We start from the raw sequence: 144,179 nt of genomic DNA, 5'->3' as shown, positions 1-144,179 counted from the left end.
TTGGAGAAGGCACTCTTTAATCTCCTGGAGACTCTTCTCCATCCTATCTTCCATTTTCTGCATACGTGTTTCCACAGCTGTGATTCCTGCATGTGTTGGGCCATGCACAGAATCTGCATATGCTCAGAGCTTCACTGCCATATCCCGCACGGTCTCATTCGCACGGTAGTTCAGTTTCATTATTGCTAAAGCTGAAGCATATTCTTGTGGCCCAAGTTGTATGAGTTTTCGCCACATCACTGCATCAACTCTGACCCTGTCTGGACTCCTCAATTCTGGGTCATTTGTGTAGACAATCTCTACCACCGCTAGTTCTCTCAGGCGCTGGATCCCTTGTTCTATGGCCTTCCACTGTGTTTGCTGTATATAGAAATCGTCTGCACACAGATATCTTTCATTCGCGCCTGTCAAGACCCATGTCCAGAGACTGGCAGAGTTAGCCCTCCTTATTATCGCTTGGTTGATAGCCGGATCACGTGACAGGGATCCCAAATGCCTCGCTTCAGCACCGTCCAGCATTACATCATCACCTGCAACATCCCAAATACGGACCATCCAACTTATTATGGATTCATCAGACTGTTGGGTGTAATCCTTTCTTAGGCTGTGAAGGTCCTTCATGGACATGGACTCAATAATGGTTTCTGTGCCTGAGTCAGTTGGTGGCTTTGAGGTTCCTTCCCCTGCATCATCCTCATCTTTCACTGGGCGATTGGTTTTGGTTGTGTGTTTTTTCCTCGTGACAGGAGCCACTGTCAGTGGCTTAGACTCTCCATCTGGTTTGACTGCAGCCTGAGTGACTGGGGTGTCTGCTGATTTATCTTCCTGCCCCTCTACCTTTATCTGCTGCCCTACAGTACCTAGCAGTGTGCAATAGGCATATGCCAAAGCCCAACATATTGCAATGAGCTTTTTCTCATTTGAATTGTCCCTGTATTTCTCTTTCAGATATTTCCCCACCTCAGCTGGGTTCTGAATTTATTCAGGGAGGAAATTCCAAGCTATTGGGTCAGAGAATTCCTTCGGGGTTTGGCCCATATCCTCCCATTCCCCACACCACTCAGGATTTTCCGCATCTGGGTCAGGTGGCTCATCAGCCACCCTGGAAATCTGAGCTCTTATTCTAGACAAGCTGCAAACAACATAGAGGAAGCTTACGAGATAAAATTCCAGGTAGGTGGTCTCTTTAACATTCAGGAGAAACTGAACATTCTCAAAAGATAACCTATCAAATTTAAAGGGAAAGGAGATGAAAGGCTGGGAAACCCCGTCTCCTCCTCTTCTCACAATCTGGGTGCAATTACTAATAAACTCCCAAAACAGGCTACTGAAACTAGGACTGGGGTTAGGACAGAGAAACCACATATCATACACACTTCGAACAACTGCCTTTACCTCTGTTAGCTTCTTATAAATCATTATCACTGAGCATAGCAAAATAGAAATCCTGATTTGTGCCCCTGCTCAGCAAAAATTACGTATCAGGGACAAGATCAGAGCAGGTTGTGGATAGGCAAATAGGCCTAGGGTCCAGAAAGACATGAGTACATCAAGCCAGAGAGACATTATGAACTCAACCAACATGGTGACTACTTTACCCCAATACAAAGTAATTTAATTCCAACCAAAATGTAATTAGTACAGGTTTTTTCACTTTCATTCGAGCCACACAGTTGGGCGCCACTAATTATTTGTGCCACTTTGGACAAATTTGGAGGAAAAATATCCTCCGATAGAAGGCAAGTTACAAACCACCCCACCAGGTTCGGAGAAAAGAAATCTTCCTCGGAGGAAAGTGAGAGATAAAAATTGTTTATTTAACAAACACACAGGAAAAGAATAATAATGCTAAATAATAAAACCTCTCACTGTGGAGAGAAACCTGGGAAAATTTCAGAGTCCTTCCATAGGTGTGGTCTCTCTCCTCCTCCTTGGAGCTGGGTCATGGGCCTACCTCCAGGGCCTTGCTGGAAAATTGTCCCAATGTGTTCTGATGTTGAAACAGTCCAGAAGAGAAGAAGGAAAAAACCGAAGTTCCAGGAAAACAAAGTTCAACTCTCAGTCTCCCTCCAGAGAAAAGGAGCCGAAAGCTGGCTGAAAAGCAAGCAGGTTGCTTCCTCCACTCTTGCTGCTGTTAGAAGCAGAGGAGTGTGTATATGTGTCCTTGAACAACTGCTTTGAAAAGTTTGCTCATTTTTTTTTCCTCTCCCCCATTTTAGTGTGGGAACCCAGAGTGCAGAGAATATTTCTCTGCCTGTTTTGAGGGGTTTCACCCCCCTGAACAACACAGCTTTTGACCTTTGTCCGTGGAAAAAACTGCCTACTATTAGAAAAGAACTAGAAACTAAACTAGTGTAAATTAGTTGATAGACTACTATGTAAGATTGTCACAGGGTGAAAAATTTAGAGGTTTTGGGTTTGTTAATGTAGTAAATTTGCAGCAGGTTCAGTTTGTAACCAGGCAGAAACACCAATTTAGTGTAGTGGTTTGGTCCAAAATACTCATTACTGTTTACCTTCTGTGAGATAAGAATTAGGACAAATGCAAAGCAGGCACCAAACTTGAAAGAATATAAAGAAGTTTATTAACAGACCTAAAAGAAGGGAAAAAAAATTATATCACACCTTCAGAACACTTCTCCTCCCCCCACCTTCCTCCCTTCTCCCAGTGACAATGTAAAAAGACAACCCTTGAGATGTTCAGTCTGTTTACCACTTCCATAATAACCTTGTTCAGTCCATTTAGGAAGAGAAGTCTCTCTTGCCCATGCTATGAACACATTATCACAATGAGACAGCCGCCCGGGTTGGTTCCCTGCTCGCATGTGAGTCCCTTCCCCGACTTGCAGCTTTTCCCACCACTGCTTTCGAGGGTCCACTCTTGAATGATTGGGGTAAAATTTTAAGGTTGAGCCGTTCAGAAAAAAAAGTTCTCTTCACCCATCTCTGGGAGCATTTTGTCTCTAAGAACAGAGGCCCTTCTCCTTCCCTGGAAGCAAAGGGTCTTCCTCATCTTCATCTTTCGGACTATCTCTGGGAGCATCTCTAGGAACTGTTGCTGTCTGTTCTGAGCTTCCCCTCCCCCTCCCAAAGACGCTCCTGCCACGTGCTCTGAGCTCCTTTGTTCTAAGCGTGGGCAAAACCAAATGTAACTCAAACTCTTTAGCAGTGTCTGATAGGCCGCTCACCCCAGGTCTGCCCCCAGTCCTCCCCTTTCCCCTTCTCCTAATAAAAGAGATCATTGAGGGAGGCCCCGCCCTCTCTTGTCTCAGCTATCTTCCTGTGAACATCTCTGGTCGTCTGTCTCATTTGAAAGCTTCTAACTGCAGGGAATTGAGCGAGCAGGGAGCTATATTTCTCCCTCTTTGCTTCTGCTGATGGTATTTGCTCTGCAGCTGATACAGGTACCGATTTTAGAGCTACTAAAGTGCTAGATCGCCCGTGCCACCTCTCTAGGCTGCTCGAGGCTTTCTAAGGCATTAAAGTACTAGCCTAGCCGGTATAAAGCTGAAAAGATACCTTCCACATTTGGCGCCTAACGTGCTATCTCTGAACTCCGGTTCTGAGAGACTTTCAGGGTGTCCCGGCAGCTGTGTGTCTGCTGGAGTTAGCTCTGCACGTCCTGCTGTGCCAGCTCTGTGTAGAGAGCTGTTACTTTTTGTGTAACATCAAGCCCAGAGCCTCAGCCTGTACCCTCCCCCACACCATATGGCGAGGGAATGGCTGGTAAGCAGAAGACCCTTCTCACATGTTTTTTTTTCTCCGGACCTGCTTTCCTGTGGTAAATCCAGAATTCTGGTGAGTATTTCCCTGCTGGTTTAGGGGCTCCTGTCTTAAGCTGGTGCCGGTGCAAACTTTCTCTTTTTTTTCCTCCTTTTTGGCGAGCTGGGGCTGAGGATTTGTGGTGCTGCATTCGTAATGGGATCTGAAGTTTCTGCACACCATAGAGAAATATACCACCAAGTTCAAAGCTACCTTTCTTTAACTGGGCATAAATACCCAAAAAATCTAGTTCAATCTTTTGTACGATGGCTTTTTCAGTACTTTCCTAATCTGACCTCCGAAGACATAAGATCTGCTGAATTTTGGGATAAGGTGGGGATAAAACTCTCCTCTCTTAGGCGTGCAGGAGATGTAACAGTTTCAAAATTCTTTCCTCTCCTAAGTTATACTTTGCCGGAGAAAAAAGTAGTACATGAAAAGCCTCTGCAAAAGCCCCCTGTTAATTCCCTTACACCCTCTTCCAACCCCTGTGTCCCTGACCTCTCTTCCCCTACGCTGGAAAACACAGCTAGAGCAGACTGCTTCTCAGCACAGGAGAGCTATCGTCCTCCTGGCTCACCCGTGTTTCCTCAGCACCCTGCCTTGGACGGGAATCCGGAGCCCGTCCCAGGACCTTTCCAACCCCTTTTCTCCACTCCTTTGTCCCCAGTTTCTAGCCCTCATGTTTCAAGCATGCGTAAAAACCCCTTCTTCCCTGATCTCTTTGTTCCCAGGGACAGCCATTGCCATGTGCACGCAGCCTGGGAAAAACCCCCTCCCCCCAACCCCTTTTCTCCGAGTTTGTTTGTCTCCAATAATGGCGGACGCAATATTCCTTCCTCTCCAAACTGCACCTCCCACAATCCCTTTCTCCCCCACCCCACAAATCCCTTCTTGTCCCCATCCCCTCCCACTCCTGTGTCAGAACCTGACCCCGCCCCCAACCCCGCCCCCACAGCGTTGTGTTTCACCCCTCCCTCTGTGCCCGCCCATGGCTCAAGTACTGCCCCTGCCCCTTCACTCCCCGCCCCTGCCCCTCCACTCCCCGCCCCTGCTTCCCGTTGTCCCGCCCCAGGTTCCCACAATCCTGTGACTACCTCTCTAAATCCGGGAACCCATGGCTACCAGGAAGTAACTCCAACTGCTTCTACTACACTCTCTCGTACTAGCAATGGAGCTAACCCTGACTGGAAACCCTTTCCTTATTCTAATATTAAGGATTTGTGCAAGGCAATTAAGGAGTTTGGAATGCATAGTAATTATTTTAAGAGCCTTTTAAGTGCTACTTTTGCAACTCACTTACTTGTACCTCATGATTTACTTACATTGATGCAAACTCTTCTCACACCTGGTGATTTTATGATGTGGAAAAAGCAATGGAAAATAATTTTACCTGATTTATTAAAATTTTTGTGGCAAACTCCAGATAATTACCTGGACTTTGAGAATATTTATATCACATTAGACCTTTTATCTGGCGACAATAATATGGCAAATCCTCAAAAACAAGCAATGCTTATCCCTCGTCCAGTTCTTACTGAAATCACACGTGCTGCTGAAAAGGCCTTAACATTTCTACCATCTCAAACTCCTAACTCTCATTATACCACCATCAAGCAATTGCCAAATGAAAATATTATTCACTTTTATAACCGTTTGTACGAAGCTGTCTCTTCCCAGGTCCCTAATCCTGACCTCCAACAAGCGCTCCTACTCGAACTTCTCCAAGTTAATACAAATGATGCTTGCAAACGAGTCATCCTCACTCTGCATCCTCCCCCTACTGTTGAATCCATCCTCGAAGTCTGTACAAAGAAGGCGCAGCTGAACACAGCTGCTCCCTTTCTGAAAAAAGTGGGGATGGTTGGGGAAGTCGTGGAGAATGCTACGGGTACAGGAGAAAATCACATAGTAACTTTATATGCTATCGTTGTCAGAAAAAGGGACATGTAGCTCGCAATTGCAGAGCGATTATAACTGCTGATAAAAACTCTTCAAAGACTGTTTCCCCAGGTCAACAGCAGGGAAACTAGAGACTCAACGCATCCTAACAGCTCCGCGTTCAGACATAAATAGGGCTGCAGACAAACCAACTTGGACTTCTGGACTCAGGTTTAAGGTAACCTGTGATAAAGCACACCATTTCAACAACAACAAACAGACTGTAATACCCATCTCATTCCAGAATGTGGACCACATGCAAGACTTTACATACCTTTTTGTTATTGGGGACACTTGGGAAACACCTGCTGGGATAGAGGTTACACCTACACTCATGAAAATGGATCAGAAAGGGTGTTCTAACCTAATTGTACAATGTATATATCCGCCGTACTTTATGCCAAAGGGTCAAGTCATTGCACAGGCCATTCCACTGCCCAAATACCTGCCCACAGATGGTCATATCCCAGCCATCTGTTGGACTGAGGTTTTGGGAAACAACAAACCTGTAATAGAATGTAAGCTCCGTTACACATCACATAAAATCAGTATAATGGGAATGATAGACACAGGTGCAGATGTGTCTGTCATTCCGTTTGATAAGTGGCCTGCGCAATGGGAATTGCAATCTCAGGGCATCATACAAGGGATTGGAGGTACCCAAATTGCAAAGCAATCCAAACACACCATCCAAATTGAAGGTCCTGAAGGACAAATAGCAACACTTCGTCCATATGTCCTAGACACCAAATTCACCCTATGGGGAAGGGATGCCATGTCTCAGTGGGGAACAAAAATTGATATCACGCCTAGACATCAAAATTTTCCCTTGCAGGCCACTGAAGCAGAGTGCCATCCACAGAAATTAACTTGGAAAACAGATGGACCAGTCTGGGTTAACCAGTGGTCACTAAAAAAAGAAAACTTAGAGGCACTCAAAACATTAGTAGCTGAACAATTGGCTAAAGGAAATATAGTTCCAACTAACAGCCCATGGAACACACCCATGTTTGTAATACAAAAACCGAGAAAGAACAAATATAGGCTACTCCAAGATCTTAGAGAAGTTAATAAGGTTATTGAAGACATGGGACCCCTTCAACCAGCTATGCCATCACCTTCAATGCTCCCACAACATTGGCATTTAGCTGTTCTTGACATTAAAGATTGCTTCTTTCATATTCCACTCCACCCTGCAGATGCTCCTCAATTTGCATTTTCTGTACCATCTCTTAATCGTGAAACTCCCATGGAATGTTACCATTGGCTTGTGCTTCCCCAAGGTATGAAAAATTCCCCAACTCTCTGCCAAGAGTATATCGCTAAAATTCTATCTCCCATCCGTGCCAAAGCAGAGAAAGTCATCATCCTACATTACATGGATGATGTGCTGGTGTGTGCTCCCAATAATCAGTATCTCGAGCAGACACTTAACATGGTGATTGAGGCCCTAGAGGCCAAGGGCTTTGAATTACAACCTGAAAAAATGCAGAGAACAAGCCCTTGGAAATACCTCGGACTCAAAATCACAGAAACCTCTATCACCCCAACACCTGTCACCATTAATAATAACCCAAAAACATTAGAGGAAGTGCAACAGATCTGTGGGACACTGACCTATCTAAGGTCCTTGTTAGGACTCACCACAGAGGATGTAGCTCCTATTGCAAACCTGTTAAAAGGGGAAGGCGGTCCAGCATCCCCTAGATCCCTGACAGAAGAGGCAAGGCAGTCTCTCAAAAAGATACAAGAGCTCATTTCCACCAGGCAAGCGCACAGGTATCAGCCCTCCCTACCCTTTAAGCTTGTCATTCTAGGGAAGGTACCACGCTTTCACGGCCTCATATTTCAGAGGGACAAAGAGCAGAAGGAACCCCTCATCATAATTGAATGGGTATTCCTTCCACTCCAACCTCCTAAAACCATCACACAGCCACAAGAACTAATGGCAAAAATTATCATGAAGGGTAGAGCAAGGCTCCGCACCCTGGCAGGATGTGACTTTGCATGTATCTACTTACCTGTAATAACTGACGCATTAGATCACCTACTCCAAAATAATATAAATTTACAATTTGAATTAGATAGTTACTCAGGCCAAATCTCCAATCATTACCCAAAACATGGCATGTTTAATCTGCCATTCTCTTTCATCCCTCGAGAGAGTCAAAGTAGAAAACCCCTCGATGCGATTACCGTTTTTACCGATGCTTCAGGGAAAAGTAAAAAGTCCGTGGTCACATGGAAAAATCCAAAGACGCAAAAGTGGGAATCTGACATCAAGGTAATCCAGGGATCACCACAAGTAGCTGAACTAGCAGCCATCGTTAGAGCATTTGAGAGGTTCTAAGAACCCTTTAATTTGGTCACAGACTCAGCATATGTAGCTGGAGCAACTGTTAGAGCCGAGCATGCTCTCCTAAAAGAAATCTCAAACAAAAAAATTTATGATTTGCTCTCAAAATTATTTTATCTGGTTTCCCACAGAGAGCATCCCTATTTTGTCATGCATGTGAGGTCACATACAAACCTGCCAGGATTTATTGCAGAGGGTAATCGTAGAGCTGATGCTCTGGCTATGCCAGCAGACATAGTTCTATCAGCTGACTTACCAAAGCTCCCCCAAGTTTTTGAACAAGCAAAATTGAGCCATGCCATGTACCATCAAAATATTCCTGCTCTTTATCCGCATGTTCCATCTGTCGCGGACACAGGCAAAAGCAATAGTGGCAACATGTCCCAACTGCCAGAAGCTACAGCTTCCATCACTGGGCATGGGGGTCAATCCCAGAGGCATTAATAGTGGTGAAGTGTGGCAGATGGACGTCACACATTTCCCTGAATTTGGGAGATTAAAATACATTCATGTTTCTATTGATACCTTCTCTGGTGCTATGTATGCCTCTGCACATGCAGGTGAAAAGGCTAAAGACGTTGAAAAACATCTTGTCCAAGCTTTTGCTGTGCTTGGTATACCTGAGGAGATAAAAACTGATAATGGACCTGCCTACACCTCTCAGGAGTTTAAAAACTTTCATCAGCAGCGGGGATTCGACATGTTACAGGTATTCCTCACTCCCCAGCTGGACAAGGCATTGTTGAACGTGCCCATCAAACCCTCAAGCGAATGCTGCTACAACAATCAGGGACCACCAAACTCAACTCACCTGTCCTCAGACTCAGCAAAGCACTGTTTACCATAAACTTCCTGAATGGCACCTTTGAGGATCCAAACCCTCCCATCTATCGTCATTTCCAGAACACTGGGAGACAGAAACTGAAGGAAAATCCAGAAGTCCTGATCCAGGACACAGAGACTCAAAAAATCCAAGGACCATACAAACTTGTAACTTGGGGACATGGGTATGCCAGTGTTTCTACCCCTCAAGGACTGAGATGGATCCCAGGGAAATGGGTAAAACCTTATGTCACTTCCTCAAAAGTTAAGGAGGTTAAAACTGCCTCCTGGAAGAGACGCCGTAAAAAGGATCCTGATTTTGCATCCTCATGTAAACGCCCTACTGCAGATTTTGATGTTAATCCCTTAAGTTAAGTTGCATTGTTTTGCACTCAAGTTTTGCACTGTATTTTGTAAATCTTCATCCTGATACCCCATACCATAGATGTCCTGACTAAACCCCTGAGTTTTGACTGGGGAACTAGTTTAAAGGCATCCTAGGTACTGTCGAGTTGTAGGGATGATAGATTCCAATTATGTTTTGCACTGTTGTTTTGTTACTGTTCTATGCACTTTTAAGTTACTAAGAGTTACAACCCAGCTTAAAAGAAAAAAAATAGGGAATTGTTGCTGCCTGTTCTGAGCTTCCCCTCCCCCTCCCAAAGACACGTGCTCCTGCCCATGTGCTCCGAGCTCCTTTGTTCTAAGCCCGGGCAAAACCAAATGTAACTCGAGCTCTTTAGCAGTGTCTGATTGGCCGGTCACCCCGGGTCCGCCCCCAGTCCTCCCCTTTCCCCTTCTCCTAATAAAAGAGATCGTTGAGGGAGGCCCCGCCCTCTCTTGGCTCAGCTACCTTCCTGTGAACATCTCTGGTTGTCTGTCTGTTGGGGTTTTAGTTTAGTCATAGTTTTTTTCCTGTTAAAGGAATTTTTTCCCATATGCACGTTGCTAGGGGACAAATGGCCGTACTTAAGAGAAGACAAAAGACCTGGCTACTCTTTTGTTTTCACCTGGGTGTGGGGGCAGTTCGCTCTCGTCATTAGGACAGAGAAGCTGCAGAGAAAGGAGCTGCTGGTTCTTTTTTTCTTCGGCCGTTTTTCTTTCTGCTGGAAACAAAAGCTGTTTTCCCTGCCCTGCTGGAGGCTGGGCTGTGGCCGCCCTGCCCCGCTGCTGCTGCTCCAAGCCTTTGCTATGCTGTAGCCGTGCTTGCCCTGCCTGCCGAACTCCAGGGGGGTTCCCTGTTTGGATACATCTCATCTGTCCTCTGGGATCCATGCTCGTCCCTGCCGCTCCAGCCTGCTGTTCCCGAGAGTCCGGCCGGACACCAAGGCCAGCTGCCCAGCAGTTTGTGAAGCCCTTGTTCCATCCTTCCCTGGGATCCCAGGCCACCGGTGCTGTGTGCTCCCTGAGCTCGCTCCGGAGCGCCCCCTGCAGCCGCGGGGGAACCATCGCACCTGCCCTGCTCACCGGGAGCCGCCAGCGATCCCTGCCAGCTGCGAGCGGAACTGCACCCAAGGGGAAAGGGCCTGACAGCCGAGAAGGCTGGGACTGGGTTCGTGATTGTTTGCTGTTACTGCCAGAGTTATTGTTGTTTTGTTTGGTTATATATAGAATAGTAAAGAACTGTTATTCCTATTTTCCCACACCCTTGCCTAAAAGCCCTTGATTTCAAAATTATAATAACTCAGAGGGAAAGGGGTTACATCTGCCATTCCAAGGGAGGCTTCTGCCTTCCTTAGCAGACACCTGTCTTTCAAACCAAGGCACTGTCTCATTTGAAAGCTTCTAACTGCAGGAAATTGAGCGGGCAGGGAGCTATATTTCTCCCTCTTTGCTTCTGCTGATGGTATTTGCTCTGCAGCTGATACAGGTACCGATTTTAGAGCTACTAAAGAGCTAGATCGCCCGTGCTACCTCTCTAGGCTGCTCGAGGCTTTCTAAGGCATTAAAGTACTAGCCTAGCCGGTATAAAGCTGAAAAGATCCCTTCCACAAGGAACTGAGGTTTTCTCCTTTCCCATTTGGAGCAAAAGTCCTCATCTGGTCCATCTCTCCCTGTCCAAACTTCTCATGAAATTACAGCTGCGTCAGCATCTGCCTATCTCAGTGCAGGTGCTTTTGCTCACAAGTTGAACGCTCCACCCCCCATGCCTTCATGAAATTACAACGGGTATATTACCGCAGGCCTGGTTCCTACGGTATATCACCGTGTCCCGCAGCCATAGGGAGGAGGAGGAGAGAAGATCCAGCAGGCAGGAATTGTGCAGCAAGATTGATTTATTTAATTATTTTACAAACACTTTTATAGACTTTTTTTCTTCATAGTCTAATTGGACAAAGGATCAGCCACCCCTTGGGGTGATTGACTAAAATCCTAAAACATCCATTGTCAAAATATTTTTCCACTATACCATAAACAAGACTTTTCAAGGTTGCAGGTGGCTTGGTTGTTTACATTCCCTGCTACCTCTTCTGCGTGAGAGAAAAGTCTCTCACAGAAAATAGCAAGAAAATCCTTGCTAGCAGCATTTTTATATCTACACGGGTACTCTGATATATCATAGCTTCACAACAGAATTTCAGCTTTAAGCATCTCCTCTTTCTCTTCCCTCAGGTTTTCAGCTCTTCACAGCACTAAAAGGGTTAATCTCACCTGTGCCTTGCAGGTGGATTGAAGCTTATCGCTGTTGGTCACATGACCTCTGCTGGACAGCAGTGCAGCTTTAGCTGAATCTTGGCAGCACTGGGGGGGGGGGGGGGAGCCGAGCCACTCCGGCTGCCCACAGCAGGGGTGTGGGGGTTTCTGCAGGTGGAACAGGGCCCATCGGCTCCAGGATGGCCGTGGCCCAGCCCGGCCTGGCCCGAGCAGGGCCTGGGCTGGTCCCGCTGGCCCCCGCACGGGGCCCGCAGCCACCTGTCCCAACACGGGAAATGAGATAGAGCTGTGGGGGGGGTTTCTATTCTTAAGTGTGGATCACAGAGGTGGTCACAACTTTAAGTGGCTTAAAGAATTGTCCATATTCAAACTGGCCAGCTGATAGGTTCTGTCAGGTCACAGAGGAAGCTGTAAGTAACCCTTTGCAAGAACATCACTTCTGGGACTATGCTTGCTAATCCATGACATAGATAAAAGCAAAAAACATCAAAATGGAGGATTGTTGTTCTCCAAACCTTCTTCTACTACTCCATATTCTGCAGTAAAAATAGTTTGGGATGATTGGACAAAGAATTCCACAGTTCCTGGCTGTGTTACTAAATAATTGATAGAAAAGTAAAAATAATATATGTTTTTAGTAACCATTGGTTGATTTACCTTTAAAAAGGCCATGTAATTTTGATAATTCGGCTTTCTCCTGCATTCTCTGTTTTGCGCTGTCTGGATCACGCTAGTGACTCTTTTTCTCTGATAAGATTTAATAAACAACTATCAAGAAGCAGCGAAGCCTGAGAGTCCCGTTTGTCTCTGGAACACCTAGCAAGGACTTTAAAAACTCCATCCCATCAGGAGAGATTTGATTACGGCACAATCAGTGTCATTTTAGGCTAAGTTTAAAGGCACAGAAAGGCACAAAATTTCTGGGCATTGAGCAGCGATAGGGTGTAGACACACAAATCCTGCTAGCAAGGGTTTTCTTGCTATTTTCTGTGAGAGACTTTTCTCTCACGCAGAAGAGGTAACAGGGAATGTAAACAACCAAGCCACCTGTAACCTTGAAAAGTCTTGTTTATGGTATAGTAGAAAAATATTTTGACAGTGGATGTTTTAGGATTTTAGTCAATCACCCACAAGGGGTGGCTGGTCCTTTGTCCAATTAGACTATGAAGAAAAAAGTCTATAAAAGTGTTTGTAAAATAATTAAATAAATCAATCTTGCTGCACAATTCCTGCCTGCTGGATCTTCTCTCCTCCTCCTCCCTATGGCTGCGGGACACGGTGATATACCCTAGGGCCCAGGCCTGCGGTAATAATAGGGGATACACATCATAAAGTCACCCCAAGACACTGTGGACAATCATGCCTTGAATGAAGTGACGGATATGTTGGAGCTCCAGTACAAGCTGGAGTCCAAAGCAGCGAAGTGGTATGCCACTATTGACACTGCCAATGAGTTTTTCTCCATTCCTTTGGCACCAGAGTGCAGGCCTCAGTCTGCCTTTATCTGGAGGGGTGTGCAGTACACCTGGAACCAACTGCCCCAGGGGTGGAAGCACAGTCCCACCATCTGCCATGGACTGATCCAGACAGCACTAGAAAAGGATGAGGCTCCAGAACATCTGCACTATATCAACAACATCATTGTGTGTGGGAACAACGCAGCAGAAGTGTTTGAGAAAGGAGAGAAAATCATCCAGATTCTCCTGGAAGCTGGTTTCGCCATCAAGAAGAGCAAAGTCAAGGGACCTTCTCGAGAGATTCAGTTCCTGGGCGTGAAGTGGCAAGACAGATGGCGTCAGATTCCCACCGAGGTCATCAACAAGATCACAGCAATGTCTCCACCAACCAACAAGAAGGAAATGCAAGCTTTTCTAGGTGCCATAGGCTTTTGGAGAATGCATATTCCCAAGTACAGCCAGATTGTGAGTCCTCTCTACCTGATTACCTGCAAAAAGAATGATTTCCACTGGGGCCCTGAACAGCAGCAAGCCTTTGCCCAGATTAAGCAGGAGATCGCTCATGCAGTAGCCCTTGGCCCAGTCAGGACAGGACCAGAAGTAAAGCATGTGCTCTACTCTGCAGCCGGGAGTCATGGTCTGTCCTGGAGCCTTTGGCAGAAGGTGTCTGGTGAGACTCGAGGTCGACCACTGGGATTCTGAAGCCGAAGCTACAGAGAGTCTGAAGCCAACTACACCCCAACAGAGAAGGAAATCTTGGCAGCCTATGAAGGAATCCAAGCCGTCTCAGAGGTAATTGGCATGAAGCACAACACCTCCTGGCACCTCAACTAGCGGTGCTGGGATGGATGTTCAAAACAAAGGTTCCCTCTACCCACCATGCCACCAATGCCACATGGAGCAAATGGATTGCTCTCATCACACAGCACACCCGTATCGGAAAACTGAATCACCCTGGGATTTTGGAAACAATCACAAATTGGCCCGAAGGTGAAAACTTTGGTCTCGCTGATGAAATGTGGTCAAATTTAGAAATATATCCTCTGAGAGAAGGCACAACCACCCCTCCCCCACCAGGTTCAGGAAAAAAAAATATTTTCCTCGAAGGAAAGTGAAAGAGATAAAAACTATTTATTTAACAAACACACGGGAAAAGGAAAATAATGCTAAATAATAAAATCTTTTGCTGTGGAGAAAAAACCTGGGAAAGTGTCAGAGTCCTCCCTTTGGTCTCCTTGGAGTTAGGGCTTGGCCCAGGGCCAGGCTCTCTGTGCTTGGTGGAAAGTCTTCCCAATGTGTTCTGATATTGAAGCAATCCACGGAAAAAGGGAAAAATCCGAAATTCCAGGGAAAGGAAAAAAAGTCCAACTCTCAGTCTCTCTCCGGAGAAGAAGAGAAAAAAAAACTGAAAAAATGTGGCTGAAAGCTGGCTGGGAAAAAGAAGTCGCTATCTCTGTGTGACCTTGAACAAGCTACAAACGGCTTTGAAAAAGTTTTGCTCAGTTTTTTTTCCTTCCCACTCCCAGGCTCAGTTTAAGGGCATAGAAAGGCACAAGAATTAATTTCTGGGCATAGGGCAGCGATATGGTATACACATCATAATGTCACCCCAAGACAAGGAACAAGGACAAGTGACACGCGCTGAAGAAGCTCCACTGTACAACCAACTGCCAGCAGAAGACACACGCTACGCTCTTTTCACTGATGGTTCCTGTCATATCGTAGGGATGAAATGAAAGTGGAAAGCAGCTGTATGGAGGCCCACACGATGGGTTGCAGAAGCTACTGAAGGAGAAGGTGAATCAAGCCAACTTGCTGAACTCAAAGCTGTTCAACTGGCCCTGGACATTGCTGAAAGAGAGAAGTGGCCAAAGCTATACCTCTATACCGATTCATGGATGGTGGCCAATGCTCTGTGGGGATGGCCGGAAAAGTGGGAAAAGGCTAATTGGCAGTGTAGGGGAAAACCAATCTGGGCTGCTGAAGAGTGGAAAAACATCGCTGCCTGGGTAAAAATGCTACCTGTGAACGTCCACCATGTAAATGCTCGTGTCCCCAAGAGTAGGGCTAATGAGGAACACCAAAACAACAAGCAGGTAGATCAGGCTGCAAAGATAGAAGTGACACAGATAGATTGGAAACGTAAAGGAGAGTTGTTCCTAGCTCGATGGGCCCATGATGCCTCAGGTCATCAAGGCACAGATGCCACCTGTAAGTTGGCATGAGACCGAGGGGTGGATCTAACCATGGACAGTATCTCCCAGGTGATCCATGATTGTGAGACATGCGCTGCGATCAAGCAGGCCAAGCAAGTGAAACCCCTGTGGTATGGTGGGCAGTGGTCCAAATACAAGTATGGAGAGGCCTGGCAGATTGATTACATCACACTGCCCCAAACACGCCACAGCAAGCACTATGTGCTCACAATGGTAGAAGCCACCACTGGATGGCTGGAGACCTACCCTGTGCCTCATGCTACAGCCCATAACACCATCCTGAGCCTTGAAAAGCAAGTCCTTTAGAAGCATGGTAGCCCTGAGAGAATTGAATCTGACAATGGGACTCATTTTAAGAATAGCCTTATCAACACCTGAGCTAGGGAACATGGCATTGAGTGTACCATATCCCTTACCATGCACCAGCTGCAGGCAAAGTGGAATGGTGCAATGGATTGTTGAAAACCACCTTGAAGGCACTAGGTGGGGGAACTTTCAAAAATTGGGAACAGCATCTAGCAAAGGCCACCTGGTTAGTTAACACCCGAGGTTCCACCAATAGAGCTGGTCCAGCCCAATCTGAATCCCTGCATACAACAGATGGAGATAAGGTCCCAGTAGTGCATGTCAGAGGACTGTTAGGAAAGACTGTGTGGATAAATTCTGCCTCGAGTACAGACAAACCCATCCGTGGGGTTGTTTTTGCTCAGGGACCTGGTTGCACATGGTGGGTAATGCAGAAAGATGGAACAACACGTTGTGTACCACAGGGAGATCTGATTGCTGGGTGAAAACCATCTGTAATGTGAAATGCCTGTATACCACTGCTTTCTGAGTGTCACTGTCACTGTTTGTACATAGCTGTCTATATATATGTTTGTATAAGTGTGTGTGTGTAGAGTTAGAATATATTACTTTGGGCACTAAACCGACGATATGGAATAAGGGGTGGAATGTGCTGGGGTGAATGCATGATACTCTATTCCCTATCATCCACTCTATACCCAGGCATGAATCCTGTGCCTTTCTGTACCTTTAGGAGAGGGGGGGGAGAGACAGTGGAATTCCTTCAGTGTATGTTACAGTTCGGAGGCTGCAACACGTGTATCAGACAACGAGGCCCGTGGAAAAGAAATATATAAGGACCGATTCTTGATAGATGTTTCAGAGAGATGTTTATTTCTCCAGCCGCATGGCCAGAGATCTGACGAGGAACTGCTGCAATCACAGGACCCGAGGGTCTTTGCCTGCGCAGGGGAACACAAAACAACCAATTAGAAACGAGGCCGACCTGGAGCTGGGGAAACTCCGTGTCTCCCCCCTGGGGCCCCTCTCCCAGGACTACATGGCAGGGGGGAGGGCCGCAACATTTCACCCATTTATTTTTAACAAAAAGAGATTTAAAACTTAACATTGAAAACAACTGGATAAACATAACAAGAACAGTTTTAAAACAATACAAGCCACCCTCCAGATTCTTTCAATGTCCAAACAGATTGTCTGGAACATCTTAAGTTTGGCAGAAGGGAGACAGGACTCTCCAGGCATGTTTTGTGGGGAAACTGAGGCAGGAGAGGGTTTAATTTCTTCCCTCCCCCTTTTTATCCCCCCCTCAGCATCAGAGAGGAGTTGTAGGGAAAGGGAATTGTATAGGGAAGCCATGGGGTGAAAAACGGATTAGGAATAAACTGGGGATGGGGTAAACTTAGGAAAGGGTTCATATTGGGTATAGGGTAAAAGGGGAAAGTAGGCTGTGGGTAGGGAAGTTGCTGGGATGGATATTGTTTATAATTTTGTGCATAACGGCTGCCTTTGACTGGAATACCTCCAGGCCCAGTAACATTTGCTGCTTGGAAACCCTTCTTTCCTTGCACTATTTTGAACTCTACCACTTCCCCATCTCCTAAACTTGGGATGTATTTTTCAGGGTTATTCTTTTTAATAGCAGTTCTATGGATGAATAGATCTTCCCCTGTATAATCTCATGTTATAAATCCATAGTTGTTTTTCACATTGTACCATTTCACAGTTCCTGTGATTTTCGTGGCTACAACTTCTCCTATCACGTGCTTGTGTGTTTGTCGTGGCTGCTGGTCCCGCATGGCCGCCGCCTCGCTGACTCCGACGTCTCGACCGGGCGCCCATGTTGCGGCTGCTGCGTGCCCTCCGAGCGGCGCTGCTCTGGCACTTCTGGGCTCTGCGCGGCCCCGCGTTGCCATTGCCACCGGCCCCGCGCCCTGTGAGCGGTTCCGCTCCGCCAACTCCACACTGCTTTGAGCGCGGCCCCGTTTTGGCTCGGTGCCGCACTGCGCGGCTTCTCATGTCGCTGTGGAAACCGCCGCTTCACGCTCTACTAGGCTCTCCAAGTCATGTGCTCAGAGCGGGCTTCCACGCCGACCCCCGGTTCCTGGCTGCTCGTGGCCCACGGCACCTGCAGCACCTGTGGCGTCGCTCCCTCACTCACGGTCGAGCAGCCAGGAACCCCGAGACAAGGATGGGGTCCACGATAAGGAGCGCTCTCCCGAGGGGGTCACACACATCCAGCGCAGGCACCTCCACCGGCACGGCTGCAGTCACACGCTCCTGGGATGGCGGTTGTGCGGTCTCGGCCACAGGATTATGGCCATCCTCTGCTCTAGGGGTAATAGGACCATACAAATGCTCTTCAAGAGCTCTACTGACTACAAGGAATCCGCGGAGGGGTTCTATCACTAAGGCATGTTTTGTTTGATCCCTTATCTCATCCCAGATCTCTGTAGAGGAATTCCTTGTGGAGGGGGGGCATAGGATACCCCAGGAGAGCTTGGGCATCCCAGGGCTGTTGCAGAAGTACCCCTGACGGGGCCTCAGGCTGAAGATAGGCTTGCAAGGCACCTGCTAGCCGGCAGCCTTGAACAGCCTTGGGAAAAGGTATACACTGGTCAGCTCCCCCGCTGCTTAGAGGCTTTCTCGTGGGAATGGGGCGTGAACTTTGCAAAGTATAACTTGGTGTAAGTAAACAATAAAACTGAAGCACGATGCTCAAATCATATCGGTGTTCGTGTTGTGTCTCCGGCTGGTTCCCCTGAACCCGGGACCCCCCCCCCCCCCCCCCCGCTAAACCTGGCGCCTGAATAGGGACCCGAGTGAGTTTTGTTACATGCAGGTTCGCTTAAATGAGGTAAGACTCTGAATTTCATCATATCGGTGCGGTGGAGCCAGGGGAGCCAGAGTGGGTGGCCCCAAAGCCAAGTAAAGCCGGGGGCCCGGTCTCGAAGCTGAATAGAAGGCCGGAGGATAAGCCCCAAAGCCGAGTAAAGCCAGGGGCTAAACCTCAAAGCCGAGTGGCCGGAGACCATATTTTCGTGTGGCTAAGCGCATACCTGCAGTAAGAAGCTATGGATTACAAGGCGGGGACTCGACTCCTAGCTAGTATTCTCTCTAAGAGAGGCGAGATCGTGAAAGACCAAGATCTGAATGCCCTCGTTACGTGGGCCCGGGAACATGGGTATGTGAAATACACTTCGCTTTTCTTTTCAACCGAAGCGTGGTGGGAAGTTGGAAACGAATTGTGGCTGTCCACGATTGAGGGAGGAAAGGAAGCAAAAGAAGCAAAAGCTCTCGGCTTACCCAGGAGAGCAGTAACTGGCACTCTCGCAGAGATGAAAGCAGAGAGCACAGTGGCCGCGGCCGCCATGGAGGCTTTAAGGAGTGGCGGCTCCAGGTGTGGTGGCTCCGGGAAGGAAACAGACGGGGGTCTTACGAAGCGGCGGCCGGGGACCAGGGCGGAGTCCAGGATTGCGCGGTTCTTCGGGCTGACGGCGGGTAGACCGATTAAGGGCACAGCAGCACCTGTCCGCTCTCTGCGGGAGTTGCTGGACTAGGCAGGGAAGGAAGCTACCCTTCTGACGTCTGAGGGAGAAATGGCTGTGAAGGCGGAAGCAGAGCTGCCCAACTCAGGAGGCGGGGCACAGACGGGCGAAGGAGAAACGGGCGGTCCTAATGCCCGGCCAAAAGCGGCGGCGGAAACGAGTGGTCCTAATGCCCGGCCGAAAGCAGCGGCGCAAATGAGCGGTCCTAATGCCCGGCCAAAAGGGGCAGAGCGCAACCCATTCCGGAGGAAGTCTATGCCCAAAATGCACGGGGTCTCTGGACCAGTCACAATGAGATGTTTCTTCCACTCATTTCCAGTCAGGCTCACCTCGGCTTCCACCAAGGTCAAATTTTGTGATCCACCTGTTACACCAGAAATAGAAACAGATTCTACCCCCACATGCTGCAATGGAATTATTGTACACTGTGCACCAGTGTCAACCAAGGCATCATATCTTTGTGGTTCTGATGTACCAGGCCAACGAATCCACACAGTCCAAAAAACACGGTTTTCCCTGACCTCTACCTGGCTAGAGGCAGGGCCCCTCTATGCCTGGTTATCCTTCTTTCCCTGGGCCTGTATCTTAGAGGTTCCTTCATGGGAATTGGACATGCCATCGTCTTTTCCATCATTTCCGGCAGTTTGCGTACAGGCAACTGGAGCTACTTCCTTTCTGGTGGAACATCCTTTCTGAGACTTGCGCTCCTTCAATTCACTCACTCGTGCTGCCAGAGCAGAAGTCGGTTGTCCACCCCACCTCCTCATGTCTTCCCCACTGTCACACAGGAAATTCCACAGCTCACTACGTGGGATGTTCCTTCTCTCTGGGGAACATCCGCAGAGGAGGCACTCTTTAATCTCCTGGTGCTTCTTCTCTATCTTATCTTCCATTTTCTGCATACGTGTTTCCACAGCTGCAACTCTTGCATGTGTTGGGCCATGCACAGAATCTGCATATGCTCGGAACTTCACTGCCATATCCCGCACAGTGTCATTCACACCGTAGTCCGGTTTCATTATTGCTAAAGCAGAAGCGTATTCTTGTGGCCCAAGTTGTATGAGTTTTCGCCACATGTATGGAATAACTCTGGCCTGGTCTGGACTCCTCAATCCTGGGTCATTTGTGAAGACAACCTCTACCACCCCTAGTTTTCTCAGGCGTTGGATCCCTTGTTCTATGGTCTTCCACGGGGTTTGCTGCATGTAGAGATCATCTCCGCACATATATCTTTCAACCACACCTGTCAAAACCCGTCTCCAGACACTGGTAGAGTCAGCCTCCCTTTTCATCGCTTGGTCGATCACTGGATCATGTGACAGGGATCCCAAATGCCTCGCTTCAGCCCCGTCCGGCATCACATCACCTGCCACATCCCAAATATGGACCATCCAACTTATTATGGATTCATCGGGCCGTCGGATGTAATCCTTTCTTAGGCTGTGAAGCTCCTTTATGGACATGGACTCAGTAATGGTTTCTGTGCCTGAGTCAGGTGGTGGTTTTGAGGTTCCTTCCCCTGCATCTTTTGAGGTCCCTTCCCCTGCATCATCATCATCTTTCACTGGGCGATCAGTTTTGGTTGTGTGCTTTTTCCTCGTGACAGGAGCCACTGTCAGTGGCTTAGACTCTCCATCTGGTTTGGGCTTGCTGTCTGGTTTGGCTGCAGCCTGAGTGACTGGGGTGCCTGCAGGCTTTGCTGATTGATCTTCCTGCCTCTCTACCATTACCTGCTGCAGTGTGCAATAGGCATATGCCAAAGCCCAACATATTGCAAGGAGCTTGTTCTGATTAGAATTGTCATTGTATTTCTCTTTCAGATATTTTCCCACCTCAGCTGGTTTCTGAACTTGTTCAGGGGAAAAATTGCAAACCATTGGGTCCGAGAATTTCTTCAGGATTTGGCCTATATCCTCCCATTCCCCACACCACTCAGGATGTTCTGCCTCTGGGTCAGGTGTCTCGGCAGTCCCCCTGGAAATCTGAGCTCTTATTCTAGACAAGCTGCGAACCACATAGAGGAAGCTTGCCAGATTAAATACCAGGAAGGTGGTCTCTTTAACATCCAGGGGATACTGAACATTCTCAAAAGATAACCTATCAAATTTAAAGGGAAGGGAAACCCCGACTCCTCCTCCTCCTCTAACAATCTGGGTGCAGTTACTAATAAATTCCCAAAACAGGCTACCAAAGCTAGGACTGGGGTTAGGAGGGAGAAACCATTTATCATACACACCTCGAACAGCTGCCTGTACCTCTGCCAACTTCTTATAAATCATTATCACCGAGCACAGCAAAATAGAAATCCTGATTCGTCTCCCTGCTCTGCAAAAATTCCTTTTCAAGGATAAGATCGGACCAAGTTGTGGATAGGCAAATAAGCCTAGGGACCAGAAAGGCACTAGTACCTTAAACAAGCCTACGGACCAGAAATACATGAATATATCAAGCCAGAGAAACGTTATGAACTCAACCAACATGGTGACTATTTTACCCCAACACAGAATAAGTAAATTCAAACCAAAATGTAATTAGCACAGGTTTTTCATTTTCCTTAGAGCCACGCAGTTGGGCGCCACTAAATTTGTACCGGTTTGGCCAAATTTAGAAATATATCCTCCGAGAGAAGGCACAACCACCCCTCCCCCACCAAGCTCGGGAAAAAAATATTTTCCTCGAAGGAAAGTGAAAGAGACAAAAACTATTTATTTAACAAACACACAGGAAAAGGATAATAATGCTAAATGGTAAAATCTTTCGCTGTGGAGGAAAAACCTGGGAAAGCGTTAGAGTCCTCCCTTTGGTCTCCTCGGAGCTGGGGCTTGGGCCAGGGCCAGGCCCTCTGTGCCCGGTAGAAAGTCCTCCCGATGTGTTCTGATGTTAAAGCAATCAAGCAGTCCAGTAGAAAAGGGAGAAAATCCGAAATTCCAGAGAAAGAAAAAATTCAACTCTCAGTCTCTCTCCGGAGAACTAAGCAGCTGAACCACTGGCCAAAAAAAAAACTGTTCTGGGCACAGCAAGCCGGGTGCTTCCTCCCCCCGCTGCCGCAGTGGGGAAAACCAATTGCTACCTGTGTGTGACCTTGAACAAGCTGCAAACTGCTTTGCAAAAGTTTTACTCAGTTTTTTCCTTCCCTCTCTCAGTTTAGAGGCATAGAAAAGCACAGGAATTAATTTCTGGGCATAGGCAGCGATATGGGAAACTCATAATAAGGTCAGCCCAAGACAGCTGCCAAGATTTCCTTCTCTGTTGGGGTGTAGTTGGCTTCAGACCCTCTGTAGCTTTGGCTCCAGAATCCCAGTGGTCGACCTTGAGTCTCACCAGACACCTTCTGCCAAAGACTCCAGGACAGTCCATGGCTCCCGGCTGCAGAGTAGAGCACGTTCTTCACTTTGGGCCCTGTCCTAACTGGGCCAAGGGCTACGGCGTGACCGATTTCCTGCTTGATCTGGGCAAAAGCTTGTTGCTGTTCGGGGCCCCAATGGAAATCGTTCTTCTTGCGGGTAACCAGGTAAAGAGGACTCACAATCTGGCTGTACTCAGGAATATGCATCCTCCAAAAGCCTATGGAACCTAGGAAAGCTTGTGTTTCCTTCTTGTTGGTTGGTGGAGACATTACTGTGATCTTATTGATGACCTCCGTGGGAATCTGACGCCGTTCATCTTGCCATTTCACTCCAGGAACTGGATCTCTTGAGCAGGCCCCGTGACTTTGCTCTTCTTGATGGCGAAACCAGCTTCCAGGAGAAGCCGGATAACTTTCTCTCCTTTCTCAAACACTTCTGTTGCAGTGTTCCCCCACACAATGATGTCATCAATGTACTGCAAATGTTCTGGAGCCTCACCCTTTTCTAATGCAGTCTGGATCTGTCCATGGCAGATGGTAGGACTGTGCTTCTACCCCTGGGGCAGTCGGTTCCAGGTGTACTGCACACCCCTCCAGGTGAAAGCAAACTGAGGCCTGCACTCTGCTGCCAGAGGAATGGAGAAAAATGCATTAGCAATGTCAGTAGTGGCATACCACTTCGCTGCTTTGGACTCCAGCTTGTACTGGAGCTCCAACATGTCCGGCACAGCAGCGCTCAACGGTGGAGTCACTTCATTCAAGGCACGATAGTCCACTGTCAATCTCCATTCTCCTTCAGACTTGCGCACAGGCCAGATGGGACTATTGAAGGGTGAGTGAGTCTTGCTGATCACCCCTTGGCTCTCCAGCTCACAGATCATCTTGTGGATGGGAATTACAGCATCCCGAGTTGTCCGGTACTGGTTTGGGCTTGCTGTCTGGTTTGGCTGCAGTCTGAGTGACTGGGGTGTCTGCAGGCTTTGCAGATTGATCTTCCTGCCCCTCTACCATTACCTGCTGCAGTGTGCGATAGGCATATGCCAAAGCCCAACATATTGCAAAAACCTTTTTCTCAGAATTGTCATTGTATTTCTCTTTCAGATATTTCCCCACCTCAGCTGGTTTCTGAATTTTTTCAGACGAAAAATCCCAAACTATCAGGTCCGAGATTTTCTTTAGGGTTTGGCCGATGTCCTCCCATTCCCCACACCACTCAGGATTTTCCACCTCTCGGTCAGGTGTCTCATCAGTCACCCTGGAAATCGGAGCTCTCATCCTAGACAAGCTGCGTGACATATGGAGGAAGATTACCAGATTAAATACCAGGAAGGTGGTCTCTTTAACATCCAGGGGATACTGAACATTCTCAAAAGATAACCTATCAAATTTAAAGGGGAGGGAAACCCGGTCTCCTCCTCTTCTCACAATCTGGGTGCAGTTACTAATAAATTCCCAAAACAGGCTACCAAAGCTAGGACTGGGGTTAGGAGGGAGAAACCATTTATCATACACACCTCGAACAGCTGCCTGTACCTCTGCCAACTTCTTATAAATCATTATCACCGAGCACAGCAAGATAGAAATCCTGATTTGTCTCCCTTCTCTGTGAAATTTGCATATCAGAGACAAGATTGGAGCAAGTTGTGGATAGGCAAACAACCCTAGGGACCAAAAAAGCACTAGTACCTCAATGAAGCCTAAGGACCAGAAAGACATGAGTACATCAAGCCAGAGAGACATTATGAACTCAACCAACATGGTGACTACTTTACCCCAACACAGAATAAGTAAATTCAAACCAAAATGTAATTAGCACAGGTTTTTCACTTTCCTTCAAGCCACGCAGTTGGGCGCCACTAAATTTGTTCCGGTTTGGTCAAATTTAGAAATATATCCTCTGAGAGAAGGCACAACCACCCCTCCCCCACCAAGTTCGGGAAAAAAATATTTTCCTCGAAGGAAAGTGAAAGAGACAAAAACTATTTATTTAACAAACACACAGGAAAAGGATAATAATGCTAAATGGTAAAATCTTTCGCTGTGGAGGAAAAACCTGGGAAAGCGTTAGAGTCCTCCCTTTGGTCTCCTCGGAGCTGGGGCTTAGCCCAGGGCCAGGCCCTCTGTGCTCGGTGGAAAGTCCTCCCAATGTGTTCTGATATTGAAGCAATCAAGCAGTCCAGTAGAAAAGGGAAAACTCCGAAATTCAAGGGAAGGGAAAAAATTTCAACTCTCAGTCTCTCTCCGGAGAAGAAGAAGAAACTGAAAAAAAAACAGGCTGAAAGCTGGCTGGGAAAAAGAAGTCGCTATCTCTGTGTGACCTTCAACAAGCTGCAAACTGCTTTGAAAAAGTTTTGCTCAGGTTTTTTCCTTCCCCCTCTCAGGCTCAGTTTAAAGACATAGAAAGGCACAAGAATTAATTTCTGGGCATAGGGCAGCGATATTGGATACACATCATAAAGTCACCCCAAGACATTGGGTTGCTTAATTTAAAGGGAAAGGGACTGGTACATGAGGGACTCATTTTAGAGGTTTTAGAGGCATTAAAATTGCCTGAATAAATAGCTGTACTACATGTTAAAGGACACCAAAGGGGAATGACCTCAGAAATAAGAGGGAATAACTTGGCAGATCAAGAGGCTAGAAATGCAGCGGAAAATGGGACCAAAAAGGTTATGTAAGTTTGGACCCCAGATAAGGAAGAATTAGAAGTTCCAAAATATAGTAAAAAGAGAAAAAAGAATGAAGTAAGATTGGGGGAGAGCAAGATCAATCTGGAAAATGGAAACTCCCTGATGAGAGGCAGTTACTCTTATGATCCAGTTTTAAGGTTCTTAGAAATTCCTCTGCCCCAATTAAGGTGCAAATAAGACCATATGCCAGTGACAATAGAAAGGGTTTTATTTGATGGTAAATATGAGAGAGAGAGAAAGAGAGAGAGAAAGAAAGAAGATAGCTGGGGGGAACAGAAAGAGTAACAGGGACAGAATAAGGAAAATATCACCACTCCGTGGATCCCAATGATGTTCGTTGATCCTCTCCAGCTAGCCCTCTTGGGGGTGAAGGTCCCCTCAGAAGGCATAGGATCCGATGGGTATATATGCTCAGGCTAGGTAGGCATGTCCAGGCATGTCCCCCTGGAGGTGGGGGGGGCAGTCTCTTACAACTGACTCTGGGTCTGTTGCATCACGTGCAGTCCTGTGAGGCAAAGCCTCTCACGTGAAAGTCCCGTGGATGTGGCCTGTGGGGTTGGGGGTTCCACAGCTGGGCCAGTTTGTGTAATCGGAGGATGGGTGTTTATTGCCTCTCACCAGAGGTTGCACCATGCACCTGTGAAAAACAAGGTTCACTCCTTATAATTTTTAAAAGAAGTTTAAAAAAAGGGACAATTAGGAGACAGTAGCAAAAAGGGTATTACGGCCGGGTGCTTTGGCAGAGATCCAAAGGCACACCTCTACATCAAAAAGATCGTCTTTAAAAGTATATCTCTTATTGCATATTCATCACAATCATGCATGATTCATAAATTCTTTGGAGTTTCTATGTATCATCCCATCAGCCTGTTATAAATGAAGTCTGTAATTAGTGCTGTTATGTATAAAAATGAACTGTAATAAAACTATACAAAGCCAGAGTTTCAAACCCCCCCACCAGCCTGGCTGAGAGGAAAATTTTACAACACTGGAGCAGTTGAAAAGGAAGTTCTTTCAGCACAGATGTAATCAATAGGTGAGGATTCCACCCCAGGTGGGGTTGGATCTTATCACCGGGACATTAACACTATGATGGCTTGATCGCTATCTTCTGATATCTACATCTCAGCTGATAAGGAATTGGACATTCTGGGAACTAAGAATAATTGTTCCAGGAACCAGAGATGGACCGTTCATCATCCAAGATGGACAATTCATCAGACCCAGGTGTCACGATCCGCTAATGCAAGCGGGGCTCGTGATGGTTCGTTTATTGATCTCAGAGTGTAAAAGGACACAAGAGATTTCAGTTTTAATCAAAACAGTGCACCTTTATTAAGTGCCCACAACACAGTAATGCAATAGAAGAGAGTAAGAGAGAGAGAGAGAGAGAGAGAAACAAAGTAGAGAGGGGGAAAAAGAGGGGCAATAGCTACCAACAGATGAGACGAAGTCCTCGTGGTCTTCCGCCAATAGATTCGTCTTCTTTCCATGGGGAGATCTCAGGCTCAGTTATTTCAGAAAGTCCCTTTATAGTCCTTTTCAGAAGCAAGGGGCAACTGGCCAAGAGGTTGGGAAATCTACAGCCGTTGTTATGGGGCCCGTTGCTTTGGGAAACAGGTACAGGACAGGTGTACAGGACAGGTCATTCCTTTCCGCTTCAGCGCAGTCCTTCCCGCCTGGGCAGCAAGAACGGCACAGTCCATTGCAACCTGCACTAATTTTCCTCAGGAATGCGTACCAGTTCCCAGTGGGCACACCTGCAGGCAGCACTTGGCAGACATCCCACCTCAGCCAGGCCAGGACTCCTGTGTTCAGTCTCTGTCCTCGGCGATGATCGTGAGGCAGATGAGGGATCTTCGGACCGTCTCTTACACCAGGAAAGGCTTTGTGCAGTCCAACTTCAGGACAAGAAAACATCATGAATGTGCTAAACTGCGAGAAGAATAGAATTAATTCGGACTCTGCCCAAGAACTGTATAAGAAGGAACCAGCCGAAGCAACATTCGTGAACTTGGGAGATCTGACGCAATAGAGGTCAGATCTGTGTTCACCCAGCTCCGATCCCGGGCTCGGTGCTGACCTTTTTCCGATCGTGGCTTTCTGTGTGACTGATCTTTTGGCCGCAGAATAAAATCTATTTCTTTATTAAATTTAATTTGGCTGAATTTCTTTACTTCAAATGGTGACCACGACGCGATCCAATTTGGGGTATCGCTGACCCTCTCTCCATCAGGGAGGCGCCCCGCTGATTCTAGCGGCCTGGTAGGATAAGTGGGTTCTGCAAACCAATCAGACCACCGAACGAAATTCAGACCAGTGCCACGATCAAAAAAAGAAGGGAATAAAAAGAGCTCTCAGGGAACTCAGGGGGGGACCCAGGGTGGGATCCCCGGAGCCGCAGCAGGGTAATTCACTCATAAAAATCTACGTGCACGAAGAATCCACGCAGGAAAACGGACCGTAAGTATCGCATGGTTGAGTGAGGAGCGATCAAGCGCGTGTGTGAGACGTGATATTATGACGAAGCGAGTGCAGACCCCAAGATCGCAGTTCCTCTCTCCCGCGAGGGAAGAGGTCGTTCACGGGGGAAGCGAAAGACACGGGATAAAACCCCAATTTTTTCCACACGTCAAGCCCGAATAAATCGAGAGATTCGGAGGATCGATCGCAGGACGACTAGGGGAAAGGGTACATCCTTTTTCGAGTTCAAGGATTGGTAAGCCCTCTAGTCTCGGACATAGTTAGTCCAGGAAAAAGTCAGAGCATTGAGAGCAGTTACCGGAGGAAAACCCCCAGAGCGGTCCTCTGCGAGGGCTAATAGACTGGTAACAAATTAAATACAGATTTGAAACAGTACTGAATTTAGGAACTTAGAGGACTCGGCGCAAAGTCCAGGTAAGACACGCTAGCGAAGCAAATTTTTTGGGTTTTTTTTTCTTTTTGAAATGGGACAGAAAAAGAGCAAAGTCAAAATGTTTGGTTGGGCCGAGAAGGAAATAAGATCCGACCATATATTCTGGCCCAGACATGGCTCTTGAAGTCTGGATCTGTCAGGCTTTACAAGTATTTATAAATACAAAAGAACCCTTTAACACAGAAGAAGGCAAGTATGCTTCATGCTGGGTGGGAAACATAGAGCCTAAGGGGATAAGAATTTTAAAGGTGTCAGAGACCCAAGGAAAGGAGAAAAGGGAAAACAAGAAAGAGAAGGGTTGGGACCCCCTGGAAGCATTGCCCCCTCCATTCCTGCCTGCTCCCCTCCAAGCCCAGGCTCCTGTGGCGCCACTCGCAGCTGCGCCGCCGGTCTTGGGGCCCGAGGTCCCGCCTGTCCTGGCTCTCATGGCACCACCCGCGGCTCCACCGCTTGTCCCAGCGGCGGCGGCTCCGCCGGTAGCCCCGGTGTTCCCGCCGCCCCCTCCAGTCCCTGCGGGTCCAGCGGCAGACCATCATCCCCTTACGGCGTCCCGCCCGTCCCTAGCCCGGGTATCCGCTCCGCGGCAGCCCAGTCCGCCACTTTTGGGCCCCCCCTCCAGCCCCTGCCCCTGCCCCGGTGGTGGCCCCGGTCCTGGCGCCAGCCCCGTTTCCGATGTCCGCGGCCGTTCCGCCGGCCCCTGCCCCCGCTGTGTTGTCTGCCGTGGCTCCATTGAACCCGGCTTCGGCCCCGCGGGCCACGCTGGGCCAGCCAGCAGCTCGGAGTCCTGCTGCCGTGGCTGCTGTGGACCGCGTGCAGAGGGTCCACGCCAGACTCTGGTATCCGCCAGAAGAGCTTGTCCCCTTGCCAGTTCCAGCGGCACTTCCCGCCTACCCCCCCCCCCCACTCCTGGAGGAATCAGCCTCAGAGAGGATTCCCACCTCCTACCCCCCGCTTCCCTCGCTTGCACTGTTCCCCTGGCAAAGACCGCTTCTGCCGTTTCTCTTAAAAGAGAAGCAAAACACCAAAGTTCGAGCAGATGTCGATGAACAAGCCCTTTCAGAAAGAGAAATAATATATGTAGACGGTTCTTCCAGATGTGTACAAGGAAAAAGAATGTCAGGATATGCTTTAGTTGATGGGGGGACTATGCACACTGGAATATTTAGCACACAAGAAGAGAAATACATTTATTGATTCAAGGTATGCTTTTGGAGGGGTGCATGCCTTTGGGAAAATCTGGGAAGAAAGGGGATTGCTTGGTTCAGAGGCAAAGGGGTTGATGTATGGGGGACTTGTTTTGGAGGTTTTAGAGGCATTATAATTGCCTGAAGAGATAGCTGTGGTACATATGAGGGGACACCAGCGGGGGATGGCCTCAGAGATGGGAGGAGGTAGTTTGGCAGATCGGGGGGGGGGCAAAGGATGCTGCAGAGAATGGGATAAAAAGGGTTGTGTTAATTTTGACTACAAAGAACGAAAAATTAGAGACTCCAAAATTCAGTGAAACAGAGGAGAAAGAATTAAGTAAGAGGGGGGGAAAGCCAAGACGAATGTGGAAAATGAAAACTTCCTGATGGAAGGCAGTTACTTAATAAATCACTCACCAGAAAAATATTAGAAAACATGTATCAAAAACTCATTGGGGTACTAAGGCTTTGTGTGATCACTTTCTAAGGAATTATGGGTGCACTGGAATTTATGGGTTGGCTAAACAAATAATGGAAAGATGTATGGTTTGCCAAAAAGTAAATAAACAGGTGATAAGAAAAACAACTCCAGGAGGTCGTGAGTTGGCTCTCCGACCATTTCAAAGTATCCAAGTGGACTTTACTGAACTCCCCCAAGTGCAGATGTAGAAACTCTTGTTAGCAATAACAGACCTTCTTACCCATTGGGTGAAAGCTGTTCCCACTGTCAGAAGCACAGCCAATGTAGTATGTAAAACTCTCTTAGAAAAAATTATTCCTAGGTATGGAATGATTAATAAGATAGACACGCTTTACATCAAAAGTTTTACAGCAACTAACTCAAGCCTTGGGAATAAAGTGGGAACTACATACCCCATGGCACCCACAGAGTTCAAGACGGGTAGAGAGGATGAAACAAACTTTAAAGAGAACCTTAACTGAATTAATTATTGAAACCCAAATGTCATGGGTAAAATGCCAACCTCTGGCTTTATTGAGGGGTTGGACACAACCAGGTCAGACCTGAGAGTGTCAGCTTACGAAATGATAATTGGTGTTGGAGAGGATGAAAGTTTGGTAAGAAAGTTTCGCAGATGTGTGGGCTCGGCGGAGAGATCTCTGAGTGTGGAGACTGAGGATGGGATAGAAATGAAAGTAGGATTCGAAGATGTTTTGCTGAAACATTGATCACTGAATGGGTGAGAGGACAAAGGTTAGAGATGAGTTGGAAGGAGATTTTTGTGGTTAGGACAGAGGTATGTGACTGCAAACAAGGACATGTTTTTCACGGGGTGGGTGTCAGGAAGAGCACAAGTAAATAGAAAACATGTTTTTGCCAGGAAGAGAGCTATCGCAGGCAGACAAGGAATGTTGATGTGGCAGGAAGAAGAGAGGTAGTTTGGGTTACCCTTTTTTCTTTTGAACACCCAAAATGAAACTGCTACGTATGAATTAGGGGAAATGAGTGTTAAAGAATATGTCAACACAATTGCAAGGACCCTTGAAGATTTATGGTTAAAAGGGATAATCCCTCAAACTACACCTTTAGAATTTAAAATCCATAACATCCATCCAGGGGAGTGGGTGGTTAGTAAAAACATGGAAAGAGCAATCTTTAACTCCACAATGGGAAGGTCCTTTTCAGGTGCTACTGACGACTGAGGCAGCGATCCAGACCAAGGAGAGAGGGTGGATCCACGCCAGCAGAATCAAAGGACCCGTGGAAGAACCTAAGCAGTGTAACTGGGGGTTAATGCGATGGGAAAACCCACATGATTCAAAAGATACACCAAGAATCACACCTGACTGAGAAATAAGGCCAAGCTTATATAAATGGTTTCAAGTATTGCCTAGACAAGTCCTGAGACACCTCCGATACCCTCCTTGGAGAGGAATACTTCCATTCCAAACAGGAGGATCAAGACTATTTTGGGCTGAGAGTTCTCATATTCTGGCCTTAGCCCGTGATTTATTCAAAAAGGAGGAGGAATTGCTACCTCCAACAGTGCCATACCATATACCCTGTCTAATTCATCCTAGTACTGGACATGCTAGATAGATGAAATGTAAATGTCTAGAGTGTAAAAAAATATTGGTATTGTAGTTCACAGAAACGACACTCTCATTGCATGAAGTGTCGAATGCCAAATCTATTCCCCATCCAGGTAGAGCAAAGAACAGCTGAAATAGTAACCCTGCTTGGTGGATGGGAATTACTAGTGCCTGTTGAATGGGAGATACCTGAGGAACGGTGGGAAATTACAATTTAAAAAGTGTCAAAAGCAATTTGCCTAAAAATTAGCAAAGAGGAAGTGATGAGGAAATAGAGGGCAAGACCGAATTGACCACTGTACCTGCCACCAAGAAGATCATACCCTGCTGTGGGTAGCAACCCCATAGGCATGGGGAGTGCAGGTATAAGCCATATCAAACCTCTGTTATTCCTTTATCTGTCACTCCTCTTTTGTCTCTTCCCTCTGAGGATACCGACACAGCCATGCCATAGGTGTTACCGAAAGCTGTATGTGGAAAAACACCGAGGTTCCTTTTTCCTTGCGCATACCCATGTCAACAGTCACTGTTATAACCCATCCACATTAGAAAACTGTATACAAAATGGGAAAAAATACTGGATTGCAGAAAACCTAGGAATGAGTGGTAGCAGATAGGGAAGTAAATGTCCAAAAGGAGAAAATTAGACTCTTTAGCACAGATTCTGACTGTCAAGTGTTGCAGGTTAAATAAAGTACCCTGCGGGACTGACACAAACTCTCTAGGTGGGGCGTGTACAAAAGGCAGTATGCAGCTCAATCTGGCCACAGGATCCCAGGATAATATTCCTGCTGCCGAGAAGATGGTTTATCTTGCTGCTGGTGGCAACCCAGTGGGCGTAGGCACAGGCAGAGGGATGCATCTGTGGGGATTCCTGATGGTTCTGAGCCTAGCCATATGCCAGACAGCTAACCTACAGCCGGATAGCTGGTCCTACACTGAGGGGGAAAACCTCACCGAGAGGTGTAAGCTGTGTCTGCCAAGCCACTTAAAGGAACAGGGTACCTATCAAGTCCCAGAGGTCTGTGAAATCAGAAAGAAAGGCGGGACCTGTCATATAAATGGCACTCGATTCCAAATATGTAAAACAAATGGGGTAATTTTGTGCTACCCCCAAGTTGTAAGTTCTAAGCATGGGCAGTCAAAGGCACCTCCTATTAAAAGTAGATACCACCTTAATAGATATAAAAGGGAAGTCACACAAAAAACCTATTCCAACTTTCAACCAATGTAATCAGACTGTTTGGATTGGAGGAAAAATGAAATACATTTTTGTGGCCTACATTCAGGTTAACAATCTATGCTATGATACCTCTACATTAAGCATGTGTATTATGGGTGAAAAAAAAAACAAAACAAAAAAACCTACTGGGTGGGGCAAAATTTAAAATATCAAGGTAAGCTGACCCTGGGCAGTAAGTCTGTTATATTAAATCTGCTTGAACAAAGTGACAACAGGGCATGTTTGAAATATGACAAAACCTTCTGCTTCTCAAAAAAAAACCAAAGCGGGAATGGACCCAGAAAATATAATATTGTAAGAACTTAAAAGAAAAAGATCCGTAATGAGGAAAAAGAGGGTAGAACAAGAAAAATTGTTAACTCTTGCTTGAATATATCTATTTTTATATTTGTAGTAAATCTGTGACAATAGTATTTCTAAAACTTGTGGTGACGAAAATGGGAAAAAGGGTAGCACGAATTAATGCTTCCATGTAAAAGGGGGGGGGGAATTGTTATAAATGAAGTCTGTAATTCGTGCTGTTATGTATAAAAATGAACTGTAATAAAACTATACAGAGCCAAAGTTTCAAACCCCCCTACCAGCCTGGCTGAGAGGAAAATTTTACAACACTGGAGCAGTTGAAAAGGAAGTTCTTTCAGCACAGATGTAATCAATAGGTGAAGATTCCACCCCAGGTGGGGTTGGATCTTATTACCGGGACATTAACACTATGATGGCTTGATCGCTATCTTCTGATATCTACATCTCAGCTGATAAGGAATTGGACATTCCGGGAACTAAGAATAACTGTTCCAGGAACCAGAGATGGACCATTCATCATCCAAGATGGACAATTCATCAGACCCAGGAAAGGCTTTGTGCAGTCCAACTTCAGGACAAGAAAACATCATGAATGTGCTAAACTGCGAGAAGAATAGAATTAATTCAGACTCTGCCCAAGAACTGTATAAGAAGGAACCAGCCGAAGCAACATTCGTGAACTTGGGAGATCTGATGCGATAGAGGTCAGATCTGTGTTCACCCAGCACCGATCCTGGGCTCGGTGCTGATCTTTTTCCGATCGTGGCTTTCTGTGTGACTGATCTTTTGGCTGCGGAATAAAATCTATTTCTTTATTAAATTTAATTTGGCTGAGTTTCTTTACTTCAAGCCTTATCTTCCTCCTTGGCTCCATTCCGTCTGCTCCCTCCATAAATTCTTCTCTCTCTGGCTTCTGGTTTTTCTTCTTCTCTGATAAGATACTCCAGGAATGTGAAGACTTTCTCTGCCTATCTTTTCTAAATTGACTACATAAACAATAGACATTCTATATCGTGTATTACATTACAGAACCTAGGTAAAGTTTTTTGTAACATTATGCAAAAAAGCCAACATCACAATACATTCATAACAATTATGTAACATGCGAAAAGCCAACATCGCAATACATTCATAACACACCCAAAACCTCCTCCTCCCCCCTCGGCTGGGGGGAGTCTGTGTAAACCTGGCTTCTGTGAGCTGTCCTCTTCCCCCACCCCAAAAGCCGGGGATAGTTGCAGCTGGTGCCTTGGCCTTTTGTGGATGCATACCTTTCCCTCAGCCTGAGATGAGTAAACAATGGTTTCCCTTTATCTAATCAACAGTTTGACTTTCAGTTCAAAGTCCCACTCTTCAGGGAAGCTTCTTCGGTTGTAGCTTCTTTATAATGAGCAAAACTTTATATCAATGTTTGAGGCATGAACTATTTTCAGTCTCTGACAGCCACCCCGTGTCTCAAACATTGTAATAAATGTCTCTTTCCTAGAGGTCTTCTTCACTTTATGGGTTGTCCACAGAGGTGATGAGGAGAGATAATAGGAGAAAGGATAGAAACAGTAGAAGCAATAGCACAAGTAATCTTACAGTGTCCAACAGTTTGAAATGTCAAAATGCAAATTCAATTGTAATCATCAATTCAATTTTCTTTAGTCAGTGCCCTCACCCCATGAATCCCAGAAATCAGTGGTTTTTAATGTGTAGTGGGTGTGAGGGATATCACAATATTGTATCTCTTAGATGTTGGTTCAATATGTTTTGAAATTAGTTATAGAATTATACAGCGGGTTTTCATTTTTAAGTTCTATAGAGGGGTATCCTCAACAGGTCCATGTATTAACATGTGTCAATCAGCTGAGTTTTAAGAGGCTTCCCAGCTCTTGTAGTATCATTGATTAACTCTGCACCCTGGGATAAATGTGAAGGGATTTGTTGAGGATGTGTGTTTTCTCCTTGGCTGCATTCACATATAGTTAGAAGAATTTCATAGGTAATATTCTTACTCCACAGGATAATTCTATACAGTATGAAGAATTGGTTTTTATGATGCAAGATTAACACATAAAACATTTTTATACAAAATGTTCTCATGCAAACATATCTTTACATCAGGGCTATGCTCTATTTTCCAGGAGACAGATTATAGCACTGTTGTCATTTAATCTTGACACAAACAAGAAAGTGTGGCTTTTTCTAATTGGTGAGATTAAAAATGAAATTAATTTCCCTTCAAACTTATCCCAGGTAGCTTTTTCTTCTGGACTTTAATGGGTAGGAGAAGTGAGGCAAACTTAAAATACTCTCTTAAGACATATGGCATGAGATTCAACAGTACATTAGTTTGAGAGCTGGTAGAAGGCTTTTCTGTATTCCTCCTGGTTTAGGAAGGGGGGTTCAATAATTTGTTATGTAGCATTTGCTTGTATTTTGTCAATATTCTTTGATTCACTAATTAGAAAATCCAAAATATTTAGGCAAATTATAATAATTTTGAAGCCTTCTGAGGCAGAGCTGGGAAGGTTAGTACATATTTGTAGGATTTCAAATATGTATAAATTCTTATACCAACTCTCAGGATAATATTGGTTGAGACAAATTATACATCCATAAGACCTTAGCTACAAAATTTTTCCAGTAAAAAGACAAAAGAAGTTAGAAAAAAATAAAGAATATGTAGAATGTTTTAACTTCTATTTGATCTCTCACCAAGTCACTTGCAATGAAAACACCAACAAATTACAAACATTAACCAACTGACAATGCAAGCAATTATCGTGACACTTTAAATTTCATTGGTTTTCATGCAGCTCCATCTCATGTGTTGGTAGATTCCTATAAAAGAAAAGTGAAAATTTGGCCCACTAGACCAATTATTTAGAAAGAAGTAAAACTTCTTGGGGCTAACACAAAGAGACAGTGAAGCAATGGCTATCACATTTAGGTGTGATTTTGTTCTTGCAGTATCTCTGCTCTCAAACTCTTTCCCTTATCTTCTATGCAGGGATGTTTGACATTCCTAGAAAAGAGAAAAGAAATAAACTTCCCTGGCAAAATATGTCTGAGTGAAACAAGTTGTTAATTGCATTACCTTATTTAGGTGGAGTTTTAGCTTTTATTCTATGAATTGTTTGTTGCACCGCTTTTGTTGTTTCCCACAGGTTTTAAGTGGGGTTTCCTCCAATTGATTGTTCAGCGGAGGGAGTGAGACTGCTTTTAAAAGATTTGCAAGAGTTGCAGTCTGTGAATCAGGCATTTGAGTTGCTTTTTTTTTTTTTTCAGGGTTTTAGTAGGCTTCTGCTTTTCACCCTGGAGCAGTTTGCCTTATCAGTTTGCTCCTTTTGTTCTAGTGATTTTCCTTTTGGACAAAATCGAGTTCAGCAGGAAGCAATGCTTCTGCCTAAAACCTTCTTCTCTTTTTTTTTTTTTTAATAACCAATCACATTTTTAGTAATCAATCATCTTTTAGTAACTAGGATAAACAGAATTGCCCAATCAAAATTTATAAAGAAATGACATTTATTATGCGACCAAAATATCGGTTTCAAAAGCCACGATCGAGAAAAGCAGCACCGAGCCCAGGGTCGGAGCTGGGTGAACACGCATAGATCTGATCTCTATCGCACCAGACCTCCCAAGTTCACAAATGCTGCTTTGGCTGGTCCCTTCTTATACAGTTTTTGGGTAGAGTCCGAATTAATTCTATTCTTCTCGTATTCATGAAGTTTTCTTGTCCCGGAGTTGGGCTGCACAAAGCCTTTCCTGGATCTGATGAATTGTCCATCCTGGGTGATGAGTGGGCCATTTCTGCTGATGGATGGGCCATCTCTGGTTCCTGGAACAGTTATTTTTAGTTCCTGGAATGTCTGATTCCTTATCAGATGAGATGTAGATATCAGAGTGTGGTGATCAAGTCGTCATGGTGCAAATGTCCCGGTGATAAGGTCCAACCCCACCTAGGTGGAATCCTCACTTATTGTGAAAGAAATACTTTTAGTGTTGTGAAATTTTTCTCTCAGCCAGGCTGGTGAAGGGATTTTGAAACTCGGTCTCTGTAGGGTCTAATTACATTCCAGTTTTATACATAATAGCACGAATTACATACTTTATTTATAACAACTCCCCCCCTTTTTATATGGAAACATTAATTCGTGCTACCTTTTGTTACTTAAAAATAGAAATACTATCATCAAACACTTACTACAAATATAAAGGTATGAAAATTCAAACAAAAGAATTTCTTTTAGTCATAGCTATTTAGTTTTTCTTGTAACGCTGGCTTTTCCTCCTTAATCTGCTTTTCAAACTTTATCAGAACCTCAGCAGCTTTACTATTTGCTTCTCCTTCTTTTAATTCCATGATTTTAGAGATTTTATTGTTTTTGCCTAATCCTTCAGCAGCTAGTTCCGGGTCCATGGGCATCGCAGCTATTTGCATACCTTGTACTACTGAGTGTATTAATCTAATAAAACATGGTATCATGCAGGGTATGAATATCACCCCGGCCACTGAACAAAGTATGAAGAATGCTGCTTTCTTCCACCATGTACCATCAAATAATTGTTTTCACTAAGATGCTTGTAAGATGGAATTCCATTTTTGGACTGGAACATGTGCCACCTTTTTGATCTCAGCTGCAAGGTCCCTGATGGTCTCTCCATAGTCATCAATTTCTATGCAGCATTCTGATTCATTGAACTTGCCACAGACTCCCCCTTCCTCAGCTAACAAATAATCTATTGCAATTCGGTTCTGGTATACAAAGGCACGCATCTGAGAATGTTGTTTAGCTAACAGTTCTAGTGCATCCGAGGTATGATTTGAAACCACTTCTACTACAGCTTGGAGCCTTATGAGCCAATTGAGTAAATAGACAGGGGTTCTATACCCCCAGCTCCCATCCTGTGCCCATGTTGCTGGGCCATAATATTGGATTATTCTTTCTGCGGGCCATTCTTCTTCACCCCGTTTTTGGCTCCCACCTGCTATAGGTAGTGTTTTCTTTATCCCCCTTTTCTTTTGGCTTAAGGTTTCGTACAAGGGAGCTCCTAACAGGCCACTTTCTGATCTGGGGAGTGTAAAGAAAGAAGGTCGAATCATACCTAGAGTGCATGAACCTTTCCATTTACTGGGCAGTTTGCTGTATGCCTTTTTGCCACATATCCAGTATATACCATCAGGGGCTTTCCATTTTATTCTCGTATTTTCTGGTTCTCTCCAATGTTCTTCTAAGTCTTCTAAGGATTGGTAAGGGTTAGCTCCAGATTGTTTGTACCAGCAAAGGTTAACTTGACTATTCTAATCACAATTTGCTTTTCTTTCTTGACTCCTATATCCTGCAGGGAGTTCTGGTTGCCAGATTTTACTTTTGTTATTTGAATATATTGCTAGGGTGGATATACATGGGGTGTATCCCACAACCTCAGTATATTCACTTCCTTCCCTGCTGATGCAAATTATTCCTATTACTCATTGGTCTAGAATCCAACCTTCAGGCCTCTGTGTAGTCATTGAGAACTGATTTTTATCTCTTTTTAGAAGTTGTTCTGGAGCTAAGCCTTCACCCTTCCAAGGCCATTTTTCTGCTGATTTCAGCCCCCCACATATCCAACAGTTGGATAAACCTAACTCAGTAGCGATTTCTTGCATTAAGTCTATGAACAAGTTAGTGTTAGGGGCTGGCCATTCCCAATCATTATACTGCTTTTCTAGCAGGTCGTATTGTTTGCTTAATGCCAATAGTCTCTCTTGTTCTATTCTCTTTTTTCTTATTTCTGATTCTTGTCTCTTGAGGTCTAATGTTACCTGTTTCATAGTGTTTTCTGGGTCCATGCCATCCTTGTTCTTAGAAAAGCAAAAGGTGTTATCATATTGCAAGCATGCCCTGTCATCATTTTCCTCAAGGAGGTCTAGTATAACTGGTTCATTGCCGAGGGGTGATCTGTCTTCGCACCTTAAATTTTTCCCCACCCAGTAAGTTTTTCCATCCATCATGCACATGCTTAATTTTGAATTATCATAACATAATTTGTTGATCTGAGAATAGGCTACGAAGATAGATTTTTTCTTCAACCCATACAGTATGATTACAGTGGTCACAGATTGAGACCGGCATTTGGTCTATATTTCTCTTATGTCTCCTATAGTATTGGTTTTTATTTTTGAAAGGAGGAACTTCTGACTTCCTTTTCTTAAACCTTGCATTTCGAGATAAGCATTTAGTTTTTCCTTCTAATTCACAAATTTGAAATTGAGTGCCATTCAGATCACAATGTTTGCTATTTCCCTTGCAGTTCTCTGGGCTCTGATGTGTCTCCTGTTCCTTCAGGAGGACATGCTGACACAGTTCGCAAAGACTGTCAACTTTTTGGCCCTCTTTGGGGGACAAACCCTCTAGTGGTGTATTAAGTGTTAGGCATATGGTCAGGCTCAGAACCATCAGGAACCCCCATAGGTGTATCCCTCTGCCTTTACCTTCGCCCACTGGAGTGCAGCCAGTGGCGAGGTAAGCCATCTTCTCGGCAGCAGGAATATTCTTCTGGGGTCCTATGGCTGGACCAAATAGCATACCTTCTCTTATATACGTTCCACCTAGAGAGCTTTATTGTGTCTGATCCGCAAGATACTTTTGATTGTTTTCCAGCACTCAACTGTTAGAATTTCTGCTTGTGCATCCAATTTTCCCCTGACCCCGTATTTATATATGGCGTACCACTCAGGGGAGTCTAGTTCCAATTTCCCTACGTTAGTAGCAAGGGTTAAGTATTGGCTAGTCAGGTCTTGCTCCTCCTCCAAACACTTTGTACACAGGCCTCTGGGCCTATCCCCTCTGTGACAATGAGCAACCCAAATTTCGTTACAATATTCACACTTGAAAGAGACAAAGGGATAACATTCACAACCAATTACATTACAACGTATCTGATCCCTTCCGGTCATTTGTTGGATCTGTGAAATTTTATTTTTAAATCTTCTAGTGAAGAGGTGATCCTCCACTCAGGTGTTTGTTCCTGGACTTCGATTTTCTTCACTCGAGAAGCGTGCGTCCAGCCTTTCTCTGCCGTTTGAATTGCTGCGTCTGTAGTGAGGAGGACAAGAAATGGACCCTCCCAGTGAGAAGTGAGAGGGGTTTCCTTCCATGTTTTTATAAGAACTTTTTCCCCAGGCTGTATCTTGTGGATAGCAAATCTCAGGGGGGAATGTTGTGTCACCAGCCCACATTTCCTTAACTCCTGTAAATTTTTATTGATTGCTGTTAGATAAGGATGGATTTGTCCATCCTCTATCCCAGGATGCCCTACTGGCATTCCGTGTTCATTGACAGTAGCTCCCTCCCATCAGGTAACTTCTACTTACCTTTTATTTTTTACTTTTTTTCCCCCTTATTTTTAAATAGACTTGAATCTCCTTTTTTGAAGGTTATGGGGCGGGGGGGGGGGGGGGGGGGGTATTCTCTGGGTTCTCTTTGCTTGACCTCTGGGGTACTTACCTTTAATAATGTTTCATCTTTGCCTCTTTATCAACTCCTCGGGTCTGGAACTGCATTCCTGTATGCACTATTGAAATCGCCTCTGGCTCCCTGACAGCTTTCAGGATCTGTTTTATTATTTCCCCATGGATTAATCCTCTCCCTCTGGTGTTAATTAACCCTCTTCCCAAATTTCCCCAAAAGTGTGTACCACACCAAATGCATACTTGGAGTCTGTAAAAATAGTCCCCCCCCCCCCTTTTTTTTTCTTCCGTTAGCCAATGTCCCAGGTATTCTACCTCGGGTTCAGTGAACTGGGGTTTTGATTTGGAGACTTTTAACCCCTTGTCTCCTAAGAAATTTAACAGCCTTATAGTGGCTTTTTTCACATCCCTTTCTGCTGGTCCAGCCACCAGCAAGCCATTCACGCACCGAGGCAGCCTGGCTCCCCGAACAAAACCGGCTGAGCAATTGCTCAAGAGCCCGACCAAACAAGCTCGGTGAGTCCACAAACCCCTGAGGCAAGGAGGCTCACCCGAGCCGCCGCCCCCAGCGGGTTCCTGGATCCCCCCACCGAAAAGTGAAACAATCCCAGCTCTCCTCTGCCAGAGTACAAGTCCAAAAGGCACCTCTCAAGTCTACCACACCACACCAGGTATCTGAGGGGGGGTGTCACCCAGCAAAGTGCACGGATTAGGGGACCGTGGGGAACAGCGCCCCAGCTATTACTTGCTTTAGTCCCTTTCTCCCTTCTATAGGAAGAGGATATTGTTTAACCCTTAATCAGATCTTCTGGCCTTTTAATCTCGATACGAATGGGTGTCATTTCTATTCTGCCTGCCTCTCCTTTGGTATACTAGACTTTCGGATTCACCTTGTCTTTATCTTCTATGGTTAGTTTGTATAAGCTCACTACAAGCTGTGACTCCTGAACAATCAAGCTTACCTCCAAAGCCACCATCAAATCACTTCTTAACAAATTGTAGTTCACCTCTTCAATCAACAAAACATTCCCTAGGCATGTCCTGGTTTCAGATTCGAACTCTACATTTTTAATAACCGGGACCTTAAAGGATTCCTCTTTTTCTCCGACCACCGTCGGGGTATCTTTGCTTGTTGTACATCCACTCGGCAGTCACTGAACGGTGGTTTGTTCAGCTCCCGAGTCTACAAAAAAATTAGTTCTTGCTTTAGGGGTCCGACTTTTAATTTTATCAAGGGCTTCCTGGACCTTAAATTGAGAAGCCTCTGACAGTACTAGACGTCCTGAAAGATTTTCTCATCTTTCATCCTTCTCCCATGAATCAACCCCTTTTTCTTCTTGTGTGCTAAATATTTGAGATCTGCTCAAACTTTGGTGCTTGCTTCTCCTTTAAGAGAAACAGCAGAAGCGGTCGTTGCCAGGGGAACGGTGCAGGCGGGGGAGGGAGGGGGGGGGGGGGTAGGAGGTGAGGATCTTCTCCGGGGCTGATTCTTCCAGGAGAGGGGGGGGATAAGCGGAAAGTGCCGCTGGAACTGGCAAGGGGACAAGCTCCTCTGACGGACACCAGAGCCTGGGGTGGACCCTCTGCACGGGTCCACAGCACCCACGGCGGCAGAACTCTGCTGCTGGCTGGCCCGACGCAGCCCGTGGGGCCGCAGCCGGGTTCAATGGAGCTGTGTCAGACAACGCAGCGGGGGCAGGGGCTGGCGGAACGGCCGCGGAGATCGGGACCAGGGCCGGAGCCGAGACTGGGGCTACCACCGGGGCCGGGGCAGGGGCACGGGCGGGAGGCCATAAGGGGATGCTGGTCTGCCGCCGGACCCTCAGGGGCTGGAGGGGGCGGCGGGAACACCGGGGCTACCGGCGGAGCCGCCGCCGCTGGGACAAGCGGTGGAGCCGCGGGCGGTGCCGTGAGAGCCGGGACAGGCGGGACCTCGGGCTCCAGGAGCGGCGGCGCAACAGGAGCCTGGGCTTGGGGGGGGGCAATGCTTCCAAGGGGGCTCAACCCCTCTCTTTCTTGTTTGCCTTTTTCTCCTTTCCTTGGGTTTATTTCTCCTTTCAGGACAGTCCCCTCAATGTTCTAGTATCCAGCTTAGGGACTATCTCTCGGGATTTCAGGTATCCCTTGTTCCTTCCCACCCCCTGATTTTTCTTGGGGTTTTCTCGGGATTTTACTCTTTTTCTGTTCCATCTTAAAGAAAAAAAAATTACTTCTTACCTGGACTTTGCGCAGAGTCCTCTACGTTCCTGAATTCGGTACCGTTTCGAATTTGTATTTAATATGTTACCGGTATAGTAGCCCTCGCAGAGGACCGGTCTGGGGGTTTTCCTCCTGAAACTGCTCTCGAAGTTCTGACTTTTACCTGGACTAACTATGTCCGAGACTAGGGGGCTTACTAGTCCTTGAACTCGATAAAGGACGTACCCTTCCCCCTAGCCGTCCGCGACCGATCCCCCGAATTTCTCGATTTATTCGGGCTTGACGTGTGGAAAAAAAATTAGGTTTTTCTTTCGCTTCCCCCGTGTGAAAAACGAGGTTCACTCTCCTGTGAGAATTTAAAGAGTTTAATATAAAGACAATAAGAGACACATAAAATAAAGTAAAGGGATAACGGCCGGGTGCCTTGGCACTCTGCCAAGAGCACACCTGATGCTCGAGGTGAGTCCTTTTTATACCATTTTTACTGTCTGTTCTCTATTAATATTAAAACTTTTCCCGGAGCTGTTCTGCATGGCCACTCCTTGGTTCCGCCTTTTTAGAGCATGCGTAGTCTTCTGCCTTGTGGTTTTATTTCTTTTGATTCTTGGGGTTGGGCCCGCTAGGTAAGAGTCGATGGTAGGGTGGATCTCTTAATTCTCCAGACAGTCAGGGCTGATTGCAGCTTTGGGCCTCTTTGCCCCCCGGGCAGAGCGGTGATAAGGGCTCTCGGACCCTCCTGGCCGCCTGTTCTCCGGGTGGAGCAGCCTTTGGGACCTTTTGTTCCCTGGACAAAGTGTTGATTTGCAGCTTCTCGGGCCTCATCCTCTGTTCGCTTGGAGGTTATCTTACTTGCTCACACTTGCTAACATTCTTGCTAAAAAGAGAGAAAACTACATCCACACAGCAAAAAGGCATTTCTAACATTATATAATATCTATCTTTATACTTTGCGAGAAGCCAATATTATAATATATGTTTATAACACCCCGTGACCGACCTCTTCCCTTGCGGGAGAGAGGAATTGCGATCTTGGGGTCCGCACTCGCTTCGTGACAATATCACGTCTCACACACACGCTCGGTCGCCCTCACTCAACCACGCAATACTTACGGTCCGTTTTCCTGCATGGATTCTTCATGCACGTAGACTTTTATGAGTGAATTACCCTGCCGCGGCTCCGGGGATCCCACCCTGCGTCCCCCCCGAGTTCCCTGAGAGCTCGTTTTATTTCCTTTTCTCGTTCGAGGTGCCACTTTAAATTAGGTTCATTGATACGATTGGTCCGCGGGATCCCCTGTCCAGCCAGGCCGCTAGAAAAATTAGTGGGGCGCCTCCTGACCGAAAAAGGGGTCCGCGGTACCCCAAATCGTATCACGTCGGGGTTCACCAAAATATTATAAACAAAATTGCCCAATCAAAATTTATAAAGAAATGACATTTATTATGCGACCAAAATATCGGTTTCAAAAGCCACGATCGAGAAAAGCAGCACCGAGCCCGGGGTCAGAGCTGGGTGAACACGCATAGATCTGATCTCTATCGCACCAGACCTCCCAAGTTCACAAATGCTGCTTCGGCTGGTCCCTTCTTATACAGCTTTTGGGTAGAGTCCGAATTAATTCTATTCTTCTCGTATTCATGAAGTTTTCTTGTCCCGGAGTTGGGCTGCACAAAGCCTTTCCTGGATCTGATGAATTGTCCATCCTGGGTGATGAGTGGGCTATTTCTGCTGATGGATGGGCCATCTCTGGTTCTTGGAATAGTTATTCTTAGTTCCCGGAATGTCTGATTCCTTATCAGATGAGATGTAGATATCAGAGTGTGGTGATCAAGTCATCATGGTGCAAATGTCCCGGTGATAAGATCCAACCCCACCTAGGTGGAATCCTCACTTATTGTGAAAGAAATACTTTTAGTGTTGTGAAATTTTTCTCTCAGCCACGCTGGTGCAGGGATTTAGAAACTCGGTCTCTGTAGGGTCTAATTACATTCCAGTTTTATACATATTAGCACGAATTACATACTTTATTTATAACACCGGACATGTCTACCGAGCCTGAGCATATATACCCATCGGATTCTGTACCTTTTGGGGGGATTTTCATAACCAAGAGGACCAGCTGGAGAGGATCAACGAACATCTTTGGGATCCACGGAGTGGTGATATTTTCCTTATTCTGTCCCTGTTACTCTTTCTGTTCCGCCCAGTTATCTTCTACTTCTTTCTTTCTTTCTCTCTCTCTCTATTTACCATCAAATAAAACCCTTACTATTGTCACTGGCATATGGTCTCGTTTGCACCTTAATTGAGGCAGAGGAATTTCTAAGAACCTTAAAACTGGATCATAACATTTATTCGTGTAGTCGGCAAGCGTACTATTCTCTGACCCAAAGTGCCTTTTGATAATAGTATGGTCTCCTCTGACGATATTTTTTTCTGTGGTTTCCTTCTGTAGAGACACAGCTACTCCTAGGGATTCCGACGCAGCCCTCTCTGAGAGGGTTGTGGAGGTCGAGGTTTCCTCTGTGGGGACTCAGACTCTTGGGAATTCTGATGCAGCTTTCTCTGAGGAAACTGGGGAGGTGATAGTAAACTGATTTGGGTGTTTTTAGTTTCCTTTTGTGTGTTTGATGGAGCGATCCCCCACGCACCCGGCCCCGAATAAAGCAAATACCGACTTCTTGGACTCTGTCTCTGAAGTGTCTCTTGGCCCGGTTTGGGGTGATTCAACTGGCACCCTGAGCTAGATCCAGGGGTAAGCAGACCTCTCAGCCGCAGCCTTGAATTTTCAGGGGGAGCTCACGTGTCCCCTGGCTCGCGCCGGGAGCAGACAAGGACCATCTGCACCCAATTAAGGTATTTGCTTCGAGTCCCCGAGGGTAGGTTGAAAGTCCTGAGGAGACTGGGTCTCCTAAAATTAGTCCTGGGCAAAAGGAAAGGTGCCTTTAAGGGGTTGGAGGCCCCAGGGCTTGGACCCCACAGTCGTGCCGAGTTGCTATTTAAAGAAAAAAAAAAAAAAAAGGAAAGGGGGTTTTAGGCAGTAGCATTGCTTGCTGCCGAGCTCGATTTTGTCCAAAAGGAAAATCACTAGAACAAAAGGAGCAAACTGATAAGGCAAACTGCTCCAGGGTGAAAAGCAGAAGCCTACTAAAACCCTGAAAGAAAAAAAGCAACTCAAATGCCTGATTTACAGACTGTAACTCTTGCAAATCTTTTTAAAAGCAGTCTCACTCCCTCCGCTGAACAATCAATTGGAGGAAACCCCACTTAAAACCCGTGGGAAACAACAAAAGCAGTGCAACAAACAATTCATAGAATAAAAGCTAAAACTCCACCTAAATAAGGTAATGCAATTAACAACTTGTTTCACTCAGACATATTTTGCCAGGGAAGTTTATTTCTTTTCTCTTTTCTAGGAGTGTCAAACATCCCTGCATAGAAGATAAGGGAAAGAGTTTGAGAGCAGAGAAACTGCAAGCAGCAAAATCACACCTAAATGTGATAACCATTGCTTCACTGTCACTTTGTGTTAGCCCCAAGAAGTTTTACTTCTTTCTAAATAATTGGTCTAGTGGGCCAAATTTTCACTTTTCTTTTATAGGAATCTACCAACACATGAGATGGAGCTGCATGAAAACCAATGAAATTTAAAGTGTCACGATAATTGCTTGCATTGTCAGTTGGTTAATGTTTGTAATTTATTGGTGTTTTCATTGCAAGTGACTTGGTGAGAGATCAAATAGAAGTTAAAGCATTCTACATATTCCTGAGTTTAATTTTCGTCTAACTTCTTTTATCTTTTTACTGGAAAAATTTTGTAGCTAAGGTCTTATGGATGTATAATTTGTCTCAACCAATATTATCCTGAGAGTTGGTATAAGAATTTATACATATTTGAAATCCTACAAATATGTACTAACCTTCTGTTGGGGTTTTAGGAGCTCTCCTGTTTGGGTGTTTTTTCTGTTAAAGGAATTTTCCCCATACGTGTTGCTAGGGGGACAAATTGCTGGATACTTAAGAAAACAAAAGAGGTGCCTATGGGGGTGGGGTGCATCTGGCTACTCTTTTGTTTCACCTGGATGTGCGGGGCAGTTCGATCCCCGAACACCGCAGAGGGAGGCTGTTTTTCGTCGGCTATTTTTTCCCTTCTGCAGAGAAAACCCCAGGATCCCAAAGCCCGCCTTCCCTGCCCCGCTGGGAGCTGGGCCACGGCTGCCCTGCCCTGCTGTTGCTTCGAGCCTTCGCTACGTTGTAGCCCTGCTCGCCCTGCCTGCCCAGACCTCCGGGGGGCCCCCTGTTTGGATACATCTCGTCTGCCACCCGGGATTTGTGCTAGTCCCTGCCGTTCCAGCCTGCCGTTCCAGCCTGCTGTTCCCACGGGTCCGGCCGGACACCGGGAGCGGCTGCCCAGGGGTTTGTGAAGCTTTTTTGTTCCATCCCTCCCGGGATCCCAGGCCACCAGTGCCGTGTGCTCCCCGAGCTCGCTCCGGAGCGCCCCCTGCAGCCGCGGGGGAACCATCGCACCTGCCCTGCTCACCGGGAGCCGCCAGCGCCCCTTCCGGCTGTGAGCGGAACTGCACCCGAGCGGAAAGAGCCTGACAGCCAAGAAGGCTGGGACTGGGGTTGTGATTGTTTGCTGTTACTGCCATAGTTATTGTTGTTTGTTTGACTGGTTATACACATATAGATATATAATAGTAAAGAACTGTTATTCCTATTTTCCACATCTTTGCCTAAAAGCCCCTTGATTTCAAAATTATAATAACTCGGAGGGAAGGTGGGTCGCATCTGCCGTTCCAAGGGGGGCTCCTGCCTTTCTTAGCAGACATCTGTCTTTCAAACCAAGACACCTTCCCAGTTCTGCCTCAGAAGGCTTCAAAATTATTATAATTTGCCTAAATATTTTGGATTTTCTAATTAGTGAATCAAAGAATATTGACAAAATACAAGCAAATGCTACATAACAAATTATTGAACCCCCCTTCCTAAACCAGGAGGAATACAGAAAAGCCTTCTACCAGCTCTCAAACTAATGTACTGTTGAATCTCATGCCATATGTCTTAAGAGAGTATTTTAAGTTTGCCTCACTTCTCCTACCCATTAAAGTCCAGAAGAAAAAGCTACCTGGGATAAGTTTGAAGGGAAATTAATTTCATTTTTAATCTCACCAATTAGAAAAAGCCACACTTTCTTGTTTGTGTCAAGATTAAATGACAACAGTGCTATAATCTGTCTCCTGGAAAATAGAGCATAGCCCTGATGTAAAGATATGTTTGCATGAGAACATTTTGTATAAAAATGTTTTATGTGTTAATCTTGCATCATAAAAACCAATTCTTCATACTGTATAGAATTATCCTGTGGAGTAAGAATATTACCTATGAAATTCTCCTAACTATATGTGAATGCAGCCAAGGAGAAAACACACATCCTCAACAAATCCCTTCACATTTATCCCAGGGTGCAGAGTTAATCAATGATACTACAAGAGCTGGGAAGCCTCTTAAAACTCAGCTGATTGACACATGTTAATACATGGACCTGTTGAGGATACCCCTCTATAGAACTTAAAAATGAAAACCCACTGTATAATTCTATAACTAATTTCAAAACATATTGAACCAACATCTAAGAGATACAATATTGTGATATCCCTCACACCCACTACACATTAAAAACCACTGATTTCTGGGATTCATGGGGTGAGGGCACTGACTAAAGAAAATTGAATTGATGATTACAATTGAATTTGCATTTTGACATTTCAAACTGTTGGACACTGTAAGATTACTTGTGCTATTGCTTCTACTGTTTCTATCCTTTCTCCTATTATCTCTCCTCATCACCTCTGTGGACAACCCATAAAGTGAAGAAGACCTCTAGGAAAGAGACATTTATTACAATGTTTGAGACACGGGGTGGCTGTCAGAGACTGAAAATAGTTCATGCCTCAAACATTGATATAAAGTTTTGCTCATTATAAAGAAGCTACAACCGAAGAAGCTTCCCTGAAGAGTGGGACTTTGAACTGAAAGTCAAACTGTTGATTAGTGTAGTGGTTTGGCCCAAAATACTCATTACTGCTTATCTTCTGTGAGATAAGAATTAGGAGAAATGCAAAGCAGGCACTAAACTTGAAAGAATATAAAGAAGTTTATTAACAGACCTAAAGAGGAAAAAAATATTATACCATACCTTCAGAACTCTCCTCCTCCCCCCACCTTCCTCCCTTCTCCCACTGACAATGTAAAAAGACAACCCTTCAGATGTTCAGTCTGTTTACCACTTCCATAATAACCTTGTTCAGTCCATTTAGAAAGAGAAGTCTCTTCTTGCTCGTGCTATGAAAACATTATCACAACGAGCCAGCCACCCACTTCCAAATATTGTTCAGTCCATTTAGGAAGAGGAGTCTCTCTGCCTGCATGTGAGTCCCTTCCCCCAACTTGCAGCTTTTCCCACAACTGCTTTCGAGGGTCCACTCTTGAAGTTTTTTGGGGTACAATTTTAAGGTTGAGCCGTTCAGAAACAAAAGTTCTCTTCACCCATCTCTGGGAGCATTTCATGTCTAAGAACAGAGGCCCTTCTCCTTCCCTGGGAGCAAAGGGTCTTCCTCATCTTCATCTTTAGGACTATCTCTGGGAGCATCTCTAGGAACTGAGGTTTTCTCCTTTCCCATTTGGAGCAAAAGTCCTCATCTGGTCCATCTCTCCCTGTCCAAACTTCTCATGAAATTACAGCTGCGTCAGCATCTGCCTATCTCAGCACAGGTGCTTTTGCTTACGAGTTGAACACTCCACCCCCCATATCTTCATGAAATTACAACGGGATACTCTGATATATCATAGCTTCACAACAGAATTTCAGCTTTAAGCATCTCCTCTTTCTCTTCCCTCAGGTTTTCAGCTCTTCACAGCAATAAAAGGGTTAATCTCACCTCGGCTTTGCAGCTGGAATGTGTCTTATCGCTGTTGGTCACCTGACCTCTGCCAGACAGCGCCGCCTTTGCGCCTTTGCTGAAATCTTGGCCGCAGCTCTGGCTGCCCACAGCCCTGCTGGGGGGGGGGGGTCATCCTGGAGCCGTGGCCCGGCCCACTGGCCCCTGCTCGGGCCCCGCAGCCACCTGTCACAGCACCGGAAACGAGAGAGAGCTTGGGGGGGGGGGGGGTTGTCTATTCTTAAGTGTGTATCACAGAGGCGGTCACAACTTTAAGTGGCTTAAAGAATTGTCCATATTCAAACTGGCCAGCTGATAGGTTCTATCAGGTCCCAGAGGAAGCTGTAAGCACCCGTTAGCAAGGAGCTTCCCTTCCGGGGCTATGCTTGCTAACCTATGACAATTAGATAAAGGGAAACCATTGTTTACTCATCTCAGGCTGAGGGAAAGGTATACATCCACAAAAGGCCAAAGCCACCAGCTGCAACTATCCCCGGCTGAGTTTGGGGTGGGGGAAGAGCACAGCTCACAGAAGCCAGGTTTACACAGACTCCCCCCAGCCGAGGGGGGGGGAAGGAGGAGGTTTTGGGTGCATGGTGCAACCTCTGGTGAGAGGCAATAAACACCCATCATCCGATTACACAAACTGTCCCAGCTGTGGAACCCCCAACCCCACAGGCCACATCCACGGGACTTTCACGTGAGAGGCTTTGCCTCACAGGACTGCACGTGATGCAACAGACCCAGAGTCAGTTGTAAGAGACTGCCCCCCCTCACCTCCAGGGGGACATGCCCGGACATGCCTACCTAGCCTGAGCATATATACCCATCGGGCTCTATGGTTTCTGAGGGGATCTTCACCACCAAGAGGACCAGCTGGAGAGGATCAACGAACATCATCGGGATCCACGGAGTGGTGATATTTTCCTTATTCTGTCCCTGTTACTCTTTCTGTCCCCTCCCCCCCATTTTCTACTTCTTTCTGGTTTACCAAAATATGAATATCGATCTTATATCGATATCCAACTGAGACGGACAAAAACTCTCTAACAGTTTAGAGTTAGAAAGTAATGCAGGGTTTGGTGCTCGAAGCACCAACTCTGGCATGCCCCAGGTCAGAGAGAGTCCAGCTGCGTTACTTCTGCCCGTCGCAGAAGCGACTTCGGGATCAGGAAAAGAGCTGCTTGCTGGGCTAGCTAGCTGGCTTCTTTTCAGAGGGAACACGGCAGGAGCTGATGATGTCAGCTCACATTAGCTCGGAGACAAAGGAAGAGAGAGGCTGTTGGGGTCTGGCTTCTAACAGGTTTATTGTTAGAAGTTTCCCAACCCAAACAGGCTAGAATCCGATTGGATTGTGATGGGATGGCTCGCCAGAGCTTTGTCCTCAGTTTTATAGGGAACTTGAAAACCCCGGTGAAAGGGGAAAACAACCAATGAGTTACAAGCCAGGGGAAGGATACAATGTAACAAGAACCACTGGGGGGGGGGGGGGGGGGGGGAAACCGAGAGGCGGGAGTTATAACAGAACCAATGAACAACCGAGTAACCGAAAATTTTCCCGAACCGGGGGAGGCGGCTTGTACCCGGGCACCGCCCAGGGGTGGTGCGGCTTAGGCTTCTGAGCCGCCCCCTGAGTCTGACTCTTCGGGGAACTCGATCCGGGGGGGCTGGGATTGATTGGCATCACGGAGCCCCAGCCCCGCAGGGGGTTGGGTCACCGCAAGAAGAAAATGTATGTTTTATTTGGCGCCAGGCACTGCGTGGGATAGCTCCCTAAGATGCAGGACCCCGATCCAAGCAAACACAAAGCTTTTTATTTACAAAAAATATGAATATCCAAAATATAAATGCATATTCATAACATTAACACCTCCCATTCTCTGCTTCGTATGGAAATGAGCTTAAATGTCATTAAGCATGCGTAGTGTGTGTTCCGAATTGAGTCGGTGGTCTTGAATTGGGACAGTGGTCTTAAAAAGATGAAGTATGCTCATCTTCCTCATTTTGACCTTTTCGCCTCTCTGAACTTTAACAATCCTAATTACTTTAGTGACCTCTAAGTTTCCTCTTGCGTGACTTTTGAACGGTTTACCACCAATGGTGGAAATTGGTAATTGTCCTTGTTCCCTACACCAACTTATCAAAGTTTCTATTCCTCGTTCTAAGCACAGCTAAGCAAACATACAAATGATAGATCATCGGTTATTTGGTAATCAGTTACTAACATCTTAAAAACCCATTTCAGGTCCAGCTCTCTTAACTCTAGCTGGGCCCAAATTCCTTCCTATTCTAACTAATTTCAACACAGCTAGCCTATAACTAAAATCTTTATGTTTCTTCTAAATCTATGTTTCATTTCTTTCTTTCTCTCGCTCTCTCTCTCTCATATTTACCATCAAATAAAACCCTTACTATTGTCACTGGCATATGGTCTCGTTTGCACCTTAATTGGGGCAGAGGCATTTCTAAGAACCTTAAAACTTGTGATAAATGAATGAATGATAAATGTTGTCTTTTGCATATATGATTTTAACATTTATAAGTGATGATGTATTATGTAGAAATAGTGTTAAGGTAAAATGTAGTTAAGTAGAAACGAGATTACTGTAAATTGTAACTTCGAAATAGTTGTAATATGTTAAGAAATGTATTAATAAACACATGGTAATAAATGTCTTTTGAGCTGAGAAACTACAGAGCCAGGAACCAAGATATCTTAGAGAAACAAAGAAGATAAACCGCATGCATCCCAGGAAGACTGTTACCTCATCAAAACTCACACCTCCCAAGGAAACTGTCAGCTACAAATTAGGCTGGAGACTGGGGAGGCACCAGAGAGAGGGTGCCTGTCTTCAGTTCTGAAGCTATCCAGAGGACCGAGGCAGCATCGTGCTGGTGGAAGGGGCAGAAATCTGAGGGGGGGAAAGTTGAGTGAAGTGTAAATTACTTTCTGGGCTTAATGAATATGTAACAGTTTAAGAGAGTACTTAAGTCCACAGTAAAATGAATGGAGCGCGCCTCTGGCAATATTGCCAAGCGCCCCAGTGCTATGATATGCCTTTTTTTTTACTAATAAATGTTCAATATTATATTGCCAAAAAATTAGCACTTGAATTCATTTTTTTCAAAACTGGATCATAACAACCTGTTACCAAACGAGTTATATTTCTTTAAAAAGGAGCCTAGGCAGCAGTGGGGGGAAATTGTTGAGAGGAGATTTAATCCATGAAATAGGTAACAGATGACGGGCAAGCTCTGCATGATGTCCATGTGATAGAAAAACAAAATAAAAGTTTAGGGCCTGACATGCTTCAGTGCGCTTAGATGTGGGAGAGAAATTTATTGTTGGGACCAGGACACCAAAAATGCAAAATTTACAAACCACACACATTATAGAAATCAGAGATGAAGAAGAAACAAAGACAATTACTGAGACTATCCCTATCTAGGAAAAAGATAATAAAAAGATTGAAAATGTGGACTAATTAGCATTAGAAGTGAGAAATCAGTAACAAATAGAAGATAGAATATTAATTGATGAAGAGAACTATGTAACTTGTAAGCCAATGTGTTAGATTTGCACAGCCTGGTTTTGCGTAGCAGGGGGGCCACAGAGGTGGCTTCTGTGAGAAGCTGCTAGAAGCTTCCACCATGTCTGGCAGAGCCAATCCCTGATGGCTCTGAAGATGGACATGCTGCTGGCCAAAGCTGAGCCAATTAGAGATTATGGTAACACCTCTGTGATAACATATTTAAGAAGAAAATCAAAATAAAGGTGGTGGCACAGTTTTAATTCTAGAAGCCAGAGAAGAGCAGGAGGTGAGAACATGTGAGGAGAACAACATGGAGACACCAAGGTCAGTGAAGAAGGAGGGGGAGGAGGTGCTCCAGGGGCCGGAGCCGAGATTTCTCTGCAGGCCATGGTGATGACCATGGTGAAGCAGCTGTGCCCCTGCAGCCCATGGGGATGCACGGGGGATGCAGAGATCCACCCGCAGCCTGTGGGGGAGGTGCTCATGCCGGAGCGGATGGATGCCTGGAGGAGGCTGTGATCCAGTGGGAGACCCAGTGGAGAGGGCCCCTGCTTCCAGGCTGGAGCAGCCTGTCCTTGGAGGACTGCACCCCGTGGAAGAGTGACCCAGGCTGCAGCAGTTTTGGAAGGACTCTTTGACTGTGGGAGTGACTCATGTTGCAGCAGTTTTGGGAGGACTTGCTCTTGAGATTAGAGCCACGTCAGAGAAATTAGTGGAGAACTGTCTCCCGTGGGAGGGACCCCACAGTCTCACAGGGGAAGGATTCCTCTCCCTGAGCAGTGGAAAAAAACCTTGTTTGACAAACTGACCAGAACCCCCATGCCCTGTCTCTCTGCACTGTCAGTGGGAAGGAGGGAGGAGTTGGGGGAAGAAAAGGTGTTTTTAAGGGCTTACTTTACTTCTTATTATCCTCCTCTGATTTTGTTAGTAATAAATTCACTTTGTACCTCAAAGTGGAGCCTGTTTTGCCCTTGGAGTGTTTTTCTCTCGGTCCTTATCTCAACTCATGAAGCCTTCATTAAATTTTTTTCTCCTCTGCCCAGCTGTGGAAGGGGAGGGTGAGTGAGCGTCTTTCGTGGGTGCCTGGCATTTGGCCAGTGTCAAATCACGATAGCCAATGAACACTACTTCCTTTGTTTGCTAAAATGTATAATCAAAAGTTTTGATAGCTGAGGTACATGTTTTGAGAAGCAATCCCCACGTACCTCAAGATTTGAATAAAGTAATGTTGACTTTCTAACCTAACAAATTAGTTGGAGAGTTTATGTCCTGGTTTTTGGTGACACACCTGCTCTGGAATAAGGTCCTCTAGGTGGTGCCTTCTAGCTCTGTGGCCTTGCAAGAATACTAACGTACAGAAAAGCACGCTATGAAAAGCCAGTGTCCACAAAGGAGACAGAGGAGTCCTGTATCTTTATTCAAATAAAGGGAGAGAGTCCACTGGGGCACAGGCCCGCGGGATTTTCTCTCTTGAGGTTTCGGAGGACGTAGCCTCCTTTTATCCTAAACTCCCAACTGCATGTTGCCCTCTTCCTTTCCACATTGGCTGAGGTACTAGGAAGGTACAGCCTTCCCAAATCGCCTATCATATACCCCCCCCCCCCCCTTGAACCTGTCATTTTCCCCCAAAGTTCAGAAACTCAGGCTTGTGCGGACCCATTTGTTTCAGGAGTCAAACTGTCTGGATACTGTAACAAACCTTCAGCTTGAAGTTGGTAGAGACATGAAGACCCATTTCAAAGACGTTAACACCCATACCCTCACCCATGGATTTGTTTGTAAAGACATTAGCACACATCTCTATCACTACTGTGGTGTCTAGTGGGTTTGCAGGCAAGAATGAGAAACCGACCCTATCTTTGCAATATGAGTCCACGGGTACAGGTGCGGTGTGACTGTAGGTGTGACACGGGATGATGGAAGGAGGGAGAAAGGGGACAGGCAGGAGGAGTGGTACGTGCAGCGTTACTCTAAGAATAGCCCTTCCTCGCTCCGGGGACTCAGCGAGGGGAACTACAAGTCCCAAGAGCCTTTGCAACATCCCGCGCATGAGGATTCGCGCCTCAAGTATGGTGGCGGCCTACGCGACATCGAGGGTGCTCTTCTGCGGGCGGGGGCGTAGCCATTGGCTGAACTACAACTTCTAGCAGCCCTTCACACATCTCGCGCGTGCGCACGGCCTTGGTTCGGCCGCACTGCCGTTGTCGCCGTAGGTGTGTGTGGAGGGGGGAAGGGAGTGAGCAAACGCGGCGGTGAGGAGGGGGGTAAGAGTTGAGAGTTCAACCGCCGTTGTCCCTGCTAGCTTGCACTCATGATTCCTATATGCCCGGTAGTTTCTTTCACCTATGGTAAGTAATGGCGCTCGATGTTTCTGTGTCCGTGAGCGTGGGGGGAGGGGGGGCGGCGGCGAGGGGGAGGAGATGCGGCCTGCGCGCGGGGCGGAGGAACGGTGGTCCTGAGGCGCCGTGTCTGACCTGGCGCTCGCGCGCACTTCTGTCTCTTGTCTGTCTGTCCCTTTCTCTCCCCGCCTCCTCCTGCCGGGCCTCCTGTCATGGCCCCGACCGCTGCCGCCTCTTGGTTATCTTCGCCACAGTGCCAAGCCGCCTGGGAGAAGATGCCAAAATGGCCACCGGCAACTACTTTGGATTCACCCATAGCGGGGCTGCTGCCCAGTATAGGTAACCACCGCGACCCCTCCCTGCCCTGCCCTGCCCTGCCCTGCCCCGCCCCGCCCCACCCCACCCCACCCCACCCCACCCCACCCCACCCCACCCCACCCCTCCCTCCTACCCTCTGTCCTTGCCCGGAGTCACTTCCCTCTTAGCCTCTGGTTTCATGTCCCTGACCGGGATCTTCCCGCCCCCTCGGGGTGAGTGCTCGGGACTGCTCCCATCCTCCGCCCCGTGTGGGGCCTGCTTCTGCAATCTGCTCCTCCGTGATAGTTGTGCTTGGGACCCATCTGCTTATCTGCCTCCCCCGCATGTATGTTTTCTTATGCTGGTAAAGACCTCCCTGTATCCTCAGTGGTGTGAGGGTGGGGAGGTGGAGCCGGACATCACGGAGAAGGCAGCATCAGGTCCCAAGGCCCTTAAATTAAAATGGCCACTTGCAGTCAACAACGCCAACAAGTTACTGTCTGCTGCCCCTGGACACTTCTTCAGTGAAGATGGGGCTTGCTCCCCAAGTCTTTGCTTCCCCCTATGTCAGTGTGGGAGGATGGAATCCTTTTTAACACGTATTAAAATTACACCAACCCAACCTATGGGAGACTGGATAGATAAGGGAAGAGTAAAAGCACCAGAAAATACAGGGGACTGTCCCATTCCACTGAAGCAATGTTATAATTAATGTATCAGAAAGTGGAGAAAGTACTTTTGGAGCCATGCACCTTTCAAAACGATTTCTTGCTTGGGTATCTTAAAGATCTTATAGTGGAGCTCAGGGACCTGTAACCATATATTTTGTATAGGTATGTTGCCTTAAATTTTTGTATCTTTGTACTCTTTGTGCATCCAAATTGTGTGTCAGACTGTTAAAAAGCAATTGGTAGCATCTATTATCTCACTCTTTCTGAAATCAAATTACTTAATTTGGCAAAACCCAGATACAATCACGAACATCATCACATTTTTGGCTTGTGTTGGAGTAGCATCTTGAAGTTCATATTCGACTCTATGTTATTTGTTTCATAAATTTATAATAAAGGCCTTCCTTGACTCCTATGTCTTGGTTAATGGGAAAATAGTAGGATAAAGCAAATATATGAAATATGAGGGATTATTGACAAATGAATGCAGATGTGTACTACTGTTATCTAGCTAATCAAAATTGCATACCTGACATAGTTTCCGGAATATACAGTTTTATGTGGGTCTTGGAATGACTCCCAAGGGATTCTTTTCTGGAAATGGATATAAAATAATTTTCATTTACTCCAATATATAGTAGTTAAAGGGGAGGATTAAACGTAGCTAATCTTTTTGTTCTTTTTTTTTGATTAGGTGCTCGCAGTATGTTTATGTTTTACTTGACAGTTATAGTGAAATTTGAAACTGGGTTGTCATGGGGTATGAAAGAGTTTTTAAATAATGTAGAGGATTTTATTTGTAAGTAAATAAACAATCTTTGAGTGAATAGTAAACTGATATCCATATATCTGCAATTTTGAAGTGGAGATTCATTTTTTTAAATTGTTATTCCTTTTATTGTGGAGCTAAGGTGGTCTGTAGACTTAAGAACCTGAACAACTAATTTGAAATTTCCTTAAAACCATATAATTGGAATAAAGTTCAAGTTCAAAACTGTTTTCATAGTTAATCCTAAATGTATTATTGAGAAAATGGAATGACCGATTGATTGAAACAAGCTTTTTCCTTTGCTATCAAAAGTGCACGATACTATTCCATTTACATATCAGTAAAAGACTGTATCCTATAAATAGTTTGTATATTTACCATGTCTGAAAGTGAAGAGACAAAACAATCAGTGTTAAAACAGTCCTTTCATAAGAATAAATTTAATATTTTGACCAGAAAACATAGGAGTCACTGTCTAAAAGGGAGTTTATATTAATGTAATGACATCATGATTTAATGAGAGAACCATTAGATTATGCAAATACCAATACAGAAAATTTCTCTGAATATTGCAATACCTTTGTGCTAGTAGTGATATTGGGCCTAGGGTTATAAACCTGCATGCAATGCAAAACTCTGTTACTTATTTAAGTAACTATTAATCCATCTATTTACAAGCCTGAAATAAATGTGAAATTTGATGATACTAGTCCTCTTTAGTTTGTATGTGTGTATGCACACTCTGTAGGCCACCTGAACTACTGACATGAACAACCTAATATTGGCTTGTTTTTCATGTGTAAAAAATATTAGCATTCTTGATTCACTGCTGGAGAAGAGGCATAATTATGCTTTTATTTTGAAGTTGGCTGACTGAAATGTGGGGATGCTGATGGAGAGATAGGGACACTGAGAAACATTTGGACAGAGAAGTGTGCAAATTTGATGGTCTCAATCTTGTGTTAAGATTTTGGTTTTAGTTAAGAAGATAAAGAACCTTTGAGCATCTGAGTTTCATCTTATTGATGTTCATACCATGTACCTACTCTAATGAGACAGGTCGCAGATGCAAGATTCTTGGGTAGTTAGGAGTGAATTGTTAACTTTGAATTGCTAAGTGTGGTGAACCTTTGCAGGTAAAGGCAATTAATTGTAGCAGATAGGGTCCAGAGCCAATCACAGTGCCTGTGAGTTTAGATAAGGATGCAGTCTTCTAGGTAGCCATATGGAAGTGAACTCTTGCAATTATAGCTAGTTTTGTATTCAAGTGCAGTGTATGATGTTACCGGATGTTTGAGACTGGTACAGAAGTGTTATGACCCGCCCTAGAAGGCAAGGGTAACCTAGGTTCTTGTTAATCCTTTGGGGTGGATTAGAGTGAAATGACACTGAATGATTGATGTTTGTAAATACATACATATAGGGTTTAATTTAGAACAATTTGGTTGCAATGGAAAGCAGATATGTAGCCATTTGGGTTATTATTATCTATAGTAATATAGCAATATGAAAGCATAAAAATATAATTTAAGAAAATGTATAAGGGAAAAGAAAGAAAGGATAAGAGTAAGGGAACATATCACCACCCATGGATCTGCAATGAGACTTGATGCAATTTTGATGTCCGTTGGTCGCAGTAGTGATCACTGTCTTGATCCATTGGGGGTGGGGAAAAAACCCTCAAAACACAAAGTCCAATGGGTTAAAATATGCTCACCTGGGTGGGAGCACCCAGGTACCTCCCCTGGGGGGGGGGGAGCTTTCACTCCTCTGGTGGAAGGCCTCAGAAATGAGTCTGGGAGCACTTTGGGGGTCTTCGATGGTTTATGACACCTTCTAAGACATGACATCTGCCTCTCACGTCAGCACAGTTGAGCCAGTTACACCCCATCAGACCTGGAGTCTTGTGGCCAGTTCTGGGCTCCCCAGTGCAAGAGAGACGTGGACATATTGGAGAGAGTCCAATGAAAGGCCACAAAGATGATGAAGGGGCTGGAGCCTCTTACCTATGAAGAAAGGCTGAGAGAAAGAGCTGGGACTGTGTAGCCTAGAGATAAGAAGGCTCAAGGGGGATCTTGTTAATGTATATAAATACCTAAAGGAAGAGTGCAAAGAGGACAGAGCCAGGCTCTTGTCAGTGGTGCCCAGTGACAGGACCAGAGGCAATGGGCACAAACCAAAACACAGGAGGTTCCCTCTGGACGTCAGAAAATGTTTTTTAAACTGTGAGGGTGACAGCATTGACACAGGTTGCCCAGTGAACTTCTGGAGTCTCTCTCCTTGAAGATGTTCAAATAGCAGTCTGGACATGGTCTTGGGCAACTGGCTCTTGGTGGCCCTGCTTGAACAGGATTGGACCCTCCAGAGGTCTCTTCCAACCTCAGCCATTCTTTGATTCTGTGATTTTGACAAGGAAAATGTTAGTAGTTGATAGTTTTCAGGCAGACATAGCATCTAAAGCTCAGTTCTTTTTGTCATGCGTTATCATTGTGAATATGGTTGTTATCTAGACTTGAATAACATCAATGTTTTGATAATGAGCTGTCAATGGTGTGCAACCGAGTAAAGAGAAGTAGATGGATGAATTCTGCAAGATTATGAGCCAGTGTGGCCCTTCACTCCCCAGAAAATCAGATTGACATGGAATTGAAGATTAGTGTGGAGAAAAATACACGGTCACAGCTTGCTGCAATCAGCCTTATCTAGGAGGTTTAATATAGCAGTATTTCATAATATATGGCACTTTTTCTGATACTTACACATCACAAACATCAGTATTTTCCATCACTAATGTCAGTAGAATTTAGTGTAGTTGTTATTCAAAGATTTGAGTCAAAGGTGTTTTAAAAAAGCCCAAACTTTTCTCATGCACTGTAGTACAATAATTCTATGTAAAGAATTAATTCTCTGGATCCTTGAGATTTTTTAGTTAAGACGTGGAAGATGAGAGCAAGCTAGGTATACATTGGGGTCTAAAACTTCTGAATAGAAGTGAGCTTATTTGGGAGGAGGAAGCAAAGAGCATGTCTTGCTGAAAATGTCAGGATAAATTAAACTCTCTAACACTATTTTTTTAGTATTAAGGAGTAGGCATTACTTTATTCCAGGCCAGGGTGCATAAGGGGATAGCTCCACCTAGGTGCACATAACTTTCAAAACTTTTTACTTATTTATACATTATTAGCAAATAAATTAATGTTCATTGGTTCTAAATTATATAATTCTCTTCATTAATTCGTATTCTATCTTCTATTGGTTATTGATTTCTTGCTTCTCATGCTCATTAGTCCACATTTTTCAGTCTTTTTATTATCTTTTTCCCAGACAGGGAGTCTCCAGCACATGTTGGATCGTCTTTGTTAGTCTCCTCTATCTTCTGGTTACTTCAACATGTCCTTGGAGGGCTATAAATTCTGGATTCCAGGTGTCCAGCTTTTAACTCCTTCAGGCTTTGTTCATTAAAGCTTATCAGGGTTAGTTTAGCAAAACTTAGTTTCAGTGATCTAATAATCAAACTCTAACAATAACAGTGTAAAAAAACCCAAAACAACTTAGCTACGTGCTGGCTAAAGTGGAAAATTACACTGCTTAAGAGTAATACACTGCTTATGATTATTTAAAGCAATTAATAAAAAAGTTAATTGAAACCATTAATTAGGAAAGTTATATAATTTCTAACACATGGGGAAATAGGGATATGCAAGTAGTAGTTTAGGGCAGGTAGGGAGAGATGAAAAACATTAGGTAAGGTGCTGGAAATGACCTGTTGTTGACTAAAACATACATCTACAGAACATGGAGAAGAACAATTGAGTGCAACATTGTAGACTGTACACTGGCTGTGACTGCGATAGTGAAAACACAGTGAAATAGAAATCCAAGATGGAAGATGAGTATTGAAGAATGTGTGTTGTTCCTAGAAAATAGAAATTAAAGTGAGCTTGGTGGGGAAGCACTCTTACTATTATGATCAGCTAAAGAAATAGGTGTGGTATAAATAAAATACATTCATTTTGAATGAAAATCTCTGGCAGAAGAGGTATTATTAAAGCAATGCAGCAGAGTAAGATTTGAAGCTGATGAGTCCTTTGCCTGTAACTTCTTAAGTCAAAGAATGATGTTTATTTTGATAGTAAGTTAAAACACTGTAAGAATTGTAATAAGTTACCTTGAACTGACTGTTCACAAACTGGGTTTGCTTTAAGTAAATGTTGGTTTAGAACTCATTTGCTTTTGAAACAATCTTTTATAAACTAAGGAAAAAAAATTTGACAGTGAGGGTGCTCAGACATTGGAACAGGTTGTCTAGAGCAGTCTTGGATTCTCCATTCTTGGAGATGATTGGAACCTGACTGGACACAAAGTCCTGGGAAAACTAATGTAACTTTGTTATTAGCTGTGCTTTGGGCACAGGGTTAAAACAGATGACCTCATAATCTTTGTTTCAGCCTAAATTATTCTGTCATTTTTAAGTTCTGTCTAGTTAGTAAAGCCAGTTGGACTACATATCTTTTCATATGAAGAGCACTAGAATTCTTTGAACTCAAAGATGCCATTAAGGATATTAGAATTTATTTGGGGGAAGAGAAGAATTGATCTACAAAGAAAATTCACTAAGGTACCAGGTCAATCAGTTAGCTTCTCTGTCTGCTTGTAATTTGGTTCAACTTTTTCCCCACTATGTTAGGGGATTAAGCTAAACTGAATTACTTTCTTTGTTGCAGTAAAGAGCACACATGTGGTTTGTTACCATAGCTCAGCTGACATACTGTATTTAATTGTTGCTCTAATAACTTTATCAAGTGCCTAAGTTTTTTGAGTCTTATTTATTAGACTAAGTTGAAATACTTGATGTGGTGCAATATGGAAAATTATTACTTAAATTAGAGATTAGTAAAAGAATTGTAGAGAAGGAGCTGGTAGAGGTGGCTAGTAGAATTAGAAGAGTGATTATCAAAGAGGAATAGTTGCAGTGGAGTACCCTAGGGATCGGTCTTGAGTCTTAGTATTTATTGTGCATCGTGATATTTGATGCAAGGGAAATATTGTCAATAACACAGGTAAACTTACAAGAAGCCGCTCTGAGGAAGCTAGATTGTTTGGAAAGGAAGTCTGGAGCAAAGTGAGTGGCACAGCTGAAACTTCATCTGAAATGATTCATACAGTTCTTGCCATCTGCAGTAATGAAAAAATAGATAATACTAGGATAGGTGCAACGAAAAATTGCAAGAAAAATTGGTGGAAGAGGGAGCTAGCAAAATAGTCTGGAGTGAGGTAAGTTCATCTTGGCAAATGTGATGAGGCACTAATCACCAAACAAGGATTAAAAACTCTTGTAAGTTAAATGAAGTTGACACAAAAATATTTTGATTATAAATTAATTACCTGAAAGTATCTGGTCATCTTTATGTTAAAAGGTTCTCGGTAAGACCATGGGGAAAAAAAGAAACATAAATTTAGAAAAGACGTTGATATGAATTTCTATAACATAGCATAACATAACTTTTAAAAATGAAGTAGCAGTCAATTCTAGAATATTTTTCTTGTGGTCTTGCAAACTTGGTCACTAGCTCTGCATGGTGTTGCAGAAGCAAGTGGAACAGATTTGCTAAAATAAACATGGTCATAGAATTATATTAGCCTTAGAAATCAAATTATTTGAGCTGTTAATTCTATACCATGATAAGGAAGTTTGGTACAAAAAGAGCACAGAAGAAATTAAACTGTCTGTTAGCAGAATCTTGTTAATAGTCCTGCTCATAATGATCACAATCTCTTCATAGTATTAAACACTGAAAACTGTCAGGCAGCTTTAATCATATATATTTTTTTTTTCTGAGAACAAAAGCATTTTCTTTGATAGACTGATACTGTTACCTCATAGTGTGTTGTGAACACTGTACTGTATTTTGTAATAGTAACTTAAGCACAGTTTCATGAAACTTGAGACAAATTAATGCTTCCTTGGCAGGTCCCTGTTCTTTCTCTCTCCCCCATTATTTTATTATTTTCCTCTGCTTCCATATGTATAACTTATGTGGGTTCTAGCACTCAGCAGACTGTTTTGTGAGCTACAATGTTTCTAACATTTCTACCACATTAGAAAATGAGCTCAGGGAAAAAATAATTTAAAAAAACCCTTATAGTTTTCTGCTAGATTTTTGAGTTAAATCAGTGTAATGAATAGCTTGACAAATAGCAGAACTAGCACTAGGGATGAAATAGGATGGCATAACCAGGTTTGGTATATGGGAGGAAGAAAGAATAAGAGTGGGGAGCAAGACTTTTCCTTGTTTGCAGTATTAGACTGTTGATATGCTCAAGTGCAGTCTGAGATAAAGTCTGTTGCCTGTTTTCCCAATGTATTTTTAGTAGATACATATGATAATATGAATTACCTCAGAACATAACAATATTTTACACTTCTGTACTGTTAGTTATGTAGATAATACAGCCTAATTTTATAGATTGTCATTCACTTTTACCATCATAAAATAGTCTTCCTGAATTTTCTGATGGAGTCTGATTTCTCACTTTAAACAGACAAAATAGATAAACTGTCTATATATATCAAGCAGTGGTGGGAGCTACACCAGAGTGATTCAGGTCTTTTCCTTCCACTGTCATGCTAAGAAGTTGAAAATGAAACAATTGTGAGTACAACTCACAACTGAATGAAATTTGGATGAAATGCAAGTGGTTTTTAAAGCAAACAGGGGCCTAAGATGGGAAGAAGTTGGAGTCCAGGTGTGTAAGTCCAATAATAATAACAACATTTTCTGTGTGTTTCTGCTGTAAGAATTAAAAAAATATATATTGAAGCTAATGGGTTCTGCTGTAATTAAAATTACAAAAACAGTTTTTCTTTAAAAAAAGTTATTAAACAAAAGGGAGTTATGGAAATGTCTTTTGCAAAAATAATAGTAACTAGTTAAAAGGTGCTTTGTTTCTGATAGCTATGTCAAAGAGAATATTGCAGTCTTTAGGAAAGAAATACTGTAACTCGTTCCTTTTGGTTTTGAGCATAACCATGCTGAAATTCCACTTTGACACTAAGTATGTTTGCTTCCAACAAGATTTCATTTTTCTATTTTTTTCTAAAAATTAGAGGATACTACCTCCTTGATAGACATGGAATTGTTTTTGAATAATCTTTTAATAGTGCTATGGAGATGTGAAACTCTGTAGAGACTCTTAAATATTGAAAATCAGTACAGGAAGTGTACTAAAAATTTCATAATAATTACTCAATCCCCTATTTCATATAATTGTTCCAGATAGTGATATTTTGCCCAGTTCACTTTATTTGTTTAAAAATAGCTATTATAGGATTTTAATAATAATGCAAAGTTATAAATCAATATAGGACAACAATATTAGTTTTAGTTCAAATAATTAAGTCTTAGAAACCATCATTTTTTATTTCCACTGTTAACATTTACTTACTCTTATTAAAAAGCCACATAGTAATGCTTTACCTGCACATTTAAGAGAAGCAAATTAGTCTCGGCATGTGCCTGGAAGATTGCCAGACCTCTGGTAGCAGTTGTCTTGCTTGATTTTTCTGCCTGTTCTTTTGATGCTTTATGTTGTGAGGCAGTGGACTTCTGTATGAGTGGGGCCAGCTTTTATAATTTTCAATTTTTGTGGGAAAAGTCCCACATCAGAAATATTTAAAGTGTCTCTTCCTTAAATTTAAGAGTTCTGAGCTATTTTTCACAGAAGTCTTTAAAATCTCATTACTTTAATATGATTTACTGAGAAATATCATGCAAGTGCATATCAGTAATGAGCTCTCACAGAAAAGCAGTATTTTTCTTAATTTGACAGGTATATCAGTTTTATTGAAGAACCACTAAAACACTTAAAAACTTATTGGTCATGAAAAGATAACTGTGTAAGACTTCTGTATTATTTTGAATGAAAGGCTTGGGTTCTTTTCAAGCAGTGGAACACAGCTACCACCACTCCTTGCTAAGAAGAAAGTCATTGCCTGCATGATATATTTGCATTCACAGAAACTTCAAAATGATACAGCCTTTTTAATGGGGTAGATAAGAGGTAATAAAAGTGTATGATAGCTGTTCCAGGTCTGTTTGTAGAACAGACAAGTACGAATCAAATCTGGGAGTTTGAAATGTTTAGGCATTAGATGAGTATGTTGGATTAATCTAATTATTTACTTAATGTCTTTTTCCAATGTAGCCAGCAGCCAGCTTCGGGCGTAGCTTATTCCCATCCAACTACAGTTGCCAGCTACACTGTCCACCAGGCACCAGTTGCTGCGCACACTGTCACTGCAGCCTATGCTCCAGCAGCAGCTACAGTTGCAGTAGCCAGGCCTGCTCCAGTAGCTGTTGCAGCTGCTGCAACAGCTGCTGCTTATGGAGGCTATCCTACAGCGCACACAGCTACAGATTATGGTTATACACAGAGGCAACAAGAAGCTCCACCACCACCACCTCCTGTCACTACGCAGAATTACCAGGTGTGTTTTTTAAACAAAAAACTTATGTAATTTTTAAATGATATGTTAAAAGGAGGAGGCCTGTTTGGATAAGAGAATGTGGTGATATATTTTTTCTTCCATGGATCACAGCTAAAACTGTGATAGAATGTGAAGTGACTGCAGTCCTGTATGGTGTGTATAGAGGATTATCAGCAGTAATACTGCTAAGATTTAGACATTCACACAATAAACAATGAATTGACATTTATCTCCAAATGATTTTGTGAACTACTGCTGAAATACTTGTCTTGGTTAGCCTAAATGTCCAAGTGGCATGCGGTAAAATGGGTCATGGAACTGATTTAGATGAAAAAACTGTTCCAATAAAAATTTTCAGTGGGAGATAGAAGTAGTTCCCTCCTCAGATTCCTGGTTGCGACAGGAGCTCTAGCACCAAATTTAAGAGAATAGAAGATTACTCTAGGAGAGGAACTGTCTTGGGTAGATTTTGGGTACCCTTTGTGAGACTGCTGCTTAACCTTGTGTGGCTACAGGCTTTTACAAAAGGAAACTTGTCTGTTTTCATCTCGCTCTGACCTTTACTGACACTTTTTTGCATTGAATCTAGCAGTTGTCAGCATTTGGGTGGGTCAGTTCAGGATAAGGATTCCACAGAAAGTTAACCAACTAAAAAAGGAACAGCATCTTTCTATGGGATTGACAGGCTTCTTCAGAATTTCCTTGGTTCTGCACAGTTGTGGTGCCAATGCAGGAGATGGATGTGGGATCATGTAGGGTGAGGAGAGATGTGATGGTACCTCAGACAACTTCCCATTCTTACACTGGCTTAAATGTCTTATGAAACAACATCCTGTCAGTGACTGGTATTCCTCTTCAGGAATAAAGAAACTAAGCAGTACAAATCAGTGCTGCACCAGTTTTGCAGTTGGAAGATTTCAGTATGTAGTGGTTATCTTGGGACATTTAAGATAAGTGTTTACTCCAAAGAGTGAGAAGTTGCAGTCTTTTCTGTCTGTCTAGATTGACACAATACAAGGGTATATATACATCAATAACCCTAGCCCACTGGTTTCAATCAGACAGCTTAGATGAAGAAAGATGAGCAGTTTTACATGGCCAGGTAGTTTCTTATTAGAAATGTGAGCTTTATTTGTATTTTTATCAGCTTTTTTGCTACATTAGCATTTGCTAGACAGTCTTCAGTAGATAATTCTAGGCTGGTGTTTTATGTGCAAGTTATCAAACTCTTATGGTGGGACTTATAATTAAAATGTGCATTTACTATGAGACAGAGGACATTAAATAGTATGTCCCTTGTAAAAATTCTTTTAGTCCTAACTTTATCAAGGCATTATCTAGACTCTAATTTGCATTTTTATTTGTTTAAAGCTACTATACTGTTGCTGTATATTATGAATTCCTTTGTATGGCTTTGTACTTTGTTACATATGGTAATGAACCAAAATGTAGGAGTCTTTCCAGTAGCATGTTTACACATAATTACAAGGTTGTTAAACTAGTCAGTTATTAGATGCATTCAGATAGAAAAGAGTCCCCTAAATTAAAGAAAAATACTGCAAGAAAGACATTGAGGCACTGGAGCGTGTCCAAAGAAGGGCAGTGAAGATGGTGAAGGGTCTGGAACATAAGTCTCCTGAGGAGTGGCTGAGGGAGCTAGGGTTGTATAGCCTGGAGAAGAAGAGGCTGAGGGGAGATCTTACTGCTCTGAAAAGAGGTTGTAGTGAGGTGGGTCTCAGTCTCATCTCACAGGTAACAAGTGACAGAACAAAAGGAAATGGCCTCAAGTTGCGCCAGGGGAGGTTTGGTTTAGATATTAGGGGAAAATTTCTTCACAGGAAGGGTTCTAAAGCATTGGAACAGGCTGCCCAGGGAAGTGGTGGAGTCACCATTACTGGAAATGTTCAAAAAATGTGTGGATATGGTTTAGTAGTGAACATGGTGGTGGTGCTAGGTTGACTGTTGGACCTGGTGATCTTAGAGGTCTTTTCTAACTGTAATGATTCTATGATTTCATTCACCAGCACCCCAAGTCCTTGGCAGGGCTGCTCTCAATTTCTTCATTCCCCACCCTGTATTGATACAAGATATTGCCTAGACCCAGGTGCAGCACCTTGCACTTAGTCTTGTTGAACCTCATGAGTTTCCCATGGGCCACATCTTGAGCTTGTCCAGGTCCCTCTGGATGGCATACCATCCTTCAGGAGTGTCAACTGTACTGCTCAGCTTGGTGTCATCTGCAAACTTGCTGAGGGTGCACTTGATTCTTTCATCTATGTCATTGATGAAGACACTGAATAGCACTTGGTCCCAATACAGACCCCTGAGGGACACCACTTGTCACCAATGTCCATTGGGACACTGAGCTGTTGACAGCTACACTCTGGATGCAACCATCCAAGCAATTCCTTATCCACTGAACAGTCCACCCATTGAATCCTCTCTCCAATTTAGAGAGAAGGATGTTGTGGGGGACCATGTCAAAGGCTTTACAGAAGTTTAAATAAATGACATCTGTAGCCCTTCCCTTGTCCACTGATGGAGTCACTCCATCATAGATGGCCACTAGGTTGGTCAGACAGGACTTGCCCTTGGTGAAGCTGTCCTGATTGTCCCAAATCACCTCCTTGTCCTCCATGTACCTTAGCAGAGCTTCTAGGAGGATCTGTTCCATGATCTTCCCAGGCACAGAGGTGATGCTGACAGGGCAGTAGTTCCCAGGGTCCTCCTTTCTACCCTTTTTAAAGATGGGTGCAATGTTTCCCTTTTTCCAGTCACCTGGGACTTCACCTGACTGCCATGACTTTTCAAATATGATAGAGTGGCTTGGCAACTACATCAACCAATTCCCTCAGGACTCTGATTCATCTCATCAGGTCCTATAGACTTATGTATGTTCAAGTTCCTCAGGTGGTCATGAACCTGATCTTCTCTTACAGTGGGAGGGACTTTGCTCTCCCAGTCTTGCAGTCCGTCCACTTGAGAAGTGTGGGAAGAGAGGTTGCCATTGAAGACTGAGTCAAAAAAGCTGTTGAGTACCTCAGCCTTTCCTTCGTTATTATTGAGATTTTGCCAGCCTTGTTTAGCAGGGCAGGTACACATTCTTTGACCTTCCTTTTCTGGCTGACATACCTGTAGAAGTCCTTCCTGTTATTCTTTGCCTCCTTTGTCAAGTTCGGCTCCAGCTGCACCTTGGCCTTCCACACATCATCCTGACGCAACCGGTGTCCCTATATGCTTTCCAGGACACCTGTCCCTGATTCCACTGCCTATGCATTTCCCTCTTGCCCTTTAGTTTGACTCAGCCATGCTGGTCTCTTGTCTTCCTTGCCTGACTTCTTGTGCCTGGGGATTGCAAGCTCTTTTGCTCAATGGAAGACTTCCTTAAAATCTGCCAGCTCTGTTCTGCTCCTTGTCCCTGAGGGCAGTTTCTCAGGGGGATCCTATTGACTAACTCCTTGAACAGCTGGAAGCTTATTTTCCTAAAATTCTGGGTCTTGACTCTGCCTCACCCATATTCTTCAGGACTGCAAACTCCATGAGTGCATGATCACTGCAGCCCAGGCTGCCTCCAATCTTGATGACCCCCATTAGCTCAGATTGGTGACCATCAGGTTCAGTAACACATCCCCTCTGGTAGTGCTGTCTATTACCTGGCTCAAGAAGTTATCCTCCATGCATTCCAGGAGTCTCCTGGATTGCCTACAGCTCCCTGTGCTACATTCCCAGCAGATGTTGAGGTGATTGAAGCCCCCCTGCAGGATGAGAACCTGTGAGTGTGATGTCTCCTGCAGCTGGAGCAAAAAGGCTTTGTTAATAGGCTTCTCTTGACTGAGCAGCCTGTAGTTAACACCAACCACAGGGTTCCCGTTTTTGGCTCGCTCTCTATTTCTCACTTATAAGCTTTTAACCTTCTCATGGCTGTTCTTCAGAGACAGCTCTTCATAATCTATCAATTTCTTGACAAAGGGGGCAACCCCTCCACCCCTCTTTTTTTCTCTGTCCCTTCTGAACAGCCTGTAGCCATCGATAACCACACTCCAGTCATGGGATTTGTCCCACCAAGTTTCAGTAATGGCAACAAGGTTGTAGCTTTGTAGCGGCACGGAGACTTCCAACTCCTCCTGTTTGTTGCCCATGCTGTGTGCATTGGTGTAAAGGCATCTCAGATGGGCTGTCAGCTGTGTCACCTTTTTTAGAGGAACACCCCTCCTTTGAGGTGTTTCCCTGGTGGCTTCTATTACCTCAGGATCTTCTGGCTCATCTCTAAGTCTTCAAGTGTGCTCCAGTGTGGCTAGCACATCTCAGAGCCACTGGCTGAGGGCCCTTGCTACCACTCCATCCCTCTAATCTTGATGTGTTGTCCCACAGCTTGTCAAGGACAAGCCTGATATTATCCCCCTTCCCTGTCATGTCTAGTTTAAAGCTCTATATCAATGAGCGCTGCCAGCTCCTGAGCAAAGACCCTCTTCCCTTTTTGAGAAGGGGGAATCCCACCTGATTCCAGCATGCCTGATGTCATGTAGGCCATCCCATTATACAAAAACCTAAAATTGTGGCAGTGACACCAGCCATGGAGCCATGTATTAGACTGGGCTCATCTGTTTCTTCCAATGTTTCTGCCCACAACTGGGAGGATAGAGGAGAAAATAACCTGTGCTCCAGATTCCCTTACCAGCTATCCCAAGGCCCTGAAATCTCTTTTGATTGCCCTTGGACTACGTATTGTGATTTCATCACCACCCATGTAGAAGACCAATAATGGGTAGTAGTCTGAGGGCTGTACCAGGCTAGAGAACTTTCCTGGTCATGTCTTTAACCCAGGCCCCAGGGAGGCAGCACACTTCCCTAAGAGGAGGGTCCATCCAGCATATTGGACCCTCTGTTCACCTTAGAAAGCAACTGCCTACAGCTGCAACCTGTCTTTTCCTCGTGGAGGTGGTTATTATACAGGGGGTAGGCTTTTCTGACCCTTTCAACACCTGTGGCATAGATGGACCTCCATCCTCATCATCCTTTGACTGGCCTTCTACATCTTCATACCTATTGTACAGAGACACCTGGGAGGGTGAGGTGGGCAAGGAGGGGATTTGCTTGCTGCTCCGAGCAAGGACTTTCCTCCATTCACCCCTTTTCTTTGAGCTACTGCCTTCTACCTGCCCGAAGGGAAAAATATAGGACCCCCTTGATATTGGTTTTTTTTTCTGGTGCCTCTTCCTGTCTTAGGGAGGGCCAAGCATGGTTCCATGTTTGTAAACTTGTGAATATATTGTGGTTTGTGGAGATCTGTGGTGGTTTTTTCCTTCATATTTTATAGGAATGCAATCTGATATAGTCATTATGAAAAACTAGTGTGCAATGAGTTGCTTTTTGGTAACAAAAATAATTCAGAAGGGAAAAAGTGATTTAATAGCATGAGATTAATTCCTATATTATGTTTGAAAAAGACCATTCAGGGTTGTCTTCAGGCCTGAAGTATCTGTAAACATAAATTTAATTTCTTTAATGCATATATTGGTATATAATGTATCTGTAGATAATTTTAAAATCTACTTAACTGAAATAGAAGAAAAATCTTTTACTCTGCTAATGATTTTTATTCTTCCAGATATATACTTAAGGAGAAATTTGATGGGTTTTCTTTTTTGAATTTTTAGGATTCCTATTCTTATGTTCGATCTACTGCCCCAGCTGTAGCTTATGACAGCAAACAATACTATCAACAACCAACAGCAACTGCTGCAGCTGTGGCTGCTGCTGCCCAGCCTCAACCTTCAGTGGCTGAGTCATACTACCAGACAGGTGGGTGGCATGATTCAAACTCCTGTCATTATATACAGTCTGTAGACTGTTTTAATAGCTTAAAAATATGTCTTTGAATATTTCATATTATCAGATTTATTTGTTGTTTTGATATGTGTTGGGATTTAGGAGTTCTTCTTTTGTTTCTTTCTCTTTGAGAATTTTCGCCCATTTTTTGTTGCTAAGAGATAATAACGACCAGGTACTTACGAGAGACAAAAGAAGTTTCCCCGGGAAGGGTGCGGCTGGCTGCCCTCTTAGCTGGGGGGTTTCTCTTGGAGGGGCAGAGATACCTCGAGAATTGGGCTGGGGAAAAGGGGTTGGGTGCAGCTCCTAGCCCTCTTGCTCTCCGCTTCGGAGGAGGATGGTCAGAGCTGCTGCTTGGGGGAGGGAATTCGCTGCTGGAGCCCAGCCCAGTCCTTCTTCTGCCGTGGGGTGAGCCTCTGCTCGTGAGAGCAGCCACTGAACTGGGACTTTATTAACACCCTACCACACTAAAAAATGGACTTTGACCATCTGCTCGGGGGCCTCAGGGGAAAACCCCGGGATCCCTGAGCCCTTTTCCTCCTCCCAGGGAGCTTTTCCCTGCCTGGCTCAGAGCCCGGCTGCCGCTGCCCCACCCCCGCTTTTTTTTTTTGCCACTGCGCCGAGTTTTTGCTACATTGTAGCTCTGCACCCCCTGCCCTGCCGGGATGCCCCGCAGTTCCAGCTACAGGTGCCGAGTTTCTGGTACATCTCATCTACCACTCCGGGACTTTGCTCATCCCTGCCTTCCCAGCTTGCTACCTCGAGCCTTTTCTCCATCCATTTCTGCTGGCTGCACCCGCCATTACCGCGTGGAGGGAAACGGCCGAAAGTCGTGCCACAGCCCCTGCAGCCGCAGGGGAATCATCGCACACTCTCTGCCCGATTGGGAGCCAACAGCGCCCCTGCTGGCTGAGACCGTAACTACACCAAAGGGGAAAGTGCCTGCAGTTGAAAGAAGGCTGTTACTGGGTTTCTGGTTTTGTTTGTTGTCACTGCCACTGTTGTTTGTTTGCCTTGTTATACATACTAGTAAAGAACTGTTATTCCTTTTCCCATATTTTTTCCTGAAAGCCCCTTAATTTCAAGGTTATAATAATTCTGAGGGGGGGATCATATTCTCCATTCCAAGGGAGGTTCCCGCCTTCCTTGGCAGACATGTCTTTCAAACTAAGACAACATGTAATCCCTGTCAATGTGTAGAAAAAACTTGATGCACCTACAACTTGAACATCATTGTGACATTGCCATAAGTAACTATCTTTGAGGTTTGGATTGTTATTAATACACTCAAAATGTACTTCTAGGCAAACATTTTTGCTGGAGTAGGTTGAAAAAGTCAATGGTGGGTTCAGATGCTAACTTGGTTAGAAAGACTTTTTAAAAAAAATTCTTTAGTTAATATATATAGTTCTTTAATTATTGGTATCATAAATGCTACAAAACAAATCCTATTTACTTTTTTTTTAACTATAATTAGAAATAATAGCAAAGTTTAGATGGACTTTGGTTTAGTGTGTACTCTAGTAAAACCATTGAAGGAGAAGGTTGTTTAAAAACATGACAGCACAGTTAAAAATACGTAAATAAATCTGAGGCTTGCTAGTGTGAGCTGTGATGTGATTAAACCATTGTGGGATATATGGTAGCTGAAGCATAACCATTACTGTAAAAAACCCAAACAAAATCCAACAAAAAAAAGGCAAAAACCAACCAAACTAAAACAAAACCCACTTGATAATGTGTTTATTCCCTAGCATATCATTAAGTATCGCTTAATATGGTTTGCATTTCATTCAACTAAAGCATATCAATGTTTGTACACGTCTATTTTCTATCCTAATTAGCTCCAAAAGCAGGATATAGCCAAGGGGCAACTCAGTATACCCAAGCCCAGCAAACGCGACAAGTGACAGCTATAAAACCTGCAACCCCAAGTCCAGCAACAACTACATTTTCTATATATCCAGTATCCTCTACCGTGCAGCCGGTAGCAGCTGCAGCTACTGTTGTTCCATCCTATACTCAAAGTGCAACATACAGTACAACAGCGGTTACTTACTCTGGTAAGAATTTTGCATATTATATTGCTGGGATCTTTGCATTTGTTAGGGGAGATGATTTAAATACTCAGCATTTTAGCAGTTTGTGTTCAATTACATCATAGTCTACTGAGAAATATCAACCAGTTAAATCATAATAATGGCAAAATATGTATCTTTAAAAGAGGTTTGATGTTTGTATGTGCCTATTGTGTTACATGTGAGGATATACAAAGTGTTGGCATTGCTATGTGCACAAGTGTTTTGTGACTTACTGTAAAGTTTGGAGAGAAAAGATGGGGGATAGAAAAAATAAGGGAACACAAATACAACCCAGGGAAATTTGGAGCATGCTGCCATCAAGCAGCAATTACACAGACAAGGAGGAGCAGTCAAATATAAATCTTGTAAGTTTGGGTTGTCTCGATCCAAGATGGGAGGAGAATGAGTGCTACAAAGAAAGACTTTCCTTCAAACACTAGAAATCCAAAAAGTAGTTAAAGGTGAAAAGACATTAATTTTGTGGCCAGATGGTAACCAACTGGCATGTTATAGCTACCTTGAACTATTTGTTTTGGTTTGTTTTCTGTTTAAAAATGGATTGTAAGACTTCATTGAAACAGAGCTTGATCAGAGGATTAAAATAGTTGAACCAGTAGATGTATAAAGTTTATGGGAAAACTGGCTCAAAAGGTATGAAAGCCCAGTTTCCTTGATTTATTAAAGTTTGATACTAGAAATCAAGGAGTGTCTAGACAGGGTGTGCTGCAACCCGCTTGAAATAGAACAGCTAATGCTATTGCATTCTGTCTTGTATCTTCTTTTATTTTTTTTCTTTAGTCTACATAATATCTGTCCTTTTCTGTTTGAAACTTGAACAGTAAATCTGGCTCTGGAAGACTGCTTATTTCAAGTGACCTTTGATAAATCTTTTATTAAAATTCTTGTTGCATCATACTCAGTCTTACCAGTTTTACCAGGAAATTTCACATATTCTTTAGGGATGCTTTGATATATTTAACAGAACAGTGTGTCTACAAAATTTTGTCTAAAATCAAATATACTCCTGATACAAATGGTATGCTATGTATTTGTGTACTGTGAAACATAAAGAAAAATTCAGACTGCCTGACAAGATCTCAATAAATCATTTATATCCTACTATATTATGCAATATGCTTGGAATTAGTGTATTATGTAATTGATACATGATGTACAGTGACGTATCATTTATTTTATTTTGATCTTTGAGGTACCTCTTATTCTGGCTATGAAGCCGCAGTATATTCAGCTGCATCATCCTATTACCAGCAGCAGCAGCAGCAGAAACAGGCAGCGGCAGCAGCAGCTGCTGCTGCAACAGCTGCTTGGACAGGGACCACCTTTACTAAAAAGGCACCATTCCAAAATAAGCAACTGAAACCAAAGCAACCTCCCAAACCACCCCAGATCCACTACTGTGATGTTTGCAAGATCAGTTGTGCTGGACCACAGGTACCTGTATTATGTAATATTCTGCTACATGCTTTAGTAATAATTTTTTCAGGTAAAAAAATGGCCCCTTTAAGAATATTTGTTAATTTTTGAAGACCTGATTCTATACTTATACTAAAGGAATAATTAAATGAAAATGTGTGCTATGGTAGAAAGAGGCCATATGAGAAGACAAAAAGATGCATCCCCTTAGCTTGTACAGAGAAGCTTCAGCTGTGCTTTGGACTCCAGAAGTATTCTAAACTTTGAATTTTGTTTGTTTTTTTAACAAAGCAAACTTCTTAGAAAATACTTTTTTCAAAACTTTATGAATGGTAATCCTGAAAATGTATTCATTTTATTCCAGCATCCCAGTTTACTTTCAAAGGGGATACAAGTTCATAAAAAGTAGATATCGATTCATGAAGTGTTTGTGTGTGTGTTTGGCAAAACAGTTCTTACTCTTAAGGTAAATTAGTCATTATTTTCAACCCTGTCTGCTCCATAGATTGTTAGTGTTAGTATAGGAACAAATAGCAACTTCTGTATTTTATTTTCAGTGCACCTTTATTTATGCGCTACCTTTGTTTGAATTTATTTTTTTAGTTATCTGGATACATTTAATAACTGTGGTCTTGCAGTTTGAGGAAAATTCAAAATCAAGAATAATTCAATGCAATGTAGGAAAATGCAACTGAGACAGTTTTCTGATCTTATCAGGCTTTCAATGGTAATATATTTTGACCAGTACTTGATTGAGGAAGTGAGAAGGTAGAGGAGTAAAGACCATATTGTATTACCTAAAAGGGGAATCCTGGTGGTGAAAAAAATATCTTGGTTTTGGAAGTAGCCTGCTTATGCCTTAAAACATGTCATATGGAAGCAATGTTCAGTGTAGGAAGTATTTTTCATACAAAGCATGTGTTTTATGCTATGTTCTATATTACATGTATACACATGAATGATGAATGAGCAGTACAAAACCAGCTGTGTATATTTTTTATTTAAACAGACTTATAAAGAACACTTAGAAGGCCAGAAACACAAAAAGAAAGAAGCGGCGTTAAAAGCTTCCCAGAACACCAATAACAACAGTACTTCTGCTCGTGGAACTCAGAATCAGTTGCGTTGTGAGCTTTGTGATGTGTCTTGTACAGGAGCAGATGCTTACGCTGCCCATATCCGTGGAGCCAAACATCAAAAAGTAAGAACTTTCTCTTGTCCTTATTATACAAGTCAGTCATATATTTCTTTCCATCATTTTTCTCATCTTAGGAGAAAATATGCAGAAACAATATAATTAGAATTGTTTTGTTTAAAGACATTTAGTTCTGCTTTTTGTTTCAACATTATCTTTAAGCTCACTATTAGTGATGCCTTTTCCTGGTGTTAAAATCAAGAGTCAAACACGGTTAGAAGGGGAAAAGGGATTTTACCTTGGTATTTATTTTAAGGATCCTTAGGTGCACACGTCCAGGTCATGTGCATCGAGATGCACCCCGCCGAATATGCCCCCCCAAAAGATCTGGTATAACATTATAGGTTTTACTAATTAGCATATCAAAGATTCCCCAATGAGAGGCTCAAGTGAGCCCCCCTCCCCAAGGAGCCTTCCTCTGGATGGTTCTATCTTAGTTTACAGAATGTGTTCTGGAGAGGACCTTGGGGTCTGGGGCACACTGATCCCTAGCTACGAAGCTTCTAAAATGTTTAGTCTCTCAGCTTGACAAACAAGTCCAAGAATGTAGGGAAAAAGCACTAAGAATACAGAAGTTGTAAAAAAGGTATAACAGGGGTATAAAAGGCAAAAATCTTCATGGCATCATTAGAAGAGCCTTGTTGGGAGAAAGGGGGAAAACATATTGCCACAGCATCAAGAAGAGGATGTATTGGGAAAGGTATGTAAATTGTAGGAAGAAGGTATAGAGTAAGATGGGAAAAGTGTCAATGAGGACATGCCAGTAGCATGCTTGTGCCCCCTAACACCTTTCAAGACTTCTCTTGACATTCTTATTTGGTGCTGTGAAGCTCTCTGTGCTTTGAAACACTAAACTGAGTGCCAAGGGATGGGATTATTATGTGTCACTTTTTGGTATTTCTTGCAAAAAAAAAATAGCATATGGAAACAAGGGACAATGTCCTGTAGTAGATTTTATGAGTATGTTTGAAGAGTTTTGGTAAGCATGCTTTCCCTACTGTCTATGTGCAGTTAGGTGAGCATTTTAGAATAAAGACTGCAAGCTGCATTGTGAACTCTTGTGACCTGTTTCTAAATTTGGTCATATGACAGTAAATGGAATGGCGCAATGTAGAATGTGTGTTTAGATATTACAGATTTTCCTCAAAGATATGAAATTATTAATGTAAGTAACAAAGTATTAATATTCATCTTTTATAGCCCTTTGTATCTCAGAACACTGTACAGTACAAAGTGGCATCAGTAATATCATTCCTGTTCAAATAAATCTCATACCAAATTTAAAATAATTTCCCAATTTTTTTTTTGTTAGTAGAAGAACAAAAATTATGATTTAGATAGATTTGCCTAGTGTTTGTTCTTTCATTAATGAAGTTGTACCATTAAATTTTTGGGTTGTGCCCAGTAACTCCATAGGTATATGGAATACAATAATATATTATCTTTGTATATTTGGATGTCCTTTTCTCTTCCTCATAGATAGTTGCTAATGCTAAGTTAGGTTGTCATCAGTGTAAAAATGAAATCTCAAAGGACTCTTTGGTGCACTGAAGAATCTAGTGCATTCTAGCAGGAAAAAAAGTAATTTTGAAGAGTTGCTTGAAATTATATTTGTAAAATTGTGACATTAATACGTCTGTATTCTGATGAGGAACATGCTTAAAATAAGAATAAAAAGCTAAGAAGTGTATGTATACACTTGTGTGCATATCATAGAATTATTTAGGGTGTAAAAGCCTTTTAAGATCATCAACTCCAACCATTAAACTAACACTGCCAAGTCCACCACTAAACCATGTCCCTAAGCACCACATCTACACGTCTTTCATGACTTTTAAATCCCTCCAGAGATGGTGACTCAGCCACTTCCCTGGGCAGCCTCTTCCAATGCTTGACAACCCTTTCCACGAAGAAATTTTTCCTAATATCTAATCTAAACCTCCCCTGGCACAACTTGAGGCCATTTCCTCCTGTCCTATCCCTTGCTACATGGGAGAAGAGACCAACACCCACCTGGCTACAGCCTCCTTTCAGGTAGTTGTAGAGAGTGATAAGGTCTCCCCTGAGCCTCCTTTTCTCTAGGATAAATACCTCCAGCTCCCTCAGCCGCTCCTCATAGGACTTGTGCTTTAGACCTTTTAACAGCTTTGTTGCCCTTATTTGGATGCACTCCACCACTTCAACGTCTGTCTTGTTTTGAGGGGCCCAAAATAACGCAACCGGGGGCTTGTCACCACAAGCCCCGGCGTGCCCTCGGGTAGAGGGGACGCAGCATTAGCCTCCACAGCGTCCTCGCTGGACGGCTCAGTGGAATCGGCGTGGGATGGGTGCGTGCGCTGGCTCCTCCTCAGAGGAAGCACGTCGTTGGGCAGCCGATGATCAGGCTGGCGTTAGCCCGGAGGCAAAGAAGGCGGGAGGGGCTTCTGGTGTGAGTTCCAACAGGCTTATTTGCAGGAGGGACCAGGGACCAGCAAAAAACCCCGAGGAGACGCGGGCTAGCCCCCTTTATGGGGGGTGGAGCAAGGCAGGGAAAGGGAAAACAACCAATGGGGTACAAGCAGAGGGGAGGATACAATTTTTCAGAACAAATGGGGAAAACAGGGAGGCAGGAGTCATAACAGGGAACCAATTAATAACTACAAAAGGGAGAACTTTCTGGAACAGGGGGAGGTAATTTAGGATTGGGAGCCACCCAGGGGGAGGTAACCTAGACCACAGTGATCTCTTCTGGTGACTGACATTTGATGGTTTCAGCCCGAGAGCAGGCTGAGCCACCCCAACATCTCCCCCTTCTTTATTACATTGAAGTGAGGGGAAAGGCTTAAGGGATTTCAAAATCAAACACTTATAAATGGGAAAGGCTAATAGAATTAACAACTCCATAAAGAAACCCCATACAATGTCCTTGATAATTGAAGGAATCCGGCTACTGGAGCTCCCAGTGTACAGGAGGAGCTGCAGCAGCAGGTGGGACAGCAGCATGTAGGATGTCATCATGCAGTTATGGGAGATAACTTTAGGGACAGTGCAACATAACATAAATAAAATTAATACAAATACAATTAACTTAAATAACAATGGCTCCCTTGGACTCCCCCTCTTTCAAAACAAAGGGCCAATTAGGGGTGGGAAACACAGAGAAGGTGGGAAAGGGAATGTTTGTCTTTGCAGCCTGGGAGGAGAATTTCTTGTTTATTCAGGAGGTCGTTTCTCCTCCTTTTCCAGGCTGTTGCTACTGCGTTTTCAGGCTGCTTTGGTTTTGATGTCTTTGTTAAGAAAGGTTTGATCCACTTTCCAGGGATCCATTTAGGTCCTTCTGGGGTTGAAACACACCCGTAGCCTCTACCCTGGGTGACTAGGGGGTACGGGCCACGTATCTGTAAAGTGTCAGGGTCCTTTATTAGGACCTCAGGTCTCTCAGTCAGTTTATGTTTAGCAGAGTTTGTGAAGCGTCTCAGGATGGGAGGATCAGGTTCCTCATAGGAACAGTTTAAAAAGTTCAATGTGAACAACGCTTTGGAAAGTCCTATTATGGGGGCAGAGATCTCATTGCCACCCTTTTGTTGTTCAAGCAGTCTTTTTAGTGTCTGATGTTTCCTCTTCACGATGGCTTGGCCTGTGGGCGAGTGAGGGATGCCAGTGATGTGATCCACACCCTACTCACTCATGAATCTGTTAAACTCTGCAGAGGTGTATGCAGGGCCATTGTCAGTTTTTAATTTATTTGGTGTCCCCAACACAGCAAAGGCCTGTACCAGGTGGTTGATGACATCTTTGGCCCTCTCCCCACGGTGAGCTGAGGCAAAGGTTGCACCAGAAAAAGTATCCACAGAAACGTGAATATATTTCTGGGGGCCAAATTGGGGGAAGTGGGTGACATCTGTTTGCCATACCTCACAACTGCCTAGGCCTCGGGGGTTAACCCCCTGACCTAGTGATGGAAGCTGATGTTTTTGGCAGTTGGGGCACGTCGCCACAATGGCTTTCGCCTGATCTCTAGTGAGGTGGAACATCCAGACGAGAGCTGGAGCATTTTGATGGAACATTGCATGGCTCAGCTGGGCTTGCTGGAATCTGTTAGGCAGATTCACTAGCTCGATGGGCATAGCTAGGGCATCTGCTCTCCTGTTCCCTTCGGCAATAAATCCTGGCAGGTTAGTGTGTGACCTCACATGCATTACGTAAAAGGGTTGCTTTCGGTGGGAGACAATTTGGATTAGCTTCGAAAGCAATTTATAGATTTTTGGATTTGCCACCTCTCTGAGTGATGCTCTTTCTGCTCTGGACACCACTCCTGCTACATATGCGGAATCTGTTACCAAATTAAAAGGTTCGCTGAACCGCTCAAATGCTCTGACCACTGCGGCAAGGTCTGCAACCTGCGGTGATCCTTCGACCACCTGCACATCAGACTCCCACTTCTGAGTGCGAGGATTCCTCCAAGCGATGACAGACTTGTGAGATGCCCCAGAACCATCCGTAAAGATCGTCAGGGCATTGAGGGGTTCACGACTCTGAATTTCTTTTGGAATTAATTTAAAGGCCGAATTGAACAATTTGTGTTTCGGGTTGTGAGCCGATATTTGTCCCGAATAACTATCAAAGACAAATTGGAGATGATTGTTGTTTTGAAGGAGATGGTCCAGTGCATTGGTTGTTAGTGGCAGGTAAACACATGTGAAATCACACCCCGCAAGGGTACGGAGGCGAGACCTAGCCTTTATCACCAACTGAGCCATGAGCTCCTGTGGCGTGGTAATACTTTTGGACGGCTGGTGCGAGAGGAAAACCCACTCAGTAATCAGAAGGGGATCCCTCTGCACCTTGTCCCACTGGAAAACCAGCCCATGGAGGTATGGCATTTTCCCAAACACTATGAACTGAAAGGGCAGACCTGGGGCATAACGATGGGCTTGGCGAGATGACAGCGCCTCCTGGACTTTGATGAGGGAGTTTCTTGCCTCTTCTGTCAACTGCCTCGGGGATTTGAGATCCTCGTTCCCACAAAGCAGGTTGAACAGAGGGGCAAGGTCCTCAGTCGTCAGTCCCAGGAGCTGCCTCACCCAGTTGATGGACCCGCAGAGTTGATGGAGTTCCTGCAGAGTCCTGGGGTGATCATTGATCTTTAATGGTTGGGGCACCACTGTCTGCTCCTCAATTTTGAGTCCTAGATATTTAAAAGGTGAGGTCTTCTGGACCTTTTCAGGATAGATTTCGAATCCATCAGCCTCTAAAGCCCTGATTACCTCCCCCAGAGTCCAGTCCAGGTACTGCTGCGTGGGCGCACACACCAAAACATCATCCATGTAGTGTAGGATCACAGCTCTAACTGCCTTTTTCCGGATAGGGGACAGAATGCGAGCGACATACCACTGGCAGATGGTGGGCGAGTTTTTCATGCCTTGCGGCAGAACTCGCCACTGGTAGCGCTGCATGGGAGCCCCTTGGTTGAGGGAAGGCACCGAGAAGGCAAACCGGGGCGCGTCGTCCGGATGCAGGGGGATATGGAAGAAGCAGTCCTTGATGTCTATGACTGCTAGCTTCCACTGCCTAGGGAGCATAGACGGTGATGGCATTCCGGGCTGCAGGGATCCCATGTCCTCAATGACCTTGTTAATTTTCCGCAGGTTGTGAAGGAGTCTCCACTTGTCTGTCCCCGGCTTCCGGATCACAAAGACCGGGGAGTTCCAAGTGCTGTTGGAAGGCTCAATGTTCCCCTTCCCCAGCTGCTCCTCCACAAGTGCAGTGAGCACTCTCAATTGGTGTTTTTAAAGGCCACTGATCCACCCAGACCCTTTTATTGGTGAGCCAATTCAATTTCTGGGTGGGGCACTCCGCAGTGGCCCCTACTAAAAATCCCGGGGTTGAGATGGGATCTCAACCCAGGCTCCCCACTGAGACATGAGATCCCTGCCCCACAATGTAAACCCAGAGTCAATAACAAATGGACGGACTGTTGCAATCCGCCCCTCTGGACCCTCAATCTGGACAAGCGTCCTGCTTCTCTGGGCAGCCACAGATCCTCACACACCCGTAACAACACCTTCTGCCGGCTGCAACCCCCAATGTGACGGCCAGTTGTTGGAGGCGATGACCGTCACGTCTGCCCCCGTGTCCATCATCCCTGCTAGGCTGATGTCCGAGCCCTGGCATGAAATCTTGCAGCTTAGCATCGGCTTGTCCTCCCCTACCACCTCAGCCCAGAAGACAGATGGGTTGTAGTTTTCTGGTGAACTTCTGGGCATGAGGATGGCCTGGGCGAGAACCTGGCCAGCTGCAAGAAAGAAAGGCGGGTGAATACACTGTATGTTAATTGTAAAGAGTCCTTGTGATCCTACTTGGACGATCTCTGGTGTTATTGAGATCTCTGGTGGTGTACGCGTGGTATCTCCTATTATAAACAAGCAGCAGTCTTTCAGTCCTTTGCAGCTCACGAGGACCCGTCGAGGTGTGATAGAGTCCATCGTGGTTGCAGTAGCGTTAGTCACAGTTTTTCTGGTTGCGGCTTCTTTATTTATGTCATCACGCGGGGCCGCAGATCCACGCTGGGTCCTCAGTTTCCCGGCTGTACCTCCATGGGAGTGGGTGATGATACTTGCCCTGGGGAAACAGCTCGGGAACTTTGATTAATTGGGGCTGGAGCTCTGCAGTTCTGGGCCACATGTCCTGGCTTGCCACATCTGTGACAAGTCCAGGTTCTGTTTGTCATTCTCTTGTCCTGAGGTGCCATTGCAACTCCTACCACATTCCCCCTCATTTTTAAATTTGGTTGGCCAATTGGAACTAAGGTTGTGCAGTGTCGAATCATCTGCTTTAACGTTGGTGGAGGATCAAGTGGAAGGGTCATAATCACTCTCTGGCAAGGTTCATTTGCATTAGCTTTTGCTATTTGAGTGATTATGCTTTCTCTAATTCTTGTATCTTCCACTTGCTTCTCCACCACTAATTTTAATTTGTCAACAAAGTCAATAAATGGCTCATTTGGGAGTTGCCGAATTTCAGTAAAATTTAGTAGAGGCGCCGATTTAGGGGGCATCATTAAAAATGCTTGCTCCGCCGCATGTTTAACAGCATTTAAGACCGGCTCTGGGGTGTTTCGGGCCTGGTCTTGCGGCTTGGCAAGCAACCCCTCACCGGTAAGGTGGTCCATGGAAACCCCTGCGTTATTAGGGTCTTGCAACAGGATTGGGAGGACCTCTCTTAGTTGCTTTCTCCACCCATCATCCCACAACTCGAATTCGGCTGGAGAAAGCAAGCAGGAAAAAATGCTTTGGAGGTCTGCTGGGACCAGCACTGTATTAGTGAGGGTGGCCCGCAGGAGATTCCGGAAATACGGACTCTCCCTCCCAAACTCCTTCTGGGCTTTACAAAGTTCTTTGAGCCCAGCAGGGTCAAAAGGGTTTCCAGGTGGGGTTGCCGCCAGCTCGGTTATAAGTAACCGGAGCGGCGAAGGGACTGGAGGAGGCTCCCGGTTCCGGGTTCCACAGCATGGGAACCGGAAGACGAGGCATGGGAACCAGAAGGCTCCTCCCAGTAGGCGGGGCTGAGGACAAAGAGGAGCGGCCACGGGAAGGGCGGGGACTCCTGACGCAGGGGGCGGGACCCGACGCGAAGGAGGAGCTCACAGATGTCACGTTAGGAGGGGGCAGGGCCAGGACAGGGAGAGGAGGAGGGGGGAGAAGAGGATTTTGGGAAGAAGGAGGAAAAAAGGCGGGCTGTGCCATGCGGTCTCCTCCATTTTGGGGGAGTGCAGGAACAGCAGGGAAAGGGGACAAACCGGTGGACGGAGAAAAGCCTTCACCGTCATTTTCAGGGCAATAAAACTGGGAACCGCTTTTTGGGCAAACACCCGGGGAAGAGGGCATAGGAGAGAGGGTTTGGGTAGAAGCCGAAACAGCCTGGCCAGAGCTACTTCGGCAGGGCGGATGAGAGGATCGAGGAGAGTCAGGGAGACGGTGGCAGCCCTGTGCCTCTGGGCATTTTACAACTCCTGGTCTTTTCAGCGAAGGGGTAGTGGGATGAGGAACGCGAGGAGGGGGGAGGAGGGACTTGGGAAGAACTGGGGAGAATTCGGGGCTTTTCTTTTATTTTCCGATTAGCTTTGTGTATATCTCTCAAAGCCCAGACCATGTAGAGAAACCTCTCTCCGGAGGGATCTCCCCTTTGGTTTAATTCTAATATTTTGTCCCCCACAAATTGCCAAAACGTGGCTGACTTCAAATTAGCAGGGGACATCTGGGGAAAATAAAAGAACAGCCACTTAACAAACCTTTTCAAAAACCCCTTTGATAACTTTAATCCACAATTCTTCAGGGATTCCCCAACTTGGACGTAGACCTCCCGCTGAGGCTGAGAAAGCTTAGCTCCCATCTTAAACTTCAGCCTCTACTTCACTCACCACCGGCAAAAAGGAGAAATTAAAAATAATTTTCCAGGGGCCGGGAATCACAAGAATACTCACAAGAAGACACAGGCTTCCAGTCCTGGAAACAAAAAGGCACGGTGGGGTCCTCCGGGACAGGCTACTCTCCTGGCAGGAGTTGGCAGCCTCCTCTCGGAGCGCGGCTTTTAAAACAGAGCGCGCTGCCGCGAGAGGCGTCGGCGTCTCCGAATCGCTGACACTCGCAGCCTCCTGGCAGCGAGGACGATGCAGGAACGCACGTGTGTGTCGTCCCTGTTCGGTGCGCCAACCTAACGCAGCCGGGGGCTTGTCACTACAAGCCCCGGCGTGCCCTCGGGTAGAGGGGACGCAGCGTTAGCCTCCACAGCGTCCTCGCTGGACGGCTCAGTGGAATCGGCGTGAGATGGGTGCGTGCGCTGGCTCCTCCTCAGAGGAAGCACGTCGTTGGGCAGCCGATGATCAGGCTGGCGTTAGCCCGGAGGCAAAGAAGGCGGGAGGGGCTTCTGGTGTGAGTTCCAACAGGTTTATTTGCAGGAGGGACCAGGGACCAGCAAAAAGCCCCGAGGAGACGTGGGCTAGCCCCCTTTATGGGGGGGTGGAGCAAGGCAGGGAAAGGGAAAACAACCAATGGGGTACAAGCAGAGGGGAGGATACAATTTTTCAGAACAAATGGGGAAAACAGGGAGGCAGGAGTCATAACAGGGAACCAATTAATAACTACAAAAGGGAGAACTTTCTGGAACAGGGGGAGGTAATTTAGGATTGGGAGCCACCCAGGGGGAGGTAACCTAGACCGCAGTGATCTTTTCTGGTGACTGACATTTGATGGTTTCAGCCCGAGAGCAGGCTGAGCCACCCCAACACTAAAACTGAACACAGGATTCAAGGTGTGGCCTCACCAGTGCCAAGTACAAATGGACAGTCAATTCCCTAGTTCTGCTGGCCACACTATTTCTGTTACAGTCCAGGATGTTATTGGCCTTCTTTGCCGCCTGGGCACACGCTGGCTCATGTTCAGCTGGCTGTTGGCCAACACTCCTCCGTCCTTTTCCACCAGGCATCTTTCCACCTGCTCTTCCCCAAGCCTGTAGTGCTGTGTGGGGTTGTTGTGACCCAAGTGCAGGACCTGGTATTTCACCTTATTGAACCTGATTGTGTACATGTATTTGCATTAAAGACATATCTAGCAGATTTGTATTTTTTTACTGCTACTTTCAAACCCAGTCTTTAGTTTTCATTTTGCATGTTTTGTTCTTATGGACTACATCTTTTTCAGGTGATGGTCAGCTGTGACCAAAAAGAAGTATTATTCTATCTCAAGTGTGTTGTAAAAAGGCCTCTGCTTATTACTTCTAAGAATAAGCACATACCTCTTAACTTTCAAGGAGATAAAAGAGCTCTGAAATATGCCTTTTGCATCCTCCTTAACTCTTTCTGCAGATGTGCTTTAAAAAAGAAAAGAAAGCCTTTGTCTAAGGAATTTCTTCAGTTTTGATAGGTAACCTGGAAAGTCAGTATAAATATTCTTAAAATGTAGTGATGAAAAGAGACAGTGTTTAATCTGAATTAAATAACTTATTTACAAATATTATTTGGAACTAAAATAGTTCAATGTACTACCATTTTTGGAGGGAGAATAAAAAGCAACCAGGCAACAAAACAGTCACATTGGAAACATTTTGCTCAAACTGTTTCTTGAGTTTTACTGGCTTGTGAGTTTATTGACTTTCTGTTCTCATCTACACAGCTTTTGGAGTAAATGTCTGAATTTCTAGGGGAAATAAGCAACCTGAGATAACTAATAACTATTTCCTTGTTACAGACGATAAGAACTTTTGCATGTCCCTTTTTTTTTCTCCTGAGATCGCTTTTTGTAAAGAGGCAATAACTTTAAAATAAAATAAAAATATCAGTATCACTGGTGATATTGATGTTTCTGTTAAAGCTTCAATAACCTATAACAAGTTCATTTTTTTATAGCTACCCCAGGGAGATAATATTATTAATTTCTCGTTATTTTTATAGGTAGTAAAGTTGCACACAAAACTTGGCAAACCTATTCCTTCAACTGAACCAAATGTGGTTACCCAAGCTCCTACTTCAACATCCACATCTGCTTCTAAACCAACTGCCTCTGCTTCAAATATAGCAACTAGCAGCAGTACTGTGAACTCCTCTGTTGCATCCTCTGCAGTGAAAATTCTTACTCCCATGGCAAATGCACCACTTAACACTGTGTCCAACAACAAAACATCTTCAACTGCTGCTAATATAGCTGTAAAGAAAGTATCTCCACCAAAAATAAACTTTGTTGGCAAGTACAGAAGTTAGTCTTTATTTTGAAACCTAACCTATTCTATATTTTTAAAAATATTTTGGTGCAACAAGTACAAATATATTTAGTTAACTCCTGCATGAGTAATTCTGTTGTGTAAAAGATTTCTTGCTAAAATAAAAAACTGGGTATTTAAATAAGTTTTTGTTAAGCTTTTTTTAAAAAAATCTTTAGTATTTAAAAATGTTTGGTTTAAGTAATTTTAAGACTGATAATGCTTTGACCAGAACATTGATACTTGCAAATAAACTCTTCAGTTTGCACATCATGTGTAATTCTCATTTTATGAAAGTTAGAGATTTAACTTTTTTGACTTGTAGGTGGTAATAAACTTCAGACAACAGGAAGTAAACTGGAAGAAATGAAATCAGCTGAAAGTGTTAAAGCAACAACTGCTGCTACAGTACAAACACAGGAAGTAAAACCAGACACAGCAGCTGAACCAGTGACACCTACGACTCTTGCTGCCTTGCAAAGTGATGTCCAGCCAGTGGGCCATGACTATGTGGAGGAGGTATTGATATGAAAATATGGATTATATTTTAACTATTATATGGAGAGAGGTTCCAGTCCCTTCATCATCTTTGTGGCCTTTCATTGGACTCTCTAGTATGTCCATGTCTCTCTTGCACTGGACACAAGACTCCAGGTGTGACCTCACCAGTGCTGAGTTAGAGAGGAAGGATCAGCTCTCTCAACCTGCTAGCAATACTTTGTTGAATGCAGCCCAGGATGCCATTTGCTGCTTTTGCAGCAAGGGCACATTGTTGGCTCAAGTTCAACTTAGCGTTCACCAGGACCCCCAGGGCCTTTTTTGTCAAGCTGCTTTCCAGCTGGGTGGCCCCCAGCATATATTGGTACATGAGGCTGTTCCTCCCCAGATCCAGGACTTTGTACTTCCCCCTGTTGAATTTCACAAGGTTCCTGTCAGCCCATTTCTCCAGCCTGTTGAGATCTCTCTGGATGGCAGCTCAACCCTCTGGCATATCAGCCACTGCGTTCAGTTTTGTGTCATCAGTAAACTTGTTGAGGGTGCACTCTGCCCAATCATCCAGATCATTAATGAATATGTTAAACAGAACTGGACCCAACATTGAGCCCTAGGGTACACTGCTAGCTACTGGCCTTCAACTAAATTTAATTCTACTGATCACCACCCTCTGTGCCTTGCCATTCAGCCAGCTTTTGATCTGCCTCACTGTATGCTTATCCAGCCCTTACATCAACAGTTAGTCTATGAAGATATTATGGTGAGACTGTCAAAGGCCTTACTGAAGTCCAGGTAGACAACATCAACTGCTCTCCCCTCGTCTACCAGGCCAGTCACTTCATTGCAGAAGTTTATCAAGTTGATCAAGCATGACGTTCCCTTGGTGAAGCCATGCTGACTACTGATGATGATTTTCTTGTCCTTAATGTGCCTGGAACTGGTGTCCAGAATTAGGTGCTCCATCACCTTCCCAGGGATTGAGGTGAGGCTGACTGGCCTGTAATTCCCTGGGTCCTTCTTGAAGATAAGAGTGACAAGGCACTGAACCTGCAAAGGCTTGTGCATGTGTTTACATTTTTGTATTGTGCATGTTTCTTTTGACCTCAGTGGGACATTCTTCATGTTGGTGGCATGAGATATGTGGATGAAATCTGATGTACATTTTTCATGGTTTGTAATTATTCAACTCATTATGTTCGATCTCAAGTTTAAACCTGTGGAAGAACTTTGTTCGTTACCAAACAATGGTGTGTCTGTCAGAATTGAAAGTTCTATTTTGCCTTTTTTCAGTTCCTGCGTGAAGTTTTAAGCATGTTTTGAGATGGGCAGACATTATCTAGTGTCATTGAATTAGATTAATTTTTAAATCAGGTTTTGTTAAAAAAAAAAAAAAAGTAAATGTATTATAACTTTTATTTTCCAGGTAAGAAATGATGAAGGAAAGGTGATCCGCTTTCACTGTAAACTTTGTGAATGCAGTTTTAATGATCCTAATGCCAAAGAGATGCACTTAAAAGGGAGGCGGCACAGACTTCAGTATAAGGTTGGTAAAAATGCTAATATTTTTATCTGAAAATCTACCGGATGTCAGCTGACTGATTACATGTTCTTATATTTAAAGACTAGTCAGAAGTAGGTGCTCTGAGTAAACAGCATATAAAAAAAGCTAGAGAAATATATTTCTTGGGGAGTATAGTCTTTAAAGTTGTAATGCAGACTGTGAAACTGCATTTTTGTTTGGGTGTTTCTTTAAACATTCTGAACATTGCTTTCAGGCATTTTTTTCAATATTAAAATATTGTACAATGTGTGCAAGCAATAGTAGGTGCTTTGTTGTTTACCGTAAATTTCAAATGCTCAATGTTTTTGGCAGGATAAACCACATAAACCCCTTATGGAGACATTTGAGAAACAAGTATTTGCAGACATTTTAGTCATGAATGGAGAGACACCTATAGTGACACATGGTGTGCATTTTCATTATTATAAAATTAGATAAGAAGAATTTACTGTGGTCACAGGAGATACAATGGGCCTGCATAATCATGAAAGGGATGAAAGAAGAGGAAAAAATTGCCAGAAAAATGTATTTAGTGACTTATGATTATGCTCCAGTATGAGGGACCCTTCAGGAACAGGGCATCAGGAAGCACACTGTAGTTAAGATGAAATGTTTTTTTTCAGGCTATATTGTAATCATTCTGCTACAGAATGAACAGCAAATTACTTAGTATTCCATGTAACATTTTAATCTTAGCTAGCTTTGTTCTCACATAGCTGAAAAGGGAATTCATGCTATATGTAGTATATTGCTATTTCTTTCCTTTAAAATATCAGACACAGATTTTTCTTCTTCAGCTGTTCATTCAGTGCAGTTCTAAAACTGCATTTTACTCCCCTTGATTTTATCATAGACCAGTAGTGTGTGCTAAACATGTCAGAAGAACTCCATAACCTTGAGATGATAAGAGGCAAACAAACATTTCATTTGTCATTTTTCTGAATTAGAAAAAAGTAAACCCAGATTTACAAGTAGAAGTAAAACCCAGTATTCGAGCAAGAAAAATTCAAGAAGAGAAGATGAGGAAACAGATGCAGAAAGAAGAATACTGGAGAAGGCGAGAAGAGGAAGAACGCTGGAGGATGGAAATGAGGTAATGCATTCTGTTTTATCAACAAATAAGTCAAAGTTGCAGTCAGATTACCTAAAACTACCTCTTCTTCTGTAATTACTTATTTTGAATACTTGTTTTGGGAACTCTATACTGTCTTGTTTTAAATTAAGTTGTCATTATCCCTCAGGTTTTTTTAGGTTTTGTTTTGGTTTTTTTGTTCAATCTCTCTGAGGAATGTAGACTCACTAGAATTATTTGCTATACATTCAGACCCACTTTCAAAATAACCATTCATTTTAGGTACCCTCTAGAGTTCATTGGTATTTGCTCTTGATTACTAGAAATGAGTTAGTGAGAACGTCCAAAAATTTATTTAGAATGGTTGGAAGTGTTAACTGCTATATAAAGAGAACATTTTGATGCACTTCAGGCGATATGAAGAGGACATGTACTGGAGGAGAATGGAGGAAGAGCAGCATCACTGGGATGACCGTCGCAGAATACCAGATGGGGGATATCCTCATGGTCCTCCGGGACCTCTAGGCCTGCTGGGAGTTAGACCAGGAATGCCTCCTCAGCCCCAAGGACCAGCTGTGAGTTTCTTAGCTTGAGGGAAAAAAAATAAAGAAAGAAAGACTTACCAAGAGGCATAGTTAAGAACTATAAATTATTCAGTGTTACTTCAGTTGTCTCTAGTGTTTCTTAATAAAGGATGTGGAAAAGTGAAGAAAAAATTATATACTAATGAAACTCTGTAGATGGACCTGTCTTTCAAAATAAGCCCACTTATATGACAAAAGGATGCCTTGAAGACAAATATTGTTTCTTCTGAAATACAAGCCACTCTGGATTTGTGTACTACTTCTTATTTAATTGCATTATACTTTTATTTATCTAATTGTGGACAAATGTATGGATAAAAAGTGGTTGGATCATCAGTCCCAGAGGATAATGGTTTAGTGGTGGGCCGTACTCTACCTGGAGGTCAGTAAACAAGTGCAGTGCTGCATGTGTTTATCCTGGCATTTTTCTCATAGCACCTTATCAATGATCTGAAAGGTGATGGAGTGAGTGCACACTCATCAGGTTTGCAGCTGACATGAAACTGAATTGGTTCTGGGTAGGGAGAACAGTTGATACCTTTGAGGGCAGGGCTGCCATCCAGCATGACCTAGGCAGACTAGAGGAATGGACCAACAGGAACTTTATAGAATTCTGCAAGGACAAATGCCTAATGCTGCACTTGGGAGGGCATAACCACTTGCACTGAGGGGCTGGGTAGCAGCCCTGCTGAAAGGCATCTGGGGTTCTTGGCAGATAGTAAGCTGAATGTGAACCAACCACGTGCCCTGGCAGCAAACAAGGCTAATAGCATCCTTGGTGATATTAACAGGAGCATAATCAGTAGATAAAAGGAAGTGATCCACTTTCATGAGACCCTAACTGCAATACTGCATTCAGTTTTGGACTTTCCAGTACAAGACAGATACTGATAAACTGTAGCAGGTTCAGTGTGTGGCTACTGGGATCAGGGGTCTGGAGTGTGCCCTGTGAGGAGAGACTTGAGGGATCTGGGCCTGTTCAGCCTGGAGACAAGAGAGCTTCAGTGGGATGTAATAGCCTTCTAATACCTGTGCATTATAAAGACAATGGAGCCAGGCTCTTTACAGTGAGAGGGTGAGATATGCCAGCTTAAGCTGAGACAAAAAAGGTGCAAACTAAATACAGGATTTTTTTTTTCTTTTTTTCTCCACACAGATGTTGTGAAGCTCCATCTTTGGCGGTTTTCAAGAACCGACTGGATGAAGCTCTGAGCAACATGATAGTCTTATAGCTGACCATGGTTTCCACAGGAGGCTGGATTAGAGGACCTCCTGAGGTCCCTTCCTATTTGAATTCCTCTGTGATTCTATAAAAGCAATCATGGATACTTTATTTTGTGGCAGTATGCAAGTATTTCCCAGTTAACAGAAAGACAATAGATATTTATGTTGGGGAGGTACTTTTGATCCTGGGATTTCCCAATTTGTTTATTTTTTGTACATCTCATGTTTTTTTCAGATATGATTGATTGTGATCAGTGTAAGTTATTAAGGATACTTCAGTTCATGTTTCCTTACATCTCAATAATTTGAGGTTTGAATATTCTGTTGTTTAGCCACGTTTGGTTTTTGGTCACATATCACCTGTGAACTTGAAAGTATATCATAGAATTATAGAATAGTTTGGGTTGGAATGGACCTTAAAGATCATCTAGTTCCAACCCCCTACCATGGGCAGGGACACCTTCCACTAGACCAGGTTGCTCAGAGCCACATCCAAACTGGCCTTGAACACTTCCAGGGATGGGGCATTCACAACTTCTCTGGGCAACCTGTTCCAGGGCCTCACCACCCTCACAGTAAAGAGTTTCTTCCTAATATCTAATGTAAACCTATCCTCTTTCAGTTTAAAGCCCTCGTCCTTTCACTACATGCCCTTGTAAAAAGTTCCTCTCCAGCTCTCTTGTAGGCCCCCTTTAGGCACTGGAAGGTGCTCTAAGATCTCCCTAGAGCCTTCTCTTCTCCAGGCTGAACAGCCCCAACTCTCTCAGCCTGTCTTCGTAGGAGAAGTGCTCCATCCCTGTGATCATCTTGGTGGCCTTCTCTGGACTTGCTCCAGTAGGTCCACATCCTTCTTATGTTGGGTTTGCCAGAGCTGGATGCAGTACTCCAGGTGGGGTCTCATGAGAGCAGAGCAGAGTAGTCACCTGCCTTGACCTGTTGTGTACCCAAATTTCAGAAATGTGCTTTTTCATCTGTTTAGCCTCTACGACGCCCTGACTCCTCTGATGACCGCTATGTGATGACCAAACATGCAGCTATATATCCAACAGAGGAGGAACTTCAAGCAGTCCAAAAAATTGTTTCTATTACTGAGCGTGCTTTGAAACTTGTTTCTGACAATATGACTGACCATGAAAAAAACAAGAGCAAAGAGGGAGATGACAAAAAAGACAGCAGTAAAGACAGGTATTTTTTTTCCTTATTATTTTTTAAGAATTTTATGACTTGTTTCTGAAGCCATTTTATGTTTTTCCTTGTACTGTTGTCAGTGCTTTCAGGAATTCTGTTCCCTTTGGATTTTGATATGACATATGTCACTGTGGCCTCAAGACTATATGGAATAGTGCTATTTTGTTTAGTTTTTCTATCTTCATGTTTAGTTTTATGATTTTTATATTATTTTAAATGCAGCTTTTAACTATAATTCACAGAGCTTTGAAAGGAGTTTTACGGGTGGGCGTTTTGGCTAAAGGTTTGTTACTCCGTGGAGACCGAAACGTCAATCTTGTTTTGTTATGTGCTGAGAAGCCTTCAAAGATGTTACTTGGTTTTATTGCTGAAAGTCTTCCCAAACAACTTGCAGTAAGTAATATTTAGATTTTTGGATTTGAATTTTGGTAAAAATACTGTAAAGGTCTGTCCTCAAGTCAAATGTCTGTAGGGCTGACTATGCTTCATTTCATAGCTCAGGTACAGTTTCTTTTCATTTTCTGAGTGTTTGTGTCTGAATTCAGAGACTATGCTGCGTGTTTTGCTTTCTGTATATTACATCCATACAAGTGTCTAGGCGCTTTTGCTAGCAGTGTAGTATTAATCATCATTTAATAGATTTCCTTCAACTGGGAAATAGAAATGAGCAGAAGAAAGACTATTATCCAGTTACCAGCAGTGATAGAGGTAATTTGTGTGGTGTTACAGGAAGCTTGCACTGCCTGAAGGTCAAAGATCTCCATTAATGCCAGTCTCTTTGTACTTGTCTTGTTTCCAGTTTGTATGTGTCAGTGCTTTGTAGTCCCAGAAGTAGTTAACTAAGTCTTGTGTGTGTTTTTTTAATTTGGCACTAAAAAAAAAATTACACATAGTCTTAAACCATTCAGCAAAATTCATATAAACCATTTGCTGTATTTCTACAAGAAATGAAAGTACAGAATAAAGTTTTTAGCTTCAGTGCTCTCTACTGAACAAAGCCTGTCCACCATTGTTATAGGATGCTTTTCATAGCATTAGTATTTCAATGCAGTCTGGTAAAATGCTCAACAGAATCAGTGGCATGGTAGAAGCATTAGCAGGATCAGATTAATTAGAAAAAATATTGGGTTTGCTCTTGTTTGAAATAACAGAACAGAAGAAAACTTAAAAACTGCACATCTTGATCTGGCTTTGTGGAGAATTCACTTGTCCCTCTAGTTTGTGGAAGAAGGTGATAGAGATGCATACAGCTTTATTTTGGGGATATTTAGAGTTATTAAATCTAGTCACAAGAAACAATTCTGAGTAACCACCTTGTTACTCTTACTATTTTTTCCCCCAGTGTTAATCTTGCCCTTTGCTCTCATCAGAGGATGTTGTGATAGCCAAGTATAGAATGTGACTTGCAGTACCCATCTTGTAACTGCAAGCTTGAAGAACCACCACAGCATCTTTGTGCTTTTTAAAGGCTCTTATGTTCCAATGAGAAAAATATTCAACTGGCATTTGAAGTGGCGCTGAGGCTTTTATCTCAAATGCTGTCAAAATTCTTATGTCATTTACTTAGTATATGAATTTCACTTGGTTGTTTTTTTCTCATTTGCACGCTTGGCAACTGCAGTGTGTTTTCATTAATGATTTGGAAACAGTATGCAAGTCCATATATATCTATATGTATTAATTGTGTATAGTGTTGTTTCTTTGAATACAGAGGTATTTGCTTCATATGATTATATTGTGTTTCTGCCTTTCTGTTAAAAAAGGCTATGTTGAAATCCATTTTCTTCCCCTTTTATTGGCCACATGCTAATAGAAATTTCTGTTTCTTGATATTTAGGTAATAAGTCCCGAGAAATATGATATCAAATGTGCAATCCCAGAAGCAGCAATAATTTTAAATTCATGTGTGGAACCCAAAATGCAAGTTACTATCACACTGACATCTCCAGTCATTCGGGAGGAGAACATGAGGGATGGAGGTTGGGAAGTTGTTAAAGATGTTACTTCTATCTATTTGCTTAAGATGGCATTGAGGTCCTAGAAGGCAACATGCTGGCATAACTAATGTACTTGATCAAAACGACAAGCAGTCTCGGTAGAGAACAATTTGCTATAAAAAATGCTTATATGATACATTTAATTTTTAAAAATTCTAACTTAAAGTCCAACCTCAGCTTTCTGGAAAAGGTACAAACTTGATTTATTTTTTCTCTCTCTTATAAAATTATATGGAAAACTAAGTATTTTATAACAAGTGGCTATAAACTGGCTTTCTAATGCAGTCCTGTCCTAAAAGAAAGATCACATTTTCAAGTTTTAGCTGGATCAGTATTACCATCATTTACATATTCCAAATAGCAGCACCACTTAAAATTTACTTTTATAATATTTTTGATGGTAACAGTGCTTATAATTTTAAAATAAGATGTAATTTTTTTCCAGCGCTCTGAGGTTGCTTTTTGGTCTGGAGTGATTTTTGAATATATTTAGGCTCCTGATATTGCAACCAGTCTTCTATCAGACTGGCAAACTCAGACTAGGAAAATAAATGGCTTTGTCGTTTCAGCTGTAGCAGAAAGTGGAGTTTGTAAATAAAATTACATTTCTGAAGTTCACAGTTTCTCTGGTGCCAGCAATGTTGCTTTATGGTCTGTTTTGTAATGCTTTCCAAGCTTTAAAAGCTTTTAAGCCAACAAGCATGATTAATGTCTACAGTACATTGGTTCCTTTTGTTTATGGGTCAGATAAAATTAACTTTTGTTTCCTTTTAATCCTGTATTTTCATAGTTGAAAGAGATCATGGCGAACAGGGTTCTGGTGTTTGACAGTGAACCTACGTATAGCAAATCTGAGGCTGTCTTAACACTTCTCCTATGCAGGTTGAAAAAAATTGTATGTATGTATACTTGTGCTTGTGTATATATGTATTTATATAAGCCACAGAGACTTTTTTTATTTCATCTTATCATTACATGTCCTCTAAATTACTTGAGATTTTTATATTGCATTAGTAAATGTTCTGTAGCTATGACTAATGCATTGTAAGCAAGCTGTGTTAACAAAGTCATCCTACATAATCAGAAAGAAAAATGTCAAGATACATTCTCTAGTTTGGATGACTTCTGAAGAGTCTTAAAGAGTGCTTTGTACATCATTTTTGAGCTTTACATATTATTCCTAGTTATAAAGTCTTTGTACATATACTGTCACACCCAACCAGTTTACTTGTTTTTTGAAAATCTTAAGTGTAACATGACTTTTAATTTGTCTGTGCTGAATCAGACTTCATGTATTATTTAAGCTCATAAAGAATGCTTTAAAATATTTGATTATTAAATTACATTAAGCATTAAATGAAATTAACCTTAAACACCATGTTCATTTATTAACATACTGTGAAAAGGTACAATACTGATCCTGCCACAATACTAAATTTCCATTTTCTGGCCTAAAATTCTATGATGTAGACTAAAAAGAAAACAAATTTCAAATTATTATGATCAATCCCTTAATTTATGCCACCTAAAGGAAACAAATCTATACTTTTGTCTGACCCACACTTGAGTTAAAATGAGTTTATTCACTGCTGGAGTACTGCCTCTAGGCAAGCAAAATCAAGTTAGATTTCTTTTCAAGACACTGAGCAGTATAAAAAGTTCACTTTTGAAGCTAGAGCAAATAGAAGACTGAATTGCAAATTATTGCAGCAAAGAAGGCCTTCTTATGAAGACTTCTGCTTATTTGCTGCAGAGTAATAGTATGTGTTTGTGTTTTTTCTTACTGCAGCTCCTCATGCTCTGTGTCTTACAATGGTTTAAAGTTTTTTTTTTATTTTTAGCCTGCAGTTTGAGTAAAGATGAGACTGAGACTCGCATGTGGAATAGAAACATGTTTGATGTGTAATAATCCCATTACATGATAAAAGGCTAAAAAAAACCCAAACCAAAACCAGTGTGAAATAAAATTGTTAACCACATAGCTACTGTTCCTTACAGTATTGTGCATTTGACAGTTTACCAAATCTGATATATTCAAAGGGCTCTAACCCAGCTGTAGAGTCTTTCCTTCAGCAAAGTGTACATATTTATAAAAGCATATATATATATATATATGTGTGTACGTGTGTCTTTTTTTTTATCCTTAGCTAACAGCCCCAGTCCAAAGCTTTCTAGCAGAGGATCTTGATTCCTGTCAGGGGTTGCTGCCAAGACATCGGAAGGATTTTTGACCAAGGTTTTCTAAAGCTCAGTGTCACACCTGCCATACTTTACAAAGGAGGGGTTTGGATGCATAGTCCTAGCACCTACTGTTACTTTGGGGTTTTTTCTTTTTGCCTTTGTCTCTATCCTAGAATTAAGCAGTGTTCGCACTAGTTTTCAAATAGTTGACTGGGTAAAATGTATTTTGCATAATAAAACTTAGTAAAATTGGATACGCCTGTTAACTTTTAATGAAGAAGTAGTGTGGACACAGCATGTCTAACTGAAGATTAACCCCTTATATTTAGGGTAGTAATAAATTAAGTTATATAGGGTAAGAATTCATGCTTGTGTGTTGTAAATTAATTCAACTTTTTTTGTCTTAGCTTAACAAGGTGGTAGGTTAGGCATCTGAATTTAGTTAAAGACTATTTAAGGGGTTAATCCTGAAATGTAAAACAGATGCAAAAATTCACAGATTAAGTATTACAAGAGTTTCCTTGATACATTTTTTTCCAGTCAATGTATTCTCAGTGCAATTAGGTGTCTTACAACTTCTGGCTTAGTCTTTTTGTGTTTCAAGGATATTCATATGATACCTAGTAGTGGCACATTTTAGATTGACATTTCCAGCACTGAGTACGATTCTCTTCTGTGCACTTAAACTGTAATTATTTTTAGTAAAATTATTTTCCAAATTGAAGTTTTTTGGAGCTAGAAATAATTGGAGTTTCAAATTATGTAGTGAGTTATTGTGATAAAAGTTTGCACGGTATAATCTATTTGCATAGTAGTTTTAAAAGGCTGTAAAAAATGGACTGATTAGGCTACTAGACAGAAGAGACACATTTTTAATTTCTCAACCTTATTTTGCCTCTTATTTTCCTGCTGTGCATTTACTCTAAATGTATTCCTTGTCTTTTTATACCCAAGTTTTACTTGTTTCATCTGTTATTTTACCTGGCACCCCTCTTGTATATAGGTGTCAGTTTGAGTTTTGTTTTAAATTAAATGCCACTTTAAATGTCTTCATTTGCTCTGTAAATACCTTGTTGGTGCAGTTATTCTTCTTTCCACTTTAACATATAGTCCATAAGTTTAAATATCTGTTTGAGATGATACCTATGTTCTTAGCTTTGTTCTTATTTTGAAATCTTCCTCCTTTTAGCCCTGTGCAGAGCAATGGGACTATCCTATAAAAAAATGCCCAAATCTGAATGGAGTATTTTGGATTTAAGTTTTGCCAAGTTATAGCACCATGTTCATTCATGGCTTTTTAGTTCTCTCTAAAGTATCCTCTATTTAAAGTATCCTACTATTTATTTTGCATTTGTGTATAAATAGGTGGTTTCTGGTCTGTCTCTCTGCAGCATCCCTACTTTCTGGCATGTTTCATGAGACTATATATATAACTTCTATTCTCGGAGTTACCTAACTTTATATCTTGCTGGAGTAAACTATATTCCATTCAGCCAGCTCCTGTGAAATGAATGCCATTGAGTGAAGGCTTTTTCTTTCATCTTGTCTGGTGTATCACCAGTTATGCTACCAGTATACTTTGTCACTAGTCACAACAGCCATTTTCATAATTAGTAAAACAAAATACTTTAAAGAGTGATCATTACATTATATCCCTACAATTTTTAAAGTAACTTGAAGGTACTATTTCATATTGTTCAGTGGTTCCAGTTTCATTGATTTAAACCATTTCCAAAAGGGCCTTGTGGTCTTTTCCATTTTGGTAACAAAGCAATCTGCTTTGTAATTAATCCTTTTCTGAACATTTAAATATAAAAGATCTAGTATATTTTAGAATAATAGAATCATAGAATCATTTAGGTTCGAAAAGCCCTTCAAGATCATCAACTCCAACCATTAAACTAACACTGCCAAGTCCACTGCATCTACAGTGCCACATCTACATTTCTTTTAAATCCCTTCAGGGATGGTGACTCAGCCACTTCCCTGGGCAGCCTCTTCCAATGCTTGACAACCCTTTCCACGAAGAAATTTTTCCTAATATCTAATCTAAACCTCCCCTGGCACAACTTGAGGCCATTTCCTCCTGTCCTATCCCTTGCTACATGGGAGAAGAGACCAACACCCACCTGGCTACAGCCTCCTTTCAGGTAGTTGTAGAGAGTGATAAGGTCTCCCCTGAGCCTCCTTTTCTCTAGGATAAATACCTCCAGCTCCCTCAGCCGCTCCTCATAGGACTTGTGCTCTAGACCTTTCACCATCTCCATTGTCCTTCTCTGGACACACTCTAGCACCTCAATGTCTGTCTTGTTTTGAGGGGCCCAAAACTGAACACAGGATTCAAGGTGTGGCCTCACCAGTGCCCAATAGAGAGGGATAATCACTTCCCTAGCCCTGCTGGCCACACTATTTCTGATACAATCCAGGATGTTATTGGCCTTCTTGGCCACCTGGGCACACACTGGCTCATGTTCAGCTGCTGTCAACCATTGCCCCCAGGTCCTTTTCTGCCAAACAACTTTCCAGCCAATTCTCCCCCCAGCCTGTAGTGCTGCGTGGGGTTGTTGTGACCCAAGTGCAGGACCCGGCACTTGGCCTTGTTGAACCTCATACCATTGGCCTCGGCCCATCAAACCAGCCTGTCCAGATTCCTCTGCAGAGCCTTCCTACCCTCGAGCAGACCAACACTCCCACCCAACTTGGTGTTATCTGCAAACTTACTGAGGGTGCACTCAATCCCCTCATCCACATCATTGATAAAGATATTAAACAGGACTGGCCCCAGTACTGAGCCTTGGGGAACCCCACTAGTGACTGACCACCAGCTGGATGTAACTCCATTCCCCCCCACTCTGGGCCTGGCTGTCCAGACAGGTTTTTACTCAAGAAAGAGTGCACCTGTCTGAGCCATGGACAGCCAGTTTCTCCAGGAGAATGCTGTGGGAAATGGTGTCAAAGGCTTTACTAGGTCTAGGTAGACAACATCCCCAGCCTTTCCCTCATCCACTAAGTGGGTCACCCTGTCATAGAGGGAGATAAGGTCATTTAAGCAGGACCTGCCTTTCCTAAACCCATGCTGGCTGGGCCTGATCCCCGGTTGTCCTGTATGTGCCGCATGATGATACTCAAGATGATCTGCTCCATGACATTCTCTTGGTACCAAGGTCAGGGTGACAGGCCTGTAGTTCCCCAGATTCTCCTTCTGGCCCTTCATACAGATAGTCTGCTTTGGTTTTTCCTATTTTGGCTTTTCTTTTTCTTGCTGAATCATAAGTAAAGCAGTCCCTTTTCAGATCCTTGCTTGCATCCTGAATGGTATTGGAGCACATATATCAAGGGCTGAGGAATTTATATAAGAGAGGATATTAAAAAGTAATGGGACTCTTAAAACTGAAGAGCATTTCACATTCCTTTAGTCAGTTTTTTTAAATGCAAAATAATTTCCATTTTAAGTTTAAGGTATGATAAAAATAACATTACAAAATATCTAGTGCTTTTAAGTGGTTTTTTTTTGTTAATATACTTAGCTTTTCTTAAAAAGAGTAGGTCCCAAATAGCATGTGACCATGAAAATTTTCATGAAACTAAGTGTGACTATTTCTACTTTGTTAAAGTGAATTTTTAGTGTTCCTTCTGTCTTGTGGTCTCTGTGCTGGTGCACTGTGTCCAACCATTCTTCCTTAGCTATTTCATTTTAGGGGATATATGTTTTTCCAGTGTTAGCTTAAAGAAAGAAGTACTATGTATTGCATAATCTGCAATGCGTTTGAAAATAACCTGACAGCTAAAGTTTAATATGATTCTACAATCTTCATACTGGGTTAATGCCCTAATACTAATTGAATGACTTTTATTGAGCAATTACATTTGTTGTTCAAGGATGTAAGCTTTAAATGGCATGTGTGACATTGAAGCTGCTTTAAATGGTCAAACACCCATTCCTCACTGCATTTTGCCAATTCAATCCATTTTAGATGTAACCTCGGGTATGGTGAAAGACCCACCGGACGTCTTGGACAGGCAAAAATGCCTTGACGCTCTGGCTGCTCTACGCCACGCTAAGTGGTTCCAGGTTCGGAACATAATTTTATTTTCTTCTTGTAGCCTTATGAGAGATTAGTTCAGTTGCAATATAAATGTTTAACTGTGTGAAAACACTCAGTGTTGTTCATGCTAATAATACTTAATATTTTTCTGGTCCCTGAATTTAAGTGTAGAAGGTTGAGTAGGGAGGAACTGCTTTATGCAGTTATTGCTCATTTGACCTTTTTTTCTTTTTCTGGTCATCGAGAAGGCGATGTTGAAAGATTGACTCACTTGGGGTGATCATACGTTGTATATTTGTTATGTATTCCATAAGGCTGCAGAGTAACTTTGCTTTAAATAATGGAATATGTGTTTAAAGCTTTGTGTTTAGATTTAAGACTTTTTTCCTATTTCTTTAAGTGTAGGGAACGAAAGGCAAGAAGCAACTGTTTGGTTTAGTGACTTTACATTCTGGCAAAGGCACAATAAAGAAACCAAACAGATTCCCTTGACCTTTCAGTCTCTATACCTATTTCTTAGATCTTTATTTTTATTTCTAATATAGAAAAATACTGTATTTATTGTTGCAGGTGAACATAGGTCAAAGTGTATAGGGGATCAAGAAATGTTATTCTTGTATAACCTGTGCACTCTGACTTCTATCACCTTAAATTACTAACCCTGTATAAAATACTGCTGTAAATGGCAGCTCTTGGAATAAAGTTGTAGAATGATTTGTTTCAGTCTTGTATCTGAGCTTCCATTGAACAGCGGTGTTTTAGTCTTTCAACAAATCCTACTTGCTGTAGATGCTGGGATTAATTTGATTTTGTATTGCTCTCAAGGCTAGAGCTAATGGTCTGCAGTCCTGTGTGGTTATCATACGTATTCTTCGTGACCTCTGTCAGCGGGTTCCAACTTGGTCTGATTTTCCAAGCTGGGTGAGTAATGTTCTTTTGAATGAGTCTTTTTAATGCACATTGTATTTTTTATAATCCACTGCAAATAAAACATGGGAACGTATTACTACAGTTTTAAAATTTAGGTTTTTTCAAGGAGTAATGTAGGGTTTTGCTTGGGTGGTTTGTTGGTTGGTTGGTTTTTTGGTTTTCCCCAACAAACGATCCAGATTACCTCTAAAAATTTAATTTTCTGTGGTTTTGCCATGTGGAGCTGAAAACTTTTTTCAAAAGAAATTTTCTTCTTGTTTAGAATTCTTTGAGGGTAGCATTCTTATTCTATATTTTAGTATTTTTTCCTTTACTCTGTATAAAAGAATCTATTTTTTTCTTACAACCTACTCTGAATTGCTTGGACTTTACTGAAACTGATTGAAAATAATGTCAGCTGTGCCCAGATAGCTCTGTGATAACAGAAAGGCTACTTAAAAAAATAAATCACAGCAATTCCTGCAATCATTAATATATTGTTTCTGCAAGATTAAATACCACAGTACTAGTCTGTGGATGTGTCACCATTGGCATTTTAATCAGTGTCACTTAGACACATCTCTAGGTTGTAACTGATTACCTATCTCAATTCTTGCAGCTGAGTGGTTTTGGAGCATTCTTTTACATTAACTATCTTAAATTATGCTCTCCAGGAGTGCAACTTGTGTTCCAAATATTAATAAATGTTCAATCTGTTGACTGGACAAAGTTAGTTTGAAACAAAATCTCTGAAGCATATATATGTGGAGGTAAATTCAACTTTGACTGTTTTGTTTCATAGACCAAATCCTGTTGCGCTGTGCTGCTTCCTAATGTAGACTTTTCAGTTTTGGCAGGAAGAGTGCTAACATTGTCAAGACAGTTATAATAGTTGGCATTATTTCAATGAGAAATGTTTTACAATTGTAATAAGCTTGCCGACCGGAAAAAATGTGGAGCAATTATTTCTGCTTTTTAAAATATTTAAAGTAAAAAAAAAAAAAATTCCAATTTCTGTGCTATACCTCATGAAAGATATACTGTACAAATATAGTTTAACAGAAGCTCAGAAGTATGTAAGTACCCTCAATATTGCTTACTAAGTAGGCAAAGAATAAACCCAGGCATATTTTTAGAAAAGCATCCTTTAAAATATTGCAACACACAGCAGGCACATAGATGAAGAACAAGGAATGTTGCTTCTTATTTCTCATAATATCTGTTCTAAGGCACAGCCAGAAGGGAAGAGAGGTATGAAGCAATGTGTCACAGAATCACAGAATGGGTGAAGTTGGAAGGGACCACAGTGGGTCATCTGGTTCAGCCTCCCTGCTCAAGCAGGGTCATCTGAGAGCACATGGCACAGGATTGCATCCAGATGGATCTGGAATATCTCCAGCGAGGGAGACTACTCAACCTCTCTGGGCAACCTGTTCCAGTGCATGGTCGCTCATAGAATAAAGAAGTTCTTCCTTATATTCAGGTGGAACTTCCTGTGCGTCAGTTTCTGCACACTGCTTCTTGTTTTGTTGGTTGGCATCACTGAGAAGAGCCTGACTCTATCCTCTGACACCCACCCTTTAGGTACTTATAGACATTGATGAGGTCCCCTCTCAGTTGCCTCTTCTCAAGGCCGAACAGGCCCAGTTCCTTCAGCTTTTCCTTGTAAGAGATACTCCAGACCCTTGATCAACTTCGTAGCCCTCTGCTGGACCCACTCCAGGAGCTCCATGTCTCTGTTGTACTGAGGAGCCCAGAACTGGACACAGCACTCCAGATGTGCCTCACCAGGGCTGAGTAGAAAGGCAGGACCACCTCCCTTGACCTTCTGGCAATGCTCTTCCTAAGACACCCCAGGATCCCATTGGCCTTCTTGGCCACAAGGGCACTGCTGGCTCATGGACAGCTTGTTGTCCGCCAGGATCCCCAGGTGCTTCTCTGCAGCTCTGCTTTCCAGCAGGTCACCCCCAGCCTGTATTGGTGCCTGGGGTTATTCCTCCCCAGGTGCAGGACCCTGCACTTGCCTTTGTTGAATTTTAGGCAGTTCCTCTCTGTTCATCTCTCCAACCTGTTGAGGTCCTTCTAAAGAGCAGCACAGCACTCAGGGGTATCGGCCACTCCTCCCAGCTTTGTCATCAGCAAATTTGCTGAGGAGGCATCTGCCCCTTTGTCCTTGATGAACACATTAAACAATACTGGGTGCAGTATAGAACCTTGGGGAACACTACTAGTGACAGGCCTCCAGCTAGACCCTGTGCCCCTGATCACAACCCTCTGGGATCTGCCGTTCAGCCAGTTCTCAATAGACCTCACTGTCCACTTATCCAGTCCATACTTCCTGAGTTTGCCTATGAGGATTTCATGAGAGATTTCAGGCCTAGGTGTGTCTCAGTTCTCTCTAAAAGTGCTTCCTGTCTTGCTCTTGTCTCCAAAAAATGGGAAATAAACTCTCCAACCAATTTGCTAGGTTAGAAAGCCAACATTACTTTATTAGCAGCACTGGATGCATGGGGGATTCTCCTCAAAGCATGCATGAGCAGCAACCTAACAGACCAGGTTATATTCCTGAAACTAATACATATTCATCACATTTCCTGAATACATACATATATGCTAATTATTTCCATGGACTTGTTTGGATATGGTTCTAGATCTTCTGATGAATCTTTTCTCTTTGAGAGTATCTCAAATATGTTGTCAGGTCATAATGTACTTCTCTTATCATTCTTTGCTCTGACACACAATCCTTGTTCTCAAAACTAAGATATCAGCTAATACATATTAATCACTGATAGAAGTAAACAAGGAAGCATTAGCTGGCACAAGACTTACTAGTCACAGATATAGGGAGTTAACACAAGGCCACATTAATCTCTGGTATTTGCACTAAGCACTGTTTGGTACAAAACTAAGGATTAACCACAAATATAGGGATCATAAATTATTGTGCTAAAGTTAAAATAATTTTCCAACATCTTCCCCCACTGCTGCATAGACTTCTTATTAAAGAAATTTAAATTGTTTGGTAACACTCTTGGTACCCAATGCATTGCCAGTGCCATGAATCACCATTAAAGTTTGTGTATTCAGTTGTTCTTTTGGCCTGTTGGCAAAGTCTTACTGACTGAAAAAAAAAAAAAAGAAAAAGACAGATTTTAAATATATATAATTTCTGACAGTTGCAGATGAAATTTTGTAGATTGAAGAAATATATTTTTCTGGACACACAACTTCTGCTGACCTGTATGCTAGAAGCCTGTTACAAGCCAGAGATGCCAGAGCTTTTGAAAAAGAGTCTAAGTAGTTTTAATAATATGAAATATTAGGAAATCTAAACACACATTTGTATCAGTCTCTTTATATACCTAGAAATAAAAACTGTTAGAAGAATTGTGTCAAGTTCCTACAAGTTAGAAGGAACCAATATTCAAGGTTGATTTATTTTTATTTTCCAAACTTGAAATCTAGCCTTTTGTGCACGTAAACACTGGGGCATCATAATTCACATTTTGCTATGATTAAGTTGAAGACTTTAGTGTATTATATGAGGATCCAAAAGAACTAGACTTGAATAAATGCCATAATGTGATCTGCTTTTCTTTCCTGCTGTATTTTGCTTCATACTTGAAAACAACTAAATTGTTGTTTCTAAAACTCAAAAGCTTGATCCTGACTGATACAGTGTAAGTACCAAAATACCATGCTCAAGAATTGAGATTTGTCAGTTAAATTGAGCTAAAATAGAAAGAAATAGGCAGCCTTAGTGAATTATTGTAATCAGCACTGCCTGTAGTTACTTGCATGCATTAGAATGGATATTTATTCTTGGAAAATAGAAATAGAAGGCAACATTAGAGCAACTGTAAACTTGGGAGAGGAACCAAAAAACAAACTCCCAAAAATCCCACCAAAAAACAAGGGAGACATATTGTTTGAAAATAAAACTTGCCAAGGAGGTGGTATTGAAACATCCATTTAATGCTTACTTTTGCAAAAATTTTTATTGTTTTTTTTTTATGGAAAAAATAGTGTCTAATAAAGGTAAACAAAGGAAATATTCACATTAAAAAAATGTGTAAATTTTAGAATACCTGTTTATCATCAAGGTCTTTTTTACACTTGTTTAACATCTAAGTTAGTGTTAGCCTATATCCAGGAAAAAAATTGCAGTGAACTTCAGTTTTGCGAAACCGAAGAACTAGTAACTACTTAAATGTTAAAAGGTCATTAAATTTTGGATACTTTAAGTTTCTGTATTCTTGTAGAAAAAAAATAATTTATCTGTAGCATCCTGGTAATTTCATTAGATGAATCAAATTCATCATTTCATACTGTATGCTGTTTATTCATGTGGCTGACAGATTCCAGTGACCCACCATGTTTTATGCTCTCAAAAAATGACTGGACAAGTTCTCCAAGTAGGCTACTACTGTATAAATTTCTAAGAAAAACTTTGGACAACTTGTCATGAGAAGCAGCATATCAGTATTCAATACTCAGTGTTAATCTTACAGTAGCTTTCTTTTTATTAATTGTTAAAAAACATTGATTTTTTTTTCATTTTAACTGAAAGTGTTCTGTGATGTGTAATATCCTTCAAAATTTCAGTATCAAAAGTTCTGTATTGAACAACAGTAGTAACTTTTTTTAAAATCAGTCTTCTAAATTGGCTGGATTTTCTTATTGTTCTAGGCTATGGAGTTGCTTGTGGAAAAAGCAATTAGCAGTGCTACTGGACCACAGAGTCCTGGGGATGCACTAAGAAGAGTTTTTGAGTGTATATCTTCAGGAATCATCCTTAAAGGCAAGTTGCATTTGATCAGTGTCTGTATACTTATGTTTAAGTAATGTAAAATCTGTAATCTTGATTGAAATAAGGTAGAGATGTGCTACTAATTAGCCTGTTTTAGGTGGTCCTGGCCTTCTGGACCCTTGTGAGAAAGATCCTTTTGATACACTTGCTGTAATGACAGATCAGCAACGAGAGGATATTACTTCAAGTGCACAGGTAAGGAAAAGTATGTGTTAAGTAACTAAATTTGATGGATAGTTTTTGGGTGGGTGGTTGGTTGATTTGGGGGGTTTTTTGTTGTTTTTATTAATGAAGCTATATGGTGGACATGAATTTTCTTTTCTTAGAATATAGTCTGGTCTTTCAAATGATCAGTCTTAAGCTAGGCAATAAAAATGTCACAAAAGAGAATGTATAATAGTGTTCATTTTTGTACTAAAATTAATATATTTTCCTGAAAAGTTTGAAGCACTCCCATCTACATATATATATATCTCCATAAAGATGCTTACTCTACAGTAGTATGTTATTAGATTTAAAATTGCATTGGCATTTAATATTTTATAAATCTGTGCAAGCTTAAATTTTAATATTTATTGTATCTACTTACAGTATTGGCTATTCATGCTTGCAGCTTAAGAGTTTACTGCCCCTACCTCTTCATTCGATCCTTTTGCTAAAGATTACTAATGCATATTGGGACACACGACAAGCCTTGGCTGCTTCAATGCAAGTCCAGCAGTTAAAACACATGTATATTATTTTTAAGTTAATATGTTGTCTTTTGTATAGAAGTAGCAAATGGGACATACACATTTTATTGTGTTGACTTTGTTGGGGGAAGGAAGAGAGGATAATAAGGTCTAAGGATAATATCATATACCACTAATGTTCTTCATTAATTGTTTGATAAAGTATTTTAAATTGACATTTGTTTCTAACAGAAATATCTTCTTTCTATCCTTTTTCTAGTTTGCGCTGAGACTCCTTGCATTCCGTCAAATACACAAAGTTTTAGGAATGGATCCATTACCACAGATGAATCAACGCTTCAACATCCATAATAATCGTAAAAGAAGAAGGGACAGTGATGGGGTTGATGGATTTGAAGCAGAGGGAAAAAAAGACAAAAAAGATTATGATAACTTTTAAAAATGTTTGTCATTAGTGCTAAAATTGAAGGTGATAAAAGGTCCATTTGTTGCCTTGCTTTTAAATGGATGTAATAATGTATGTTTAAAATATCCAAAACCAACTCAATAATTAGATTTGGAAGAGAAAAATATAGCTCTTCTGTGAGATTCTGAATATTTTAATGATATACTGTATCAGACAGATTATGGAAGGAAAGACTGCAAATGGAAACTCTGTCATTGGAAAAAACAGTGTTAAGTTTTTTCCTCATTACATTTTCTTTAAATGTGTTGCTAACTGTCTCTCTTGTGCATTGTTTTATCTTGACTGTATTTAATGCAGCGTTTGTGCTTCTGTTCCTATGTGTATTTTGATTATTTTTTTTTATTTAGAAGGTTTTTTTGTTTGCCTTTGATGCTAGTTGTATAAGTTGCATTGTTTTAGCATAAACTGTTGCCCTCCCAATTGATATTTTACAGAACTTAATTTTGTAAAGTGAGACTGCAGGATTATGTTTTTGCTTTTGTTTTCCTAAATGTGAAGGGGTTGCAACACAATTATCCTGCCATTTGAGTGCTCAGAATTAAATGTTTTTTGCCAATCTTTTGGCATTTGTCTCTTTAGTGTGATATAAAGGTGTAATTAAGACTAATTTTTGTTAATCTAATCAACTTTGCTGTTAGTTGTGTATTAGCAGTATAAAAGCTAATATATACAGTATGGTCTTGCAACAGTTTTAAAGCAGCTGCATAATTGATCGAAGTTTTGCATGCTGTTTTGGGTTTTTTTAATATAAGGGCATTTAAAATGATCATTTTAGGTTAAATGTGTAGGTCTTTCTATGATTGACTTTGTGACATAGCAAGATCAAAATATAATTTTCTGAATTTCCTTTTTCAACATACGAGCAGAAGCAGGCATTTCCCATTTAGACAAAGTTAGTAATTCTTTTCAGTCCACTTTGTTGATATTAATGCCTCTCAGCCCTTAAAATAAACATTTGTCATATCAGTGCCTGTAAGGGTATTCCTTATAGCTATTTCTGTATAAACTCTCAGTGATTTTTTTCCAATAATTCAAATTTTAAAAAGTGAAGTATTGTTGAAAAAGTGAACATTATCAAAGGGAAAAAATAACCCTGAAAATTGTTTGATGTATGCTTATGTCTCTTTCAAAAAGCTAAATATAGCAGTGGTGTAGTAATGTTACACCATACTGTTGATGTATACTCTGGTACACAGGTATGATTTGTTGTCACAGCACTACTGTGGAATATGCAACTAAAAGCTAAAATGTATTAAATTGCTAAAATTCATTATACACTTGAAACTGAAGTTTCCCTCATTCTGTTCAGTGTGTATTATGCTTTGTTGCAAACCCATAAATCTCACAGATAAACATAGACTAGCATTCTGGTACCTATTGATGGCTGTAGGAATCTATCACACATTACAAAGATCATTTGTTATTTCTGGTACAATTTAAAAACCTTTTTGTTCCATTTTGAGGTTGAATTTATCTTTGACCTTTTTAATAAATACCTTTTGGAGTAGGGGGGATGTTTTTGTTTGCAATGCTTACTACTAACAGCATGGGCCTGTAAAATAGAAATATACAGTATTTTAGAAAAATAGAGAGAATCTTAAGGAAATATATTAATAGTGTTCTTCAAGCATTAGAGTGCAGTTTTAAAAGGAGTGGTTATTAGTGGTTAGCAAATAAAAGGAAGGCTTTCTCATTGCAGGAAAGATTTCTTGCCAATTTCAGCATCAGAAATACAATAATTAATGCATGCTTTAAAATTACTTTAAAAAAGGGTTATGCTAGTTTCTTTTGTCTAGCCTTGATATGTGGCTCCAAGCATGTGCTTGTTCTTAGTTGGTGGTTTTTGGTTGTTTGGGATTTTTTGGTTGGTTGGTTGGTTGGTTGGTTTGTTAAGAGGAATATCTTGCTGCCATGGTGTCTAATTAGCCATTACTGTTTGTTTTGAAAACTACAGGTGTTACTCATGTGGCTAGTTCAACTCCATACCAAAGTTTCTTTCTTCATAAAGCAAACATGTTTATTTGGGCATGTGATTGACCCTAAAATTTAGGATTAAAAAGGTCAAAGATGTATTTTGGATTTTCTGTGGTTTTGTTCTACTGGCTTTTAACTCTTAACCAGTTTCTGGATCTTTTGAACTATTGTATACTTAAAGTGATTCCACATTAAATATGAAGCTGTGACTATGATTTTTGCGCTGTGTAGTGAAGAGTGAATTTGCAGTTAATTTCTGTTTTACCTGCCCATTTCAATGGGCTATTTTAACTATGTAACTTCTGATTCTTGTTAAGCTAAGAATAATGGAAAAGCAAGGTTTTAAAAAGTACAGCGTGAGCTTTCTTTTTAAATATTACATTGTGTGCTTAGGAAGATAAAGCTAAGACCAAGTAATCAATTTACAAACAAGTAACCATTTTAATACCCTATGTTTTGGTAATGCTAGTGGTTTACTAATAAACAGTGTTGGCCTTTCTTATTCAGCAATGCTGTGTGTTAAATGTCAAAGTGCCAGACGCTATAGTCATAATACACAAAAGAGAAATGTACACAGCAAGAATTTTCCCCTCAGTGCTCACTTTAGAAGAACAATTTAGTGAAATGAGAGCTGTTCTGTTTTGAAGTATTTTCAATCTTTGACTTGTCTGCCTAGTCTTTAAGTATGTCCTGTCTGTGAGCATTGTGGGTTCCTGTAGAGGCATTGGTAGAAATGCAAGCCTGTTGGATACATTCCATCAGCTTCTTGCCCTATTATAGAATTCTATATGAATTGTTAACCTTATGGAGCTATTGAATGTGATGGATTCATTTGCTGCTTCTATTTTTAGACCTATTTCACTACTCAGAAGTGATTTAATAGTACTTAAAATTGTACCTAGCAACTTTCTGAGAGTTAGAATCAACTTTAAATATTCCCACAACAATTTTCATGTATATTTAACATTTTTGTTGCTTGTCGAATATCTGGTGATGATGAGTCTGTGAAGAATTCACGCAATGCCAAATTCATTTCTTTATTAAAAAAGACTTGCTTGCACTACCCAAATAGATTTTATCAGCATACCACTAGTAATAGAGAGGGGGGAAAAAAAAGAAATTGGGAGGTATAATTTCCAATCTGTTGTTTTTTCCTACTATGTGGTTTTTTTTCCCTCTGAAAGCTGTAAGCCAGAGCTTTCCTAGGCAAATTAGATTTCTTCTGAGAGATACTTTTCTAAATCTTCTTAAGCATTCTTTTTTCCTGTACTGTGATATTTCTCAACCTTTTTAAAATGAAAGACACCTAGTCTTTTGAGGAGGAAAAAAATTTAAGGAGTGTCATCAACAGTGTTATCACAATGGTTTTGATTTACATCCAAATAAAAATCAGGCTTAATTCTGTTAATATCTGTTGATTTGTGTTCTCCAATTTTGTTCCATTTTCTCATTTAGATTTATGAAAATGTGCAAATCATAGAATCACTAAAGTTGAAAGGCCTCTTAGATCAGCGAGTCCACATGTATATATATTCCTAGTATTGAAAAAATTTGAAGTTATTGAACTGCTTTCTGTTGGTTTAGAGTTTACATTTTAAGAACTGCTGCCCTAACAGTATGTGGCATGTGTAAAGTTCCTAACAGGGTAAAGTTCAATGGTTTTCATGGATACCTGGTTGGCAGTTATCGATGGGGATTTTTAACCTGCATGGTGCACACTTTCACACAATGTAGCCTTAGCATATCTGCATTAGCAAAGTTCCTCATTAAGGGTTGTAGTCCTTGATACATATGTTTTCCTAAACTATTTTGCAAAGCCAGGGCCATTAATATTTATTCTGAAGCCAGTGATTCATTCATTGCAGGATAGTTTTAGTCCTATCAGCTTTTAGAGGCTCAGCCTAGCTTAAATATTTATACATATATTCTACATTAATCCTATTTGAGATTGATATCCTAAATCCAAAAAAAACCCCATAGAATGGTATCAAGAAATCTCTATCAATTTTTGAAGTTTCCTATATTTAAAAAAACGAGATTTCAGAATTGAATAGCTGACCAAGAGAAAATAAAACACACTTTCTACAGTAAAAGGTTACTTTATCATTAAAAGGGAGACACAAAGCCTTTTGTTTCTACATGAGAATTGCAAACCTTGCTCCTTGTGTAATTTTTTTTTCTTCTCTGCATGCAGCATCGTGTTTGTCTTAATTGTATGTATATGATTAGGAAGAGTTATGTTCAGAATATGTAAGACACCCTTATTAGAGACAACTTCTGGCATACATTTAGGTTTGTCATTAATTTGCTGGTTATACAAGGTAATGTTTTCTTACTAAGACAGTATGCTGAGTTGCATTGCTAACAATGCAAGTGAGAACAATATAGAAGAGATTAAGGTACATAAATACAGAGGTTTACTGCTATTTTATATGCTGTGTCATGTCCATCTGCTGCCCCCCCAAATAAAAAAAAGGGACAGATTTCTCAAAGGCTCAGACCCATATCTGCCAGCCCCTTTATAATGGGTTTGCATGGCAGGGTTTTAACAGCAGGGGGGAGGGAGCTACAGGAGTGGCTTTTGTGAGGAGATGCCAAAAGCTTCCCCTGTATCCAATAGAGTGAATGCCAGCCGGCTCTAAGATGGACCTACTTCTGGTCAAGGCCAAGCCAATTGGCAATGATGGTAACACCTCTGGGATAGCATATTTAAGAAGGGGGAAAAACTGCTGCACAAGAGCAGCTGGGGGAGAGATGGGTGAGAATATGTGAGAAGAACAACTGCAGACACCAAGGTCAGTGAAGGAGTGGGAGGAGGTGCTCCAGGTGCCAGAGCTGAGATTCCCCTGCAGCCTGTGGAGGTCTACAGTGGAGCAGAGATCCACCTACAGCTCATGCAGGACCCCATGCTGGAGCAGGTGAATGCCTGAAGAAGGCTGTGACTCTGTGGAGAGCCTGTGCTGGAGCAGGGTCCTGACAGGACCTGTGACTGTGGAGAGAGGAGACCACATTGGAGCAGGTTTGCTGGCAGGATTTGTGACTCTGCAGGGGACCCAATGTTGGATCAGCCTGTTCCTGAAGGACTGCACCCTGTGCAAGGGACTCGCCCTGGAGCAGTTCCTGAAGAATCGCAGCCTGTGGGAAGGACTCACAATGGAGAAGTTTGTGGAGGAGTGTTTTCTGTGGGTGAGACCCCATGCTGGAGCAGGAGAAGAATATGAGGAGGGAGGAGAGGCAGAGATAATGTGTGATTAATGTCATTACTGTAATCCCATTCCCCATCCACCTGTGCTGTTTGGAGGGAGGAGGTAGAGAAATTGGGAGTGAAGTTGAGCCCTGGAAGAAGGGAGGGGTCGAGGGAAGTTGTTTTAAGATTTGTTTATATTTCTCATTATCCAACTCTGTTTTGATTGGTAATAAATTAATTTTCCTAAGTTGAGTCTGTTTTGCCTGTGACAGTAAAGATATGGGAAATAGGAATAACAGTTCTTTATATATATATATATATATATAAAAAACAAGGCAGGGAAAAAAACTGATTTAAACTGACAGTCAGATACTACCTGACCCTGTTAGTCAGGGTAGCAGTAGCAGTCTGATAAGTGTTGGGGAAGATGAAACAGGAAAGCCTTATAAATATGATTGCCTGACAAAAGATTTTGGGAATATGAAAACTATAAGCGACATCGAAATGAAGGCCACCTTTGAGATACCAAGTCTTAGTTACTGAACAACTGGAAAACAATGGTATGGCCGACTGAAGGTAATCCCCTTTTGATTGAACAATACCCTCTGCTTGCAGGCAGGTCCAAGGGTCAGAGCAGACCCTACTAGCTCAGCAGAAGGGGTCCAAAGAGTAGTTTTTAGGAGTTAAGATGTAACACTCTATGGTAATATAAGAACTCTTATAGGCTGTATGTAAATGCTATAGGATTTGTATCTTGTATTAGATTGGTTAGTGACAATTAGAATATTCAGTACAGAAGATGATTTATTGTATTGTAACCAGGACTTCACGACCACTCCACTCTACTTACTCCCTTACCCGCTTACTCTCTTACTTACCTCCTCTCCACTCTACTTACTCCACTCTTACCTACTTGCTCTTACTTTTACATTCTTGCTCTCTTGGGCCTGCTCCGAGCTGCGGCTGGCAGCTCTAAGCAGTGCCCCTGTACCCACACCCTTTGCAATAAACCGCACGTTCCAAGATCTGACTTCAGAGATCTCTCGTCTCCGTCCGTCCCGACCGTCCGACCCACCCAAGCTCCTACAGATAAGGTGGTGGCTGCAGTCCTCCTGAAGTGAATGGATGTGGTTCTGTTGAAGCGGTGATCCTGTGTAGAAAGATCTGGTCTTCGTCAGAAGGTCCAGTGGTCGGTATGTAGCTCTTGTCCTCTGGAAATCCAGTGGAAAGGGTGTCTGTGGTGTTTGGAATCTTAGATTATATCCAGGATGGAATGCTTGGTTCCTCCCTCTGGGTGGAGCATCTCACAATGGAATGATGAGTCATGAGATAAGGCACTGATGGGCCATTAATAGGACATAGTCTTGAGGGAGGAGGCAGGGAGCAGTGCCCCACCTGGTTTTAACAGCTCATGAAGATGGTGATAGAATACATGCTTGTGGGCACATCTATTATTGTAATCTAGGTGTGCTGGTTTGGCCAAATTTAGAAATATATCCTCTGAGAGAAGGCAGGTCACCACCCCTCCCCCACCAGGTTCGGGAAAAAATAAATTTTCCTCGAAGGAAAGTGAAGGAGATAAAAACTATTTATTTAACAAACACACGGGAAAAGGAAAATAATGCTAAATAATAAAATCTCTCGCTGTAGAAAAAAACCCAGGGAAAGTGTCAGAGTCCTCCCTTTGGTCTCCTTGGAGCTGGGGCTTGGCCCAGGGCCAGGCCCTCTGTGCCCGGTGGAAATTCCTCCTGATGTGTTCTGATATTGAAGCAGTCCAGTAGAAAAGAGAAAATCTGAAATTCCAGGGAAAGGAAAAAAAAGTTCAACTCTCAGTTTCTCTTCGGAGAAAAGGAAACTGAAAAACTGGCCAGAAGCTGACTGGGCAGCAGCAAGCCGGGTGCCTCCTCCCTCCCCTGCCGCAGATGGAAAAAAAAAGTCTCTATCTCTGTGTGACCTTGAACAAGTTGCAAACTGCTTTGAAAAAGTTTTGCTCAGTTTTTCCTTCCCCCTCTCAGGCTCAGTTTAAAGGCATAGAAAGGCACAAAAATTAATTTCTGGGCATAGGGCAGCGATATGGGATCCACATCATAAAGTCACCCCAGGACATTAGGACATAATCCACCCCGTATTCTATTACCATCTACATCATACCCAAATCAATACCCTCTTACAGATATATATACATATATACACAATAACACCTTACACACAGTTCTCACTTAAAATTAGGTCCCCTTGCGGTACACAACGGGTTTCCCCATCTTTCTGCATTACCCACCAAATGCGACCTGGTCCCTGAGCGAAGACAACCCCACAGATGGGTTTGTCTTTGCTCGGGGCAGAATTAACCCAAACAGTTTTTCCAAGCATACCTCTCGTGTGCCACTGGAACCTTATCCCTGTCTGTTGTTTGTAGGGGTTCAGACTGGGCAGGGCCTGCTCAGTTGGTGGAGCCTCGGATATTAACTAACCAGGTGGCTTTTGCTAAATGCATCTCCCAGTTTTTGAACGTCCCCACACCCAGTGTTGCTATGACCCAGCCCACTGCGGGGCTGGGGCAGCGAGATGCCAATCAATCCCAGGCCCTCCTGTGGATCGAGTTTCCCCGAGACACAGACTTGGAGGATGGGTCGAAGGGAGGCTCAGAAGCTTAAGCCGCATCCCCCCTGGGCTACGCCCGGGTCCAAGTTGCCTTTCCCTGTTAGGGAAAATTCTCTCTTACTCGGTTGTTCATGGGTTCTTTGTTGTATCTCCCGCCTCTCGGTTTCCCCCATTGGTTCTTGTTGAATTGTATCCTCCCCCTGCCTTGTAACTCATTGGTTGTTTTCCCCTTTCCCTGCGGTTTTCAAACCCCCTATAAAACTGAGGGAAAAGCCTCTCGGCAGGATTAAGATCATTGCCATGTTTTGGTTGCTAAACTTCTGACAATAAACCTGTTGGAAGCCAAACCAGAACCCTCTCTCTCTTCCTTTATCTCCAAACTAACGTCAGCCTATATCATCGGCTCCTGCTGTGTCTCCTCTGCAAAGAAGCCAGCGAGCGCGCCCAGCCAGCACCTTTCCTGATGCCGAGGTCGCTTCTGCAACGCACAGAAGTAACGCAGCTGGACTCTCTCTGATCAAGGGCACGCCAGAGCTCGTGCAGCCAGCACAGAACTGCGTTAGGTTGGCATTCAAGCATGGGGCTCACGCAAGTGGATCCCTGTGACGTCACGGCTGTCGGTGGACAGCGAGAAGAAGCGACTTTGGAGCTGCCGACGCCTCTCGGTGCAGTCTGCTCTGTTTTAGGAGTGGTGCCCTGAGAGAAGTCTGCTAACTCCGACTGATTTTGCACTGAACTGACCTCGGAGAGCAGCTGATATACGGAGGACTCCACCCGTGTTTTTAGTTTCGGGACCGGATGCCTGCAACTGTGAATTTTTGCTGATTTGTGCTGAACTGAAACTTGTGTGAGTATCCCCGATACCTGAGATTTTTTTGTTTCTTTTTTTCCTTCTGCTTTTCCTTTTCCTTTTGTCATGGGCTAGCAAGCATAGTCCTGGAAGTGATTTTCTTGCAAAGAGGTGCTTACAGCTTCCACTGTGACCTGACAGAACCTATCAGCTGGCTAGTTTGAATATGGACAATTTTTTTAGCCACTTAGAATTTTGACCCCCTCTATGGTCCACATTTAAGAATGGACAAACCCCGGGAAACTCTCTCTCTTGCTTCCGGCCGGAGGACTGGTACCTGGGCTGGGCCCGTACAGGGCCCAGCGGCCCTGCCTGGCCCTGCTGGGCCCTGCTGGGACCTGCTCAGGTCGGGCCGGGCCGGGCCACAGCCATCCTGGAGCCGTGCGGCCCTGTTCCACCCGTGGCCCCCCCCGCAGGCCTGCTACGTGCAGATGGCACGGCCCAGCTCCCCCTCTCCAGTGCAGCTGAAGAATTCAGCTGAAGCTGCCTGCTGCCCGGCAAAGATCATGTGACCAACAGCGATAAGCGAAATTCCAGCTGCGAGGCTCGGGTGAGATTAACCCTTTTAGGGCTGTGAAGAGCTGAAAACTGGAGGGAGGAGGAAGAGGAGATGCTTAAAGCTGAAATTCTGTTGCAAAACTATGGTGGTGATGGACTATGATATATCAGAGTACCCGTTGTAATTTCATGAAGGCATGGGGGGTGGAGCATTCAACTTGTGAGCAAAAGTACCTGTGCTGAAACAAGAAAATGCTGAAGAAGCTGTGATTTGAAGAGAAATTTGAACAGGGAGAGATGGAAGCGATGAGGAGTCTTGCTACAATTGGAAGGGGAAGACCTCTGTTCCTAGAGATAGTCCCAGAGATAGTCTTAGAGATGAAAATGCTCCTAGAGATGGGTGAAGAGACCTTTTGTTTCTGAACGGCTCAACCTTAAAATTGTACCCCAGTAGCTCAAGATTGAACCCTCGAAAGCAGTTGTGGGAAAGGCTGCAAGTTGTGGGAGGGGACTCTCACATGATGCGAGCAGAGAACTAACCCGGGCGGCTGTCTCGTTGTGATAATGTCTCCATAGCATGAGCAAGAGAGACTCCTCTTCCTAAATGAACTGAACAAGGTTATTATGGAAGTGGTAAACAGACTGAACATCTCAAGGGTTGTCTTTTTACATTGTCACTGGGAGAAGGGAGAAAGGTGGGGGGAGGAGAAGTGTTCTGAAGGTGTGGTATGATTTTATTTTTTTTCCCTTCTTTTAGGTCTATTAATAAACTTCTATATATTCTTTCAAGTTTTTTGCCTGCTTTGCTTTTCTCCTAGTTCTTATCTCACAGAAGGTAAACAGTAATGAGTATTTTGGACCAAACCTCTACACTAAATTGGTGTTTCCGCCCGGTTTTCGAACTGAACCCGCTACAGGGTGGTAGGTGGAAGTGAGGCTGAGAGAGAGAGATGGGTTAAAAACTCTCTCAGCCTCAAAGAGAGGTTTTTCTCCAAGTTGCAAAATTCCTTGAAGTCAGTGGGTTTAAATTTTCAAAGGGTCTGTTAAAACAGTTTGTTTGCTGGCTTTTCTTTTACCTTCCTCAAGCATCTCCCGCAAATTTAAAATCTCCTGCCTTCTGGCAGGCTGTGGGTGATAAAATTACTGATTTAAAGCGGAAAGGAGACACCTCTGGAGAAAAATATCTCCCCTTAGTTTTGGTATTGCGAGACTTACATAAAATGGACCAGAAAGTAAAAGAAAAAGCACAAATCCCCTCGCAGTTCTTCCCGTATCCCTCCTTCCTCTCCTCGTATCCCTCAACCCACTTCCCCTTTGTTGGAAAAACCGAAAAGAGTAAAAAGCTCAAAGGCACAGGGTTGCTACCTCCTCCTTGACCCTTCTTGGTCTTTTCGACCACCCTGTCAAGATCGTCCTGGCCAAGCTGCCTCAACCTCTACCCAAAAACTGTATCCCTCGCCCTCTTCCCCAGTTGTAAGCCCAGAAAACTGTTCTAAATGCCGTTCGCCATTATCCCCCCCCACTCCACGTGTCTACATAATGGCAGAGACCACATGGCATAGTCCACCCCTCCCCCCTCTTCTTCCCACAATCCCTTTTGCCCTCCTACCCCCAACCCTTTCCTATCCTCACCCCCAGACAGGACGTCTTCGGGTTCCTCCCACATGTCGGGTACCGCAACCTGCGTCGGGAATCCCCGCCCATCCTGTGACCACTCCTCCTTGTCCTCCAATCCCACCCCCTGTGGAGGACTTCCTGGTTCCCACGCCCCCCCTTCCAGTTCCCATGGGGTAGAAACCGGAACCGATGCCATCTTGAAATCGGGTCCGGGAGTCCCCTCAGCCCCCTCCTACCCCTTTGCTGCTCCTGTTACCTATGACAGAGCAGGCAATAATCCCACATGGAAACCTTTTGATCCTTCTGGGCTCAAAGAGCTTTGCAAAGCCCAGAAAGATTTTGAGAGGGAGAGTCAGTATTTTAAGAACCTCCTGCGGATAACCCTTATTACCGCAGCCCTAGGGTATATCACTGCGTCCCGCAGCCGTAGGGAGGAGGAGAGAAGATCCAGCAGGCAGGAATTGTGCAGCAAGATTGATTTATTTAATTATTTTGCAAACTCTTTGATAGACTTTTTTCTTCATAGTCTAATTGGACAAAGGATCAGCCACCCCTTGGGGTGATTGGCTAAAACCCTAAAACATCCATTGTCAAAATATTTTTCTACTGTACTATAAACAAGACTTTTCAAGGCTGCAGGTGTTTGGTTGTTTACATACTCTGCTACCTCTTCTGTGAGAGAGAAAAGTCTCTCACGGGCTTAGAAAATAGCAAGAAAATCCTTGCTAGCAGCATTTTTGTATCCACAAACCCTCAGCACTACAGTCATGCTGCTGCACGACCTCAAAAGCATTTTCTTCTGCTTGCTTTCCCCATCCGAGTTTCAAATGTGGGAAGAAGGTTAGAAAAAGCAACTGGGAGAGGTCCTCCCAATTTTACTGCAGGATCCAAACAATGCAGGGGTTTCTATGGATCACCTTACTGGTGAGGGGTTGTTGGCCAAGCCACAGAACCAGGTTCAAAACACACCAGAGGCAGTCCTGAATGCTGTAAAGCAAGTGGCAGAGCAAGCATTCTTAATGATGCCCCCTAAATTAGCACCTCAATTGAATTATACAGAGATTCAGCACCTGCAAAATGAGCCATTTTTTGATTTTGTGGATAAACTGAGGCTCGTGGTGGAGAGACAAGTAGAAGATCCGAAAACAAAGGAACATATAATGCAAATTGCAAAAACTAATGCCAATGAAGCTTGTAAAAGAGTGATTTTGAGTCTTCCATTCGATCCTCCACCGACCCTAAACCAAATGATTCGTGCTTGCACGATATTAGTGCCAATTAACCAGCACAATTTAAAAACGAGGGGGAATTTAATAGGAACTGCAGCCGCAGCTGAAACTACAGCCTCTCAGGACAAAAGAAATGCTAATTGGGTCTGTCACAGGTGTGGCAAACCAGGGCACTTAGCCCAGAACTGCAGAGCTCCGGCTCCAATTAATCAGGGTTCCCGAGCTGTTTCCCCAGGGCAAAGGACATCGCCTGCTGCCAATGGGATGCAGCCAAAAAACTGACAGGACCGCGGGGATTGGCAGGGCCACGCGGGGGAACAAATCATGAAACTGCTACCAGAAAAATGGTTACCACGACCACTGCAACTCAAATGGACTCGGTAACACCCCAGAGAATCGTCGTGAGTTGCGAGAAGCTGAGAGACTGTATATTGTTTGTGTTCAAAGATGTACATTCACCAGCTGACATTTGTGTTACACCAGAAATTGTTCAAGTGGGTCCACAAGGGTTGTTTACTGTCAACATCTAGTGTGTTAATCCTCCCTATTTTCTTGCTGCTAACCAGGTTGTGGCCCAAGCTATTCTCATGCCCAGTAGTCTGCCACAGGACTACAGCCCCTCTGTCTTCTGGGCTGAGGTAGTTGGGAACGACAAACTTAATTGCAAACTGTCTCGCCAAGGCTCAGACATCAGCCTGGCAGGAATGATGGACATGGAAGCAGACGTGACAGTCATTTCTTCCCACAAGTGGCCGTCACACTGGGAGCTGCAGCTGGCAGAAGGTATCGTGACGGGTGTGGGGGGAATCTATATCTGCCCAGAGAAGCAAGGGAGTTGTCCAAATGGAGGGTCCAGAGGGACAGATAGCATCAGTCCGTCCTTTTGTAATTAACTCTGGGTTCTCACTATGGGGCAGGGATCTTATGTCCCAGTGGGGGACTCGAGTCGAAATTCCATCTCAACCCCAGAATTCTTAATAAAGGCCACTGCAGAGCACCACTTCCAGAAATTAAATTGGATCCCTGACAAACATATCTGGACGGAGCAGTGGCCTTTGGAAAAACACAAATTAAAGGCGCTCACCGCACTCGTAGAGGAGCAATTGAAAAAGGGTAACATTGAACCCTCAAATAGCCCTTGGAACTCCCCGGTATTTTTATTCAAAAAGCCGGGGAAAGACAAGTGGCACCTCCTACATGACTTGCAGAAAATAAATGCAGTCGCTGAGGACATGGGACCCCTGCAGCCTGGAATGCCTTCACCCTCCATGCTCCCTAGGCAGTGGAAGGTAGCAGTCATTGATATTAAGGTCTGCTTCTTCCAGATCCCACTACACCCAGACGATGCGCCTTGGTTTGCCTTCTCGGTACCTTCCATCAACCGAAAGGCTCCCATGCAGCGCTACCAGTGGTGAGTTTTGCTGCAAGGCATGAAAAACTCACCCACCATCTGCCAGTGGTATGTTGCCTGCATTCTGTCCCCCATCAGAAAGTTAGCAGCAAAGGCAATAGTGCTCCATTATATGGACGATGTTTTGGTGTGCGCTCCTAACCAATCCTATTTAGACTGGACATTGGGGAAGGTAATCGAGGCCTTAGAGGCAAATGGATTTGAGATCCAGGCTGAAAAGGTCCAGAAAACTTCTCCATTTAAATACCTTGGACTGAAAATCCATGAACAGACTGTGGTTCCCCAACAAGTCAAAATTAATGATAACCCTAAGACCTTGCAGGAACTCTACCAGCTATGTGAGATCATAAATTGGGTGAGGCCGCTCCTAGGGCTGATGACAGAAGATCTCGCTCCTCTGTTCAACCTTCTGCAAGGGAAAGATGACCTCACATCACCTAGGCATCTAACAGAGGAGGCGAGACAGTCCATCTGTAAGGTACAGGAAGCGCTGTCGTCCCAGCAGGCACACCGCTGCACCCCAGGTCTGTCTTTTCAATTTATTGTATTAGGGGAAATGCCATACCTTCACGGGCTGATATTTCAATGGGATGAGGTGCAGAGTGATCCCCTGTTAATCATCAAGTGGGTTTTCTTCTCGCACCAGCCGTCCAAAAGTATCACAACGCCACAGGAGCTCATGGCTCAGCTGGTGATGAAAGCTAGATCCCACCTCCGTACCCTTGCAGGGTGTGACTTTACATGCATCTACTTACCATTGACAACCGACTCACTTGATAACCTCCTTCAAAACAATGTGCACCACCAATTCGCCCTGGAAAGCTACACAGGCCAAATTTCTATACACCATCCAAAAATACAGACTGTTTACTTCAGTCTTCAAACTGATTCCAAAAGAAATTCAAAGCTGAAAACCATTAAATGCCCTGACAATCTTTTCAGATGCCTCCGGTCGTTCTCATCACATGGAAGGATCCTCGCACTCAGAAGTGGAAGTCTGATGTGCAGGTGGTTGAAGGATCCCCACAAGTGGCAGAACGTGCAGCTGTGGTCAGAGCATTTGAGCGGTTCAGTGAACCATTTAATTTGATAACTGATTCTGCCTATGTAGCAGGTGTAGTTTCCAGGGCAGAGAGAGCCTTACTAAAGGAGGTTGCAAACCCAAAAATTCATAACTTGCTTTCGAAATTGATTCAACTGATCTCCCACCGAAAGCACCCATTCTATGTCATGCATGTGAGATCACACACTGACCTGCCAGGATTTATTGCAGAAGGGAACAGAAGAGCAGATGCCCTAGCAATGCCCGTCGAGTTAGCAAATCTGCCTAACAGATTCCAGCAAGCCCAGCTGAGCCATGCAATGTTCCATCAGAATGCTCCAGCTCTCATTCGAATGTTCCACCTCACTAGAGACCAGACGAAAGCCACTGTGGCGACATGTCCCAACTGCCAAAAACATCAGCTTCCATCATTAGGTCAAGGGGTTAACCCCTGAGGCCTAGGCAGTTGTGAAGTATAGCAAACAGATGTCACCCACTTCCCCCAATTTGGCCGCCAGAAATATATTCATGTTTCTGTGGATACCTTTTCTGGTGTGACCTTCACCTCAGCCCACCATGGAGAGAAGGCCAAAGATGTTGTCAACCACTTAGTACAGGCCTTTGCTGTGTTGGGGACACCAAAGAAAATAAAAACTGACAATGGCCCAGCATACACCTCTGCAGAGTTAAAAACATTCATGAGTGAGTGGGGTGTGGATCACATCACTGGCATCCCTCACTCGCCCACAGGCCAAGCCATCGTGGAAAGGAAACATCAAACACTAAAAAGACTGCTAGAACAACAAAAAGGTGGCAATGAGATCTCTGCCCCCATAATAGGACTTTCCAAAGCGTTGTTCACATTGAACTTTTTAAACTGTTCCTATGAGGAACCTGATCCTCCCATCCTGAGACACTTCACAAACTCTGCTAAACATAAACTGACTGAGAGACCTGAGGTCCTAATAAAAGACCCTGATACTTTACAAATACATGGCCCGTACCCCCTAGTCACCCAGGGTAGAGGCTACGGGTGTGTTTCCATCCCAGAGGATCCAAGATGGATCCCTGGGAAGTGGATCAAACCCTTTTTGAGACCATCTACAGATGCCAAACAGAGGAAAGAAGCTGCCACAGCGTGGAAAAGAAGAAAAACCAAACCACTTAAGAAAAAGACTCCTCCTCCAGGCCTGAAAAACAAACTCTCCCCTCCTAGTCTCCGTAAAATGTGTCTCCCTTCCCAAAATGACCCCTTTTTTTTTTGAAAGAAGGGGAGCCCAAGGGAGCCATTGTTATTTAAGTTAATTGTATTTGTATTAATTATATTTGTGTTACACTTTTCCTAAAGTTACCACCCTTGACTGTGTTATGACCTCCTACCTGCTGCTGTCCCACCTACTGCTGCAGCTCCTCCTGTGCACTGGGAGCTCCAGCAGCCGGATTCCTTCCATTATCAAGGACATTGTGTTGGGGTGGGTCAGCCTGCTCTCAGGCTGAAACCATCAAATGTCAGTCACCAGAAGAGATCACTGAGGTCTAGGTTACCTCCCCCTGGGTGGCTCCCAATCCTAAATTACCTCCCCCTGTTCCAGAAAGTTCTCCCTTTTGTAGTTATTAATTGGTTCCCTGTTATGACTCCTGCCTCCCTGTTTTCCCCATTTGTTCTGAAAAATTGTATCCTCCCCTCTGCTTGTACCCCATTGGTTGTTTTCTCTTTCCCTGCCTTACTCCACCCCCCCATAAAGGGGCTAGCCCACATCTCCTTGGGGCTTCGTTGGTCCCTGGACCCTCCTGCAAATAAACCTGTTGGAACTCACACCAGAAGCCCCTCCTGCCTTCTTTGCCTCTGGGCTAACGCGAGCCTATTCCACCGGCTGCCCGACGTGCTTCCTCTGAGGAGGAGCCAGCGCACGCACCCATCTCACGCTGATTCCACTGAGCCGTCCAGCGAGGACGTTGTGGAGGCTAACACTGCGTCCCCTCTGCCCGAGGGCACGCCGGGGCTTGTGATTACAAGCCCCTGGTTGCGTTAACATTGTATGGGTTTTGTTTATAGTGTTGTTAATTTTACTAGCCCTTCCCATTTTTAAGTGTTTAGTTTTAAAATCCCTTAAGTCCTCTCCCTCATTTCAATATAATAAAAAGGGAGGACATGTTGCTATGACCCAGCCCATTGCAGGGCTGGGGCAGCGAGATGCCAATCAACCCTGGACCCTCCCATGGAAGACACAGACTCGGAGGATGGGTCAAGGGGCGGCTCAGAAGCTTAAGCCACATCCCCCCTGGGCTACGCCCGGGTCCACGTTGCATCCCCCTGTTTGGGAAAATTCTCTCTTACTCGGTTGTTCATGGGTTCTTTGTTATAACTCCAGCCTCCCAGTTTGCCCCATTGGTTCTTGTTGAATTGTATCCTCCCCCTGCCTTGTAACTCATTGGTTGTTTTCCCCTTTCCCCGCGGTTTTCAAACCCCCTATAAAACTGAGGGAAAAGCCTCTCGGCGGGATTAAGATCATTGCCATGTTCTGGTTGCTAAACTTCTGACAATAAACCTGTTGGAAGCCAAACCAGAACCCCCTCTCTCTTCCTTTATCTCCAAACTAACGTCAGCCTATATCATCGGCTCCTGCTGTGTCTCCTCTGCAAAGAAGCCAGCGAGCTCGCCCAGCCAGCAGCGCATATCCTGATGCCGAGGTCGCTTCTGGGACGCACAGAAGTAACGCAGCTGGACTCTTTCTGATCAAGGGCACACCAGAGCTCATGCCACAAGCACAGAACTGCGTTAGCAAAGCTAATTATTTATGAAACATACTGAGATTGGTAGATGTGGTGACTGTAAGAGTTCAGGGAATTGCTGTTTGTTGCTGTAATCAAAGCAATAACTGATGGTTTACAGAATCACAGAATCACAGAATCAATTCAGTTGAAAAAGACCTCTGTCCTGGGTTCCAGTGTATTCTATTACCATCCTCAGGAGCTGTTGAAACCAGGTGGGGCAGTGTTTCCTTGCCTCCTCCCCCCAGACTATCTTTCTGTTAATTGCCCATCATTGTCCTGCTGCCTGACTCAGAGATAACTCCCTCCGGACTATCTTCTGTTAATGAGCCTAATCAACACTTGGCCTCATGACTCATTACCCCATTGTGAGATGCTCCACCCAGAGGGAGGAACCAAGCATCCCATCCTGGATATAATCTGAGACTCTGACCACCAGAGACAACCCTTCCCACTGGATTTCCAGAGGACAGGAGCTACACAGCCACCATTGGACTTTCTGAGGAAGAGCAGACTCTTTTACTACAGGATCACTGCTTCAGAGGACTGCAGCCACCATTCTACCAGACTGCTACCACCACCCTGCCTAACAGGGTGTCAGGTTGTACCTTGACTCTGTCAGTTTGAACCAGTGTTTTCTTTTACTTTTTTTCCTTTTCTTTAATTTCCATTAAATTGTTATTCTGACTTGGTGCCTCTCACTGGTTTGTTTTCAAACTAGTACAACCTCTGTGATTTAGTCCAACCTATGACCCAGCATCACCATGTCAATGAGGTAAGAAAACGAACAGTAACAGCAATATTATTTATAACAAAAGGTATAAGAAAAAAAACAATTTACATGGAAACCCCCTGACAATGAACAAATACTGGACTGTTCCATCCACCATGTTTCCTTGACTGGAAGGAACACTTTCTCCAAAGAAGAGAGTCCCTACTGGAGCCCACTAGTGACTGGATGCCAACTGGATGCAGCACCATTCACCATCACTTTCTGGCCTTGGCCATTAGAATAAGGGGATAGAAATATTAATTCTTCTTTGTGCCAGGCATAAGCTTTTCAGTATCTTATATTTCTCTGCAATACCACTTGATGCTTGCAGATCACAGCTAGTGTTTGACTGTATTCCTTTTACCAATAGAAAGCTAGTGGTTTTCGGCTTCTCTCTTCCTTAGCCATCTTTATCTGAATGTCTTTATTACACTCAAACTTTAGAATAAGCCAGATGAATCAAACACAAAAGTGTCTTTTTATGACAAAATAGAAATCATGGTTCAAGAAGTCTGTTATGAAAAAGAGTTACTTTTGGAGAATATTATATGTACTTGAGTTCTAATTTGCTATAATATTGCAAATATATCTGTTAAATGCTTATGAAAACCTGATTAAGGACACAGAAACACATTTACCTGTGTGGTAGCCAGTGGGCCTGTGGTACAAGGGACAAAGAGACTCCACTGGTGGGACAGTCCCTAGTACCAAAAGATCCTCCCCAGGTTAGGGTGAACAGAAGAGGCTTCCCCCAGGATGCTTTGCCATGCTATGTTAATGTACCCCAGTTCTGCTTCCTCGGTTGGCCCCGTTTGCCTCCCCGCCCTTTGTTACCTTATATGTCCCATGCCCTAGAAGGTTCTCCACTCCAAGTTCCCCCCATTGGCCCTTGCCCCATCACCACTCCCTCAGAGCTTCCCTATTGGCTCCCATACCCTAGTCCCGCCTGCATACCACCCCAGTGCCCTCAGATCATTGGTCCCTGATGCTCACCCTGCTCCCGTACTTAAACCTGGACCCTCCAATGTTCTTTGTCTTTGTCCCTGGAGCCCTTCATGCGCATGGCTGGAATAAACCTCCCCCGTGGAACCCCATATGGAGACCCTTCCTGGTTCTTTACCATCAAACTATTCCTGGAGCTATCCACATGTGTGTGTGTGTGGATGTGCGTGCAAGTGTGGTGGCTGCACCAAACAGCTTCCTCCTGGAGACACTTTTGGGAAGGTCCTGGCACTTTACCATCCAGCACCGCATCGCGACACACCTGCATATTTAAAAAAATAAAATAGCTTATTTGTGACACAGGAAGAACTGGAAAGTGAGGTTAGCCATTGTGCCGGTTTGGACAAATGTGGAGGAATTGCTTGGGAACTGGCTGGGCATTGGTCTACCTATGGGAGGTGGTGAGTGGTTGCCTTTGTACTGTTTTTGTTTTCTTTCTCTCTTTTTCCACTTCTTCACTTCTGTAGTGGTTTGGTTCAAAATATCCATTACTTACTTATTTTGCTTCTCTGAGTGTCTTGGTTTGAAAGACAGGTGTCTGCTAAGGAAGGCAGGAGCCCCCCTTGGAATGGCAGATGCAACCCCCCTTCCCTCCGAGTTATTATAATTTTGAAATCAAGGGGCTTTTAGGCAAAGATGTGGGAAATAGGAATAACAGTTCTTTACTATTATATATCTATATATGTATAACCAGTCAAACAAACAACAATAACTATGGCAGTAACAGCAAACAATCACAACCCCAGTCCCAGCCTTCTTGGCTGTCAGGCCCTTTCCCCTCGGGTGCAGTTCCGCTCACAGCCGGAAGGGGAACTGGCCGCTCCCGATGATCAGGGCAGGTGCGATGGTTCCCCCGCAGATGCAGGGGGCGCTCCGGAGCGAGCTCGGGGAGCACGTGGCACTGGTGGCCTGGGATCCTGGGAGGGATGGAACAAAAGCTTCACAAACCCCTCGGCAGCTGATCCCCGTGTCCGGCAGGACCCTCGGGAACAGCAGGCTGGAACGGCAGGCTGGAACGGCAGGGACTAGCACAAATCCCAGATGGCAGACGAGATGTATCCAAACAGGGAACCCCCTGGAGGTCTGGGCAGGCAGGGCAAGCAGGGCTACAATGTAGCGAAGGCTCGAAGCAACGGTGGGAGCAAGGCGGCCAAGGCCTGGCTCCCAGCGGGGCAGGGAAAGGTGGCCTTGGGTTCCTGGGGCTTCTCCAGCAGAAGGAAAAGCAGCCGAAGAAAGCAGCCTCGCTCTCTGTCCAAATGCCGGGGGCTGACTGTCCCCACACCCAGGTGAAACAAGAGTAGCCAGATGCACCCCACCCTCAATGGGTAGGTCTTTTGTTTTTCTTAAGTACCCAGAAATTTGTCCCCCTAGCAATACGTATGAGGAAAATTCCTTTAACAGGAAAAAACCCAGGAGAACTCCTAAAACCCCAACATTATCCACCCCGAATTTTTCCGATACTAACATATTGCATGAAACTTAACCCTTTTAACCATATAAATACATGCATCACCCGAATTATATACATATATACATGCTGATACTGATACAAGTACAGAGCCATGGGTAGTTCACCCTAAAACAAGGTCCCCTTGAGGTATGCATCGGGTCTCTCCATCCCTTTGCATCACCCACCAGGTGCAACCTGGTCCCTGAGCAAAAACCCCACGGATGGGTTTGTCTTTGCTCGAGGAAGAATTAACCCAAACAGTTTTTCCAAGCATACCTCTCATGTGCACCACTGGAACCTTATCTCCGTCTGTTGTTTGTGGGGGTTTGGATTGGGCAGGGCCTGCTCGGCTGGTGGAGCCTTGAATGTTAACTAACCAGGTGGCTCTTGCTAAATGCACCTCCTAGTTTTTGAAAGTCCCCCCACCCAGTGCCTTCAAGGTGGTTTTAAGCAGTCCATTACACTGCTCAACCTTCCCAGCTGCTGGTGCATGGTAAGGGATGTGGTACACCCATTCAATGCCATGTTCTCTAGCCCAGGTGTTTATAAGGCTGTTCTTGAAAGGAGTCCCATTGTCAGACTCGATTCTCTCAGGAGTACCATGCCTCCAAAGGACTTGCTTTTCAAGGCCCAGGATGGTGTTCTGGGCAGTAGCGTGAGGCACAGGGTAGTTCTCAAGCCATCCAGTGGTGGCTTCTACCATTGTGAGCACATAGCGCTTGCCTTGGCGGGTTTGAGGCAGTGTGATGTAATCAATCTGCCAGGCCTCCCCATACTTGTATTTGGACCACCGCCCACCATACCACAGGGGCTTCACCCGCTTGGCCTGCTTGATCACAGTGCATGTCTCACAATCATGGATAATCTGGGAGATACTGTCCATGGTTAGATCCACCCCTCGGTCTTGTGCCCACCTATAGGTGGCATCTCTGCCCTGATGACCTGAGGCATCATGGGCCCATCGAGCTAGGAACAACTCTCCTTTATGTTGCCAATCCAAGTCTATCTGGGACACCTCTATTTTCACAGCCTGATCTACCTGCTTGTAGTTACGATGTTCTTCATTAGCCCAGCTCTTGAGGACGTGAGCATCTACACTATGGACCTTCACGGGTAGCTTCACTACCTGAGTGCCAATGCCTTTCCACTCCTCAGCAGCCCAGATTGGTTTTCCTCTGCGCTGCCAGTTTGCCTTATTCCACCTTTCCAGCCAACCCCACAGAGCATTGGCTACCATCCATGAATCAGTGTAGAGGTAGAGCTTTGGCCACTTCTCTCTTTCAGCTATGTCCAGAGCTAATTGAACAGCTTTGAGTTCAGCAAATTGGCTCGATCCACCTTCTCCTTTAGTAGCTTGTGCAACTTGTTGTGTGGGGCTCCATACAGCGGCTTTCCATCTCCGGCTAGTGCCTACAATTCGGCAGGAACCATCAGTGAAGAGGGCACATTGTCTTTCACTCTCTGGTAGCTCATTATATGGTGGGGCTTCTTCGGCACGTGTCACCTGCTCCTCTTCTTCAGAAGATAACCCAAAAGTCTCACCTTCCGGCCAGTTCGTAATTGTTTCCAAGATCCCAGGGCGACTTGGGTTTCCAATTCGTGTGCGCTGTGTGATGAGGGCGATCCATTAGCTCCAAGTAGCGTCGGTGGTGTGATGCATGGAAGGAACCTTTCCTTTGAACATCCACCCCAGCACCGGTAGCCGGGGTGCCAGGAGGAGTTGTGCCTCTGTGCCGATTACTTCTGAGGCAGCTTGGACTCCTTCAAAGGCAGCCAAGATTTCTTTCTCTGTGGGAGTGTAGTTGGCTTCGGACCCTCTGTAGCTTCAGCTCCAGAATCCCAGTGGTCGGCCCCGAGTCTCACCAGGCACCTTCTGCCAGAGGCTCCAGGACAGACCATTGTTCCCGACTGTAGAGTAGACCACGTTTTTTACCTCTGGTCCTGTCCTGACTGGGCCAAGGGCTATGGTGTGAGCGATTTACTGCCTGATCTGGGCGAAGGCTTGCTGCTGTTCAGGGCCCCAGTGGAAATCCTTCTTTCAGGTAACCAGGTAGAGGGGGCTCACAATCTGGCTGTACTCGGGAATGTGCATTCTCCAAAAGCCTATGGCACCTAGGAAAGCTTGTGTTTCCTTCTTGCTGGTCGGTGGAGACATTGCTGTGATCTTATTGATGACCTCGGTGGGAATCTGACATCGTCCATCTTGCCATTTCACTCCCAGGAACTGGATCTCTCGGGCAGGTCCCTTGACTTTGCTCTTCTTGATGGCGAAACCAGCTTCCAGGAGAATTTGGATGATTTTCTCTCCTTTCTCAAATACCTCCGATGCCGTGTTCCCCCACACAATGATGTCATCAATGTACTGCAGATGTTCTGGGGCCTCACCCTCTTCTAGTGCAGCCTGGATCAGTCCATGGCAGATGGTGGGACTGTGCTTCCACCCCTGGGGCAGTCGGTTCCAGGTATACTGCACAACCCTCCAGGTGAAGGCAAACTGAGGCCTGCACTCTGCTGCCAGAAGAATGGAGAAAAATGCATTAGCAATGTCAGTAGTGGCGTGCCACTTTGCTGCTTTGGACTCCAGCTCGTACTGTAGCTCCAACATGTCCGGCACAGCAGTGCTCAATGGTGGAGTCATTTCATTCAAGGCACGATAGTCCACAGTCAATCTCCATTCCCCGTCAGACTTGCGCACAGGCCAGATGGGGCTGTTGAAGGGTGAGTGGGTCTTGCTGACCACCCCTTGGCTCTCCAGCTCGTGGATCATCTTGTGGATGGGGATCACAGCATCTCGATTTGTCCGATACTGCCTGCGGTGCACTGTCGAGGTGGCAATTGGCACTCGTTGCTCTTCCACTTTCAGGAGCCCAACTGCAGAAGGATTTTCTGATTGTCCAGGCAGGGTGCTCAATTGCCTAATGCCCTCTGCCTCCACAGCAGCAATCCCAAATGCCCGAGTCCTTTCGGGTCTTTGTAATAGCCGTTCCGGAGGAAGTCTATGCCCAGAATACACGGGGCCTCTGGGCCAGTCACAATCGGATGCTTTTGCCATTCTTTCCCAGTCAGGTTCACCTCAGCTTCCAACAGGGTCAACTGCTGTGATCCCCCGGTCACCCCAGCGATGGATACAGGGTCTGCCCCCACATGTCCCGATGGCTTTAAAGTACACTGTGCCCCAGTATCAACCAACGCATCATATTTTTGTGGCTCTGATGTGCCAGGCCGTTGAATCCACACCGTCCAGAAAACCCGGTTCTCCCATGCCTCTCCCTGGCTAGAGGCAGGGCCCCTCTAGCCCTGGTTATCATTCTTTCCCTGGGCGTACATGCTCGAGGTACCTTCAAGGGGATCTGACATATCATCCTCCCTTCTGTAATATCTGGCAGCTCGGTCACGGGAGGCTGAGGCTACTTTCACCTTAGCGGAACCCCCTCGGTTAGTGCCTCCCTCCTTGAGTTCACGCACCGGCGCTGCCAGGACAGAGGTGGGTTCCCCATCCCACCTTCTCATGTCTTCCCCATGCTCACACAGAAAAAAACACAGTTCAGCTCGTGGGGTGCACCCTCTCTCTCTAGCTGGGGGATGATGGGCTCTGACTTGGGGGCCTGTGACTCACACTGGTGCCACACTGATCTTCCTCATCTCCTCCCTCATTCCCTTCCTCATCTCCTTCATCTCCTCTTTGAGGTCCTTGACCACAGCAGAGACATGAGCTTTCAGCGGACCATTGACCATACTGTCATAATTCCTGAGCTTGTTGGCAACAAAGCCCACTGTTTCTCGGGTATTGTCAGCATCAATCGTTGCAATGAAGGTGGTGTATTGCGGTGGCCCTAGCTTTGCCAGGTTCCACATCATCTGTCCTGTGCACCTGACCTTATCGGGGTCATTATCATGCTGTCCATCCCTCCCAAAGAGTACCTCTAATACTGCCACCTCTCTTAGCTCCCTTCCTCGAGTGTCTTCCACTGCATTCTATGATGGTACTTCTGCATTCTTTCTTTGTGAATGAACCTTTCTCTCACACTCATTAAGAGCTGCTCCCAGAGAGAAAGGGATCCTGGCTCCCTCACAAATATCTGGTCCACACCTGGGTCCTGGGTCAACGATCCCAGATATCTTGCCTCACCACTATCCAGTTGCACACCTGTGCCCATAAGGTCCCAAACCCGAAGCAGCCAGGTTGTATAAGGCTCACGCCCCCTTCCCACAATGTCTTTTCGCATACTACAGAGACTGTCATACGACAGGGGCTCAGTGATGATTTCCAGCTCTGGCTCTCCTGCTGGTTGTGACGGCCCTGGTTCCCCATCATCATCATTAACTGGTCGTACTGATTTGGTCTTATACTTCCTCCTTTGCACAGGGGCGACTGCTGCTGGCTGTGATTGTCCTTGTGGTTCAGCTGGAACCTGGATGGTTGTAACATCTGTGGGTTCCACTGCTGCACCATCGGACTCGCCCTCTTTGGGGCAGGGAGAGGGTTTTTCACTAGCTGAGGAGGTGTATTCCCTTAGCACTTGGCATATCTCCTGGCGCACCTGGCCCATCTCCTGGCATATCTCCTGGCGCATCTCCTGCATCCCCTTCACCAGTACCCCCACCCAGTTCGGGTAGTCCATTTCTGAGGTGGGCTGTTGGGTGGTATCAGGCTGTGGGGCTGGATCAGGCTGTGGGGCAGGATCTCTAGTGTCTTGGGCTGTGTCAGGTTCTGGGGCAGGATCAGGCTCTGGGGTAGGATCTCTAGTCTCTGGGGCCGGTGTCTGGGTAGTTATCCAAGCCAATCTCATCTTATCCCTGAGTGCTAAATAGAGTAGGCCTACCAGCACCAGTTGGTTAGTACCCAGAGGGAATCTAAACCCTTCAAAAATTGGTAGGGTGGGCCCAAAGAACTGGTTGAGGGGTTGGGGGAAAGCTTCCCCTGGTGTCATTTCCTCACAGAAGGTACCATATTACCGCCGGCCTGAGCCCTAGGGTATATCACCGTGTCCCGCAGCCATAGGGAGGAGGAGGAGAGAAGATCCAGCAGGCAGGAATTATGCAGCAAGATTGATTTATTTAATTATTTTACAAACTCTTTTATAGACTTTTTTCTTCGTAGTCTAATTGGACAAAGGATCAGCCACCCCTTGTGGGTGATTGGCTAAAATCCTAAAACATCCATTGTCAAAATATTTTTCTACTATACCATAAACAAGACTTTTCAAGGTTGCAGGTGGCTTGGGTGTTCACATAACTCTGCTACCTCTTCTGCGTGAGAGAAAAGTCTCTCACGGACGTAGAAAATAGCAAGAAAATCCTTGCTAGCAGCTTTTTTGCATCTACAATTCCCCCTTTTTGTTTTATAAGATAACAACCCTACTATTAATCCTAAATAGAAATCTACATCAGTTATTAATTCTAAATATGTCCTTAAGGCTTTAACTATCTGACTCCATAACAAGAATTTTAAAGTTCAGTCTCTGCTTGTGGAAGGACCATCCCAGTCTCTGCTTGTAGAAGGACCATCTGCCTGATGGTTGACATCCTGGTCATCATCGGAAGAGTCATTAGGCTGATGATCTACATTCTGGTCGCCATTTGGATGGTTGGCGTTCTGGTCATCATTTGGAGGTTGCCTGTTCTGCCTCTGGTGCCGTAGGTCAGGGTGAATGCATTTTGAAGGTAGCCACCATACCTCAGTATCTGTGGAAATGCAAGCATACCCACGACCCCAAAGGATAAGCTCATGAGGGCCTTCCCACTGGTTAGTGAGTAAATTCCATACCCAGACTTTTGCTGGGGCAGTTGTGTCTCACCTGAAGACTGCAATGAGAGAAAATGATTCCGAATAACAGGATTATCTGAATTTTGTGGTACTGTAAGGTGATTAATTGTATACAAAGCTTTTTCTAGTCGGCTTCAGTAACCAAATTCAAATGTTCCTGTGAGAATCATTGAAAAGCCATGATAACAGCTCTTAATTCAACTAACTAAGCAGAGTCTGACTCGGATTGGTGTGTTAATGAACCACCACAAAGGCAGTGTAGAATACTGTGCGCCCTTACGCACAGTGACCCCTGCTAAAAATTTGTCCCAATCCGTACCCCCCAAGCTGCCAACACGTCCCGTCCCCAAAGGTTAAGGGAAGTGGTAGTAACATAAGGCCTAATCATAGCTGGGTGCCCCTCTGAGTCCTTCACCCCCACAGGCCGTTCGCTTAAATAGCTCTGTGTGGTTCCTCCTAATCCTGCAATGGCCGATCCCATAGGGGCTAAAGGCCATAAGGGAGGCCATGCAGAGAAGGAGATGATAGTTACATCAGCACCCGTATCAATCAAACCTCGAAGCTGAATTTGGGGTGGACGGGTGTTCGGCAGGATCAGGGTACGTCATCTGAGGCCTTTGGTCAGAGATGTCTGCAGTCCAGAAGGCCTGCAGAAGTCCCGTAGATCCACTGCCGTTATCTTCATGAGTTTGTTGTTCTATCCTGGGGACACAAGACTTAAAAGGCACTAATTTAGCAAGGCAGGTTTTCTCAGGAATAATTACAGGGGGTTTTTGCGTGGAGACCATAGCGCAAATCTGACCTTTAAAGTCAGCGTCAATAACTCCTGAGTGCACTAAGATTCCTTGAGGGACATCATCAGGTTTTCCCACCAGCATTGCACTGGATCCCTGGGCTAAGGGCCCATATGCATCCAAGGGAACCTTATAAATACCGCTAGAGTCTAAGACAACTGCGGCTGAGGTGTGGACGTCAAAACCGTCTGATCCCTGGGTGCCGTCTCTAGGGTGGCTGAGTAGGCCTGTGCCTGTACCTATGCCACTCTCTGGGGGAGCGACTGCATCGGAGAGCAATTCCCCCTCCTTGCACCCTGGCGGAAGTTTCCCGACAAACGCCGACCAACAGCATGAGTCAGGAATCTACAATAGTCCGAGCAATGCCCTGGTCTGCCACACCTCTTGCACTGAGGGATCGGTGTGTTCCCTTTTTGGTTTGGCTTAGGCCGCTTCCGTTTCTTCACCTATCTTGGTTGCTTTGGTTCACGACCAGAAGATGCGTGAACAGGCTGCAGGAACGCAGCCAAAGCAGACCTTCTCTGGTTCCCAGATCCCACCTTAGCGCAGGCTTCGACCATGTCTGTTACCTCAGGATCCCCTGGCAACACATCTATGATTTTTCTGCACTCTTCATTTGCATTATCTCTCACTAACTGCCTTAACAACAACTGTCTTAACCCGTCATCCCCAACCTGCTTCTCAAGAGAAGCAGCGACTTTCTCTACAAAAGAATGACTCTGATTTGCCTTGAACTATTTCAGTATATCGCTTTCTAGGTGCAGTCAACTCTATGGTTTTCAACAGGGCAGCCATGCCGACCTGTTGAGCTTGCTGCAGGACGCTAGAGGACAAGGTACCCTGGATACTGGGATCAGAGAAGGGACCAGTCCCCATCAAAGCATCCATTCCTGCTGTCCGCCTAGGATCGGCAGCAGGGAGCTGCAAATTTACTAATGCAGCCTTGTTGGCCAGCTTTCTCCAGGTTTTCTCAAAAACTGTAAATTGTACAGGTTGAAATAGAATTTGACCTAAGTGTCTGATATCAAATGGAGAAAGCAAATATGTATTTATCACCCTCATTATCTGCATAACCTCAGCAGAACCTAGCCCATATTGTGCCACCTTGGATTGGAGGTCCTGGGCAACTTTCCAAGCAATTACCTCATGCTTATCACGCTCGCCAGAATTTGGGAGAGCCTTATACACTGGGAAAGCTTGGATCTCCCCTTTTGGGGAGTCACTACCACCCTGAACTTCTGGCACAGCCTGTGGGTGAAGTGTAATTGGACAAAGGATCAGCCACCCCTTGTGGGTGATTGGCTAAAATCCTAAAACTTTTCAAGGTTGCAGGTGGCTTGGGTGTTTACATAACTCTGCTACCTCTTCTGCATGAGAGAAAAGTCTCTCATGGACTTAGAAAATAGCAAGAAAATCCTCGCTAGCAGCATTTTTATATCTACAGTACCATTTTTAACATAACCCCAAAAACATGCACTCAGTGTGTGATAGCCCTTTATTCGTGTACCCACATTCCGGAGGAAGTTAAAAGCCCATGAATTCCTCACCTTCTCAACCCATAGTGCAAACTGGATAATAGCAATGGTAGCCTTAGTCAGAGGGCCCATGTTTAGGTAAGGAGCTGCAAAGGGGAAAAATATAGCCACGACCACCTGCCACCCGAACCAGGGTAAACTAGACCCCATAGTGCTGCCTAACACGGTTCCTATATCCAGCACACAAAATTAAGTTATCCAGGAACTGTTATTCCTTTCTCACCCCTCTCTCTTAATGCCCTCAGGCCCCACGGTTGGGAGCCAAGATCTGTCTTGGTTTGAAAGACAGGTGTCTGCTAAGGAAGGCAAGAGCCCCCCTTGGAATGGCAGATGCAACCCCCCTTCCCTCCGAGTTATTATAATTTTGAAATCAAGGGGCTTTCAGGCAAAGATGTGGGAAATAGAAATAACAGTTCTTTACTATTATATATCTATATGTGTATAACCAGTCAAACAAACAACAATAACTATGGCAGTAACAGCAAACAATCACACACCCAGTCCCAGCCTTCTCGGCTGTCAGGCCCTTTCCCCTCGGGTGCAGTTCCGCTTGCAGCCGGAAGGGGCGCTGGCGGCTCCTTATGATCAGGGCAGGTGCGATGGTTCCTCCGTGGCTGCAGGGGGAGCTCCGGGGCGAGCTCGGGGAGCACGTGGCACTGGTGGCCTGGGATCCTGGGGAGGGACGGAACAAAAGCTTCACAAACCCCTGGGCAGCTGATCCCCGTGTCCCGAAGGACCCTCGGGAACAGCAGGCTGGAACGGCAGGCTGGAATGGCAGGCTGAAGTGGCAGGGACTAGCACAAATCCAGGATGGCAGACGAGATGTATCCAAACAGGGAACCCCCTGGAGGTCTGGGCAGGCAGGGCAAGCAGGGCTACAATGTAGCGAAGGATCGAAGCAATGGCGGGGGCATGGCGGCCACGGCCCGGCTCCCAGCGGGGCAGGGAAAGGCGGCCTTGGGTTCCCGGGGCTTCTCCAGCAGAAGGAAAAGCAGCCGAAGAAAGCAGCCTCCCTCTCTGTCCAAATGCCGGGGGCTGACTGTCCCCACACCCAGGTGAAACAAAAGAGTAGCCAGATGCACCCCACCCTCAATGGGTAGGTCTTTTGTTTTTCTTAAGTACCCAGAAATTTGTCCCCCTAGCAACACGTATGGGGAAAATTCCTTTACCAGAAAAAAAATCCAGGAGTACTCCTGAAATCCCAAAGTGAGATAAGAATTAGGAGAAAGCAAAGCAGGCACAGAACTTAAAAGAATATAAAGAAGTTTATTAACAGACCTAAAAGAAATAAAAAAAAGTCAGACTAAACCTTCAGAACACTTCTCTTCCCCCCACCTTTCTCCCTTCTCCCACTGACAATGTAAAAAGACAACCCTTGAGATTTTCAGTCAGTTTACCACCTCTATAATAATCTCTTTTTTCTGTTCACTTAGGGAGAGGAGTCTCTCTTGCTCATGCTATAGAGACATCTTCACAAGAAACAGTTCTCTCATGGCTTCAATGTCACAGCAAGACAGCTGCCCGGGTTGGTTCTCTGCTTGCATGTGAAAGTCCCTTCCCTCGTCTTACAGCTTTCCCCACAACTGTTTTCGAGGGTTCAATCTTGAGCTAATGGGGTACTATTTTAAGGTTGAGCTGTTCAGAAACAAAGGTTCTCTTCACCCATCTCTGGGACCATCTTCATCTCTAGGAATAGAGTCCCTCCCCTGGGAGCAAGGATCCTCATCACTTTTATCTCTAGGAATAGAGGCCCTCCTCCTCCCCTGGGAGCAAGGATCCTCATCACTTTTATCTCTAGGAATAGACGCCCTCCTCCTCCCCTGGGAGCAAGGGTCCTCATCAAATTACAGCTACTGTCATTTGCTTATTTCAGCACAAGTACTTTTGCTCACAGTTACAATTTGAAAGCTCCAATCCCCCATGCTTTCATGAAATTACAACGGGTACTCTGATATATCATAGTCCATCACCAGAGCTTTACAACAGAATTTCAGCTTCTAAGCTTGAAGCATCTCCTCTTTCTCCTCCCTCAGGGTTTCAGCTCTTCCTGCTCCACTGACTTTGGTGTCTTTATGGCGTTTTTTCACGTGCCTTCGCCTTTCCTCTTCCTCTGACTCGGGAGAGGATTGATGTCTGCAGGCTTCATCTGTTCTGGAGGAAACTTACAGCACTAAAAAAGGGTTAATCTCACCCTGGCCTTGCAGCTGGAGTTCGCTTATTGCTGTTGGTCACATGATCTTTGCCAGGCAGCGGGGCAGCCTCAATCTTTGGCTGCACTGGAGGGGGTGTGGGGAGCCCGGCTGCGCTGCCTGCACGGAGCAGGGATGTGGGAGGGCCGCGGATGGAACAGGGCCGCACCACAGCCAACCCAGCCGGGCCGAGCAAGGCCCGGCCCATCCCTGCTGGGCCGCCTGCAGCCCCCCCCCCCCCCCCCCGCTACTTGTCCGAAAGCCAGAAGACATGAGAGATTTCCCGGGCTCTGTTTGTTCTTAAATGTGGATCACAGAGGCGCGTCAAGTTTCTCAAGTGGCTTAAAAAGTTTCCAATATTCAAACTAGCCAGTTGATAGGTTCTGTCAGGTCATAGAGGAAGCTGTAAGCACCTCTTTGCAAGAGAATCACTTCCGTGGCTGATGCTCTCTTTACTAAAAACCCAAACCATGACAACTTCTTAAACAATTTTTTTCTCAACTCACAAGTTTCTCTTGCTTTTACTCTTTCTTTCCTGTTCCCCTGCTTAGCTGCCTACTGGGGTTAACCCACAACACCCACAAAACACTCAAAAAAAAAAGGAACATACACTAAAGCAGCTTGAAGTTATAAGTAAGAAGAATTTAGCTATTTAATTGTGTTGTGTTTACTTTCAATGTTAAGAAATGGAGGAGGAGAATGAAGAGATGTACAGAGGGAATATCTAACCAAAGATGGTCTTACAAAAGATATTCTTCATATTCTAGAAACTAGAATAGTACAACTGGCTTTTTTTTCCAGTCTATTGAATTTATTACCATCTTGGCTTAGTTATAATATAAACAAAATTGCCGAATCAAAATTAATAAAGAAATGACATTTATTATGCGACCGAAATATCGGTTTTAAACGCCACGATCGAGAAAAACAGTACCGAGCCCGGGGTCGGAGCTGGGTGAACACGCATAGATCTGATCTCTATCGCATCAGACCTCCCAAGTTCACGAATGCTGCTTCGGCTGGTCCCTTCTTATACAGTTTTTGGGTAGAGTCTGAATTAATTCTATTCTTCTCGTATTCATGAAGTTTTCTTGTCCCGGAGTTGGGCCGCACAAAGCCTTTCCTGGGTCTGATGAACTGTCCATCCTGGGTGATGAGTGGGTTATTTCTGCTGATGGATGGGCCATCTTTGGTTCCTGGAACAGTTATTTTTAGTTCCTGGAATGTCCGATTCCTTATCAGATGCAATGTAGATATCAGAGTGTGGTGATCAAGTCATCATGGTGCAAATGTCCCGGTGATAAGATCCAACCCCACCTAGGTGGAATCCTCACTTATTGTGAAAGAAATACTTTTAGTGTTGTGAAATTTTTCTCTCAGCCACGCTGGTGCAGGGATTTAGAAACTCGGTCTCTGTAGGGTCTAATTACATTCCAGTTTTATATATAATAGCACGAATTACATATTTTATTTATAACGGTTAGGAGTGGATTGGGTTGGTGTTTTGCAATGCTGACTCTTTCCAAAGTGCTAGCAAAGATTTAACACTAACCCAGCTGAGCACCCTTTAAGAGTTTGAGCTGAAATTTTGACTTTCATATTACATTAGGCATGATTACAAAGTCCTAATTACTTGAAGTTTCTATGAAGCATGTGACTGACAGAACAAGCAACTGGGATGCAAATAATTTTTATGTACATTTTCTTTGTTAAGTTAAAAATGTATTCTGGATACAAAAGGTACTTATTTATGAAGCAACTTGAACGGACTCCCCCAAAAAGCTATTAATTAAAAAACAAACAAACCCTGCCCTGCCCCTCCCAACTTCAACCCCTCTCTAGGTTTCCTGTGTTTGCAAAGCTTCCTTCCTTTTTCTAAACACCTATAACTACATATAACAATTCTGTGTATTTCAACTTGCTCTTTTTCTTATGGTTTTTATTTTTTTCTGCATAGACTTGCTGGCAGTTATATTTTGGAAATACTTTAGCAAATGTCTTCTGTGATGCAGCAATGGCCAAATTGACTTCCCATCCTTAGCCTGCTTCATGTTGCTGTGATTTTTAAGGCAGTGTGCTGGAGCCATTCTGGACCATGTTAAGGGTTACATGTGACTGTTCGCTCAACTCCTGCTCAGATTTTGGCTAACACTCAGCTCATGCTAGTGCCTCATGATGCTGGGAGCAGCGCCATTATATCAAAGTGAGGGCGACACATAGGCAAGACATGGTGGCCAGAATGGGCAAAAGGTCATTATGCAAACACTGTCACCTGCAGCTTGCTATCTCCTGCAGCCATCATCCTTGCATATTGATTGTCTGAAAGTTTGTTTTTCAGAATATGCTAACTCATGGAAATGATATAGACCAAACTTCCAAGCTGAAAAGTAAAAAATATCAGCTTATCCAAAAAGTTATTGAAGTGGTTCCAACAGCAGTTGGACTGCTGAGGCTTTTGTGCTTCCTGGTGTGATAGAGGGAGCACCCAAACTATGATGGAGGAGAAAGGATGAGCACTCTCACCGTTGACTATGTAACTATTTTGCTCATAGGTTCACAAGTTGCAAGTAATGAGTAATAGTAGTGATTTGCAAGTTAAGTAGTGATTTGTGAGTGTATTGGGTTTCCATGGCCAAGCTTTGGTAGCGGGGGGGTGTCGCGGGTTCGGTTTGAACCGGGCGGAAACACCAATTTAGTGTAGTGGTTTGGTCCAAAATACTCATTACTGTTTATCTGCTGTGAGATAAGAATTAGGAGAAACGCAAAGCAGGCACCAAACTTGAAAGAATATAAAGAAGTTTATTAACAGACCTAAAAGAAGAAAAAAAAATTATACCACCTTCAGAACTCTCCTCCTCCCCCCCACCTTCCTCCCTTCTCCCACTGACAATGTTCAAAGACAACCCTTCAGATGTTCAGTCTGTTTACTACTTCCATAATAACCTTGTTCAGTCCATTTAGAAAGAGAAGTCTCTTCTTGCTCATGCTATGAAAACATTATCACAACGAGACAGCCGCCCACTTCCAAATATTGTTCAGTCCATTTAGGAAGAGGAGTCTCTCTGCCTGCGTGTGAGTCCCTTCCCCCGACTTGCAGCTTTTCCCGCAACTGCTTTCGAGGGTCCACTCTTGAAGTTTTTTGGGGTACAATTTTAAGGTTGAGCCATTCAGAAACAAAAACAGAGGCCCTTCTCCTTCCCTGGGAGCAAAGGGTCTTCATCATCTTCATCGTTAGGACTATCTCTGGGAGCATCTCTAGGAACTGAGGTTTTCTCCTTTCCCATTTGGAGCAAAAGTCCTCATCTGGTTCATCTCTCCCTGTCCAAACTTCTCATGAAATTACAGCTGCGTCAGCATCTGCCTATCTCAGCGCAGGTGCTTTTGCTCACGAGTTGAACACTCCACCCCCCATATCTTCATGAAATTACAACAGGATACTCTGATACATCATAGCTTCACAACAGAATTTCAGCTTTAAGCATCTCCTCTCTCTCTTCCCTCAGGTTTTCAGCTCTTCACAGCACTAAAAGGGTTAATCTCACCTCGGCCTTGCAGCTTTGCAGCTGGAATGTTGAATGTTTCTTATCGCAGTGGAGAGGGGGGGAGCCGAGCCGCTCCGGCTGCCCACGGCAAGGCAGTGGGGGGGTTCCACAGCTGGAACAGGTCCATCGACCCAGGATGGCCGTGGCCCGGCCCGGCCTGGCCCAAGCAGGGCCTGGCCGGGCCCGCTGGCCCCCACACAGGGCCCACAGCCACCTGTCCCAGCACCGGAAACGAGAGAGAGCTTGGAGGGGGAGTTTGCCTATTCTTAAATGTGGATCACAGAGGTGATCCCAACTTTAAGTGGCTTAGAGAATTGTCCATATTCAAACTGGTCAGCTGATAGGTTCTTTCAGTTCCCAGAGGAAACTGTAAGCACCCCTTAGCAAGGACGTCCCTTCCAGGACTATGCTTGCTAACCTATGACAGGGGGCTACAGAGGTGGCTTCTGAGAGAAGCTGCTAGAAGCTTCCTCCATGTCCAGCAGAGCAAAACCTTAACAGCTCCAAAAGACAGACATGCTACTGGCCAAGGCTGGGCCAATTAGAAATGGCAGTAACACCTCTGTGATAACATATTGAAGAAGAAGGAAAAAAGCAATTGCGCAGTTGTAATTGCAGCCAGAAAAGAGCAGGGTGAGAACATGTGAGAAGAACAACTGCAGACACCAAGGTCAGTGCAAAAAGAGGGGCAGGACCTGCCCCAGGCACCAGAGCTGAGATTCCCCTGCAGCCTGTGGTGAAGACCATGGTGAAGGAGTTGTGCCCCTGCAGCTGATGGAGATCCACGGTGATGCAGAGATCCACCCACAGCACATGAAGGAGACCCACTCCGGAGCAGGTGGATACCTGAGAGGACGCTGTGAACCCGTGTGTCTTGGGGATGGTTTTTCAATCCCATATCCATTTTTGGGTTTGTTTTTGTTTTCTGTTTTGTGTCTGGGGTGGTCACTGCCCCTCCCCCTCCCCCCAGCTCCCTGAGTATCGCGATGGGTGAGAGCCAGCCCAGGATTTCCTGCGAGAGTTGGAGGGGAGGGATGGTTGCTTCCTTCCGGGCAGGTGATTTATCTCCTTGGCCATGCAGCATGATCCCTTTCTGACGAGAGATACTGTTGCCGTTTGGCTTTTCCCCTTTTTTTTTCTTTTCCTTTGGCACTGTGACTGGAGCTTACTGGCTTGCTTCTCTGCTTCTCTGCTGCTTGGCAGCCCAGACCCACTGCGTGCCATGCCAGGACCCTGGAGCACACCGTCCCCTGCCGGGCGCTACCCCTCTCTGCACATCCCAACGCCCAGAATCAGACATCGCCAGTGAGCTATCCAGGAGAGCGATTCCCCACCCAGCCTCACTGTTCTCTGCCACTACTTCAGGGCTTCTTGCTACACTGTAAACTGACATCCAGACACCCTGCAGTTTCTGGCACGGTCCCAGAGTCTCTGCTACACTGTGTGTGTCACCCCAAGTCTGCTCGCCTCTGCCGTTCCAGCTTGCTGCTTCCGAGGTTCCTGCTGCAGCCCATTTCACCATCTGGAGGGGCACCAGGATTGGCTGCCCCTGCGGATTTGTAAAAGCATCCCCTTTTCTCTCTCTCCCACTGGCTGAGCCGCCATTAACCACATTAGGAGGCGGCTTAGCTCACGTCACAGTGCCCCCTGCAGCCACGGGGAAATCACCACACCTGCCCTGCCAAACCAGGAGCCGCCAGCGCCCCTGCCGGCTGTGGCCATAACTACACCAAAGGGGAAAGTGCTTGACAGCCAAGAGAAGGCTGTTATTGGGTCTCTGGTTTTTTGGTTGTTGTTGCTGCGGTTGTTGTTGTTTGTTTGCCTTGTTATACATATACATACTAGTAAAGGGCTATTATTCCTTTTCCCATATCTTTGCCGGAAAGCCCCGCAATTTCAAAGTTATAATAATTCAGAGGGAAGGGGTCATATTTTATATTCCAAGGGAGGTTCCTGCCTTCCTTGG

General features: G+C 44.1%; 1 protein-coding gene and 1 non-coding gene across 2 annotated transcripts; both read left to right on the top strand.

Annotated features, from left to right (window-relative positions):
* The first annotated feature begins 55,230 nt into the window (after nt 1–55,230).
* On the top strand, nt 55,231–108,017 carry LOC116437344 (zinc finger RNA-binding protein-like). Its single transcript, XM_032095015.1, has 20 exons — nt 55,231–55,267; nt 55,513–55,597; nt 65,201–65,483; nt 71,141–71,285; nt 73,157–73,375; nt 74,604–74,845; nt 75,837–76,028; nt 86,449–86,737; nt 87,079–87,272; nt 88,672–88,791; nt 89,757–89,902; nt 90,294–90,456; nt 92,669–92,874; nt 93,120–93,270; nt 94,715–94,856; nt 101,030–101,127; nt 101,927–102,022; nt 106,703–106,814; nt 106,921–107,018; nt 107,775–108,017. The coding sequence occupies exons 1-20, from the start codon at nt 55,231–55,233 to the stop codon at nt 107,952–107,954; spliced, it is 3,198 nt and encodes a 1,065-aa protein (XP_031950906.1). The 3' UTR covers nt 107,955–108,017.
* On the top strand, nt 62,547–62,683 carry LOC116437474. Its single transcript, XR_004237321.1, has one exon. It is a non-coding gene; the product is annotated as a small nucleolar RNA SNORA66 (small nucleolar RNA).
* Nucleotides 108,018–144,179: the final 36,162 nt, after the last annotated feature.

Source organism: Corvus moneduloides, chromosome W, assembly GCF_009650955.1.
Source record: "Corvus moneduloides isolate bCorMon1 chromosome W, bCorMon1.pri, whole genome shotgun sequence".
Lineage (NCBI taxonomy): Eukaryota > Metazoa > Chordata > Aves > Passeriformes > Corvidae > Corvus > Corvus moneduloides.
The sequence above is the reverse complement of the archived record's forward strand: the minus strand, read 5'-3'. Positions and strand labels throughout refer to the sequence as shown.

Coding starts and splice junctions, on each gene's coding strand:
- LOC116437344 (XM_032095015.1), top strand. CDS start 55,231: ATGATTCCTATATGCCCGGTAGTTTCTTTCACCTATG. Junction 89,903..90,293: donor CGCTGGAGGATGGAAATGAG/GTAATGCATTCT, acceptor GATGCACTTCAG/GCGATATGAAGAGGACATGT. Junction 92,875..93,119: donor AAAGACAGCAGTAAAGACAG/GTATTTTTTTTC, acceptor TATAATTCACAG/AGCTTTGAAAGGAGTTTTAC.